The sequence below is a fragment of the Chrysemys picta genome, chromosome 12 (genome assembly GCF_011386835.1).
Source record: "Chrysemys picta bellii isolate R12L10 chromosome 12, ASM1138683v2, whole genome shotgun sequence".
NCBI lineage: Eukaryota > Metazoa > Chordata > Testudines > Emydidae > Chrysemys > Chrysemys picta.
In genome coordinates, this window is record NC_088802.1 from 2,549,318 (window position 1) to 2,650,694 (window position 101,377).

At 50.6% G+C, this 101,377-nt stretch overlaps 4 protein-coding genes and 1 pseudogene across 6 annotated transcripts; 2 read left to right on the forward strand and 3 right to left on the reverse strand.

Moving 5' to 3' along the window:
* Positions 1-567: 567 nt before the first annotated feature.
* LOC101941818 (zinc finger protein RFP-like) lies at positions 568-26,049 on the reverse strand. Its single transcript, XM_042847456.2, has 8 exons — positions 25,836-26,049; positions 21,693-22,117; positions 14,079-14,174; positions 12,068-12,298; positions 10,410-10,432; positions 7,681-7,796; positions 5,195-5,227; positions 568-3,282 (listed from the first exon to the last, which is right to left on the reverse strand). Exons 2-8 carry the CDS (start codon positions 22,107-22,109, stop codon positions 2,759-2,761), a joined length of 1,440 nt encoding a protein of 479 aa, XP_042703390.2. The 5' UTR covers positions 22,110-22,117; positions 25,836-26,049; the 3' UTR covers positions 568-2,758.
* Positions 26,050-37,842: 11,793 nt separating this feature from the next.
* LOC101935794 (tripartite motif-containing protein 10-like) lies at positions 37,843-55,378 on the forward strand (annotated as a pseudogene).
* A 2,506-nt stretch (positions 55,379-57,884) lies between these two features.
* Positions 57,885-74,721, reverse strand: LOC135974899 (uncharacterized). Of its 2 annotated transcripts, XM_065564085.1 has the most exons (3): positions 74,582-74,721; positions 65,366-65,934; positions 57,885-58,858 (listed from the first exon to the last, which is right to left on the reverse strand). In XM_065564085.1, exons 2-3 carry the CDS (start codon positions 65,386-65,388, stop codon positions 58,600-58,602), a joined length of 282 nt encoding a protein of 93 aa, XP_065420157.1. In that variant the 5' UTR covers positions 65,389-65,934; positions 74,582-74,721; the 3' UTR covers positions 57,885-58,599. The 2 variants fall into 2 exon arrangements, with proteins under 2 accessions (XP_065420157.1, XP_065420156.1); XM_065564084.1 differs by lacking the exons at positions 57,885-58,858; positions 65,366-65,934 and adding an exon at positions 68,726-73,662 and having other exon boundaries at positions 74,582-74,715.
* Positions 74,171-97,541, forward strand: LOC122173068 (E3 ubiquitin-protein ligase TRIM7-like). Of its 2 annotated transcripts, XM_065564096.1 has the most exons (7): positions 74,173-75,014; positions 79,864-79,959; positions 87,954-88,184; positions 91,327-91,349; positions 92,523-92,638; positions 94,332-94,364; positions 96,795-97,541. In XM_065564096.1, exons 1-7 carry the CDS (start codon positions 74,604-74,606, stop codon positions 97,301-97,303), a joined length of 1,419 nt encoding a protein of 472 aa, XP_065420168.1. In that variant the 5' UTR covers positions 74,173-74,603; the 3' UTR covers positions 97,304-97,541. The 2 variants fall into 2 exon arrangements, with proteins under 2 accessions (XP_065420169.1, XP_065420168.1); XM_065564097.1 differs by lacking the exon at positions 94,332-94,364 and having other exon boundaries at positions 74,171-75,014.
* LOC135974901 (uncharacterized) lies at positions 84,428-86,532 on the reverse strand. Its single transcript, XM_065564098.1, has 2 exons — positions 85,608-86,532; positions 84,428-85,059 (listed from the first exon to the last, which is right to left on the reverse strand). Exons 1-2 carry the CDS (start codon positions 86,146-86,148, stop codon positions 84,557-84,559), a joined length of 1,044 nt encoding a protein of 347 aa, XP_065420170.1. The 5' UTR covers positions 86,149-86,532; the 3' UTR covers positions 84,428-84,556.
* Positions 97,542-101,377: the final 3,836 nt, after the last annotated feature.

The following is a 101,377-nucleotide window of genomic DNA, read 5'->3' on the forward strand; positions in this document are numbered from 1 at the left end:
ACCCACAAACTTAGATGTATTTAACTTATCTAAATATTCTTTAATCTGTTCTTTCCCTATTTTGGTCTGAGATCCTTTCCCCTTGTTGTTAATATTAAGCATCTGGTCACAATTAACCATTTTGGTAAAGACCTGAAGCAAAACAGGTATCCCACACTTGAGCCTTCAGAAGCAGTAGCACAGGTGTGACAGGTTGGGTCACAGAAACTGCCTTGGGACTGCCATCTGATGTGCTGGGACTAGCTCTGAGCCTGTTTTCCCTGTCAGTTTGGGACTTCAGTAACCTGCCTGGTTGTGCCAGACACTCTAGCCTGCTGCAACCCAGACCCAGGTCTGAACCACGTCCCCCAAAAGCTGCAGGCTGAACTGAAAGCAGCTTAAGAAGTGCTCCTGTCTCCAACACCCAGATACACAGCTCCCAATGGGATCCAAACCCCAAATAAATCCGTTTTACTCTGTATAAAGCTTATACAGGGTAAGCTCATAAGTTGTTTGCCCTGTAGAACACTGATAGAGAGATGTGCCCAGCTGTTTGCTCCCCCAGATATTAATACTTGCTCTGGGTTAATTAATAAGTAAAAAGTGATTTTATTAAATACAAAAAGTAAGATTTAAGTAGTTCCAAGTAATAACAGACAGAACAAAGTAAATTACCAAGCAAAATAAAACAAAAACACGCAAGTCTAAGCCTAATACAGTAAGAAACTAAATGCAGGTAAATCTCATCCTCAGAGATGTTCTAATAAGCTTCTTTTAAAGACTAGACTTCTTCCTAGTCTGGGTCCAGCAATCACTCACACCCCTCTGGGCGCTGCCCTTTGTTCCAGTTTCTTTCAGGTATCCTTTGGGGGTGGAGAGGCTCTCTCTTGAGCTAGCTGAAGACAAAATGAGTCTTTCTCTTGTGCAACATTACAGCCACAAGATGGGGTCTCTAGCCACCTGGGCAAGTCACATGTCTGTGAATGATTCTGCTTTTTGCAGGCCAATGCCATTGTTCACATGTTACTTTGAACATTCCTAGGAAAGCTCAGATGTGGATTGGCATCTACCAAAGTGCATTGGCAGTTAAGTGTTTCTAGATTGGGCACTTACTGAGAATAGTCCTTTCTCAAGAGGCTGACCAAATGCTTCACTGAGGCTACTTAGAATCAAACAAATACATAGGCAATATTCATAACTTCAAATACAAAAATGATACATGCATACAAATAGGATGAATATATTCAGTAGATCATATCCTTTTCAGATATGTTACTTGGCATATCTAGCATAAAACATATTCCAATTAAGTCATATTCATACTCATAAGCATCTTTCTATAAAGCATTATGGGGTGCAATGTCGCAACAGGTTCGATTTTTTTCCACTGAAAACTGGCTTTTCAAGGGAAATGAAAAATGTGGTGGGAAATTTTTCATTCCTTTGAAATTTTTCAGTTTTTTGATTAAACTAAATGACAAATTTTGAATCAAAAACTGCTTTTGAGAGTCTTGGCTTCTGAAAAAGTGAAACAAACTTGGAATTTTGGGTGCATCTGCTCACTTTTCTTTCTCTCCTTCCCCTCTTCCCATTTTCCAATGGAAGGGAGAGAAAAGGCAGAGTGAAAAGTGTGGGTGGGGGGACTATAACAAAGAAAGAACTGAAATGTTTTGTTACGATTGGTTTAATTTTTTTCAAGGAAAAATGCCACAAAAATTGTCCAACAAAACAGCATTTTTAAAATTTCCTTCGATTTTTTTAATTTTTAAAATTGGCAGAGAACATATTTTTCTCCTAGCTCTAAGAAGTAGCACCTGCCTTGGAGCCCTTAGAAAATGCTGACTCATACAACAGTAGTTTAATCATGAACAAAGTGAAATTTGTCCCCTAACTGACAACAATTAAACTTAATAACACAATCTACCAATATTAGCTTTGCTATAAACACTGTCTAAGGGAACAATCATGTCAACATCTTAATTCTTTCATGTTTGCTGGAAAAGGGACGATTCTTCGGTTGAGTTTGGATTACACAGGGTATTGAGCTGTTTGTTCTGACAAGAGAGCTCACAGCACCAGATATTTAAAGGCTAAATCCCTCTGAAACATCTGGCCCACAGATCAGTGTCCGATCTCTCTCTTGCCTCTGTGTCAGGAACCACAGATCTCAAACACTGGCCCACAGGGCGCTTAGGAGCTCGTCAGTCCGAATCCACCACCCAGTGTCCTGCTCACGCTGCTAGAATAGCCGCTGAAGGGGAGCAGAGGACTCCAGTCCTGGGCTCTGATTGGTGGATCCCTGGGGGGCCCAACTGGTCCCCAGCCTCTGTGTACCCCAAGCCAAGGAGCAGGATGTTGTCTGTGCAGCTGGGTCCTCCCTGCTCAACTCTGCTTCCCCTGCAATACCTGCTCCTGATCTCCTGGGAACCTCTCCCCACATGACGCCTGGTTTGCCCTCTGGTCTGTCCCCCCCACGTCCCAAACAGCCTCTTCAGCGAGGCCTCTCCCTGGTCTCCCCCCAACAGCCTCTTCATTTGAGGGGTCTCTCCCTGGTGCTCGGCTGGGTCCCTCCCACAGGGGGGCTCCCTCCTTCCTTGGTGGGACCCCCCCACTCCACACAGAGTTGGCCTCCAAGGAGCATAAAGACCCAGCCTAGAGCCTCACAGAGACCTCCACAGCCATAGAGCAATGGGTAGAGCGTCACCCCCCTTTCAGCCCTGCCTGTGCGGGGAGGAGACTGGCTGAGTCCTCCATGTCATAGAGATCAGGAGGGTGGGGGCTAGAGGAGCCGCACATTGAGATCAGCCCGGAAGAACGGGCGGATTCTCTCCCCAGTGAAAGAGGCCGGCGGGAAAGTGAATATCGGGTCCCCACGACTAGCATCAAAAAACGCCACCTGCCCCCGTTCATAGTCCAGATAAACCCGGATCCTGCGGGGTCCCTGGCTCGGGGGGAACTGGATTAGCTGCTCAGGGGATGTGGGAGCCCAGCACCAATCCTCACTGCATGACACAGCCCAGATCCCCTGCTCAGGGTTAAGGCTGATCTCTCCCTTCCTGCTCACAGACTCTTTGGCCAATCCCACAGCACAGTCTCCCATCCCCTCTGCCTCCACCTTCACCTCCATCTCCCAGTAATGACTGCCCGAGGTGAATCCCTCACAGCCCAGCACACAGTGCTCAGTGTCAAATCTCTCAGGGTTGTTGGGCAGATCCTGCCGTGTCTCCCCCCATCTTGCACTTCTCCGATCTGCAGACACAATGAGTTCAGGATGGGCCGTGTCTGGATCCAGAGTCACTTTTGCTGTAGAGAGAGAATCAGAGCGTGAGGGGCAGAGCTCAGCCCTGGGGCAGGGTCTGATCGTGTCAGTGACAGAACCTGCCCCAGCTGGGGAGTGAATCAGGCAACCTCCTGCCTCCAGGATTTCCCCAGCTGTGCCTGGGGAGCAGCGCTGAGATCTCAGCCATGGGCAGGGGGGATTCACACCCCGACAGAGCCAGTTCAGGGACAGAGTGAAAGGATCAGCTCAGCTGAGCCAGGCCCCCAGACCCAGAGTCTGAGTCTCAGTTATTCCATCCTTGTGCTTGGGGGAAAGACACCTTTGTCCTTCCTTTAGTCTGCCTGGCCCCTAGTTAGAGGGGGCTCAGGGCTGCAAAGCAGGGAGCAGCCATAGTGTGATGCCTCCTGTCTATACCCCCAGCAGAGCCGTCCCTTGGGTAGGGTGAATCGGGGCAACCGCTCTGGGCCCCAAGCTTTGGGGAGCCCCGTGGGCTTGTGCAATTGGCTGGCGCAGTTGGTCCCAGAAGAGATGAATCAGTCACTTCCGCCCCGCCCCCCCCAGGGATAGCCCTGGCCCCCAGCATGGCCCCAAACCCACTCCTACAATAACTGGGAGCAGAGTTGCTGTGGAGCCCCTGTGCCAACTTCACACGGATGGGGGTGTCTCCCTTGCACCGGAGCTATTTTCTGGGGACTGTTTCCAGGCACATTAAGGTCATTTTTAGGTCAGTCTCTGGATGTTTAAACTCCCCTGGCCCCTCCCCAGAGTGTGCGCATGTGACAATCAGTGTCGCCCACTCGCCCACATGTCCTGGAGAAGGGGATTTTGGCTCCTGCTGCAGGAGCTCTCACCCCCCATCTGCCTGTCTCCTGCCCAGCAATTAATCCTGTCCCCAAAACCCCATCAGTTCTGTCCCCATCCAACCCCCCTATTCAGTCCCCCAGCCCCCATCATCACCCCCCATCAGTTCAGCACCCCTCCCCCACTGCCCTCAGTTCACCCTCCCAGAACTCACCCTATCTGCTCAGAACCCACCAGCAATACAGCCCCCCCATCCCATCAGCCCCCCACTCACTTCAGTCCCCTGCAGCCCCCAGGCCATAATAAATCCCTCCCAGCCTCACCTCTGCCCCTCCTGGGGTTCTTCACCCTCCCTAGGCCTGGGGGCTACAGTGGGGTCCCCTCTCCCACTTCCCAGGCTGGCCGGGGAGCAGCTGCCCTGGGGTGGTGACAGCGGGAGCCCCAGCCGCGCCCAGGGCAGCTGACAGGATTTCTAAGTAAAATTAAACCTCATTTTTAGAGCTCTCAAATGTCGGGATTTTCTTTTTCAGCCACAGCTCTATGGTGAGATCATGAGTGATCGTAATTTTACTCAGAAATTGCATCTCTCACGATTAATTCACGAGAGTTGGTATGTCTGAATAGGGGATGTCTACCTAACCCCTTTGGACATTTTTAACATTTTTTCTTTTGACTTATAAAGTAGAGAGAGGAAACAGAAATGTCTATTTTTGTATGTTGAATTTTCCCATTCTTCACTGTACCACTTGCACGTTTCCTAATAATAATAACATTGCCAGGGGATGTGATGTATGGGCATAAAGAGTTCTGAGAATGAGGTGAGATGTTCCTCTCTGATTTTCCAAAAGGCTCATTTTTAAACTCTTAGATGTCTACACAGATACACCGCTCGCACCCTCTCCCCCACCCCACCCCATCTGGTTAACCCAACCACTAGTTACAAATTCTAAATCCTAAGAGAGAAAAGAATCGACTTTTCTGTTTTTAGGAAATATTACTGGGGAGCCACCAGTAATATGTTGCTCAGCTCCTGTCAAATGCAAAATTGAAACAAAACCTGAACTATGGAGCTGCCAATGAGCCACCATAATTCATATGAAAGTTTTCACTCCCCCTTTGATACGAGAAATTTACCTTTGTCCAACCGCTGTCTAGACGACAGAGAGCCTAGAGGAAGAAATGGGTGAAAAAGATGAATTGTCATGTTGTTGTGTTTAGGAATATATTCACATTGTTAATGTTTTAACACAAAAGCAAAATGAAAAGAAAGCAAACTTTATGAAGTTCTAGTTGTGACGAAGTGGGGGATTTTCTTGTTTTTTTTCTTGTTTTCTGTGGGGTTTCAATGGTTTGCATGCAAAGGGCGTGGGATTTAGTTTTCCTGGGTGTTACTGGTTTAATGAGGTGAGGGTAGAGGGAGTTTGTTGTTACAGAGGACCGGAGAGGGAATTTGGGACCCCAACCAATGGCCTGGAGGATGGAGACCCCAGCGACCGGTGACCTCAGACCCCGACCCGGAGACCCAGCTCAGGAGTTGCAGCTGGTTCTAGCCAGTAGGAGAACAATTGGCTGCAGAGTGAGGACCCAGTGACCTAACCAGCCGGTTCCAGCCAGAGTACAGAAGCGTGGAGAGGAGGCCCCAGTTTACAACCCTGTTTACCTGGAGAGAAGACAATGGACAGAGGCGGGGCTTGGGGCTGGGGACCTCAGATGCCGAGCTGGGAAGCAGGTGGAGCTCTGGGCTGGAGAGGGGCAGCAGGCAGAGCCCACCTGGATGCAGGGAGACTGGGATATGCTGGGCTGAGGGAGGCCAGGCCTGAGGCCCTGAGAGTTTCCTGTGCTGTGTTCAACTCTCAATAAACCCTCCTGTTTTATGCTGGCTGAGAGTCACTCTGGTCTAGAGAACAGGGTCGCATCAACCCCTTCGGGGGTGGAGGCCCGGGGGGTCCAGAGCGAGGGGACTCCCTGAGGGGGCCCATGGCAGAGACAGACGTGCTAAGGCTCAGAGAGGTGCGGCTCCAGGAGGTGGTGGGGCTTAACCCTGAGAGAGAGTGGCCCCCCGAGAAGGGCTGTCGCACTGAAAGGGGCACCCCCCATGGACCGCACGGGGCCAAGAGCGGGCACGATCTGTGAGTCCATGACACTAGTTAAGGAGGTTAAGTGCAATTCAGACCAGTACAAACCATTACACACATCACTAAAAAATAACCACAAACATTAAAAACTAAGGACATGACCTAAGGTTACATGACAGACCCAGAGATGTTTTACCAGCAATTACACACCTGTGGCTGGCCCATGACAGCCGACTTGGGCTCACAGGGCTCGGGCACTGGGGCTGTTTCATTGCGGGGTAGATGCTGGGGTTTGGGCAGAGGCCTGGGCTCTGGGACCCTGGGACGGGAGAGGGTCGCAGAGCCCAGGCTCCAGCCCGAGCCCGAACCTCATGAGCCGGAGTCAGGGGACACGGCCCAGCCACAGGTGTTTAATTGCTGTGTAGAGAAACACTCTGAAACCAACACATAATTCACAGACAGACCCACACACAGACACTTTTTCACTGATTAGCATTCAATCAACTTTAAATCTGCCCCTGTTCCACTAATACTCAGTAAAACTGGCTCATCTTTCCTGACAGCCCTGGTGGTCTCATTCTCTCCAGCTCAGGAGGATAAAAGGTGGAGAATCTCTCAAGCAGGAGTGGGGAACTTACAGCCCGTGGGTCAGATCCGGCCTGTTGCTAAATTTCATCCGGCCTTTAGCACCCCCACCACAGGGCTGGAGCTGCAAGTGCCGACCCACCCTGCCACTGGGAGAAGCCCCGAGCCTCTGCGCAGAACTACAGGAACTAGGAGTGCGGAGGGTACTGCAACACCCCTTAGGTTTTGCGTGGAGTCCCAGACGCAGGCCCCATGCCCCACCTTCCTGCCCCGGTGCCGAAGGCAGGTTCCCGTCTGCTGGCCCCACACACGGGGCTCTGATCCCACCCCCAGATGTGGCCCCACACTTAGCCCCATTACCCCTATCCACATCTCACCCGCCTCCCAGAGCCACGGCCCAGTCTTGGCCCCAGGTCTCGGGGGAGGGGACACAGACAGAGATAAGTGGGGGTGCCAGGTAAAAAGTTTGGTTACCACTGTCTTTCAGCACCACTGCCTCCACACACCCTGCAGGGCTGCAGCTGCGAGCACAGGCTCGGCCTGCTCTGGGGGAAGCCCCGAGCCTCCATGCTCCCTCTCTGTCCCCGCACAGGAGAGTGGCCCGTGATAGAAAAAAGGTTCCCCAGCCCTGCTCTAAAGCAAGAGAGGGACTATGGCACACGAGGACTTGCAGACAAAAAATCCAAACAAACATACTTCAGAAACAGTGAATTCAGCAGGAAGCCCAAGCTCAGGTTAACGTTCATAGCTGCTAAGAAAGGAAAACCCCCAGGGAGTGCGAATGTAGGCCCCGAACCCAGTGTGTATGTGCTGTATTGAGAGCTGAGTAGGGAATTCATAGCTTCCAAATGATTAGTTGACTATCTCCATCCATAATCATTGTCCCTAAGAGATTTCCCCAGCTCTGTCAATTATCAGTGTAATATAGGTGAGAAAATCCCCCAGGTGACTGTTTATTACCTTTGAATTTCTTCATTATGGTCTCCAGAGATGCATTTCTTTGAGAAGATTCCCAGATTCTCCATTTCAGTTCAGAAGAAAAGGCCACTGGGTTCTGAAACGTCTCCCTTTCGCATCTGAAGAACAACCCAGTGTTACTCGTTGTGGAGTTCAGTCATATTTTTTATTTACTAAAATGTATTTTATTCTAGTGAATGGTTGTAGCTCAGCAGACCCTGGAGGATTAAAGTCTCTATTGCCCCAGGAATAGGTCCAATCCCAGCTTGGACACTACAAGCTTCCCCTTCATTTTGGTGAGACCGATATTGGAAAACTGCATCCAGTTCTGGTGTCCCCAGTTTAAAATGGACGTTGAAAAAGTGGAGACGGTGCAGAGAAGACCCACAAAACTGATTTGAGGGCTGGTAAAAATGCCTCGCACTGAGAGAACTCTGGCACTTGAGTGTGGGGTATAAATACCGTCATGGGGAGAACAGACTTGGTACTAAAGGGCTCCTCAATTTAGCACACAAAGGCAGAACAAGGACCAAATGCTGGAAGCCTCAGGTGCCAGACTGTGGGGGGATGCCACTAGGACCCAGAGTGTAGAAATTTGCGAGGGAACATGCGGGGGGGGGGGTGTCATTTGAGCTCCCCGCCTCAGGTGCCAAAATGTTATGGGCCAGCCGACTTCTAGGGAGCTTCAAGCGTTACTGTCTGTTGATGTCTTTACATCAAGACTGACTGGCTTTCTGGAAGGTTCTTTAGTCAACACATGTTAGGATTTAGTCAAATACAAGTTATTGGGCTGAACACAGCAATAACTGGGTGAAATTTAAGGACCTGTGATACAGAGGCACCGACTCTGTGGGTGCTCCGGAAAAAAAAAAAACTAGGTGCTCAGCACCCACCAGCAGTCCCACAGATCAGCTTCCCTCCCTCCCCCCAACCAGTGCTGCCCCCCTGCTAGCTGGCCCTGACGATCAGTTCCTCCCCCTGCCTCCCACACACCGGGGATCAGCTGTTCAGCAGCGGGCAGGATGCCCTGGGGATGAGGGGGTGGAGCAAGGGCGGGAAGAGGCTGGGCAGTGCAGGAAGAGGCGGGGCAGGGCCTTTGGGGAAGGAGTGAAGTGGGGGCAGGGCCCGGGGCAGAGCGGGTGTCGAACACCCCTGAGGGAATGAGAAAGTCAGTGCCTGTGCTGTGATATACAGGAGGTCAAATGTGATGATCTTATGATACTTTCTGGCCTTCAACTTTATGCATTTATGAAACTCAGTAATACCATGTGGCAATGAGTTCCACAGGTTAATAAGGAATTGAGTTAAAAATGTATTTCCTTTTCTAGCTTTACACTAGTTGCCTTTCAGTCGCCCTGAAGGTCCGCTCGGTCTTGCACTGTGAGTGGGGGTAAGCAGGATCACCTGACTTATATCCTGTACACCATTTAAGGGAGGTAATGAGCAACAATCCTTGTGGTGATGTAGACACACATCATACCAGGACCTGGAGTGAGACCTACTAACCCATTTCAAAGATCATTTATGTTCTTATTTAGCTCTTTGGATACATACAATGGTCAGTCCACTAGCACAGGGGTTCTCAGCTTACAAAGGCAAGTGTGTGTCCACTCCACACTGAGGGACGGCAAATTACTGAATGAACTTGCACTGCCCAGGGAGCGTTGAGCAGTGTGAGTCGGTGCAGTTCTGGGGGGCAGGACTGAAGCTGGGGGGAATTGGTTGGCACCTTCTATTGCTGGTTCATCAATGGCTGGGAGATGATTCATGTAACACAGCTGGGCGTGTCCCTGCCCATAGGGGGCAATGGGGGAGAGACGGCAAGGGGAGGGGTTGGCCCTGGAAGAGAGCTAATCCCCAGAACAGCCAGGAGGAGGCACCACCTGCGGTGAATACAGCAACCTGGGATGACGTCCCACAATGACATTTGCCTTTTTCACAAGAGCATCACACTGCCGACTCGTTCAATGTGTGATCCACTGGAACCCCCAGATGTTTTTCCGCAGTCCTGCTGCCTAGCCAGTGATTCCCAATTTCTTAGTTGTACATTTGATTTTTCCTTCCAACGTGCAGCACTTTGTCTTTATTGAATGTCCCCTTCAATTGATTTTAATCCTTCCTCCCTCTGCCCTTTGTCTCTTGTGTCTATTTAGACTGTAAACTCCCTGGGGCAGGGACTGTCTCTGTCTGTGTGTCTGTGCAGCACCCAGCATGTTGGGCCCTGGTTTTGCCTTGAGCCTCTAGGCACTGCCATAGTGCTACTGATAATAGCACATTATAAACTCCTTAGAGCTGGGAATGTCTCTTCCATCAGATCTCTTGCCACGCCCAGCACACGGATAGCGCTCACTGCATAATAAGAAACAATTAATAAACAGCTCATTGAATAGTCATCAGATGGCCCTGACTTTCCATCGCTACCCACCTAGGTGGAGTTTGGAGTCTATGTCCTAGAAATGGAAAACACTTTCTCCATCCCCAATCTGAGGTCTCCATTTCACCAGCTACACTACAAATCAATACCCTGCCTGTAGGTCAATCACACTTTTCTCAGGCTGCTCTATTCTGGAGTCTAGTCAGAATGACAACAGCCCCAAGATCAGATTTAATGGAGATAGATTGGGAACCAGCCCCACACTCTGCACTGCTAGACCATGGGGAGCCAGGTCTCGTGTCCAAAACCCCTTCCCTGCATTGGGGAGTGAAAGGGAGAGTGAGAAGGAGCCACCTACCTGCTCAAGGTGCCTTTGATGTCCTAGAGGAGAAAGATAAAAGGAAATTCAGTCCCATCTCTCATACTAAGGATCCCTCCTGCTCTGGAGGGGACTCACTTTGTCTTCACAGTTTGAGGTTCAAAGTGAAATTATTTGTTATTTATTAATGCAAACAAAACATTAAATGTGCTGCCTTTGCTCTTTTGGAGAAGTGCTCTGACTACAGGATCTGGGCCCAGGAAGTTTGTACTGGGGGCACACTAGCTCTTTGTGTAATGACATGTGGATAACCAGCTGGCACATGGAATCAGAGGGCTCAGTCTTGTGATGTGTTGAACAAGGATCTCCCGAACACTCACAGGTGTGGGGAAGATCCCCTCCTGCAGACTCCAGTGGGTCCAGAGGGAGGGATGCCCCCAGGCTGTGCTGCCCCCAGGCTGTAAACTCTCTCCCCACTCGCCCACAAGCATTCTGAAGGCCCGTCCTGTGGGGTTCTTGACACCCACAGGAGGTGGGGCTGGGTGAGAACAATGGGTGTGGGGTACAGAGTAACACAGGGCCAATCACTATCCTGCACGCCAGGTTCAATGCAGGAAACCTGAGGAGTGAAGAATGCTGCCCACAGCAGATACTGGCTGCAACTGAGAATCTGACCCTAGATATCAGCTAGAGAAGTCCAGGATTCTACGTTTTATGTCTCGCCTTTTTTTTTCTTTTTTTTTTGCTAATTAGAGGCATTTTTTAAAAAATAAAATCATTAGAAGGCTTTTGAAATTCTAACGACTACTTATACATTCAGACTACCATAATTAATGAACAGCTTCCCTAACTAACTTCAGTTCTGGCAGATAAAATCACCACAGTCTCAGACCTCATGTATCAATTTTAAGGCCAATATTTTCCCTTTTTGTGATATGCAGGAAAACTGGCAAAATCAGGCTTTAAATGGAATCGTAGCTTCAATCTTAGCTATTTCCATAATTAAAAGCAGGTTCCATCTTTAATCTTTTGGAGTTCGTGTTTAGAACACAGGAAATGCCAGACTGGCTCAGACCAGAGATCCATCTAATACTATTCTGTCTCCAAAGATGGACAGTGCCAGATATTTCAGAGGAAGGTGTAAAATAATCTGCCTCCTACATTCTCATCCTTCTCTCTAACAGTTAGCGACTGGCTGAAGCAATGAAGCATGAGGTTTAATATCACTCTGCATATTCTTGTTATCCATATAAATATCTGATCACTTTTTGAGTTTTGCTAAATGCTTGGTCTCAACAACATCCAGTGGCAATCAGTTCCACGGGCTAATTACGTGAAGTGTGAAAACGTGTTCATTGCATCAGTTTTGAATTTGTCACCTTCTAATTTCATTGACTCTCCCTTTGTTCTTGCATTATGAGACAGGGAGCACAGAATTCAGAGTTTGCCATTTTTGGAGGAGTTTTCTCCCACTAGAATTCCAATTAAGTATTTCTTTTCGATCCAATCCTCGTTGTACTCAAGAATTATATTTCCATTGACTTTAATGGGCATTTTATCAAGCCCCTAAGGAAAAATAATGTATATTTTAGCAATACTGTATGTTCTGACCATTCACTCCTACACTCCAAAAGTGAAGAGTTAGGAGACTCTCTCACCCTGTGAAAGGTTCTGGGGTGTTTCTAACACCATCTCACCTGCAAGAATTCACTTGCTGGCTGCTGGCACTTCTGCTCCATCTCACTGATCAGGGAATTGAAAGAAGATATTTCCTCAGATAATTTGGCAAGATACTCAGCCCTCCCCTTTTCAATTTCCTGATTCAGCTCTTCCAACTGGGCCAGCCGGAGTCGCTCTTGTTCCTCCAAAAACTGGTGCAGTTGCTGAAATTCAGACACAATCTTCTGCTTCTCAGTTTCTAGCTGTTTCTGAAATGAGGAGATGCGAACAGGAAAAGCACAGGTCAAGGACAAGACTACAGAGTGAGTCATGGGACATTTTATAAAGCCATGGGACATTTTATGCATGTGGCAGTATGTCATTGCAACCCCACAGAATTTAACTGCTGACATTTTATGGAGAACATACTCTATGCTCACTAGACAGAAGATTTTCCAATAGATTTTCAAGAGTCCTAACTGGTGTTTAGAATATGAATTTTTCTTGCATGATTCGGAGAATCTGTGATCAGTGGCTTCTAGAAAACCAGATCCTTCCAATAACAGGAAGCACAGCAGGTGTGGGATTCAGAACGGGACTGGCAAGGATTATTTTAGTAGAGGAAACAGCAGAACCCAAACTAAGAAGCACTAGACTTGAATTGGGGAACACACGCTGTCTGCAAAACACAGAGACATAAAGGGTATTTAAAAAAAAAGTACTAAAATTTGAGCTCCATCATTTGCTCTCACGAGTTCTGAAAACAGTTTTGGATATATAAAATTCGGCCCATCATATGTCTTGGATTTTAAGCCACACAGGGACCTTGAGCACAAATTGGGCTGCTGTGAAGACCCCTTTTTGCACATGCAAATCTGAGTTTGCAGGCTGCTTAGGAATGAGCGTATGAACTGGACAGAAGTCCACCAATTCATGCTGTTTCTGGAGCACTCTCTGGCCCCGATACCCTAGGAGCAAGGAAATCAGACCAGATCTGGAACCCAGATCGTCTCCATGACAATGTCTAGCAGCGATACCATTAAGGGCCTGATCCAGAGCTCATTGAACGGACCCGGAGTCTTTCCAATGACGTCCTTGGGCTTTGTCTTAGGCACTAAGTGACCAGCCTCCTCCTCTGGGGAGCAGATTCCTAGAGCAGCTGCACGGATTGGCCAGCTGTGGTTATCTCTGCTGAAAGTGCAGCTGGCCAAAAAACTCGGGGTTGGGGGAATTTGCAAAAATAATTGAATTTTCAAAGTTGTTTCCATTTCTCAGTTTTCAAAATGGAACTTCTTTTGATTTATTTGAAAAATATGTCGAAATAACTTTAGAAAAATGTCACATTTTTCTATTCTCCCTTTTCCCAAAATGGAATGAAATAATGTTCATTCCCCCCCCCCCTCATTTTTCTGTTTGGTACTTCCTCTCTGTGCCTCTTCAAAAAATATCCCATTTTTGAAAAAATGGCAAAAAGAAAAAGGAAAAATTAAGGGGAAAAAAACTGGAAATTTTTCATTTTAGTGGCACTCAGGAGAAACAAGGACTAAAAAGAGATAAACAAACATGAAAGTTTTTAAAATGTTCAGCTTTTTAAAAGCAAAATGAAAATTTCAGTTTGAAATGACACAAAAATGTTTGTTTCATTTTGAAATTTCCTGTCAAAAAATTGAAAAATGTGTTGTAAGTGACTTTGTCCCATGAAAAAAATTGTTTTCTACTAAACCCCTTTTATCTGCAGGAAGCTTTGTTTGGTTGAAATTTTTCAACCAGCTTTAGTTGAACGATTAGGGAGAAACTACTGTTAAATAAACAAATTACATTCGAATTCTCTGTGAAAATCTTTGGATGATTAAAACTCTTTCTTTAATGCAGCATTTTCCTGCTTACTCTCAATTAAAGCAGAACAGTTTTTCTTTACGAGAAGAAATAAGTGATCATCTTACACGGCTGAGAACGTGTTACTCACTGTTCCTCTGATGACACTCAGACTAAGCCGTGTGTTGATAATGGCCCTGTGCACATTTGCTTCTGAGTAATAACGGCACCTACCAGCAGTTCATGGCTTTTATTTTCCCCACTCAATTTAAATGTCAGAATCACATCTCTCTCTATCTTCAAAATCTCCAAACGGCTCCGAATTTGGTCCTAACAAAAGAAAAACTGGTTTAGTTTTGGTTGTTTTTGGAGGATTTCCCCCCATTTATTTATATGTATAAGGATATCAAGTACATAATAAAATGGGTGAGTGCTCTAACCACATGACTCTACAGTCACTCTCACGCTTGTGGTCTCTCTCTCTTTCTCTCTGCAGCATTATTAAACTGGTGCCCCCATGCTGCACTGACTGACCCCCAGAACTCCCCCACATTGCTGACACACAGCGGCAATGGCTCAAGGCAGGCTTTGCGCTGTCACATGGGGGCTACATCTTGCCAGAGCCCCCCGCTCCTGCAGCCTTTCCTGGCTCACCACGAGCATTGTGACAGGAAGTACCAAGCAGAACAACAACAACAACAATAATAAAAGAGTGTGTGTGTGCGTGTGAGAGCCAGTGCATGTGAGAGAGACAGAGAGCCTGTGTGTGTGTCTGACTGTGTGTTGGGGGACTGTGTGCCAGAGTGTGTGTTGGGGAGTGCAAGACTATGTATGTGACAATCTGTATTGGGGGACTGACTCGTGAGAGGCAGAGTGTATGTGGGTGTGTGAGAGAGACTGTGTGTGTGTGTGTTAGGGAAGTGTGAGAGATAATGAGAGCACTGGTACTTTAAGTCCCCCGCTGAGTCACAAGGGAGCTTCGCTTTTCCTGTCCTGGCCCCGGCCCTGCCCCACGGGAGTCCAAGCGGTGCCGGCAGGCAGGGTGCAGGGAGGGACTCTGCTCCAGGTGGCAGTGGGCCGGGCCGCCATGTTGCCAATGACCGGCCACGCCGCTCTGGGCTCCCCGGGGCTGGGGCGGCAGAGCCGGCCGGCTGAGGAGCGAGTGAGGAAGGGCGCAGGGTTGGGGAGAAGCCCACCGGCCCAGCGTGGGGGATGGGGCCAGAGAAGAGAGGAGTCCAGCTGCGGCCAGTGAGGGGAAATGGTGCCCCAAATTTTCCGGTGCCCTAAGCAGCCGCGTGTGCTGCGTATGTCCAGGGACGGCCCTGAACACTATCCCACAGAAAACCTTTTCTGAATCCATCTTCAAGTGCCAGGTACAGGCAAAAAAATAACATTTTTTTTTGAGGTGGCACAAGGGACCAACATGATTCCCATACAGTTTGGTCCCATCCATAAACACAAGCCTACATTGCATGCCCAAACGCCTGTGCATTGTCTGATTGGCGGCCTGCAGACTGGATCCGACACGCGGGACGATTCTGTCCGGCCCCGACGGAGAACAAAATGGTGTCCTCTGCACAGCAGGACCTCGCACACAGTGCAAGTGAGATCATGTTTACACCGCATGGAGGACGCCATTTTGGACTGCCTAAGACATGCAAATGAGTTGTTGCATGTGTAAGCAGGGGAATGGTCCCACTATTGTGGGGAACTTTCCTGGCTTCGGCACTACCCCGGTGAAGTGGGCTAGCGAAAGGATCCGAGTCCTTGCTCCCACTTCCTTTACCCAGAGGCCTCCCTGCCCTTGAGGACTCCCCTTCCACTCTCCTGTCTGGCAGAGTCCTTGTAACCCCAACAAGGCTGGGCCCAGGATTCCTGGGGGGCTCGACCCCCAACCCTGCTGTGGTCACCCAGAACAGGGGCTAGGGTGTCCCCACTCCGGGGTACTCTCTCTGCACTGGGCACCTCCCTGACCCACTGATCATTCCATACAATTTAAAGCAATACAGTTTATTTAATTAACAATTAGTTTAAAAAGGAATAAGGAAAGGTGGGAAAGCTTGAAGGAAACACGTCACCCCGCTCTGTGGCCGGGAACATCACAATGTCTCTGAACGTTAGGGCAGGTCACAGTCTGTGCCTTGTCGGTCCCAGGCTCCTTCTCAGGCCCTGGCCGTGCTGCAGAGACGCTGCGGGTTGGACACTCACTCTGGCGGTGGCCACACGCTCTCAGGCTCCAGGGGGCAGGACCCTTCTTCCCAGTGTCGCCCCCGCCCGGTCGGGGTTACGATCCCCCCTCCAAGTCTGGCCTGCAAGGCCTCTTGGCTGAGAGGTCTCCCTGCGCTGGGCCCACTGCCCAGGGTCCCCCTCACTCTCCCCAGCTGCTCCCCGCACCCAGCTCCGGACGGCTCCAGCCCCGGCTCCAGCCCCAGCGCCAGCTCCACTCGGCCTCAGCACGGCCGCTGCTGCTGCTCTGCCTCCAGCTCCCTGGGCTGCTTGTCTGGCCCCTCTGGCTTTGGGGCTGCAGCTCTGCTCCCAGCAGCTCAGCTCAGGCCCCTGCTCTCTCCTTAGCTCGGCCCCGCTCTGTCTGACCCAGGCCATTCCAGCTCACATGGAAGACAGGAACCCCCCCGCCCCCCCCCGGCCTCCTGACTCCATGATTAGCCTGCCCGCCATGTCAATCAGTCTGACCTGGAGCATTGGCCTCTCCCCATTGTTCCTGGGGACTGTCAGTCTCAGGGTCCTGGTTGCCCATCGACCCCTCCCCTTTTGGTACTGGGAGCAGCCACCAAAACACTCCCAGAAAACCTTTGCTGAAGCCACTTTTAGGGGCCTGTTCCAAGCTCCAACTAGCTTCATAAATAAAACTGCCCAGAACACTGGGTTCCAAAGAGACACAGGGAACAAAAATATGCCAGAAACACATCTTAATAAATACAATTGTTGAAAAACCAGTGGAGACTGTTACAGACACTTCAGAGCAATATTTTATTAATGAGAACTGACTAATTACACGTTATTAACCCTTTCTAACTCAGAACCTTTTATTTGAACACAAAAAAGGACCTGGAACACACAGTTCCAACTCTGAGAGTTGGTAAGACAACTCCCACTTGCTCATGCTCTCTGTATGTGTGTATATATATCTCCTCAATATATGTTCCACTCTATATGCATCCGAAGAAGTGGGCTGTAGCCCACGAAAGCTTATGCTCTAATAAATTTGTTAGTCTCTAAGGTGCCACAAGTACTCCTGTTCTTTTTGCGGATACCGACTAACACGGCTGCTACTCTGAAACAGTTCCAAAAGCGCTCAGGGACCAAAGTGATACACATAATACAACGCACTGAGAATAATGCAATAATACAGAAAACCTCTTCCAAAAACTCACATTCAAGTGATGGTTTCAGGCAATAAATGGCTGTGTCAGTAAATCCGCCCAGGACACTCAGTTCCGAGGCAGCAGAGGGGACAGAAATGATACTCACGATACAACTGTAAGCAGAGTCAGGATGAGCTCTACCCTGACATCTGGTGGTGAATTATGGCGAGTGTGGAAAAGAACTCCAGGGGCTGATCTTGTTTGCATAGGCACACCCACCCGCCTGGCATGAAACAACAGCAACTCAAAGTGGTTACTTTGGCTGGTGTGGGATCCCCAGTTTCTTTGTTATTGGGGCAGAAAGAATAAAGTTTTGTTACCCTGATTCTGTGAATCAAGGGCAGTGAACCTGTTGTATGACAGAAGGACTGAGTGAGTCATTCACCATTACCTAAGTAGCACTTGCTTGACAAGGGGCATGGGTTACAAAACCCAGTGAAAACAGAGAAGATGGGGACAGGTATTTGTACCTGATGGTATGGGGCCTTCTCTGAGGGGTTGAAACACCAATTGCACTGCCTCCTCTCTCCACTGTTGAATATCAGAGCTAACTTTGATTCCATTAGAAGTCTAGTTACAGACTGCTGAACTGAATTCACTTTGAGTCTACATTAGTGAGCAAAACAAGATATCAGAATGACCTATGTATAAACAAAATGCAACTGTTGTTCATTATTGTCTGTAACAAAAGGTATAAATGCTTGCTGTAATTGTTTACCTGTTGAGAGACCTGCTTAGCTCTCTCCCTCTGCACAATTGTGAGAGTTAATAAAGCATCTGACTTGCTATACCTAAACAAATAGTGAGAACTCTGTTTTTCTCCGACAATTTGGGTGCACTAGCACTGGGGCTCCCCTACTATGAGCTGAAATTGCTAAGAGCTGAAATCACAAAAGAGCTGAGATCACTGAGGCTGTGTTAACTAGTGGGGGAGCCTGAAGCTATATTGCTAAGCGGCTGGTGGAGCAGCTAGCAGAGTGGAGCCTTGCGGGATGGGTGGAGTGGAGCTGAGCGACTCACAGATCGGTGAGTGGAGCGGAGCGGAGTGGCTGGAGGAGCAGCTACCAGAGCGGAGCGGAGCCTTGTGGGAGCAGCCCAAGGGACAGCTGAAGTGGAGCAGAGCTGAGTGGCTCACAGGTCGGTGAGCAGAGCGGAGCAGCTGCCAGAGCAGTTCGTGGACGGCGGGAGCAGCTCACGGGGCAGCTGGTGGAGTGGAGCGGCTCGTGGTGAAGGCTGCGGCGGAACCCTGTCAGCCTCGGATCACGTAAGGTGCCCCTTAACGCCCTGTGTGCCCCCCCCCAAACTCTGGGGCTGCACTGACCAGGGACAGAGACTTTGGGGGGTTGTTGGACTTTTGGGACTTTGGTGATCCTTGGGTTGCTGGTTTCAAGAACCCAAGGGAAAGGACACAGCCCAACTTGCTGGGGTGGGTTTTTTTTTTGCTCATGGTTTGTGTTATGAATCCTGTTTGTAGTGTTTTTTCCAATTTAATGCTGATGTCGTTTACCTCATGTTATTAAACATTTTTTTGTTACACTTCAGACTCCGTGCTTGCGAGAGGGGAAGTATTGCCTCTTAGAGGCACCCAGGGGGTGGTATGTAATTGTCCCAGGTCACTGGGTGGGGGCTCGAGCCGGTTTTGCATTGTGTTATTGAAACGGAACCCCTAGATACAGAACCTGGCCCTTGTTGCTGCCAACTTAGATGGGCAGAAGGGTTACACAACTGAGAATAATGCTGTACCACAGAACACCGCTGACAACCCACCTGTTCAACAAACAGCTTTATTCATAAAACCACCCGCAGACTCAGCTCCGAAGTGGCTCACGGGACCAAAATAAAGGGCAATGGCTGGAACAGTATTTTAATAAATAAAACTGATTTAAAACACCACAGCGGAAACAGTCAGATGACATTGGGAACATTATTGTAGTCATGAGAACTGATTAACAGCCGACTGTCATTAACCCATTCCAGTCCAGAACCACTTTAAAACCAAGGAGGAGCCTGAACCATCAGTTCTGAAGTGGCTCAGGGGACCAGTTTTACATACAGCACATACAGGGGAGACTGATACAATGCTAATGAGAAACTCGTCTGAACCAACCTTTAACTTGGGTTTTCGGGGCATAATTCGCTTTATTACTAAACCCACCCAGAACACTTGGTTCCAAAGTGGCCCAGGAGACAGAAATGCTGCATGTCACACAGGTGAGAGCAGCACAGTACTACTGAAAACACCGGCCAAACCAGCCTTTCACTGCCTGCTCTGTGCAATGAAGGGTTAATTATTAATCAAACACTCTGTTCCGAAGGGGCCCAGAGGATGGCAATGAGTTGTTTGCCTCCTACTGCCTGGCTCTGGGGAAAAACTCTGAGTCTCTCTTGCTCCCTTTTGCTTTGCAGCTGATTTGCTGCCTCTCTCTGTGTACCTCTGTCTGTATACGCTCCAAAGCTTGTCTCCCCAACAGAAGTTGGTCCAATCAAAGGTATCACCTCCCCCACCTTGTCTCCCTGCCCCCTGCAAGTCCATTTCCTTCCTCTGGTCTCACTCTTCCCTCACTGAGCACTTTCAGTGCTCACTCCTAGACCAGCTAAGATGTTCCCACAGAAATGGGGCCAGGGAGCAGGCAGCGAGGGGGACAGGGTGGGTATTCTATGGGGGCAAATACTCACTTTCTTGCTGCTTCAGAACGCATGTACCCGTGGGAACACCTGTTTTCACCCCATTTTCACCTCTGTTCCTCTGCAGTTTGGAACCTTGACCTTCCCCCGGCACGTAGCTCTCAGTCGGTGTTGAGAATGCACAGAGCTGCCTAGAACAGGGGTTCTTAGACTTTTGTACCAGTGACCCCTTTCACACAGCAAGCATCTGAGTGCACCCCCTCTTATATATTAAAAACACTTTTTAATATATTTAACACCATTATAAATGCTGGAGACAACACGGGGTTTGGGGTGGAGGCTGACAACTCTCGATCCCCTATATAATAACCTCGCAACCCCCTGAGGGGTCCTGAGGCACAGTTTGAGGACCCCTGGTTTAGAGGGTGGGAAATCCATGTGTGTATAGTTGCATGGCACATAAGTAGGTTCAGAATAGGCCACTAACCTCCTAGGTTCCTATCACTGTTGCTAATCACTGAGCTGGGAGAGTGTGTTGCTTAAATGCAATACATTATTCTACTTTAATCATCCTACTCTGTCATCCGTTGTGTCTCGACAATTGTCCAGTCAGTGTGTCTCACCCGCAACGCTAATCTGATTTGCACAAAGAGATTGTTTAGTCTTTCTTTCCTCCAGTGCATGTAGTTCAGTTTCTATGTATAAATTGGGACACTTTCACTGCAAGAATCACTGGACACATTAAGAAATCGTATAAAAGACAAAATATCGACTCTTCCAGCTTCTAAGCCAAAAAATGGACAGCGGCTTGCATACAGTTATGAAGGGCAAAAGGACAAAAAAGATGACTGGAGGTGTGATCAGTACAAATGGATCCACAGAGGTAGACATTTTTTCCTAACAGGGGGAGCCTCTGGTAAGGAAGAGATATTTCCAAAGACTGATCCATACAGATGAGGTTTTGTGTCATTGATACGGATATGAAGTTCTTGGTGGAAATGTGGACAAAGTGATTGTTCATTAGTTGGAAACACCTGACCCATGTGTGCCCTATAGGAATATGAGAAAATATCCCTTGAGATCTCATGGTCATACAATGCCATCTGTACTGTCAAAAGTTGTGGAGCAAAACATTGAGGCCTCTCTAAAAATTACCAGTGAAAATTAACAGACTCAGCTGCACGTATGAGAGTGACTCTTCTCAAAAATACACAAGAAATAAAAAATACTGTATGAAAAACAGAAAAGCAGAATTAGTCCCAATGTTTAGTGATGTGTATGACCTTCACTGTCCTCTGGAAGGGTTTGTGTGTCAGTACTGCCGGGTCCCTGAAATCTCTGCAAGTTGGGATCTTCCAGACGTTACGGGTATTTTTTAAGAGGTGACAATATTGAAGCCAACTACACTTGTTCATACACCACATTTCAGCCAGGAGACTTTTCCTCTCCCTCTTCACGTACCTTTTTTCAGGAAAATCCACAATTCCTATGGCTGCGCTGATTCATGACAAGTGCACAACACATGCACACAAGATGTTTTTTCATTTCTAGCAGAATGTGTGTCCCAGGTCAGCAGCACTTACACTGTAATAGTAGTGGGCTATAGGTTATACATTTCACCCCTGGGCAATTCAGAACTGACTTTTCTGGGTCCTTATTGGTGTTAAAAATGGTTTGGGGCCAGAACAAGTTAATAACAGTGTGTTATAAGTCTGTTCTCATTGCTAAAGTATTGTTTGTAAGGGGGTCTAACCGTATCCACTGGTTTTTGCCATAATTTTTTTTATTAAAATGCCATTCCTGGACGTTCCAGCTTTTACACCATCCCATGATTTCTTACCTTGTAATCCTCAGCAGCTTCCTCTATGGGAACCACGGTATGTTCTTTGTGATCTCGGGACAGGTGGCAAACCATACAAATGGGTGTTTGATCCTCTTGGCAGAAGACATCTAAAGCCTTCTGGTGTTTATCACACACTGTCCCAACTTCTCGTTCTTTTGTTAACTCCCATTTAAGTTTTCTGGAGACTTTTACAATATTCCCTAGCTGTCTGTTTGGTTTGAAGTTTCTCTGGGAAAAGGTTTCTCTGCACTCAGGACAGCGGAAGTTTGTACTAAATCCCTCCCAGTACTGAGTGATGCAGGCCTGGCAGAAATTGTGTCCACAATCTAGAGACACTGGATCTTTAAAATAATCTTGACACACCGCACAAGTCACTTCACCTAGGAGCAGTTGTGCTGGATTCGCAGCAGCCATGGCTGGTTCTGCAGAGAAGAGAGGAATTTAGTTTCATTTTCCTGTTCTCAGAAATGGGCTGATTCTGAACTCTGCACACCAACCAGACATTTCCTGTGTATTCATTGTCTCATGTTACTCTTGCGAGGCTGGAACAGGGCTGAATTAACTTTTTGTGGGCTCGGCGCCAAACATATTTGTGGGCCCCCATTGGGGAAATAGGGGATGTGATGGGGGGGCTGCAGAGTGAGGGGCCGGTTGGGGGCAATGAGGCGCAGCGGGAGCGGCCCCACTCAACCCAGCACAAGGGCATTGTTTACAAACCCACAACTGCTATATGCACACTGGCCCGCCCAGCCCTGCGCTCCCAGCGTGTCCCTTCCACACTGCCCCCCTGCCCAGTGCCCTGCCCTCATACCCAGCACCCGCTCACCCAGAAACCTCCCCCCCACAGATCCCTACGCCCCACGTCCCCTCGCCCAGAGACCTCCCCTGCAGATCCCGGCGCCCCCTCGCCCAGAGACCTCCCCCCCCAGATCCCTACGCCCGGCGCCCCCTCGCGCAGAGACCTCCCCCCCCAGATCCCTACGCCCAGCGCCCCCTCGCCCAGAGACCTCCGCCCCCAGATCCCTACGCCCGGCGCCCCCTCACCCAGAAACCTCCCCCCCCAGATCCCTACGCCCGGCGCCCCCTCGCCCAGAGACCTCCCCCCCCAGATCCCTACGCCCGGCGCCCCCTCGCCCAGAGACCTCCGCCCCCAGATCCCTACGCCCGGCGCCCCCTCACCCAGAAACCTCCCCCCACAGATCCCTACGCCCGGCGCCACCTCGCCCAGAGACCTCCTCCCCCAGATCCCTATGCCCGGCCCCCCCTCGCCCAGAGGCCTCCCCCCAGATCCGTACGCCCGGCGCCCCCTCGCCCAGAGACCTCCCCCGCAGATCCCTAAACCCACTGCCCCCAGACCCGCTATGCCCAGCACCCTCTGCCCAGAGACCCCTCCCGCTGACCTCCCACAACTGCACAGCTCCCTGAACACCCCTTGCCCAGCTCCCCCACCCACAGATCCCCGACTGTCCAGCACCCCCTTCACAGTACCACCATCACAGCTGTACAGTGCCCCATATTCCTGAGGGAATTCTGCAGCAAATTCTGGGCATCATAATTTTAAAATTCTGCCATTTTTTGTTACAATAAATGAATGTGGAAGCTGCACCATGGCAGGAGGGAACACAGGCCAGTGGGGTGGGAGATCCCTGCAGCCTCCCCCGCCCCCCTGGGACAGGGACTTGGCCGTGAGGCTGAACCTCACCCAGCACAAGGGCCAGGCCAGCCCCAGAAACACCCTGGGGCCCAGCCCCTTTTGCACCAGGCGCCCCAGATGTGGGCAGGGAGGCTCAACCCGGCAGCAGGATCCCAGTGCAGAGGGACTTAGTGTGGGGGATCCAGATGGGGGTAAGAGGGGTCTGTTGGGGGGGCAGTCTGGGTGCAGGCAGCTCAGTGGGGGATCTGGATGCACAGGGAGGTGCCAGGTGCAATGGGAGTCTGCAGGGGGGACCAAGTGAAAGTGGTTGGAGCTCAGCGGGGGGGGGGTATGTGTCTGGGTCCAGGTGTAGGTGGTTGTGACTCAGTGGGGAGGGTGTCTGCGGGGGGCTCATTGGGGTGGTACAGATGCAGGGGGAGTGGGGCTTGTCAGGATGAGGGTTTGATGGGCCTGCTTAGCAGGGGAGCCCCAGCTGCTGCCAAGGGGATACACATGCTGGGCCCCCGTGTCCTCCTGCCCTTACTTCCCCCATCCCATGCTCCTTCCCCACCGCTCCATCTCCTCCCCATCCCATCCCTTTCGTCCCCCCCTGCCCTGCCCCTGCTTTGCCCTACATTGATGACATCATTATCTGGACCCATGGAAAAGAAGCCCTTGAGGAATTCCACCAGGATTTCAAGAATTTCCATCCCACCATCAACCTCAGTCTAGAGCAACCCACACAAGCGGTCCATTTCCTGGACACTACAGTGCTAATAAGTGATGGTCACATAACACCCTATACCAGACACCTACTGATGGCTATACTTACCTACCTGCCTCCAGCTTCCATCCAGGACACACCACACAATCCATTGTCTACAGCCAAGCTCTAAGATACAACCGCATTTGCTCTGATCCCTCAGACAAAGACAAACACCTACAAGATCTCTATCAAGCGTTCTTACAACTACAATACCCACTTGCTGAAGTGAAGAAACAGATTGACAGAGCGAGACAGGTACCCAGAAGTCACCTATTACAGGACAGGCCCAACAAAGAAAACAACAGAACGCCACTAGCCGTCACCTACAGCCCCTAACTAAAACCTCTCCAGCACATCATCAAGGATCTACAACCTATCCTGAAAGATGATCCCTCACTCTCACAGACCTTGGGAGACAGACCAGTCCTCGCTTACAGACAGCCCCCCAACCTGAAGCAAATACTCACCAGCAACCACATGCCACACAACAAGAACACTAACCCAGGAATCTATCCTTGCAACAAAGCCCAATGCCAACTCTGTCCACATATCTATTCAAGGGACACTATCATAGGACCTAATCACATCAGCCACGCCATCAGGGGCTCGTTCACCTGCACATCTACCAATGGGATATATGCCATCATGTGCCAGCAATGCCCCTCTGCCATGTACATTGGCCAAACCGGACAGTCTCTACGCAAAAAACAAAATGGACACAAATCTGACATCAGGAATCATAACATTCAAAAACCAGTAGGAGAACACTTCAACTTCTCTGGTCACTCAGTAACTTAAAGTTGGCTATTTTGCAACAGAAAAGCTTCAAAAACAGATTCCAATGAGAAACTGCTGAACTTGAATTAATATGCAAACTAGATACCATTAACTTAGGCTTGAATAGAGACTGGGAGTGGCTGGGTCATTACACTAATTCAATCTATTTCCCCATGTTAAGTATCCTCACACCTTCTTGTCAACGGTCTGAAATGGGCCATCTTGATTATCACTACAAACGTTTTTTTTCCTCCTGCTGATAATAGCTCATCTTAATTAATTCGCCTCTTAGAGTTGGTATGGCAACTTCCACCTTTTCATGCTCTCTGTATGTATATATATCTTCTTACTATATGTTCCATTCTATGCATCCGATGAAGTGGGCTGTAGGCCACGAAAGCTTATGCTCTAATAAATTTGTTAGTCTCTAAGGTGCCACAAGTACTCCTGTTCTTTTAGCATACAGAAGGGGGCTTGGCCAGCACTAGGACCCAGAAGATGGTGTCCAGCTGCAAAGTCCAGGGAGCTGATCAGAACCTTCTTTTTTCAGCCGGGCTGCGCAGCCCTGCGGTCACAGAAATGGGGGAGGGGGAGCAGTGGCATGTGACCTTGCACCCCCATGTGGCCCCATGGAGCGGAAAAGGTGTTTCCTGCCTGGGAGGAAGTCCCTACTTTGGAGTTGGCAGCGCCAGCCGCAGGAAACAGGGGAGGAGGGGGGGCTCCATTTCTGCTCCCAGAAATAAAACAATGTGTTCACTGAGCTCCAGCCTGTCTAAAGGATCATTCTAAAGTGCGGGCTGCAGGCTGGGATCCCGGGGGAGAGTTTCTAGCCCTGTGCTGCGCAGGCGAGATCATCGGAAGGGCCCTTTGTGGGTTTAACACCCGCGCCAGCCCTGGGGCTTTGCAGGGAATTGGAGCAAAAACCAGGATAGAGAAAAATGTGAGAAACATCAGTGCTACTTACTGGGGGGCAGCCGGCAGCGAAACTCCCCTGCTTCTTCCAGCTCCTCCAGCAGGCAGTGGGCTGAAGGATTTCAGACACACCCCAGCTGTGGCAATTTCCCCTTTCTGTTGTATTCACAGGAAACGCACCGAGACGCTAGATAAAAGCATAAACACTCTGGCTAGAAGGCTGCAACCTCACACAATGTTATCACTGAGAATTCAGAAACAGGCTGGTCCCAACGGCAGGGGAGCAATAGGCGTGTTCGCCAAGGACAAGTGGGACGGGTTTTAACTAGGCCGCAACTTTATTAGTCAAATTACATCCCAGGTGCTCAACAGGGGACAGCTCAGCGCAGTCACTCGCACCCCATCCATAGATCTCAAAACGTTTCACAAAGGCGGATCAGGATCACTGTCTCTGGTTTACAGATGGGGAAACTGAGGTAGGAGAGGTGACTTGCACAAAGGTCACCCCACTGGGCGGAGGCAGGAAGGGAACCCTGGTCACCCAAGGCTCAGTCGGTGCTCCATGCACTCGGAAGTGATAACCCCCCATTCCCCTCTCCCAGCCTGCCTTTCCCCTGGGCAGCAAGGAACAGAAGCGTCAGATGCTCCCTAGAAATGAGGGAACCACTGGCCCTGTCCCCACCCTGCCCCTTCCCCTACGCCCCACTTGATCCTCTCTGCCCCCTCCCCATGTCACTCACTTTTAAAGCAGGAAAAACGTGATAGGACCACAGTCCCCCCCAGTAAAATCTATGTTGGGTTTTGTTAATTCACTTTCTGGCTTCTGAGCCTTAACTTGGAAATGTGACCCTGTGACTGGGGTCCTGGGGGGCCACTCTGAGAGTGCGCAAGCAGGACAAACGGCAAAGAATGGGGCGAGGATCCCACAAACTGGGGGTTTATTCTAACAATTAGAGACACCCAGCCAGCAACAAAACAGCTTCTACAACACCTTCCTGGCTACCCAGACGCCAAAACCGCAGTTCCCTTGGTTTAGAGCTGGTCTATATGGGAGAAACGAACCGCCATTGCTGCTCTGGCATGGCTATTCCCAAGCCAGGCGGCGGCCAGGTCTTTAGCTCCAAACTGGGCTGCCACCCAGGGTCCCCACTCCCTGCTGTGGAGAGGGGATCTAGGGGTGGATTAATGGGTGGAGTCAGTGGACATCTAGGGGTGGATTAATGAGTGGAGTCAGTGGACATTTAGGGGTTGGAGAGGAGTGTGTGTTTAGAGAATTGGGTGTGGATCAGTAGTGGGACATTTGAGGGAATGGGAGAGGGGTGTGTGGGGAGGGGACTAGGCTATAAATCAGCAGGGGGGGACATTTAGTAAGAAGGGATAGGGGCCTGTTGAGGTGACAGTGGTATGGATCAGCAGTGAGACAGAAAACAATACAGATCAGCAATGGGATATTTAGGGGTTCAGGTAAGGAGTATAGGAGTTGATTAGGGTACAGTTCAGCCATAGGACATTTAGGTGGATGGGAGAGGTATCTTGCTTTCGCAGTGGGGAAGATCTTTACTTAAACCCATTTGTAATGTGGACAACAAAACACTGCACCCCCCACCCCAAAAACCCTCTGCACTCCTCCAACCCCAAAGTTTTGGCCTGAATCTTCTCGCACTCACCCCAGCATAAAGCAGAATTAACTCCACTGAAGCCACTGGAGTTACTGTGGCTTAACACCCGAGAAACTAATTGTTTCAACTTTAACAGAAGAAAAAAAATCTTTAGACTTATACTTTAGACAGGGCAGAAGTCAAGGACTGAAAATTTCAGCCTTTGGGGGAGGGAAAGCTTAAGGATTTTGAAAATGGCTGCAGTGGGTGTTGGAAGCCCAGGAATTTTTCAGATCTATGTTTCCCCAGTTTGTGAAGCTGGGGTTGAAGCTCCCTGGGCTAGTTTGGAGAGCCCTGGAAGGGGGGAGGGGCGTATTTTTAAAGTACAAATGACACCTTCCCTAATACAGTCAAAACAATGGGTCCCATTGTCCTTTGCATGTTTTTACTTCCCCCATTTTGTCTCTATTCTGCCAATAACCCTCTGGTGTAGCTCAAACAACATTTGTTCTCACTGCTAGAAATAAATCTTCAATCCCCCCCCTTCCTCGGTTTCCCTAGTTTGCCACCTCTAGCCCCCAAATATATATCAGCTCTGGGAGACCCCATGACCCCCACTTCATCTGTATATTTAGTGAGATTTAAACAATAGTAAAAAAAAAATTTGGCCCCCTGACAACTAATCAGTCTTAGAACAACAACTACAACATAACAATGCCCCCAACAGCATTAACAAAATAAATGGATAATACAGAACTCAGCCCTTCAGCAATCATAAATGGTGACAAAGTCACTCACCCAGCCAGCCTATAAATAAGAGCTTTTTTAAAAAAAAAACCCAAATCCTATCCACCTTCTAGAAGAACATATTGTCAACCTTCCCCCCACATCCTGTGAAATAGAGAGAGAAATAAGTATCTTGCCATTTTCAAGTACGACAGCAACTTCCTGGCTGGCTGAGTCATGGCTAAAAGAATCTTTAAAGACAACGAGGAGTCCTTGTGACACCTTAGAGACTAACAGATTTATTTGGGCATAAGCTTTTGTAGGCTAAACCCCACTTCATTGGATGCATGCAGTGGAAAATACAGTAGCAGGTATATTTATACATAGTACATGAAAAGATGGGAGTTGCCTTACCAGTCACTTTTGTAGTGGTAATGAGAGTGGCCCATTTCAAAGAGTTGACAAGAAGGTGTGAGTAACAGTAGGGGGAAATTAGTATGGGGAAATTAGGTTTTGTAATTCTCATGTTTGAGGCAGCAAGAAGGAAGTCAGTTGTTTGTTCACTCTGAAATAACTCCCAAGTCCCTCTTTTTGGTGGTTGATATTCGGGTGCAATGGAAGCCTTCTCCAACAACTCACTGGAAACAGAGGGGGAGGAGAGCGGGAGACCCAAAGGGCAAAGACATAAGCCAGGAGCTTTATAATAAGCATTAGCACTTTCTTAGCATTATCAACTTCTGCAGAAATGTAGCTAAACTAGAAAAAACATGGGTTTTCGCCAATGATGAATAAAGAGAGCCTGAATGTTTTGTTTTGGATTCTCCATGTCCTTTTCACATTCAAGAGTCAAATCTTGTCTGCCCTAAAGGATTCTGAACCACTGAAGAATTGGCATAATTATAACAGCTTGATAATAAGAAATGAGAGCTGATTAATTGAGAGGGGAATTCTGTTTAGAACTCCCCGGGAGGACGGCATGTGGTTTTTGTACAGCCTCAATTGTATCATTTTAGGAGCCAATACAGTTAAAGTAGAAACCCCTAATGGAGAGTGAGTTATACCGGTATAAAGGTGTAGATAGTGGTACAAGCACCTTTATATCAGGATAACTGCTTCCAAGATAGGGGGTTGTACCACATTGCTGTAGAGATGAGCAATTTGGTTGGTCTTTAGTAAGCCTGGTTTTGTTTGCATCTACTAAAACCCAGTTAACTCAAATGCCTATGAACAATTTTGGAGGAAAGTTTTGTATTGTAAAGGTTCAATACACTTGCACCTTTAATTAAGGATTGAGAAAACGCAGGATACACATTTTCAAAGTGGCCGACAAGTCCCTCAGCAAAACCAAAGACGATCAAACTTCACATTTCTGATATTTTTAAAGTTAAAAACAAACAACAACCAAAAAACCCCCACCCCAAGCTGAAAAATAAAAAGATTTTTTAAAAATAAAAATCCTTCTTTATCCATGATAAAGATGGAAAAAAGCTAACCACCTCAGGCCTTTTTTTCCTTTACATATAATAGAATCATAAACATGTAGGGTTGGAAGTGTCCTCAAGTGGTCATCTCGTCCAGCCACAGAGGCAGGACCAGTAAACCTGTTCTTAAACACCGTCAGTGGCTGAGATTCCACAACATCCCTTGGCAATTTGTTCCAATGCTTAACTAGCCTTATGGTTAGAAAAAAATTTGCTAATATCTAACCTGAATCTCCCTTGCTGCAAACTCAGTCCTACCCGGTGGCCATAGATTTATTGCTGACCATGCTCTTCATTGTAACAATGTTTGACATAGTTGAAGACTGTTATTGGGTCCCCCCCTCAGCCTTCTCTTCTCTTCTCTAGACTTTACATGCCCAGTTCTTTCAACCTTATGTTTTCTAAATCTCTTCTTTTTGTGTCTTTCCTCTGAACTTTCTCCTTTTTGTTCACATTTTTGAAAGTGTAGCGCCCAGAATGGGACACAGTACTCCAGCTGAGGCCTCACCCGTGCAGAGTGGAACAGAACAACTACCTCCCGTGTGTGACATACAACACTCCTGTTGATACATCTCAGAATGATATTTACCTTTTTCGCAACAGCATGACACTGGTGACTCATATTATTCAATTTGTGATGCACTGTAAATGACTTACTTACCTGTAACCGGAGTTCTTAGCTATCCTACAATAGCCATCTTGATCACATCTCCCCCCTAAACACGTGTGCTCGACTAGCATCCTAGAGGAACGGAGACTCATTGCTAGAAGGGGTGAAAGAAGTGCGGGGGCAGAGCTGAAGCCCCCTATGTCCTCCCACTGCACAGCTCCAACCCCCTCATTTACTCTCCTGCACTGCTCTGACCTCCCTTTTTGCCTAGGAGCAGCAGCATAGAGGGGAAGACGGGAGAGGCGGGAGTGCTTTCCACACTGATGGAGGCAGTCTGGGGAGGAAACGGGGTTCTGGGTTCCTTCCCCAACTGGGGAGTAGGGGAGGGAACAGGAACCCCTGAGTCCCCTCCCACAGCCCTGGGGAGGAATGGTTCAGGGATAGGGGATATTTGTATGGGAGGCCACAGATCATAGGTGCTGACTCCGTGGGTGCTCTGGGGCTGAAGCATCCATGGGGAAAAATTAGTGGGTGCTCTGCACCCACCGGCAGCCAAGCTCCCCGCCCCGCCCCACCTCACGTCCACCTCCTCCTCTGAGCGCACTGCGTCCCCGCTTCTCCGCCTACCTCCCAGCACTTGCTGCTGCAAAACAGCTGTTTCACGGCGTAACAAGCTCCCGGAGGGAACGGGAATGTGGAATGCTCAGGGGAGGAGGCGGGGCTGTTGGGTGTGTTTTGTTATAGTCTGTTAAAATATGTATATATTAAATCCAATATGTAGTTCATAAATATATAGCAGCAATCCAAGATGGAGTTTGAACTGCCATCTTGTGACCGCCATCTTGTTGTTTACTGTTGTCATGGCCCAGTCATAACTGGATCCAACTGGTTTTTCCCTGCCACTGGCAACTCCAAAGACAATTTTACCTCAGACTGTTTCCCGCCTTTGTGGGGACTGTACCATATTTTCCCACCACTAAAGGCATAAAGGGACTGAACTCACTCAGAGAAGACAAGTGGAGCAGTGCATCCCAGTGACTGTGCATGCGCGGTTCAGGCCTTCACAGCACCAGTGCACCATTGAAGGGCACCACCGTTCCTGAGGTGAAGAGAGAGGGAAGGAGACGTTCCATCTTACCTGCTCCTGTTCCTGGATACAACATCACCAGAGGGTTTCGGTCGCTTCTCCCACCCTGAGACATCCATCGAGGGACTCTCCAGTGCCCCTCCTCTGTGGGTTCCAATTACCAAACAAGTTGTAGGTCCTGGACTTCACCGCCACCATAGACGTGCTGACACCATAGGGAGATAAATAGGGTTTTCTCAGTTGCGGGTTTATATGGGTTGTTGCCAAGGTGATTTGTATTATGGGCCTGAGCTTCATGCTCCTGTTTTAAACCTGCTGTTTCACTGTTTTGTATTGTTTATCTAGTTACTGTTTATTCACAATTACCCCTTCACTGATTTGTAAATTTATTCCCCCCCAATACACTTACCTGTTGTTTTTACCTTTACCTATTGCCAGTTTTTATTATTTGCTCTACACATAGGGAACAGGGAGAGAGACCTGCACACCCGTCCACCGGTGACAGACACGGCAGAGGGCGGCTCTGCTCTTCTGAGTAAAAGAGGCTTGTTTCACATCTGGATACCTACATCATTATACATTTGGAGTTACCTTGGCTCCCCTTTGAGGTAACAAGGCTGGCAGAGAAAACAGGCTCAGTGGTCATTTCAGCACATCAGGTGACAGAACCCATCATACGTACAGTATATATCACATTTTCTGGAAGAGCTAAATTATACTGGAATATTCATGCCAGAGCAGCAATGTTCTCCCAGGGCAGTTGTCTCCAACCATTTTATGCCCGTTTCAACAGCTTGGTCATCTTCTCCACAGGCTCCAGTCGGTTCTGCACTCTCAGCAGGTTCTCCACATGGAGCCGTTCTGCGTGGGTGCGCAGCCGGGCCAGATACACCTCCACGGTTGGCTCTTTCATGTCGTACTGGGGCACCCCATTGCTGTAATACACATAGATCTCATTTCCCCATCTCCAGATTTAAATTCCAACATTGTTCCTCTGCATTGGATCAATATCTGGGTGTTGTCCTGTATGTCCGAGGGCTCTTCCTTGAACCCCTGCAGGGCAAGGTCCATGCATGTTCTCAGCTCATTGGTCATTTCCCCCTGGGCTTGCAGTCTGCCCTGAACTCTTAGGAGGTCAGCGACACTCAACAGCTCAGGGACGTCTGCTTTGCTTTTCACTGTCCCGTTGGGAAAGAAAAATCATGTTCTGCAAAACCCTGGGCAAGGTCGAGAAGTTCTGCTGAAGCCCAGGGTTCATTTGGAGGCAGAACTCCAGGGCACTCCAGATTTTCTGGAGCGGAAGGGCAAGGCTCAGCCCTACAAATGGCCAAAGTTCATCCAACTTTTCTCAGGAGATTCCGGATCCCGGTTCCTAGACCTCGGGGCTCAGCTCAGACTCTCTGGCTGTCCGTGTTTCAGCACCTGAAGACGACAAGGTAAAGTGGTCTCAGTTCGGGGGTGGTAAGGCTGTAGAATATCACGGGGGATATCAGCATTGCCCCTAGACTGGGGGGAGACAATGGGAAGAAAGGAAGAAATCTCACCTACCTACGAGGGGTCACTGAGATCAGAATCCAGCCGCGATCAGATGCCAGATTGAGGCTGAGGCCATGAGCTAAGAATCTGGCCCTGAGCTCGTCACCAAAGATGGATACAAAAATCCTGTCCCACTGATTCTGGTTTGTTCCCCAATGATCAAATACTGACAGAAACTCACGGATCCCGCCTTTTCCTCTCTCGTTAGCGACTGACAGCAAACCCCCTCCATTTCGGAGGGAAGCCGCTGCCCTAACTTACGGCCGCAGAAGCTGAGGAGGTCAAACGCTGCAATGACCAACTCTCGCCCCTCTATGGTAGGGTCATGGGGGGATGATAGCCTAGCCCTCTGTGAGACGGCCCAGCTCCCACTCCCCCTGTGAGATGGTCCAGCCTCAGTTTACCCCAACCCAGCTGACCCAGCTGTCAAATATCAGCCCCACACAACTTCCATGGAAATTTCCTACTTCATCCTCCCCTCCCTTCCCTAATCCTGGGGCATTGCCAGGGATGCCTGAACAGAGGCAGGGCAGCCCAGAGGGAGGGGGGGCAAGTGGGGCAATTTGCCCCAGGCCATGGGCCCCACAGGGCCCACCCCATGAGAATCTCTGAGGCTCCCCCCTGGCCCCGCCCCTGCCTTCGCCTTCCCCTTCCCCCATCCCCCGGCACCTCAGCATGCCGCATCCAGGAGCGGCCCAGGACAGCGCTGCAGCGGCGTGGCTCCAGCAGGGCCTGAGCTCCTCCCCGCTCAGAGCCACGTGGTAAGGGGACGGGGCTGCAAGTTGCGGCCGAGCGGTGGGAGCTCAGGTCCCACTGGAGCCACGCCTCTGCAGCGCTGTCCAGGGCCACTCCTGGACACGGCGCGCTGAGGCTCTGGGAGAGGGGGGAAGTGGCCGGGGCCGTGGTCAGGGGGGTTGGCTAAGGGGCAGGGAGTCCCCGGGACGGTCAGGGGACAGGGAGGGGGCAGAGGTTTGGGGGGGGCAGTCAGAGGACGGGGAACGGGGGGTTGGATCGTGGGCATTCCGGGGGTCTGTCAGGACTCGGCGGGGGGGTGGATAGGGGTCAGGGCAGTCAGGGGACAGGGAGCGGGGGGGTTGGGTCCCGGGGCGGTGGTTGGGGGAGTCTCAGGGGGGCGGTCAGGGGACAAGGAGCAGGATGGTTCAGGGATTCTGAGGGGGGCAGTCAGGGGGCAGGAAGTGGATGGGGATCGGATAGGGGGCAGGGCCAGGCTGTTTGGGGAGGCACAGCCTTCCCTACCCTAAAGCTCATTCAGCGGTTTGAGGCTTGCAGACAGCTATTTAACACAATGAGCCAAGCTGTTATCTTTTCCCTTAGGGCTGCCGTCCCTTTCACCTCTCAAATGCCAAATCATAGTCTACATTTCATTTCAGTGCCATAGGGAGATTCATGTCAGGGGAGGGGAGCTTCATTTCAAATTAGCCACTTTAGATTAACGGTGATAGAGCCAAGAGAGCCATGGGGGAGGGATCACATGAGAAGAGCGATATCCTACACCACCTACCTCCTTCCCAACCCTACCAAGGGAGACCCCCGTCTCCTGCATTCCCCGAGGCTCCAGAGGGGTTAATTCAGTGGTTCTCAAACTTTTGTACTGGTGACCCCTTTCACATAGCAAACCTCTGAGTGTGACCCCCCCTTATAAATTAAAAACACTTTTTTATATATTTAACACTATTATAAATGCTGGAGGCAAAGCAGGGTTTCAGGTGGAGGGTGACAGCTCACGACCCCCAGTAATGACCTCGTGACCACCTGCAGGGTCCTGACCCCCAGTTTGAGACCCCCTGGCTTAATTTAATTTTAGCACTCTGTGTCCATTCACATGCATGTGCTATTTTGAGCATTTCAGTTTTCACAACATAGGCTCATCCCAGATTCTGAAACAAGCTCAAATGCTCAGTTCATGGAGTATGTACATATGCTATATGTGGCAGTCCACACCCCCGAGGGTATGAGCGGCGTGGACTATCCGCCACCATCTGTAAAATAGTCCTTTAGTTCAGGGCAGTGTGGCCTAGCGGCCAGAGTCTATGGCATCCCCTTTAATGCAGGGTGACATGGCCTAACAGCCGGAGTCTATAATACGGCCCTTGGCTACAGGGCAGTGGGGCCTACCGGCCAGAGTCCATAAAGCAATCCTTGGGTGAAGGGTAGCATGGCCTATTGGCCAGAGTCTTTAGCCTTGGGGTGTGACAGCCCCGATAGGGGGGCCCAGACCCAGGGCCCTAACAGTAGTGGCTTGCCACCGACTCAGCAGGGGGGTTCCAACCGAAACACGCTGAGTTTCCCCCGGCGGGGGGAAGGTACCACTCTATCACCCTCCCGGAGTCACTTCCTACCAGGCTTTCCATTGGGGTCTCCCAGGAGTCATCGGGTCCTCGGTGGATCCGGTCATCTCCCAGGTCTCCGCCAATCGCCGGGGTGCAGGCGGGCCGCAGATGGCATCGCTTCCTGGTGCAGTTAGCGGCTGTGGCTGGCTCTCTGCAGGAGCTCCCCAGGCAGGTCCTTCTCCTACAGACTCCAGCCCAGAATGAGCAGGTCTCCCTCCCTTTATACTCCTGTAGCACTTGGAGCATGCCCAGTCTTTCCAGGGAGGCGAGACTTCCGCTGCCAGTCCCTGGGGCTTAACTCTGTCCGGGCTAAGGTGGGGTGGTCTGAGCCTGCCACACAATACTAAAGACAAACCCACAGTAACCGTCTCCAGTTTGTGAGGGACCCCATGGAGCCAGTCTCTAGGAAACAGATACATTCATGGAGGTTAAGTCCATTAATGGCTATTAGCCAGGATGGGTAAGGAATGGTGTTCCTGGCCTCTGTTTGTCAGAGGGTGGTGATGGATGGCAGGAGAGAGATCACTTGATCATTCCTGTTAGGTTCACTCCCTCTGGGGCACCTGGCATTGGCCATTGTCGGTAGACAGGATACTGGGCTGGATGGACCTTTGGTCTGACCCAGTACGGCCGTTCTTATGTTCTAACCTAAATGAACCCAAAGTTATGGAGACAGATATGAGTCAAGGAAGCCAGCAGAGTATCAAAAACCTGGAAAAATCTCTGACTGGACGGGCTCAGGCGTTTGGTCACAAGCTGAGGTGGTTCAAAAGTTTTGGATTTTTTTGAAGCAGAATTTTTGTATTGTTTCTTTAAACAATCAAACACAGCAAGCAGCAAATATCTGGCCACACACTTCTGAAACCCCAAACCATGTTCAGGTCTTGGCAGACTAATTTCAGCTTTTCAATTAAAAAAAGTTTTGATGGAAAATATTTGTCCAACCCTTTTAATGAGTTTTAGTGCCTTTTAGCACTAGCTGATGCTGAGAACCAGTGATTCCTTGTAAAGGTGACTTGAAAAGAAGTTTTCTCAAAACTGGGTTTGTGCCGAGATACGGAAGGTTTTTAAATGTTTATTTTCCCCAGGGCCACCCGGGGGGGGGGGGGGGGGGGAGGGGGGCAAGTGGGGCAATTTGCCAGGGGCCCCCATGAGAATATAGTATTCTAAAGTATTGCAACTTTTTTTATGGAAGGGGCCCCTGAAATTGCTTTGCCCCAGGCCCCCTGAATCCTCTGGGTGGCCCTGTGCCTTGAGGGAGCAATTTGAGGCTGAAAGCCACCAGTGATCTTTGGTGCCCTCCATGTGAGTGAAGTGCAGTGGTTGCAATGTTAGTAGGAATCTGTGTTTGCTACGCTGACTTGCAGTGCCTGTTGCTTTCCTGGACTAAGATATCTTTTACTTTATGCAATAATAAAGAATGTTTTCAAAGCCAAAAAATCCATTTATTGAAAAGAAAATTCATTTATTGAAAAGAAGCACAACTGCTTGGGAAACAGAAAGGGCAAGGGGGTGGAGTGGGGTGGGGTGGCTAACGGCTCAATCACAGAGTTGCGTATGTCCTGTTATCATACTCAGTCTTCCTGTCTGGAGTGCTGTGCACTGAGTGCTACACTTCAGGCTGGCTGTACTGCATGGTGATGGGGGTTGAGTGCCGTGGGTAAGGGTCGTAGTTTTCAGAGCTGGGTGGTGAAGCTACAGGTGTTGGAGGCAGCTGGTGGGGATAAGAACCAGGATGTTGGGGAAAGTGGATGGAGGTGACATGGGGGCACAAGGGAAAGAGTTGTGGGACAAAGGCTGCAGCGGGTGCGGTACTGCTCCATCTGCATGGCTACAAGTGCCTGTATCAAGTCCGCTTGGTGCTCCATGATGCTTATCAGCCGATCCGTGCTTTCTAACTCACGATGCGCCCACACTGGCAAGGCACGTGGAGCGCTCTGACTCCGCGGCTAGAGTGCTCCCGGTACTCCACCTCCGCGAGTGGAATAATGTTTGATGTGCCCCCGCTGGAGCACTGCGGAGCCAGTGTGGATCCCCTGCTCTGTTAATGCGCTCTGATCGGCCTCCAGAAGTGTCCCACAATGCCTGTTCTAGCCACTCTGGTCAGAGTCAGACCTGCCCTTTAAATTCTCTGGGAATTTTGAAAATCCCCTTCCTGTTTGCTCAGCCAGGCGTGGAGTGCTCTCAGCAAATCTTTCCAGGTGACCATGCCTCCACACGCCAGGCGATCCCCAGTATGGAGCAATGGCGAGGTGCTGGACCTCATCAGTGTTTGGGGGGAGGAAGCTGTCCAGTCCCAGCTGAATGTAGTTGAATGTTTCAAATAAATTAAAAAGCGGATTTAACGTGGCACTCTATACTTCTGGATTTTTAATTTAATTGTTTAGATAACTCGTAGGAAGTCTTTACAAGTTGCAACATACAGTAATAATAAAATTACATCTCTTATTTGTATTAGAATGGAGCTGATTAGATCGAGAACACCAGAACTTTGGCAAAGTTCCAGTCCCAATCAAATGAACATTGCGACTCTGATCTATTTCTAATTCATATCAGATCCTGTTTGGAAATTTTAAAAAATTATTTCTAACTATGATGGCTGAAGGAAAGTATAATGGCATATTTGGGGCATCATTCTGTCAATACTGTTGGCCTCTATAAAGTTTTTGTGGGCATAGAATGAGGGATATTATGACCAGCTCTTTTATTTAGAAAATGCTTGTATCTCTTCAACAAGGAGTCCGGTGGCACCTTAAAGACTAACAGATTTATTTGCGCATAAGCTTTCATGGGTAAAAAACCCATTTCTTCAGAAAGCTTATGCCCAAATAAATCTAACACAGGTACCCCCTGATACTTGTATCTCTTCAGTGACTTGATTTACTTAATTCTGTTTTATGACTGCATGGGGAAATATTTGTTTAAAGTCTAATCTGTACAAATGTAGGAGTTCAATATAGTCATTATTTTGTATCTCTCTCTCCTTTCTCCTTATATTTTCTCCTTTCCAGAACTGAAGGATCCCAGGCTCCAGCGAACACATTCATGACAGATCAGCAATGAGGCAGAAGGCAGGCAGCTGCAGGAAGGGCGGAGGCCAGCTTCAGTCGGGGATAGACGTGAAAGTGAAACTTACTTTCTTATTTCTCGTAGGTGCCATGGCCGCAAGAGGGGGGATAAAAGATCTCCAAGAGGCTGTTATCTGTTCCATTTGCCTGGCTTCTTTTAACAATCCAGTGATTCTCATCAAGTGTGGGCACAATTTCTGCCGAGCCTGCATCACTCAGTACTGCAAGGACTCCAAAGTCTCCCCGCCGTATCCCTGCCCTCAGTGCAGAGAACCGTTCCGGGAAGGGGAATTCCAGCCCAACCGGGACCTGAGGAATGTAGTTGAAATGACCCAAACCATCCCAGACCTCCAAGGGAAGAAAGCGTGTGAAAAACACGAGGAGCTTTTGAAACTTTTCTGTGAAGTGGATCAAACCCCCATCTGTGTGGTGTGCAGAGAGTCCCGCAGTCACAAAGACCACTCCGTGGTTCCTCTCGATGAGGCTGCTGTGGATTACCAGGTAATGTTTGCATTTGGGAGGCATCCAAGTCCAGACATTCTCGAACAATCAGAACAGCCATCTGAGAACTATACAACCAGCAACGTAATGAAACTAGCTTCCTACAATGACAAGGTAGAAAAGCAGAAGGGATTTTATACAGGAAGAACGTTGAGGAGAAATGTTTTTAAGGCCTGCTCTGCATATAGTTTTTGCACTGATCTGTGTTGGGGAGGGCTGGGATTTTTTTATTTTTTTTTTACAAAAGAGTTATGTCGGCAACCCCCCGTCCTCCCGGTGTGAATACAAGTTGTACTAGTACAAAGGTGCCTGATGCCAGGAACGCTTGTTTCCCTTTCCATACAGGAATAGGCTATACACGGTTATACAGGTGTAACTACACCCACGCTAGCAGGGCTGTATGGCTTTAATAGTACCAGGAGATGTAAAGCAGGGTATGATTTGTGTGCCCTAGAGCAAGGGCATCCCCTGTGCAGGGAAAAATCCACACGGGGGCAGGAAACTCCACAAGTTCCAGCTCACACAGTCTCCTTTTACTCCTTGCAGGGTGGGGGGAACAGGGTTTGCTTCTCATACAGGATGGACAACGGCTGGGGGGGGCCTGGCCCATTCCAGCACATTTCTTGAAATCTGCGGAGGCAGCGGTAGGGTGACCATATTTTCAAAATGAAGATCCAGGGTCCTGTTATCTGGGGGGAAGGAGGTGGAGGATCAGGGAGGAGGACACGCCGGCTTTGGCAACTGGGAAAGAATTATGTCCATTCCTTACCATCTTTTCCTCCTCAGCCAAGCAACACCCCCCTTTCTCCTCCTCGTCCCTCTCCATAATGAAAACCAAGACACGTTAAATATCTTTTATAGCAGGGAGTCTTGAAAATGTAACGGATGTACATTAATCACTATGGTTGCAAGGCTCAAGCAGCTCGGCTGCCCTTTTTGTGTAGGGAGCGGGGGGGGGGGGTAAAGAAGAATGAAGGATGGTACCTGCCCCCAGTTTCTGTGTGTCACTGGGTTAGTTCTGTTTGGACGGTGTCCCAGTGACTCCTCTCACTGACTCTCCCCTACATTCTCCGGCAATCCCAGTGCTTAGTGGGGGGGTCAGGAATTGGTTGTGCGTAGGGGGAGGGGGGAAGATTATTTCTCAGGCCCACTTAGAAATGCCAAGGCCGGTGATGTATCAAAACATGCCCTGGGTGACAGTGTGGTTCGGAGACTGCTCAGAAAAGTCACAGTGCACATGAACAGAGGACGAACACATGTGCACCGAGGAAGTGAAGCCTCAGTCAAGCCCCGTCCTTAGCTCAGTTTCTCTGTCAGTGCGGTCTCGATTCACAGTATTTACTTAGGCACCTAAACCCCAGTTTGAGCCTCCACTGCAATTCACAAAACTCCTGCTGAGCCCTGTCGGTGCCTAAACTCCCTCGGCCTCTGTGTTTTCAGTAACTAGTTCCCTCAGCACCCGTGTTTCTGCCCCTGGCCATGCGCACTGCTGCCTCGCTCAAGGCATCTCGATGCCTGTCTCCCACCTAAGCCCCAGGGAAGATCAGCCTTAGGCCGCCCAACTCCTGTGTGGGGCCTAAGCTGGTAGGCGGCCTGAGGCCCCTCAGGTGAGTTCACTCACAGAACGCTCTCCCTCATCGTCTTTAGCCCAGTGTTCAGAGCACTCACCTGGGACATGGGAGACCACAGGTTCAAGTCCCTCTTCCACGTGATGTGGAGAAGGGATTTGAACAGGGATCTGCCACCTCTCTATGGGATATTCTGAGATAGGCTCCCTCCATCTCTCCTGCAGAAGCTGTTCCACTGGGGATAAATACTTAGAGAGTCATTTGCAGGAGAGAGGGAGAGACTGCAAGCATGAGAAGGACTCTATAGTCATGTGGTTAGAGCACTCACCCATTTTATTATGCATTTAATATTCCTGAAAATATAAATAAAATGGGGAAAAGCCTCCAAAAGCAACTGAAACTAAACCAGTTTTTCTTTTGTTAGGAACAAATTCGGAGCCGTTTGGAGAGTTTGAGAAAAGAGAGAGACGAGATTCTGTCGTATAAATCGAGTGGGGAAAATACAAGCCAGGAACTACTGGTAGGTTCCGTTCTTACTCAGAGACAAACGTGCGCAGGGACATTGTTGATACTCTGCTTAGTCTAACACAAGAAGAATAGTGAGAAACGTGTTCTTTTCTGTGAAAGATTGTTACTTATTTATTCGCATTGGAAAGAAAAACTGTTCTGCTTCAATTGAGTATAAACAGGAAAATGGAGCATTAAGGAAAGAGTTTTAATAATCCAAATATTTCCATTGATAACAGGAGTGTAATTTGTTTAGCTAACAGTAGTTTCTCCTTTATCTTTCAGCTAGAGCTGGTCGAAATTCAACCACAAAAATGTTCTGTAGCAAAATGGGATTTAGCAGAAAACAATTTTTTTCCATGGGAAAATGTCTTTTCAAATAAATAAATAAATAAATAAATAAAATCTGTTTTTTCACAGGAAATTTCAGAATGAACAAAATGTTTATTTTCATTGCAAATTGAAGTTTTCATTTTGGTTTTAAAAAGCTGAATTTTTTTCAAAATTTCAAATGTGTTTTATCCCTTTTCCCCCCCATTTACTCCTTTTTGCCACTGAATACAACAACATGAATAATTTTCAGGTTTTTTCTCCTAGTTTTTCCTTTTCCTTTTTGCCAATTTTTCTAAAATGGGAGAACTTTTGAAGAGTTCCAGAGAGAATGGAATAAGGGATGGTGCTGGAAATAGACATTATTTTCTTACATTTTAGAAAAAAGGGGAAACAGAAATGTGAATTTTTTTCAAGTTATTTCATGATATTTTTCAAACAAATTAAAAGTCCCATTTTGAACACTGAAAAATGGAAACAACTTTGAAATTTCAATTTTTTTTTTTGCAAATTCCTCTCCCATGTTTTGGCTTTACTTTCAACAGACAGAACTGTTAGCATATAAACCTATTTTTGAACCTGAGATAGAATTTTGGGTTTGACTTTTGATACTCTGACATCCTTACTAATAATGTGTGTGAAGAACAAAGGACAAAGACATGGTGTGTGTCTTATGCCTGGTCAGATGGGTTTGTTAGTATAATGGGAATGGATAAGAACAGAGAAAAGGTTACAGGGTATGGTGGGAGTGTAATATATGAGCATACACTGGAAGGCTGCCTGGCTCCTCTCTCAAGCCAAGGTCAATGTCATGGATTTGGGGGAGTCTTGGCCCTGCACCCCCGGCTTCCTGCGATTCACCATGACTCTTAGCCAGCCAGTAAAGCAGAAGGTTTATTTAGACAATAGGAACACAGTCCAAGATCGGTCCTGCAGGTACAAACAATTGGCCCCACCTCAGTCAGGTCCATCTTGGGGGGCCAGGGAGGCCAGAGCCCCATTGGGAGGCCAGAGCCCCATCTGGGCTCCCCTCCATTTTCCCAGCCAGCTCCAAACTGAAACTCCCTCCAGCCATCTCACTCAGCCTCCCCCCCAGGCTCCTCCCCCTGCCTTTGTCCAGTTTCCTGGGCAAAGGTGTTACCTGGCTTCAACCCCCCTCCTGGGTTCTAATGTTACATGCTCAGGTTTCTTCCCTCAAGGAAAATCTCCCATCCCCACAGCAGACAGTCCCGGTAAAACTCCCCTGCAAGCTCCCCAGGTCAATACTCCCCACTTCCTGATACATCACAGGTACCCACCCAATATTCAAAGAAAACATTAAGAACATTCCCACTTTGTCACAGTCAAGCAGCCAGTTAGGAGGGGCAAAGGGGGAATGGGGAGTGCGGGGGAGGCATAAGAAACACTAAAAGCCAAAGAAAAGCCTGGCCTTGGCCAGGACACAACCTTACTCGTCACCCCTCCCCTGGGGTACAGAAGAGGTGGGATGAAGACCCCAGACTCATGACCCTCCAGAACAGAACATGCCCATAAGTTGTAAGGGGTGTAACTAGGGGCGCGCACTGCAGGTATATTTGGATCTACTAAGAAGGAGGAATGGGGAACGGGGACATGGGGTAAAGGCTCTGCGGCATGAGAACTGGGAAGGGGGACGTGGGATAAAGGCTCTGTGGCATCAGAGCCGGGAAGGGGGACACGGGGTAAAGGCTCTGAGGCATCACAGCCAGGAAAGTGGGTGCGGGATAGGCTCTGTGGTGTCGGAGCCAGGAAGGGGGATGCAGGGTAAAGGCTCTGCAGCATCGGAGCCAGGAAGGGGGATGCGGGGTAAAGAGAGCATCTGTTCCCCAATTCAAGTCTAGCACTTCTGAGTTTGGGTTCTACTGTTTGCTCCCCAGAAGTAATCCTTGCCTGTCCAGTTCTGGATCCCACACCTGCTGTACTTTCTGTTATTTGAAGGATCTGGTTTTCTAGATGCCACTGATAACAGAATATCCTAATAATGCAAGATACATTCATATTCTAAACACCAGTTAGGATTCTTCAGAATTCATTGGAAAAATCATCTGTCTATTGAGCATAGTGTATGTTCTCTGTAAAATATCAGGAGTTAAATTCTACGGGATTGCAATGACATGCTCCCATGTGCATACATAAGGCTTTATAAAATGTCCCATAACTCACTCCATGTTCCTGTCCTTGACACATGCTTTCTCTGTTGGGATCTCTTCATTTCAGAAACAGCTACAAACTGAGAGGCAAAAGATTGTGGCTGAATTTCAGCAACTGCGCCAGTTTTTGGAGGAACAAGAGCGACTCCTGCTGGCCCAGTTGGAAGAGCTGAATAAGGAAATTGAAAAGAGGAGGGATGACTATGTTGCCAAACTATCTGAGGAACTATCCTCTTTCAGTTCCCTGATCAGTGAGATGGAGCAGAAGTGCCAGCTGCCAGCAAGTGAATTCCTACAGGTGAGACGGTGTTAGAAACACCCCAGAACCTGTCACAGGGCAAGAAAGTCTCCTAACCCTTCATTTTTGGAGTGTAGGAGTGTGTGAGATTCCCTTGGTGTTATCTGGATCTGCTAGGTCACTCCAGTCCTCGACTCTGAGAGCCAGCCTTGCCCTGTTCCGCAGTGAGAACCCCCACTCCTGGGCTGTTCACGCACAGCCTCTGGCATGTAAGCTGCTCCCAGCTACATGAGTGAGCACTTTTGGCCAGCCGCTGCTTGGATTGTGTAACCGAATGACACTAGCCAATATCTCCAGTCCCAGACACAACCCTAGGAACTTCTGTCTTGCAGTTTCCAGTTATGCCCGCTGGACGCTGCAAGCTTATATGAGTTCATCAATTTAACAAAGAAATTGGTATGTACCAGGCTTGTTATCCCAAGGGGAGTGTCTAATACGCTTCAAACCAAAAGCTATACTTCAAGTAGAATAAACAAATAGATTTATTAACTACAAAGATAGATTTTAAGTGATTAAAAGTCAAAGCACAAGAAGTCAGTTTTGGTCAAACGAAACAAATGCAAAATGCATTCTAAGCTGATCTTAACACTTTCAGTGCCTTTACAAACTTAGATGCTTCTCACAGCCAGGCTCTCCGCTTTGATCAGCGCTTCAGTCACTTGATGTGGTGTCTGTAGATGCAGGTGGAAGAGAGAAAAAATGGCAAACGTGTCTCCCTGTTATCATGTTCTTTCTTCCCTCTTGGCTTTGCCCCCGTCCCCTTCAGAGTTAGGTGAGCATTACCTCACCGCTGTCCCAAACTGACCAAAGGCAGGGGGTGACTCACTTGAGAGTCCAACAGATCCTTTGTTGCTGCCTACGCCAGTGTCCTTTGTTCCTGTGAGGCTGGGCTGGGTTTTTCCCATACATGCCCTGATGAGGTGTGAACTGCCCCTCTGCTCCTGGAGAGTTTTTCCTGGACTTGTTTTAAGCCACGAGGACACATTCTCAGCCTCATAACTATATACATGAAATTACAACCTATAACATCACTTTAACAACAGTGCTCAGTGCATCATATAAGGATGAACATGGGTATGCAGGGTGTTCCCCTGAGGTACAGAGTGTCACAGAGTGAATGGTCAGAACATACAGAATTGCTAAAATATACATTATTTTTCTTTACGGGCTTGATAAAATGCCCATTAAAGTCAATTGAAATATACTTCTGGGGTCCAATGGGCATAGGATCAAGTCCTAAATGAAAAAAAAATCTTCATTTGAATTCTAGTCAGGGGCGGCTCCAGATATTTTACCGCCCCCAGCACGGCTTGCCTGCCAGAGGTCCCCGGTCCCGCAGCTTTGGCATCCCTGCCAACGAATAGCCGCCAAAGCTGCAGAACCAGGGACCTCCCACAGGCAAGCCGCCGAGGCCGCCCTCGCGGCAACCGGCAGAGCGCCCCCCGCAGCTTGCCGCCCCAGGCATGAGCTTGGTGTGCTGGTGCCTGAAGCCGTCCCTGATGCTAGTTAGAGAAGGCTCCTCCAAAAATGGCAAACTCCGAATTCTGTTCTCTCTGTCTCATAATGCAAGAACAAAGGGACATTCACGCAAATTAGGTGACAAATTCAAAACTGATCCAATGAACGTTTTCTCACACATCACATAATTAGACTGTGGAACTGATTGCCACCGGATCTTGTTGAGATCAAGCATTTGGCAAAACTCAAAAAGTGATCGGATATTTATATGGACAACAGGAATATGCAGAGTGATATTAAACCTCATGCTTCACTGCTTCAGGCAGTCACTAACTTTTAGAGAAAAGGATGAGAATGTAGGAGGCAGATTATCTTACACCTTCCTCTGAAGCATCTGGTTCTGTCTACCTTTGGAGATGGAATACTTATTAGATGTACCTCCGGTCTGAGCCAGTCTGGCATTTCCTGTGTTCTGAACACTAACTCCAAAAGATCTAAAATGATACCAGTTTTTAATTATGGAAATAGCAATGACTGAAGCTGAGTTTCAATTTAAAGTCTCATTTTGCCACTCTTAATACATACCAAAAAAAGGGAAAATATTGGCCTTAAAACTGATACATGAGGTCTGAGGCTGTGGTGATTGTGTCTGCCAGAACTGACGTTAGATAGGGAAGATGTTTGTTACTTATGGTAGCCTGAAAGTGTAAGTAGTTGTTAGAATTCCAAAACCCTTCTACTGATTTTATTTTTCAAAAAATGCCTCTAAGTAGCAAATAAGAAAGAAGGTGAGAAATAAAACGTAGCATCCTGGTCTTCTCTAGCTGATATCTAGGGTCAAATTCTCAGTTGCGACCACTATCTGCTGTGGGCAGCATTCTTCACTCCTCAGGTTTCCTGCATTGAATCTGGAATGTAGGATAGTGAATGGCCCTGTGTTACACTGTACCCCACACCCATTGTTCTCACCCAGCCCCACTTTGCTGTGGATGTCAAGAAGCCCACAGGATGGGCCTTCAGAATGTTTGTGGGCGAGTGGGGAGAGAGTTTAGAGCATGGGGCAGCACAGCCTGGGGGCATCCCCCCTCTGGACCCACTGGAGTCTGCAGGAGGGGATCTTCCCCACACCTGTGAGTGTTAGGAAGATGCTTGTTCAGTACATCACAAGACTGAGCCCTCTGATTCCATGTGCCGGGTGGTTATTCAAATGTTGTTAGACAAAGAGCCTGTGTGTCTCCTTATACAAACTTCCTGGGCCCAGATCCTGCAGTCAGAGCACTTCTCCAGAAGAGCAAAGGCAGCACATGTAATGTTTTTGTTTATGTTCATAAATAATTTCTCTTTGAATCTCAAACTATGAAGACAAAGTGAGTCCCCTCCAGAGCAGGAGGGATCCTTAGTATGAGAGATGGGACTGAATTTCTTTTTCTCTCTCCCCTTTAGGACATCAAAGACACCTTGAGCAGGTAGGTGTCTCCTTCTCATTCTCCCTTTTACTTCCCAATGCAGAGAAGGGATTTTAAACATGAGACCTGGCTCCCCATGGTCCAGCAGTGCAGGGTGTGGGGCTGGTTCCCAGTCCCCCTCCGTTACATCTAATCTTGGGTCTGTTGTCATTTTGACTAGACTCCAGTATAGAGCAGCCTGAGAAGAGTTATTGACCTACAGACAGGGTATTGATTTGTAGTGGCTGGTGGAATGGAGCCCTCAGGAGATTGGGGATGGAGAATGAATTTTTCATTTCTAGGTCATAGACTCCAAACTCCACCTAGGTATGTAGAGATGGAAAGTCAGTGACATCCTATGACTATTCAATGAGCTGAATATTAATTGTTTCTTATTATGCAGTGAGCTCTATCCGTGTGTTTGGTGTGGCAATTGATATGATGGAAGAGACATTCAGGGGGGAGGGATAGCTCAGTGGTTTGAGCATTGGCCTGCTAAACCCAGGGTTGGGAGTGCAATCCTTGAGGGGACCACTTAAGGATCTGAGGAAAAATCAGTACTTGGTCCTGCTAGTGAAGGCAGGGGGCTGGACTTGATGTCCTTTCAGTTCTCTAAGATAGGTATATCTCCTAGCTCTAAGGAGTTTATAATGGGCTATTATCAGTAGCACTATGGCAGTGCCTAGAGGCTCCAGGCAAAATCAGGTCCCAACATGCTGGTTGCTGTAAGGCGTTTACAGTGTAAATAGACACAAAGGGAGGAAGGATTAAAATCAAACATAGAACTATGAAATGGGGAATCACTGGCTAGGCAGCAGGACTGCCGAAAAACTTCTGGGGGTTCAAGTGGTTCACACATTGAAGGAGTCGGCAGTGTGATGCTGTTGTGAAAAAGGCAAATGTCATTGTGGGATGTTGTCCCAGGTTGCTGTATTCACCGCAGGTGGTGCCTCCCCCTGGCTGTTCGGGGGATTAGCTCTCTTCCAGGGCCAACCCCTCCCCTTGCCGTCTCTCCCCCGTTGTCTCTCTCTCACTCTGCAGCCTCATCTCTCGCTCCAGGAGCTGCAGCTTCCTCTTCGTGACTCAGCCCTGCAGCCAGGTCACTAAATGGTTTCCCCTTCTGGGGTACAGAGTCTCCCTGGTCCCACTGTCCAGGCAATGCCGCTCCATCAGTGGCTGGTGGGGGAAATCGACCCCGCCCACTGCTCCAGGGTCCAGCCCAGGGACCGTAACACATGCAGGCAAGGTCTGCTCACTCCCTGGGCTACTTCCTACTCACCTGCCATAGGCTTTCTTCTCCACCCTTCTCTCTTATAGGGGTTAGACTAATTCTAAGTACTCCCTTCCCCCAGGGCCAGGCTCCCAGCATGCTGTTCTCTCCCTGGGTTCCCTCCTTCCCTTTCCAATGCATAGAGGGGGGCTGCAGACTTTCTCACTGCAGCCAATTTCTGTTACCAGCTTCCTGGCTTTATACTAGCCCAGCCCCCACCTGCTCAGCTGAGCTTCATCGTCCAATCAGGGGTTGCTTCTCTGGCCTAAACCCCTCATGTGTAGCCTGTCTCCCTAATCTCCTCTTTCTCAGCTTCCTTCACTCTTTTCGGGGGCTGTGGAATGAACACCCCACCGCAGATGTATTAACAGGAGTGTCATATGTAAGACACAGGAGGATGTTGTTCCACCCTTCTCGCCACGGTGAGGCCTCAGCTGGAATCCTGTGTCTAGTTCGGGCACCGCACTTTAGAAAGATGTGGAAAAATTGGAGAGAGTTCAGGGGGTCCGGGACTGCTAGAGCCGGAGGGAGCATGCTAGGGAGTGATGCAGCAGCCTGGGAGCTCACAGAAGAGGGGGCTCTGGGCTGGCAGGGGGGGCGCGGGTGGGCAGTGATGTGGGGCACGGCGGAGGGAGGCGGTGGGGCCCGCGGTTACAGAGGATGCCCGCAGAGGTAGATGCTAACGTGGCTGCGAGCAGCCCATCCCCGCGCCGGGAGCAATAGTGTAAAAAAAAATTAGGGGGCACCACTCTTTGGTGCCCCCAAATCTTGGCACCCTAGGTGGCTGCCTAGTTCGCCTAGTGGTTACACTGGTCCTGGGTGGGGGAGGGAAGCTGATCTGTGGGGCTGTTGGTGGGTACTGAGCCCTAGAGTACCCACGGAGTCGGTGACTCTGTATCACAGGTCCTTAAATTTCACCCAGTTATTCCTGTATTCAGCCAATAACTTGTATTTGACTAAATCCTAACATGTGTTGACTAAAGAACCTTCCAGAAAGCCAGTCAGTCTTGATTTACCAACATCAACAGGTAGTAATGCTAGGGTTACCATTCATCTGGATTCCCCCGGACGTGTCCGGCTTTTTGAGCTAAAAATAGCGTCCGTGGGGAATTTGTAAATGTCCGGACATCCCCCACCCCCATGCAGAGCACGCGCGGCTAACAGGGCAGCCGGATGGTGCCACTTACATGGGGCTCGGACAGCCAGAGAGAGCCCCTCCTCCGCCTCCCCTGCAGCTGAGATCCCTCCTGCCCTCCCTGCATTCGCAGAGCACCTCCGGCAGTCTGGAACTCCTCCCCCGCTCCCCAGCGTGCCGGGACCAGCGTGCCGGGACGAGCGGCTCCAGCCGTTCCTGAGCACGTTCACAGAGACGTTAGGTGAAGGCCAACAACAAGGGGCCCAAGGGGTCGGAGAAGGGGCAGGGAGGTTCTGGAGGGGGCAGTCAAGAGACAGGGGGGTCGGGAGTTCGGGGGGGCTTTCTGGGGGGTGGGTGGATAAGGTTTTGGGCAGTCAGGGTACAGGTAGGGGGTAGGGTCCTGGGGGGCAGTTAGGGTGGGGGGATCTTAGGAGGGGGCAGTCAGGGGACAAGGCACAGAGAGGCTTAGGTAGGGGGTGGGGTTCTGGAGGGCAGTTAGGAGCAGGGGTCCCAGGAGGTGTGGTCAGGGGACAAGGAGCGGGGGGGTTGGGAGTTCTGGGGGGGCTGTCAGGGGGCAGGAGTGGGGAGAGGGATTGGAGCAGTCAGGGGACAGGGAGCAGAGGGGTTTAGATGGGTTGGGAGTTCTGGGGGGGGGCTGTCAGGGGGCAGGAGTGGGGAGAGGGATCGGAGCAGTCAGGGGACAGGGAGCAGAGGGGTTTAGATGGGTCGGGAGTTCGGGGGGGGCTGTCAGGGGGCAGGGGTGGGGAGAGGGATCGGAGCAGTCAGGGGACAGGGAGCAGAGGGGTTTAGATGGGTTGGGAGTTCTGGGGGGGAGCTGTCAGGGGGCAGGAGTGGGGAGAGGGATTGGAGCAGTCAGGGGACAGGGAGCAGAGGGGTTTAGATGGGTCGGGAGTTCGGGGTGGGCTGTCAGGGGGCAGGAGTGGGGAGAGGGATCGGAGCAGTCAGGGGACAGGGAGCAGAGGGGTTTAGATGGGTCGGGAGTTCTGGGGGGGAGCTGTCAGGGGGCAGGGGTGGGGAGAGGGATCGGAGCAGTCAGGGGACAGGGAGCAGAGGGGTTTAGATGGGTCGGGAGTTCTGGGGGGGCTGTCAGGGGGCAGGGGTGGGGAGAGGGATCGGAGCAGTCAGGGGACAGGGAGCAGAGGGGTTTAGATGGGTCGGGAGTTCTGGGGGGGCTGTCAGGGGGCAGGAGTGGGGAGAGGGATCGGAGCAGTCAGGGGACAGGGAGCAGAGGGGTTTAGATGGATTGGGAGTTCTGGAGGGGGGCTGTCAGGGGGCAGGAGTGGGGAGAGGGATCGGAGCAGTCAGGGGACAGGGAGGAGAGGGGTTTAGATGGGTCGGGAGTTCTGGGGGGGCTGTCAGGGGGCAGGAGTGGGGAGAGGGATCGGAGCAGTCAGGGGATAGGGAGCAGAGGGGAGTTCTGGGGGGGTCTGTCGGGGCGGGGAGTGGTTGGATGGGGCGTGGGAGTCCCAGGGGTCTGTCTGGGGGTGGGGGTGTGGATAAGGGTTGGGGCAGTCAGGGCACAGGTAGGGGGTAGGGTCTCAGGAGGGGCCAGTTAGGATGGGGGGAGGGTCTCAGGAGGGGGCAGTCAGGGGACAAGAGGCAGAGAGGCTTAGGTAGGGGGTGGAGTCCTGGGGGGGCAGTTAGGGGCAGGGGTCCGAGGAGGGGGCAGTCAGGGGACAAGGAGCGGGGGGAGGATTGGGGATTCTGAGGGGGGCGGGAAGTGGGAGGGGCGGAACGGGGCTAGGGCAGGACGGGGGCGGGGCTAGGGCAGGGCTCCTCTCGTCCTCTTTTTTGCTTGCTGAAATATGGTAACCCTAAGTAACACTTGAAGCTCCCTAGAAGTGGGGGGGCCACCGGTGCCCTAACCATGGCCCCACCCCTGCTCTGCCTCTTCTCCCGAGACCCCATCCCCTGCTCGCTCCTCTCCACCCCTCCCCCATCACTTGCCTTTAAGGCAGGTACAAAGGGAGAGAGCAGAGCTCTCCCACTTTTAAAAGTGATGGGGCCATGGCCCCCCTGTTCTGGTGCCCCTGTCAAGAAATGGAGAATCCACCACTTCCCTTTCAGTTTCTGCCAATGGTTAATACACTCGCACTCTTAAAAAGATCTGTCTTATTTCCCATTTGAATTTCTCTGGCTTCAGCTTCCAGCAATTGGTCCTTGTGCCTTTGTTTGCTAAACTGAGGAGCCCTTTAGTACCAAGTCTATTCTCCCCATGAAGGTATTTATACCCCACACTCAAGTGCCCGGGTTCTCTCAGTGCAAGGCATTTTTACCAGCCCTCAAATCAGTTTTATGGGTCTTCTCTGCACCGTCTCCACTTTTTCAACGTCCATTTTAAAATGGGGACACCAGAACTGGATGCAGTTTTCCAATATCGGTCTCACCAAAATGAAGGGGAAGCTTGTAGTGTCCAAGCTGGGATTGGACCTATTCCTGGGGCAACAGAGACTTTAATCCTCCTCCAGGGTCTGCTGAGCTACAACCATTCACTAGAGTAAAACACATGTTAGTAAAACACAAATATAAACGAACTCCACAACGAGTAACACTGGGTTGTTCTTCAGATGTGAGAGGGAGAAGTTTCAGAACCCAGTGGCCTTTTCTTCTCAACTGAAATGGAGAATCTGGGAATCTTCTCAAAGAAATGCACCTCTGGAGACCATATGAAGAAGTTCACAGGTAATAAAGAGTCACCTGGGGGATTTTCTCACCTATACACTGATAATTGACAGAGCTGGGGAAATCTCTTAGGGACAATGATTGTGAATGGAGATAGTCAACTAATCATTTGGAAGCTATGAATTCCCTCCTCAGCTCTCAATACAGCACATACACACTGGGTTCGGGGCCTACATTCGCACTCCCTGGGGGTTTCCTTTCTTAGCAGCCATGAACGTTAACCTGAGCTTGGGCTTCTGCTGAATTCACTGTTTTTGAAGTATGTTTGTTTGGATTTTTTGTCTGCAAGATCTCCTGTGTCACCATAGTCCCTCTCTTGCTTTGGAGCAGGGCTGGGGAACCTTTTTTCTATCACGGGCCATTGACCCACAGAAAAAAAATCAGTCGTGGGCCACTCACCCTCGGGGGGACAGAGAGGGGGCATGGAGGCTCTGGACTTCTCCCCACAGCAGGCCAAGCCGGCGCTCTCCAGCCCCGTGGATAGAGGCTCTGGAACAATTTTTCCAGTGGGGGTGCTGAAAGCCAGTGGTCCCCAAAGTTTTTACCTGACACCCCCCTCTCCGCAGAGCTGGGGCCAAGACTGGGCTGAGGCTCTAGGAGTGGGGGTGGCATGTGGACAGAGGTAGGGGGGCTGAGGCTGGGACCACATCTGGGGGTGGGAGCAGAGCCCTGGCTGCAGGGCCAGCAGACGGGACCCTGCCTGTGACGGGGTCCGGCAGCTGCTGGGACCCTGGGCACAGATGGCTGGTGGCTGGGACCCTGTGCAAAACCTGGGGGGTGCTGCAGCACCCTCTGTACTCCTAGTTCCCACAGCTCTGCGCAAGGGTTCATGACTTGCGAGTCCATCCCCATGGCGGGGATGGGGAGTGGCACTGTGGGCCGATAAAATTGAGCAACAGGCCGGATCTGGCCCCCTGGCCGTAGGTTCCCCACCCCTGCTTTAGAGATTCTTGACCTTTTATCCTCCTGAGCTGGAGATAATGAGACCACCAGGGCTGTCAGGAAGGATGAGGCAGTTTTACTGAGTACTAGTGGTACAGGGGCAGATTTAAAGCTGATTGAATGCTAATCAGTGAAAAAGTGTCTGTGTGTGGGTCTGTCTGTGAATGATGTGTTGGTTTCAGAGGGTTTCTCTACACAGCAATTAAACACCTGTGGCTGGCCCGTGTCCCCTGACTCCGGCTCACGAGGTTCAGGCTCGGGCTGGAGCCTGGGCTCTGCGACCCTCTCCCGTCACAGGGTCCCAGAGCCCAGGCCTCTGCCCAAGCCCGAGCATCTACACCGCAATTAAACAGCCCCATTGCCCCAGCCCTGCGAGCCCAAGTCAGCTGTCATGGGCCAGCCACAGGTGTGTAATTGCTGGTAAAACCTCTCTGGGTCTGTCGTGTAACCTTAGGTCATGTCCTTAGTTTTTAATGTTTGTGGTTATTTTTAGTGATGTGTGTAATGGTTTGTACTGGTCTGAATTGCACTTAACCTCCTTAACTAGAACTTCATAAAGTTTGTTTTCTTTTCATTTTGCTTTTGTGTTAGAACATTAACAATCTGACTATATTCATAAACATGACAACCTGACATTTCATCTTTTTCACCCATTTCTTCCTCTAGACTCTCTGTCATCTAGACAGCGGTTGGACAAAGGTAAATTTCTCATATCAAAGTGGGAGTGAAAACTTTCCTATGAATTATGGTGGCTCATTGGCAGCCCCATAGTTCAGGTTTTGTTTCAATTTTGCATTTGACAGGAGCTGAGCAACATATTACTGGTGGCTGCCCAGATCTTTCCTAAAAACAGAAAAGTCAATTCTTTTCTGTATTAGAATTTAGAATTTGTAACTCGTGGTTGGGGTAACCAGATGGGCTGGGGTGAGGGAGGGGGGTGAGCAGTGTATCTCCGCAGAGATCTAAGAGTTTTTAAATGAGCCTTTTGGAAAATCAGAGAGGAACATCTCACCTCATTCTCAGAACTCTTTATGCCCATACATCACATCCCCTGGCAATATTATTATTATGAGCAAATGCACAAGTGGTACAATGAAGAATTGGAAAATTCAACATACAAAAATAGACATTTCTGTTTTCTCTCTCTACTTATAAGTCAAAAGAAAAAATGTTAAAAATGTCGAAAGGGGTTAGGTAGACATCACCTATTAGCAGACATGCCAACTCTCAGGAATTAATCATGAGAGATGCTGTTTCTGAGTAAAATTAAACCTTACTCATGATCTCATGATAGAGCCGTGGCTTAAAAGAAAAAAAAAACATTTGAGAGTTCTAAAAATGAGGCTTAATTTTACTTAGAAATCCTGTCAGCTGTCCAGGGTGGAGCTGGGGCTTCCACTGTCAGATGGGGGCTGTGGGACTGAATTGAGGGGGGTTGGATGGGGACAGAACTGATGGGGTTTGGGGAACAGGATTAATTGTTGGGCAGGAGACGGGCAGATGGGGGGTGAGAGCTCCTGCAGCAGGAGCCAAAATCCCCTTCCCCAGGACATGTGGACGAGTGGGCAACACTAATTGTCACATGCGCACGCCCTGGGGAGAGGCCAGGGAGTTCAAATATCAAGAAACTGACAAAAAAAAAGGACAATAGAATCCTTTTTTAAAATATCATGGTTTTGGGGCCAATCTCATGAGATTTGATTTCTTGAAGTTGGCAATAGTGTATTAGCCATTGTAATTGTCAATAATCTGCTGGGGCATAGACAGGATGTATCACACTCTGGCTGCTCTCTGCTTTGCAGCCCTGAGGCCCCTGTAACGAGGGGCCAGGGAGACTAAAGGAAGGACACAGGTGGCTTAAACCCACCTCCCTCTAACCCCCCTTGTCTTTCCCCCAAGCACAAGGATGGAATCACTGAGACTCAGACGCTGGGTCTGGGGGCCTGGCTCAGCGGAGCTGATCCTTTCACTCTGTCCCTGAACTGGCTCTGTCGGGGTGTGAATCCCCCCTGCCCATGGCTGAGATCTCAGCGCTGCTCCCCAGGCAGAGCTGGGTAAATCCTGGAGGCAGGAGGTTGCCTGGTTCACTCCCCAGCTGGGGCAGGTTCTGTCACTGACACGATCAGACCCTGCCCCAGGGCTGAGCTCTGCCCCTCACGCTCTGATTCTCTCTCTGCAGTGAATGTGACTCTGGATCCAAACACGGCCCATCCCCGACTCATCGTGTCTGCGGATCGGAGGAGTGTGAGATGGGAACGCACACGGCAGAATCTGCCTGACAACCCAGAGAGATTTAACACTATGGCCTGTGTGCTGGGCTGTGAAGGATTCACCTCAGGCAGACGTTACTGGGAGGTGGAAGTGGAGGTGGAGGTGGGGAGGGGAACCTGTGTTTTGGGGGTGGCCAGAGCGTCTGCGAGCAGGAAGGGACAGATCAGCGTTAACTCTGAGGGGGGGATCTGGGCTGTGGGGTGCAGTGAGGATCAGTACTGGGCTGAAACATCCCCTGTGCAGAGCATCCCCTTGTCCCCGAGCCGGGGACCCCACAGGATCCGGGTTTATCTGGACTATGAACAGGGGCAGGTGGCGTTTTTCGATGCTGGTACCGGGGACCCGATATTCACTTTCCCGCCGGCCTCTTTCGCCGGGGAGAGAATCCGCCCGTTCTTCCGGGTTGATGTTAGCGTACAGCTAGTCTAGCCCCCACCCCCCCGATCTCTAGGACCTGGAGGACTCAGCCAGTCTCTGGCTGAAGGGGCTGGGGGGGGGAGAGCAGGGGGGAGGGCTGGCTGAAGGGGCTGGGGGGGAGGGGAGAGCAGGGGGGAGGCCTGGCTGAAGGGCTGGGGGGGAGGGGAGAGCAGGGGGGAGGCCTGGCTGAAGGGTCTGGGGGGGGGAGAGCAGGGGGGAGGGCTGGCTGAAGGGGCTGGGGAGGGGAGAGCAGGGGGGAGGCCTGGCTGAAGGGTCTGGGGGGGGGAGAGCAGGGGGGTGGCCTGGCTGAAGGGGCTGGGGAGGGGAGAGCAGGGGGGTGGCCTGGCTGAAGAGGCTGGGGGGAGGGGAGAGCAGGGGGGAGGCCTGGCTGAAGGGGCTGGGGGGGGGAGAGCAGGGGGGAGGGCTGGCTGAAGGGTCTGGGGGAGGCGGGTGCAGGGGGGAGGCCTGGCTGAAGAGGCTGGTGAAATTGTGTAAGGCTGCGTGAATGCCTTTTACGCTCCTTTGCAGTATCAGACAATAGTCAGGATATTTGCGAGGAGAGCGTGACTATTTCTAGTGGACTCATAGCTCTGTTTAGCATCTTAAAGCTGAGCTGTGTGCGCAGATAATACACATGCGAGAGGGATAGTTTTGTGAACTGCAAAAGCCCGTAGCATGCTAGTGTTTTGACAGTTGCTTCATTTTTTCAGAGCCGCTTTCCTTAAAGATGTAAGGTTTCAGAGTAGCAGCCGTGTTAGTCTGTATCCGCAAAAGAAGAACAGGAGGACTTGTGGCACCTTAGAGACTAACAAGTTTATTAGAGCATAAGCTTTCGTGGACTATAGCCCACTTCTTCGGATGCATATATGCATCCGAAGAAGTGGGCTATAGTCCACGAAGCTTATGCTCTAATAAACTTGTTAGTCTCTAAGGTGCCACAAGTCCTCCTGTTCTTCTTCTTAAAGATGTAGTGGTCTCTGGTAGGAGTAGTCAGTCTTGTAGTTTTTTTTAAAAAACTGAAAATTTGAACATTTTCAGTGTTAAAATTGAAAAAAAAACATGAAATTCTGATGTAAATTTTTTTTTATATTTTGAATTTCAGGATTGGAAAATTATATTTTAATCAAAAATTTTTCCTGTGAAATTTAAAGCATTTGTTTATTAACCACAATGAAACCATCTTGACAATTCTAATATTTTGACACCTTTACATTTCCCTCCACAATTTTTTATCCACACTAGTAGCATCCAAATAAACATAAAATTAATTTCTAAATATATTTTTATAGTAAGAAAATTAAGCTTGCTTTAAGATTTTTTATAGTGGAAAATTATCTTATTTAGAGTTCTTTTTAAATAAATGGATAAATTATGCTGTTTCTAGACTTTTCAAAATTTGATACATTGTATTATTTAGACATCATTTCTTTAAAAAATGTGATCATTATGATTTTTGGAGATTTTATGACATATAGGGAAACTGGCTTATTTAGAGATTTTTTAATAAATGGGGAAATTGTATTTCTAAAATGTTATTAAAATGGGGAAATCGTTTCATTTATAGATTTTTGTTATCAATGGGAAAATTGTCCTATTTTCCATTTATAAAAAAATCTAGAAATAAATGTTGACATTTTATTTAAATAAATGCATAAATTGGCTCATCTAGTGACCTTTTAAAATAGAAAAATTGACATGTTTATAGACATAAATGGATACATTTTCTGATTTCTAGAACTTTTAAGTGGATAAATTGTTTAATTTTTTTCTTAAATTGATTGTCTTATTTAGAGACTCTTTGTTATAAATAAGAAAATGGTCTTATTTTCCTCTTACCCCAAAATTACTGCGAGCATTTTCCCTTCACACGATAACAAAGAAACCCCAATTTTTTATGTGTGGAGAAATATTTCAGCACAAAAAGTCAGCTCTGTGTTTAATGTAACTGTCAGGCTGTAAAATTTAAAATGGATCAAACAAAATACCTTTTCCCCCAAAACACAGTTGGCCGGAGGAACTCATGGCCACAGGATTTCATTGGAACCAATAGTTTAGGAGGATATAAAACAGGATTGGACATTTATTGGGAGAAGATGAACATCCAAAGTTAGAATCGTGAAGGTTCCAAAGACAAATGAGTCTCGATCTAAAATTGTCAGGGTTTAAACCGATCTCTGGAGATTTGGAATAAATTTCCCCCACTGGGAAGCTATTCCATAATTGTCCACTAGGTGGTGACTGGTACCAGCTAGAGTTGGCATGTTCAGATGACACTCCCTTTGCATCTCAGCAGAGTCCCTCCCCAATCCAACCCCATTAATTTCTTCCTCCCCGGTTGATATTTTACAAAATAACTGCAGCGAAATGCCTCACAAACAGGTCCCACGACCTTGACTCTGTAGTGGTCGCCTGCAGGGGACTGGTTTTGTGACCCATCAATTCCCTTCCAGTCTTGTATCCCTGTCAACAGCAGAGGGTGGAAAAGATGAGCTTAGAGCACCGGGTCCTCTATGCTAAAGGCTTCCCTGTGGGCTACCTTCTTTCTCCCATGACATGTCGAACATTCTGTACAATCTAGGATGGGAAACATTTGTTGTAAAGTCCCTGGAAAGACCCGCACAGCAGAAGATATTTGCAGCACACAAGAAGATGTTTTATTGGTCCTACAAGGCCCAGGCAGACAGAGAAGGCACTGGCATAGACTATGAATGATTTACACACATACAGACATCTAGTTTCCTGAGCACTCTCGTGGCAGCATTGTTCCTGTGCCAGGATTCCAGACAGATCAGTTCTTTGACTCCAGTGGACTCGAGACTTTTAACCCAGCACCCTCCCTCCCAACCAAGACCTAACCAGACCCAATCAAGATCCATCCAGGCTGTGACCACCATCAGTTATCAATTGGTCACTGTGAAACACCTCACAATCTTATCCCACCACCCTGGCATGTTGACGGTATACTGGGTGCTTCCATCTTGGAGCTGGAAGATGCAGATGGTGTTTGTCCCTTCCCCGTAGATTAACCGCAGCACCTGTCCATCTCTCCACACCACCATGTTGGCGTGGTCCTGGATGCGCTGGGGTTCTCTGGAGAACCCATTCTTTGCCTGCTCCAAGCAGGACCTCAGCCCTTTGGTCATCTCCCTCCAGCAGATCATCTTGGCCATCACTTTGTCCAGGTTCTCCAGGCTCCGCACCAACATCCCACTGGGCAACTTCTCCACTGCACTGTCAAAGTCAGGGAGGTGCACCCTATAGCAGGGCACCCTCTGGACGTAGGAGACCTCGATGGTGCTCTCGCCCTGGCCTGAGACAAACTCCAGCTGCTGCCCCTCACAGTAGATCACAGCTGGGCGTTCTCCTGCAGGCAGCCGGCCTCCCGGCTGAACGTCAGCAGCGCATGGTCCAGGCACTCCTCCATGGGGTGAGAAAGGCCACGCAGGGTCGCCAACCGATTCTGCACCTTGGTGATGTTCTCCACATTCAGCACCTCTGGGGGGATGGAAATCAAGGCACAGGGATCCATCATCGGTCCCTTGTGCCGGTCCCAGGTGCAGATGGATACTTGGGTCGATGGAGGCTTGGTAACAAATTTACTGGCTCTGAAAGGGGGAGAGGAAACAGGTCTTGGGGTCTGAGATCTCCCTTTGAGGCACAGGGGAGATGAGTGTGTGGATGACTCAGCTTCATTGGGAGAATGGAGGCAGTGGAAAATGGAAAGTTGGATCTGACTTCACCTGGAGTTCCACTGGAGCAATTCCACTGGCTTCTGGATTTACACGAGAGTCACTGAGATCTGAATCTGGCCCTGATCTCCATTCCTAGGGCACCTGGGTTCTCTCCCTGGCTCTGGGAGGGGAATCGTGTCTGGTGGGTTAGTTAGAGCATGGTTAGAGCAGGGGGTCTGGGAGCCAGGACTCCTGGGTTTTCTCCCCAGCTCTGGGAGGTGAGTGGGAGCTGGTAGTTAGAGCAGGAGGGAGCTGGGAGCCAGGACTCCTCGGTTCTGTTAGGATTTGGCTACATCTGAAGCCCAATTTGGATCAAGGCCGGGTGCAAATCTAAAGGGCAGTTGCTCTTCCTGACTCCGTCTAGGCACGCTCTCACTGCAGACTCACTCCACATTTCAGCAGGCCCTTTTCTCCTTCCCTTCTCAGATGGGAGACGGGGAAACAGTACTGGATTTACAATGGCTCTATTGGGGCCGGACCCATGGTCGAAAGGGGCCCCGACCCACTCTGCTGAGCCTGCTGCCGACCTGGGGTTCTGTTCACTCAGCCAGCAGTGAGCCGGTTCCTGCCAGCCGGGGTCCCAGCCGCCAGCCCTGCTCAGCCTGCTGGGGTCCCAGCCAGCTCCACTCAGCCTCCTGCTGGCTTGAGTGAATGGTCTGGGGTTCCGTTCACGGGCCTGGGGTTCCATTCACCCAGGCCAGCGGGAGGCTGAGCGGAGCTGGCAGCTGGGACCCCGGCTGGCAGCGGGCTAAGGTCCCAGCCGCTGGCCCTGCTCAGCTCGCTGCCGGTCTGGGATTCTGGCTGCCAGCCCCTTGCCAGGCGGGAACCCGGCCACAGGCCCCACTCAGCCTCCTGCTGGCCTGGGGTTCCGTTCACCCAGGCTGCCAGGAGGCTGAGAGGATCCGGTGGCCAGGACCCCGCTGGCAGTGGGCTGAGCGGGGCTGGCGGCTGGGACCCCGGCTGGCAGCGGGCTGAGTGGGGAATGGGCCTGTCACAACCACATGGGGGCCCACAGATATGTTTGGCACAGGGCCCACAAAAGATTAATTCGGCCCTGGTGCTGCCAGGGGCTCTGCATGCTGCCCCGACTGCAGGCTCTACCTCTGCCACTTCCATTGGCTGCAGTTCCTGGCCAATGGCAGTGGTGGGGGTGGTGCTTGGGGCAGGGGTAGCATGCGGAGCCTCCTGATTATCCCTAGGTGTAGGAGCCGGAGGGAGGGGGGACATGCCAGCTGCTTCCCAGGATCTGCGCGGCGTGGTGGCTAGCAGGGAGCCTGCCAGTCCCACTGTGCGGCACCGCCAATTGGACGGTCAACGGCCCGGTTGGTGGTGCTGCCCGGAGCCGGCAGTATCCCTTTTTGACCGGGTGTTCCAGTCAAAAACCAGACACCTGGTCACCCTATTCAGTGAGTATTGTCAGGAAAATATATATACACAAGGCTTGATTTTCTAACAGAGTGAAAGTAAGTAAAAAAGCTTTTTGGCTTTCTTTCTTCATCAGAGAAGCAAACAGAGGTACATAGCCACTTTTTCTGCTTTGTAGGTCACCTTTAAAAATGCAGAGTTCACAGAGCTATGGTGAAGACAAGCAGGATTTGTCCGAAAGTATAGAGAGTTATAAAATTACATCTCTACCACTATTTACTGTAATTCTGATCAGAAATGAAATGCTGTTGGGAAGAGTAAAGTGCAACCGCTGGATTCTGACACTTGTTCCTTGTTGGATCTAACTGGTAATGCCCTTTCCCATCATCACTGTCCAGTGTCCGTATTACTAGAGGCAAAGCAGGCCAGAGTTCAATGTGCTGGATCCCGAACAAACATCCAGTAAGTGACGGTCCCTGCTCCAGAGAGGGAAAAGAAATGTGCTTCTTTGAAATGGATGCAGGCAGGAGATTCTTTTAAATACTGCACCACAACGATGTCTGAAACTGCTTATCGCTGTGGGAGAGGATGGCAGTCGCTATGAATCAAGTCCTGCTCTGCTGCCCTCCACCCTTCTGACTCCACTTTGAGTCACTGCCTGTTCCAGCCCAGCTGCACTCCAGCCCCCAGCTCTAACTTCCAGTGCAGGCCGCACTCTAGGCCCCACGCTCCAGCCCCCGCCGATCCCTCCAGGCCCCACTCTGGCCCTGCTGCACTCGAGCAAAGTGGGGCAGGGCTATTCTCCCAGTGCCCAGCGTTAGCTTGCTCTGAGGTCCCTGCCCCAGGAGCACAGGCAGCATCAACCCAGCCTGGTTCCAAAGCGTGTTACCCCTGATTATCGCGGGAGCCCTTTGCCTTGTAACGTCTGTCCAACTCCAAGGGATGATCCCCAAAGGAAAGACACCAGCTCCTGGCTCCTTCTCTTTAAGACACTGGGTAGTGCTTGTCTACACTAGCACAGCGGTTTAGCCAATCTGTTGGATAAGTCGATCAGAGGGAGTAAGTGACTTAAGCAGCAGTGTAGACCAGGCCTAGACTGTATCCCTGCCCCCAGGATGGATTACTCAGCAGCTCCTAATAACCACATGCCCTGGGGCAGACTGCAGTTCAGTGCCACTCATCATAGGCAAGGGGGGTTGGGATTTAAAGGGGCTGCCTACCCGTGGGCTGCCCTCTGCCACCCCCAGTACCTATGTGGCCTTCCACTAGGCCGCAGCCTGGGGGGTTTCCAGGCCGGAGCTCCCCCGGCCTTCCCCCAGCCCTGCTCCTCTGCAGGTACCTGTGTAAGGGGACTGTTGCCCCCTTAGTAACTTGCAGTGGGGGTGTTTTGGTTGGCTGCTCCCAGCACAATGGGGAGAGGCCAATGCTTCAGGTCAGCCTGATTGACAGGGCGGGCAGCTAATCAGGGAGTCAGAAGGCTGTGGGGGGGTCCCGTCCTCCTTCCTGTGAGCTGGAATGGCCTGAGTCAGACAGAGTGGGGCAGAGCTAAGGAGAGAGCAGGGGCCCGAGCTGAGCTGCTGGGAGCAGAGCTGCAGCCCCAAAGCCAGAGGGGCCAGACAAGCAGCCCAGGGGCTGAAGGCAGAGCAGCAGCAGCAGCCGGGCTGAGGCCGAGTGGGGCTGGAGGTGGGGCTGGAGCTGGAGCCGGAGCCGGGGCTGGAGCTGGGGCTGGAGCTGGGGCTGGGGCTGGAGCTGGGGCTGGGGCTGGAGCCGTCCGGAGCTGGGTGCAGGGAGCAGCTGGGGAGAGCGAGGGGGACCCTGGGCAGTGGGCCCAGCGCAGGGAGACGCCTCAGCCAAGAGGCCCTGCAGGCCAGACTTGGAGGGGGATCATAACCCCGACCGGGCGGGGGCGACGCTGGGAAGAAGGGTCCTGCCCCCCAGAGCCTGAGAGCGTGTGGCCACTGCCGAGCACGTGTCCGACCTGCAGCGTCTCTGCAGCACGGCCAGGGCCTGAGAAGGAGCCTGGGACCGACAAGGAACAGCCTGTGACCTGCCCTGACGTACCAAAGACACTGGTTGTGATGTTCCCGGCCACAGAGCGCGGTGATGTGTTTCCTTTAACCTTTCCCACTTTTCCTTATTCTTTTTAAATTAACTGTTAAATAAACAACTTGTATTTGCTTTAAATTGTATGAAATGATCAGTGGGTCAGGGAGGTGCCCAGTGCAGAGAGAGCACCCCGGAGTGGGGACACCCTAGCCCCTGTCCTGGGTGACCAAAGCAGGGTTGGGGGTCGAGCCCCCCAGGAATCCTGGGCCCAGCCTTGTCGGGGTTTACGAGGACTCTGCCAGACAGGAGAGTGGAAGGGGAGTCCTGAAGGGCAGGGAGGCCTCTGGGTAAAGGAAGTGGGAGCGAGGACTCACATCCTTTCGCTAGCCCACTTCACCGGGATAGTGCAGAAGCCAGGAAAGTTCCCCACAATAGTGGGACCATTCCCCCACTTACACTTGGTACACTCCCAGCAGCCAGGTCCCACCCTCTCAACAAGCTAGAGAGAGAGCTCTTTCAGCACTTGGCTTCCCTGGCTTTTATAGGGCCAGCTGGGTCCAACCTAACCCTCCCCCACTGCAACTTGAGACCATTACTCCTTGTTCTGTCATCTGCCACCACTGAGAACAGCCGAGCTCCATCCTCTTTGGAATCCCCCTTCAGGTAGTTGAAAGCAGGTATCAAATCCCCCCCTCATTCTTCTCTTCTGGAGACTAAACAATCCCAGTTCCCTCAGCCTCTCCTCATAAATCATGTGCTCCAGCACCCTAATCTTTTTTGTTGCCCTCTGCTGGACTCTTTCCAATTTTTCCACATCCTTCTTCTAGTGTGGGGCCCAAAACTGGACACGGTACTCCAGATGAGGCCTCACCAATGCAGAATAGAGGAGAATGATCACGTCCCTCGATCTGCTGGCAACGTTCCTACTTATACAGCCCAAAATGCCGTTAGCCTTCTTGGCAACAAGGGCACACTGTTGACTCATATCCAGTTTCTCGTCCACTGTAACCCCTAGGTCCTTTTCTGCAGAACTGCTGCCTAGTCACTCGGTCCCTGGTCTGTAGCAGTGCATGGGATTCTTCCGTCCTAAGTGCAGGACACTTGTCCTTGTTGAACCTCATCAGATTTCTTTTGGCCCAATCCTCTAATTTGTCTAGGTCCCTCTGTATCTTGTCCCTACCCTCCAGTGTATCTACCACTCCGCCCAGTTTAGTGTTGACAGGAAGGTGTGAGTAACAGTAGGGGGAAATTAGTATGGGGAAATTAGGTTTTGTAATTCTCATGTTTGAGATATCAAGGAGGAAGTCAGTTGTTTGTTCACTCTGAAATAACTCCCAAGTCCCAACCTCTTTTTGGTGGTTGATGTTCGGGTGCAATGCAAGCCTTCTCCAACAACTCACTGGAAACAGAGGGGGAGGGGAGGGGGAGTCCCCAAAGCACAAAGGGCAAGGACATAAGCCAGGAGCTAGCAGTACTAAGCATTAGCACTTTCTTAGCATTATCAACTTCTGCAGAAATGTAGCTAAACTGGAAAAGAAATGGGTTTGTGCCAATGATGAATAAAGAGAGCCTGAAAGTTTTGTTTTGAATGCTCCATGTCCTTTTCACATTCAAGATTCAAATCTTGTCTGCCCTAAAGGATTCTGAACCACTGAAGAATTGGCGTGATTATAACAGCTTGATAATAAGAAATGAGAGCTGATTAATTGAGAGGGGAATTCTGTTTAGAACTCCCCGGGAGGACGGCACGAGGTTTTTGTACTGCCTCAATTGTATCATTTTAGGAGCCAATACAGTTAAAGTAGAAACCCCTAATGGAGAGTGAGTTATACCGGTATAAAGGTGTCTATAGTGGTACAAGCACCTTTATACCAGTACAACTGCTTCCACGATAGGGAGTTGTACCACATTGCTGTAGAGATCAGCAATTTGGTTGGTCTTTGGTAAGCCTGGTTTTGTTTGCATCTACTAAAACCCATTTAACTCAAATGCCTATGAACAATTTTGGAGGAAAGTTTTGTATTGTAAAGGTTCAATACACTTGAACCTTTAATTAAGGATTGAGAAAACGCAGGATACACATTTTCAAAGTGGCCGACAAGTCCCTCAGCAAAACCAAAGATGATCAAACTTCATATTCCTGATATTTTTAAAGTTAAAAACAAACAAAAACAACCAACCTCTCCCACCCCAAGCTGAAAAATAAAAAGATTTTTAAAAAATAAAAATCCTTCTTTATCCATGATAAAGATGGAAAAAAGCTAACCACCTCAGGCCTTTTTTTCTTTTACATATAATAGAATCATAGATATGTAAGGCTGGAGGTGTCCTCAAGAGGTCCTCGTCGAGCCACGGAGGCAGGACCAGTAAACCTGTTCTTAAACACCGTCAGTGGCTGAGATTCCACAACATCCCTTGGCAATTTGTTCCAATGCTTAACTAGCCTTATGGGTAGAAAAATTTTGCTAATGTCGAACCTGAATCTCCCTTGCTGCAAACTCAGTCCAGTGGCCATGGAAAACAATTGCTGACCATGCTCTTCATTGTAACAACCTTTGACATATTTGAAGACTGTTATCGGGTCCCCCCTCAGCCTTCTCTTCTCTAGACTTTACATGCCCGGTTCTTTCAACCTTATGTGTTCTAAATCTCTTCTTTTTGTGGCTTTCCTCTAAACTTTCTCCTTTTTGTTCACATTTTTGAAAGTGTAGCGCCCAGAATGGGACACAGTACTCCAGATGAGGCCTCACCCGTGCAGAGTGGAACAGAACAACTACCTCCCGTGTGTGACATACAACACTCCTGTTGATACACGTGTGGGACTGTACCATGTTTATTGTACCTTCTGCTTTTCTACTTGTCATTGTGGGAAGCTAGTTTCATTACGTTGCTGGTTTTCTGGTTCTCAGATGGCTACTCTGATTGTTCGAGCATGTCTGGGCTGGGATGCCTCCCAAATGCAAAAATTACCTGGTAATCCACAGCAGCCTCATCGAGAGGAACCACGGCGTGGTCTTTGTGACTGCGGGACTCTCTGCACACCACACAGATGGGGGTTTGATCCACTTCACAGAAGAGTTTCAAAAGCTCCTCGTGTTTTTCACGTTTTCTTCCCTCTTAGGTCTGGGAATTTTTGGTTATTTCAACTACATTCTTCAGTTCCCGGTTGGGCTGGAATTCCCCTTCCCGGAACGGTTCTCTGTACTGAGGGCAGGGATACCGGGGGGAGGTTTTGGACTCCTTGCAGTACTGAGTGATGCAGGATCAGTAGAAATTGTGCCCACACTTGAGAATCACCAGATCGTTACAATCATCCCGGCAAATTGAACAAATAACAGCCTCTTGGAGATCTTTTTCCTGTCTTTTCGAGGCCATGGCACCTACTAGAAAGAGGAAAATTAGTTGAACTTTCACTTTGCTCAGAAATGTGTTTATCCCCGATAGAAGCTGGCCTCCGCCCTTCCTGCAGCCTACTGCAGCTGCCTGCTTCCTGCCTCCTTGCTGATCTGTTGTGAACGTGTTCGCTGGAGCCTGGGATCCTTCAGTTCCGGAAAGGAGAAAATATAAGGAGATAGGAGAGAGAGATATAAAATAATGAATATATTGAACTCCTACATCTGTACAGATTAAACTTTAAACAAATATTTCCCCGTGCTGTCATAAAGAGAATTAAGTCAGTCAAGTCACTGAAGAGATAAAAGCATTTCTAAATAAAAGAGCTGATCATAAAATCCCACATTCCATGCCCACAAAAACTTTATAGAGGCCAACAGTATTGGCAGAATGATGGCAAAAAGTATTCCATTACACTTTCCTTCAGCCATCATAGTTAGAAATTTCAAAACAGGATCTGATGTGAATTAGAAATAGATCAGCGTCGCAATGTTAGTTTGATTGGGACTGGGACTTTGCCAAAGTTCTGGTGTTCTCGATCTAATCAGCTCCATTCTAATACAAATAACAGGTGTATTTTTATTATTACTGTATGTTGCAACTTGTAAAAACTTCCTACGAGTTATCTAAACAATTAAATTAAAAACCCAGAACTACAGAGTGCCATGTTAAATCCACTTTTTAATTTATTTGAAACATTCAACTACATTCAGTATTGCTAATGCCATGCATTCAAAAATCATGAATAAGCCCTAAAAAAAAGGAGAGATTAAAAAAGAATACATTTTTTTATTTACTTTGTGGTTACTGAGCCATTAGATAACACTTGTGTCATGTTTTCAGCAGAGGTGGCTGAAACAGAATTTCTGTTCCAGGGGAAGTTCTGACATTTCAAAATTTATTTTGATTCTGAATCAGAATTAAAAAAATTGAAATTTCCCATTAAATGAAAATGTAGGAAAAAATCATTTTGGGTCAATCAACACATTTCATTTTGATGAAACCAAAATGTTTCATTCTGCTTTTGATTTAAAAAGTAAGATAAAATTTCAAAACAAAAAGATGTTTTGAAACAAAAATGTGAACCAAGCCATTCTGAAATCTCAAAAGGAACATTTCAACATTTTTGACCTGAAACTTAAAAAAGAGTCCTACAAAAAGTGGAAAGTAGGTCAAATTGTGAAGGATGAATATAAAAAACCAACACACGCATGTAAGGATAAAATTAGGAAGGCTAAGGGCATGTCTACACTTGCAGATGTAGAGCGCCTTGAGTTAAACCAGCCTTCGGAGAGCGCAGTAGGGAAAGCGCTGCGGTCTGTCCACACTGACAGCTGCAAGCACACTGTCGTGGCCACCTTTCCGGCAATTGCAGCAGCATTGGGAATGGAGCATTATGGACAGCTATCCCACAGAGCACCTCTTCCCATTCTGGTGCCGTGGCTTGTGGGATGGGGGTGCAGGGCATTCTGGGTCCTGTCCCAATGCCCCATGATGCATCGGTTCGCATCCCAATAATTTCAGTGCTTCCATCCACATTTGGCGCCATCTTTCAACATTTTTTATACTGCACGCTCTGTCTTCCCTTTTGATCTGTGGGAACGGATCCTGAACTGCTGAGGCGTATGCTGACGAGTCTCGCCAGCACGTCACGTTTGGCAGTCGAGTTACTCCTTAAGATCCAAACTGACAGTGAGGAGTCCGACAAGGATATCGACTCGAATAACGTATATGACACGAGATTGCTTGTGGCATTTACGCACATGCTCACCACCGTGGAACGCCGCTTTTGGGCTCGGGAAACGAGCACCGAGTGGTGGGATCACATCATCATGTGAGTCTGGGATGATTAGCAGTGGCTGCAGAACTTTTGGATGAGAAAAGCCACTTTCATGGGACTGTGTGATGAGCTCACCCCCACCCTGCAGCACAAGGACGTGAGATTGAGAGCTGCCCTGACGGTGGAGAAGCAGGTGGCTATTGCAATCTGGAAGCTGGCAACTCCAGACAGCCACCAATTGGTCACTAACTAGTTTGGAGTGGGAAAATCCAATTGTTGGAATCGCGTTGATGCAAGTTTGCAGGGCTATTAATTGCATCCTGCTCAGGAGAACCATGACTCTGCGTAACATGCATGACTTTGTGGCTGGCTTTGCACAAATGGGGTTCCCTAACTGCAGAGGGGCGATAGATGGGACGCATATTCCTATTCTGGCACCAGCCCACCTAGTCTCCGAGTAGTTAATCAGAAGGGGTATTTCTCTATGGGTCTCCAGGCGCTTGTGGATCACCGTGGGCATTTCATTGACATTAACGCAGGCTGGCCCAGAAAGGTGCACGACAAACGTATCTTTTGGAACACTGGCCTGTTCAGGAAGCTGCAAGCCGGGACTCTATTCCCAGACCGGAAGATCACCGTAGGGGAAGTCGAAATGCCCATTGTGATCCTTGGAGACCCCGCTTACCCTTTAATGCCGTGGCTCATGAAACCCTACACAGGGAGCCTTGACAGCAGCAAGGAACGGTTCAACTACAGGCTGAGCCGGTGCAGAATGACTGTGGAGTGTGCTTTTGGCCGTTTAAAGGGCCGCTGGCCCTCTCTGTATGGGAGAGTTGGACCTGGCCAATGACAACATCCCCGTGGTTATATCTGCATGCTGTACCCTCCATAACATTTGTGAAGGGAAGGGGGAAAGATTCACTCAGGCATGGACCACGGAGATTCCACACCTGCAGGCTGTATTTGAACAGCCAGAGAGCAGGGCTATTAGAAGGGCCCAGTGCAGGGCTGCAAGTATTAGGGATGCCTTGAGGGAGCAATTTGAGGCTGAAAGCCACAAGTGATGTTTGGTGCACTGCATGGGAGTGTCACGGAGTATCGGGGGACTCAGGGCCCTGCACCCCCGGCTTCCTGCGATTCACCATGACTCTCAGCCAGCCAGTAAAGCAGAAGGTTTATTTGGATGACAGGAATACAGTCCAAGACAGGTCTTGCAGGCACAGACAACAGGACCCCCTCAGTTAGGTCCAGCTTGGGGTCCCAGGGCATCCCAGCCCACCCCCCTTTGGGGGGTCAGAGCCATCTCTGCCTCCCAGCCATCTCTCCAGCTCGCTTCCCGCACTCTGCCTTCAGCCACCCCTCCCACAGCCTTTGTTCAGTTTCCCGGGCTAAGGAGTCACCTGGCCTTCAACCCCTTCCTGGGTTCTCATGTTACACACTCAGGTATGCGCCCTCGGGCAGACTCCCATTCTCCAATGCAGACTATCCCAGCCACACTCCCCTGTCAGCATTCACAGACCACAGTGAGAACAGGCCCAGTTCGTCACATCTCCCCCCTTCGAGACCGAACTGAGCAGGGTCACTTTAGCCAGTGACCCGGGGAAGTTCGAACCTACCCCCGTTCCCATGGATGCCCCCGCATCCCTCCCATTCCTTGGTGAGAATTACACCAGGCCCCTCCAGTTTCACGCCCCCCCTTAGGTTGGGGGTGCTTGATGGCACTCGCAGTTCGCATGTGGGAAGGTTTATGCGGCCTGTGCCCTTTCCCCACCCCCATCCCTCTGGGGCTCCAACTGGGCTGTGGTCTTCTCCCAGCGCTCCAGTCTGGAGGTCTGTGCTTTGGGCTCTCTTGGTTTAGAGCCGCCCTTTTAACCTTGGCCACCCTCCGGAAAGGATCCTTTATGCTGGGCAAGGGTCCTAAAGCTGTTTTCCCCTTGTCCCAGGCCTTCCTCCCCCTCTGACAGGGGTTACAGGATCGGCAGTACTGTCGGACAGTAACAAAGACCCCAGGCCAGTAAAAGCTCCGTAGCAGCCTCTGCTGGGTACGCCAGGTTCCCTGGTGCCCTGAGAGGGGAATGTCATGGGCCCGGTACAGCAGCTGGCGGCGATACTTCTGGGGTACCACCAGCTGCCTCCTGATCCCCCCCGACTCCATTTTCCCTGGGGGAGCCCATTCTCGGTACAGGAACCCCTTCTCCCACAGGAACCTTTTCCGGCCACCTCGTCCCATGGTCTGTACCGCATTAAGGTCGGCCAGGTCCCTTATCTTCCACAAGGAGGGGTCTCTCTGTAACTCGGCCTGGAACTCAGCAGCTGGGACAGGGATGGCCACCTGCTCTTCCTCGCCCGCTGGGTCTGAAGCTGCAGCCTCCCTGAGCCGTGTCCCTGGGCGTTCCCTCCCCACCAGGTTAGGGTCCTGCGCCTCAGGCAAGGCACCCTCCCCAAGGCCAGGGCGCAGTGCCCCTCGCCGGCTCTGACTGCGGGTCACAACCAGTGCCCTTTGGGGGTTGCTTGGCCAGTTCTCCAGGTCCCCCCCCATCAACACCTCAGTGGGCAAATACGGGTGTACCCCCACATCCTTGGGGCCCTCCTTGGCCCCCCACTTCAGGTGTACCCTTGCCACGCGCACTTTGACTGGTGTTTCGCCCACCCCCGTCAGGGTCAGGTAGGTGTTGGGCACCACCTGATCTGGGGCCACCACCTCGGGCCGGGCCAGCGTCACCTCTGCGCCCGTATCCCAGTATCCATTGACCTTCCTCCCATCCACCTCCAGGGGAACAAGGTACTCTCTCCGGAGGGACACCCCCGCGCCTACCATATAAACCAAAAACCCTGAGTCTGGAGCATCCAGCCCCCTAGAGGAGCTGGCCTGGAGCTCTCCTCCCTCCTTAGCAGGTGGTACTCTGCCAGCCCCCCTTCCCTGGGAATGCTGCCTTTCGCCGGGCTGGGTCTCTACCCAGTCAACCCTCTGTGGGTTCGGTCTGCTCAGTCTGTCCCTGAGCCTAGGGCACTGGGCCCGTATGTGGCCCTTTTGGCCACAGTGGTAGCAGCCCATGTCCCATGGGTCCCCTTGAGTAGGTCGGATGGTCCTGATGCCGGATGCTCCCCTCTGATGGGTTTTTTCTGTATTTTCCCACGGGGAGGTCCCATGGTGACTCTCTCTCTGCGTTGTGGTGGGACTGTTCCTTTGGGACTCCTCCCTTTTATCTCCTGACCGGCTCTTTACAAACTCATCGGCCAGCCGGCCTGCCTGTCGCGGGTTCTCTGGCTTTCTGTCCACCAACCACAGCCTCAGGTCGGATGGGCACCGCTCATACAGTTGCTCCAGTACCAGCAGTTTGACCAGGTCCTCCTTCGTCTGGGCCCCATCAGCCCACTTGCTGGCGTATCCTTCCATGCGGACGGCTAGTTGCAGATATGAGATCTCAGGTGTTTTATCCTGACTCCGGAACCTTTCCCGGTACATCTCAGGGGTCAGCCCAAACTCACGTAGCAGGGCCTTTTTGAATAGTTCGTAGTCCCCTTTCTCTGCCTCTTCCAGTTGGCGGTACAATGCCACGGCTTTGGGGTCCAGTAAGGGGGTAAGGACCCGGAGTCTGTCCGCGGGATCAACCCGGTGCAGCTCGCAGGCCGTCTCAAAGGCCTCCAGGAAGTCATCCATGTCCTCCCCCTCCTTGCGTGGGGCCAGGATGCACTTATCAAAGCTCCGTGCAGTCCTGGGTCCCCCCTCACTCACCGCAGCCGGGGGTTCGCTGCCCTTCAATCTCGCCAGTTCCAGTTCATGCTGACGCTGTTTCTCATTCTCCTGTCTCTGTCTCTCTTTCTCCTCCCGTTCCTGCTGTCTCTGTTGTTCACGATCCTCCAGCTCTCTCAGTTTTAGCTCTTTCTCCCATTCCAGCCAATGCCGCTCCACGGATGCCGAACGTCGCCGGGAGGATCCTCTGCTGGCCGGCGAGCTTCGCCGGGAGGGTCCCTTGCTGGCCGGGGGGGTCACGGCGCCTTCGGTATTTGCTGAGCTCCTCCCCACCCTTCCCCTAGGCATAGGAAGGAGGGGTCTCGGGAAGCCCTCAGCAGCCGGCTGACCACTCCCAGCTGGGACAGACACTGGTGCCTGCGCTGCATTTGCCCGGCTGCTTCCCTGAGGCACAGGGATCAGTTCATTCGCGCGATCTTCCGCCTCCAGCCGGGCAATGAGCTGTTCTTTGGTGAGCCTCCCAATGCACAGCCCCCTCTGCTTGCACAGCTCCACCAGGTCGCTCTTAAGCCGCTTGGCATACATCTTCCTGCTGGCCACTCACCGGCCTGTGTGCTCACAGCTCCCCACAGTTCCCAGGGGGCCCCCTAGTGTGCCAGCCCTTCTCGAGGTCACCACCTCTCTGCCAGGGTCGAGCTGCAGACTCCTCCGCCCCTGGGACCACTCGCTGCGATCCCCCCGGGGGACCCTGTTACTGCAAAAGTCCTTCTCGCTGGTCACACACTCCCAGGGGTAATAACCGTCTCTCTCTCACTCTCCAGCACGCCTGGTCCCCGTCAATCCCCCTTCGTTTTACTGCTCCCCAGTCACTTACTGCAGGAAGCGCCGTCCATGGGGTGCAGTAGATCCCACCGCTGCCACCAGTTGTCACGGAGTATCGGGGGACTCAGGGCCCTGCACCCCCGGCTTCCTGCGATTCACCATGACTCTCAGCCAGCCAGTAAAGCAGAAGGTTTATTTGGATGACAGGAATACAGTCCAAGACAGGTCTTGCAGGCACAGACAACAGGGCCCCCCTCAGTTAGGTCCAGCTTGGGGTCCCAGGGCATCCCAGCCCACCCCCCTTTGGGGGGTCAGAGCCATCTCTGCCTCCCAGCCATCTCTCCAGCTCGCTTCCCGCACTCTGCCTTCAGCGACCCCTCCCACAGCCTTTGTTCAGTTTCCCAGGCTAAGGAGTCACCTGGCCTTCAACCCCTTCCTGGGTTCTCATGTTACACACTCAGGTATGTTCCCTCGGGCAGACTCCCATCCCGCAATGCAGACTATCCCAGCCACACTCCCCTGTCAGCATTCACAGACCACAGTGAGAACAGGCCCAGTTCGTCACAGGGAGTGAAGTGCAGTGGTTCCAATGTGAGTAGGAATCTGTGTTTGCTACACTGACTTGCAGTGCCTGTTGCTTTCCTGGGCTAAGGTATCTTTTACTTTATGCAATAATAAAGAATGTTTTCAAAGCCAAAAAATCCATTTATTGAAAAGAAAATTCATTTATTGAAAAGAAACACAACTGCTTGGGAAACAGAAAGGGTAAGGGGGTGGGGAACGGCACAATCACAGAGTTGCGTATGTCCTGTTATCACACTCAGCCTCCCTGTCTGGAGTGATGTGCAATGAGTGCTGCACTTCAGGCTGGCTGTACTGCATGGTGATGGGGGTTGAGTGCCGTGGGTGAGGGTCGTAGTTTTCAGAGCTGAGTGGTGAAGCTACAGGTGGTGGAGGCAGCTGGTGGCGATAAGAACCAGGATGTTGGGGAAAGTGGGTGGAGGTGACATGGGGGCACAAGGGAAAGAGTTGTGGGACAAGGGCTGCAGGGGGCGCGGTAGTGCTCCGTCTGCATGAGCGCCTCGATCGAGTCCGCTTGGTGCTCCATGATGCTTATCAGCCGATCCGTGCTTTCTAACTCACGACACGTCCACACTGGCAAGGCACGTGGAGCGCTCTGACTCCGCGGATAGAGTGCTCCCGGTACTCCACCTCAGCGAGTGGAATAACATTTGATGTGCCCCCGCTGGAGCACTGCGGAGCCAGTGTGTACACCCTGGTCTGTTAATGCGCTCTGATCGGCCTCCAGAAGTGTCCCACAATGCCTGTTCTAGCCACTCTGGTCATCACTTTGAACTCTACAGCCCTGCCATCAGGTGACCAACCATCAGACCCATCCTTTAAATTCTCTGGGAATTTTGAAAATCCCCTTCCTGTTTGCTCAGCCAGGCATGGAGTGTTCTCAGTGCATCTTTCCAGGTGACCATGCCTCCATGGGCCAGGAGATCCCCAGTATGGAGCAATGGCGAGGAGTTGGACCTCATCAGTGTTTGCGGGGAGGAAGCTGTCCAGTCCCAGCTGAATGTAGTTGAATGTTTCAAAGAAATTAAAAAGCGGATTTAACATGGCACTCTGTAGTTCTGGATTTTTAATTTAATTGTTTAGATAACTCGTAGGAAGTTTTTACAAGTTGCAACATACAGTAATAATAAAATTACATCTGTTATTTGTATTAGAATGGAGCTGATTAGATCGAGAACTCCAGAACTTTGGCACAGTTCCAGTCCCAATCAAACGAACATTGCAACTCTGATCTATTTCTAATTCACATCAGATCCTGTTTTGAAATTTTAAAAAATTATTTCTAACTATGATGGCTGAAGGAAAGTATAATGGCATATTTTTGCCATAATTCTGCCAATACTGTTGGCCTCTATAAAGATTTTGTGGGCATGGAATGAGGGATTTTATGACCGGCTCTTTTATTTAGAAAATGCTTGTATCTCTTCAACAAGGAGTCCGGTGGTACCTTAAACACTAACAGATTTATTTGAGCATAAGCTTTCATGGGTAAAAAACCCATTTCTTCAGAAAGCTTATGCCCAAATAAATTGTTAGTCTTCAAGGTGCCACCAGACTCCTCGTTGTTTTTGTGGATACAGACTAACATGGCTACCCCCTGATACTTGTATCTCTTCAGTGACTTGATTTACTTAATTCTGTTTTATGACTGCATGGGGAAATATTTGTTTAAAGTCTAATCTGTACAAATGTAGGAGTTCAATATAGTCATTATTTTATAGACCTCTCCCCTGAGTCCTATCTTCTTATATTTTCTCCTTTCCAGAACTGAAGGATCCCAGGGTCCAGCAAAAACATTCACAACAGATCAGCAATGAGGCAGGAAGCAGGCAGCTGCAGTAGGCTGCAGGAAGGGCGGAGGCCAGCTTCTATCGGGAATAGACACATTTCTGAGTAAAGTGAAAATAAAACTTACTTTCTTATTTCTCGTAGGTGCCATGGCCGCAAGAGGGGGGATAAAAGATCTCCAAGAGGCTGTTATCTGTTCCATTTGCCTGGCTTCTTTTGACAATCCAGTGATTCTCATCAAGTGTGGGCACAATTTCTGCCGATCCTGCATCACTCAGTACTGCAAGGAGTCCAAAGTCTCCCCCCCTTATCCCTGCCCTCAGTGCAGAGAACCGTTCCAGGAAGGAGAATTTCAGCCTAACCGGGACCTGAGGAATGTAGTTGAAATAGCCAAAAAAATCCCAGAGCCGAGGGGGAAGAAAGCGTGTGAAAAACATGAGGAGCTTTTGAAACTCTTCTGTGAAGTGGATCAAACCCCCATCTGTGTGGTGTGCAGAGAGTCCCGCAGTCACAAAGACCACACCGTGCTTCCTCTTGATGAGGCTGCTGTGGATTACCAGGTAATGTTTGCATTTGGAGGCATCCCAGCCAGGGCCCACTCCAGGCACCAGCCGAGCAAGCTCCTGCTTGGGGTGGCAGATTCGAAGGGGCGGCATTGCCTCCAATCCTTTTTTTTTTTTGCGCTTTGCCACTTCGGCCGCCCCGCAGGATTTTTCTTTTTTCTTTTTTCTTTTTGGTTGCTGCTCCGGCTGTCCTGTAGGGGGTGGTGGCATAGAGGAGGGGAGCGCCCTGCAGCAAGCCCGGCAGGGCAGCCCACGTCCTTCCCTGCCTGCCGACCGGAGCGGCGCGGAGCATAGGCGGCAGGTTTGTATAATTTTTGGTGGTGCCCCCCCGCTCTCGCCCTGTAAGCCGATATATATATTTTATTAAATAGTGTAAACATAGACTGGAAGCCATAAGCATTTAAGTTTCTCTTTATCGCACAATATCACTATCAGAAAAATCCATTGTTGATTATTAGTGGTCCTACAAATCAAGAATTAGTTGCTGGGATAAAATGAAGCTACAACACGTCGGCGCCACAAGATGACAAGGGTCAGTTAAAAGTGGAAAGTCAGAAGCAGCACTTGCCTGCTTCAATATACAGTATTATATTTTGTTGCAGCTGTTGTGACGAAGTGGGAATGTTCTTAATGTTTTCTCTGCATACTGTGTGGGTGCCTCAGTTTCCCCTGCAAGGTGCCAACTGAAGGTGTTGGGGACAAAGAGATCAGGTGGCCTCCTTGTCCGGAAGAAACACAAAGGCCAGAGGAGGGAGTGTCAGTTTGGAGCTGGCTCGGGAAATGGGAAGAGGCCCAGAACTTGGGTCTGGGCTCTCCACCCCCACCCCAAGATGGACCTGACTGAGGGGTCCTGTTTTCTGTACCTACAAGCTCTGTTTTAGATTGTGTTCCTGTCGTCTAATAAACCTTCTGTTTTCCCGGCTGGCTGAGAGTCACGTCTGACTGCAGAGTTGGGGTGCGGGGACCTCTGGCTGCCCCAGGACCCCGCCTGGGCGGACTCGCTGCGGGAAGCGCACGGTGTGGAAGGGGATGCTGAATGCTCCGAGGTCAGACCCAGGAAGGTGTAAGCTTCTTGCCCTGGAGACAGTATGCTCAGAGAGAGGAGGGTCCCCCAGAGTCCTGACTGGCTTTGTATGGAGTAGTTCCAGAGCATCCGAGCATCCCCTTCCACACCATGCGCTTCCCAGGAGTCCACACAAGCACTGACACTCCCTCCTCTGGCCTTTGTCTCTTTTCCAGGCATTAGGAGGCCACCTGATCTCTTTGTTCTCCAACATCTTCAGTTGGCACCTTGCAGGAGAGCGGCCCAGGCCATCAGTTGCCAGGAGACAGGGTGTTGGCCATTCTCTGTGCAGACACCATCACACTGGCCCTCTCGGGCTCTGCAACAGTCACACCCCCTTATCCCACCATCTAGATCCTTAAGAAATGCATAGTGGAAACTGAGGCACCCGCACAGTATTCAGAGAAAACATTAAGAACATTCCCACTTCATAACACCTGTATATGACTAGTTACATACTTTAAAGGGTGTAAAATAATCAAGTATTGTGCTAAACACAATGATACTCCAAACTGACCTCCAAATTTAAGTTGTGTGTTTTTCCCCTCAGGTGAGGGCTCTGGGGTGGGGCTGGGGATGAGGGGTTCACAGTACAGGAGGGTGCTCAGGGCTGGGGCTCAGGGTTGGGGTGCTGGGGGCACAGGCTCTGGGGTGGGGCAGGGCTGGGGATAAGGAACTTGGGGTGCAGACAGGCTGCCCCAGGGCTAGGGCCAGAGAGGACTCCTCCCCATCCCACTGGCAGCAGCAAGCTCTGGGGGAGGGACCCCTCCTCTTCCCCCCCCCCCCGTCCTCCCCGCAGCACACTCACTCTGCACCACGGTCGCTGCACATGCTCCTAGGGCCTCTCTCAGCTCCAGAAAGCCCACTCGCCCCCCTATGGTGGGTACCGGGGGGGGGGTTGCCATCACGTGTGGCCTCCCCTGCTGCTGCCCCTCACCATAGCCTCACTGGGGATGGGGGATGGGGCTGCCCCTTGCCCAGCATGGGGCAGGAGTGGGGACTGCAGGGTGGTGGCTGGGGGGCGGAGAGAGGGTGTCACAAAATTCACCCAAGCCCCAGTGCTCAGGTCTAGGAAGCCCCCATCTCCCCTGTGGTGGGTGCTGGGGGGGGGGTGAAGGAGACTGCCAGGGGTGTGGATCACAGGATCAAACACTCACCAAAGTCCCAGCAGTTGCTCAGGTGAGTGAGGTCCACTCCAGATGTCCGAGGGGAGGGGAGGGCTGCAAAACATGTGTGAGTGTGCATCCTCCCTCCTCCCCCGTCCCCAGGCTGGCCCCCTCCCCCTCCTCCTGTGCTGCGATAGCCCTAGGCAAACAGCGGCAGGTAGGGGGCAGCACAAGCAAGGGGGAGGCACCAGCTGTTTTCTTTCAGGCAGGGAAGCTCTGGGGCGGGGGGAGGATGCTCCGGGTTGGCGGGGGCCGGGACCCAGCTCCAGATATTGGTGGAGCACAGCCCCCAGCCCTGAATATTCCTGGTGCTCAGACACCACGGGCCCATATAATTCGCCGCGTATGGCGCGGAGCCCTCCCGGCGGCACGGTGGTCGGGGCTGCAGGGCGAGTACCCCGCTTAAGGAAGCCTTGGATGCCCCCCCTTCTCTCTCTCCCCCTGCTCCCTCCTCCCCCCCAGCTCAGGTGCGCACCCCGCTGCCCGGGGCACGTAGGCAGCGCCGGGAGTCCCTCTCCACCCATGCTCCGGCCGCCCCACACAGTTGTGGTTTTTGTTTGTTTCTTTTTTACTTTGCGGCTCCAACCGCTCCGTCATTTTTTGTTGGTTTTTTTTTGCTTGGGGTGGCAAAAAAGCTAGAGCCGGCCCTGATCCCAGCCCAGACCTGCTCGAACAATCAGAACAGCCATCTGAGAACTATAAAACCAGCAACGTAATAAAACTGGCTTCCTACAGTGACAAGGTAGAAAAGCAGAAGGGATTTCATACAGGAAGAACGTTGAGGAGACATGTTTTTAAGGCCTGCTCTGCATACAGTTTTTGCACCAATCTGTGTTGGGAAGGGCTGGGATTTTTTTTTTTAAAACAAGAGTTATATCAGCAACCCCCCCCCCCCCCCCCCCCCGGTGTGAATACAAGTTGTACTGGTATAAAGGTGCCTGATGCCAGGAACGCTTGTTTCCCTTTCCATACAGGAATAAGCTACACCCGGTTATACAGGTGTAACTACACCCACGCTAGCAGGGCTGTATGGCTTTAATAGTACCAGGAGATGGAAAGCAGGGTATGATTTGTGTGCCCTAGAGCAAGGGCAGCCCCTGTGCAGGGAAAAATCCACACGGGGGCAGGAAACTCCACAAGTTCCAGCTCACACACAGCTTCCTTTTAATCGCTGTAGAGTGGGAACAGGGTTTGCTTCTCAGACACAATGGACAACAGTTGCGGGGGCCTGGCCCATTCCAGCAGGTTTCTTGAAATCTGCGGAGGCAGGGTAGGGTGACCATATGTTCAAAATGAAGATCCAGGGTCCTGTTATCAGGGGGGAAGGAGATGGAGGATCAGGGAGGAGAACACACCGGCTTTGGCAACTGGGAAAGAATTATGTCCGTTCCTTACCATCTTTTCCTCCTCAGCCAAGCAACAGCCCCCTTTCTCCTTCTCGTCCCTCTCCATAATGAAAACCAAGACACGTTAAATATCTTTTATAGCAGGGAGTCTTGAAAATGTAACGGATGTTCATCTATCACTCTGGTTACAAGGATCAAGCAGCTCGGCTGCACTTTTTGGGTGGGAGGCTGGGAGTAAAGAAGAATGAAAGCTGCCACATGCCCACAGTTTGTGTGTGTCACTGGGTTAGTTCTGTTTGGACGGTGTCCCAGTGACTCATCTCACTGACTCTCCCCTACGTTCTCCAGCAATCCCAGTGCTTGGTGGGGGGCGGGGGCATCAGGAATTGGTTGTGCATAGGGGGAGGGGGGAAGATTATTTCTCAGGCCCACTTAGAAATGCCAAGGCCGGTGATGTATCAAAACATGCCCTGGGTGACAGTGTGGTTCGGAGACTGCTCAGAAAATTCGCAGTGAGCATGAGCAGAGCGAACACGTGTGAAGTGAGGAAGTGAAGCCTCAGTCCAGCCCCGTCCTTAGCTCAGTTTCTCTGTCAGTGAGGCCTCGATTCACAATATTTACTTAGGCGCCTAAACCCCAATTTGAGCCTCCACTGCCATTCACAAAACTCTGGCTGAGCCCTGTCGGTGCCTAAACTCCCTCGGCCTCTGTGTTTTCAGTAACTAGTTCCCTCAGCACCTGTGTTTCTGCCCCTGGCCATGCGCACTGCTGCCTCGCTCAAGGCATCTCGATGCCGGTCTCCCACCTAAGCCCCAGGGAAGATCAGCCTTAGGCCGTCTAACTCCTGTGTGGGGCCTAAGCTGGTAGGCGGCCTGAGGCCCCTCAGGTGAGTTCACTCACAGAACGCTCTCCCTCATCGTCTTTAGCCGGGTGTTTAGAGCACTCACCTGGGACATGGGAGACCACAGGTTCAAGTCCCTCTTCCACGTGATGAGGAGACGGGATTTGAACAGGGATCTGCCATCTCTCTATGGGATATTCTGAGGTGGGGCTCCTTCCATCTCTCTTGCTGAAGCTGTTCCACTGGGGATGAATACTTAGAGAGTCATTTGCAGGAGAGAGAGAGACTGCAAGCATGAGAAGGACTCTATAGTCATGTGGCTGGAGCACTCACCCATTTTATTATGCATTTAATATTCCTGAAAATAAAAATAAAATGGGGGAAAATCCTCCAAAAGCAACTGAAACTAAACCAGTTTTTCTTTTGTTAGGAACAAATTCGGAGCCGTTTGGAGATTTTGAAAAAAGAGAGAGACGAGATTCTGTTGTATAAATCGAGTGGGGAAAATACAAGCCAGGAACTGCTGGTAGGTGCCGTTCTTACTCAGAGACAAACGTGCACAGGGACATTATTGATACTCTGCTTAGTCTAACAGAAGAAGAACATTTAGCAACATCTTCTCTTCCATGAAAGATTGTTACTTATTTATTCTCATTGGAAAGAAAAACTGTTCTGCTTTAATTGAGTATAAACAGGAAAATGGAGCATTAAGGAAAGAGTTTTAATAATCCAGATATTTCCATTCATAATGTGAGTGTAATTTGTTTAGCTAACAGTAGTTTCTCCTTTATCTTTCAGCTAGAGCTGGTCAAAATTCAACCACAAAAATGTCCTGTAGGAAAATGGGATTTTGTAGAAAACAATTTTTTCCATGGGAAACTGTCTTTTGCAAATAAATAAATAAAAATCAGTTTTTTGACAGGAAATTTCAGAATGAACAAAAATGTTTATTTTCATTTCAAACTGAAGTTTTCATTTTGGTTTTAAAAAGCTGACATTTTTTTCAAAATTTCAAATGTTTTTTATTCCTTTGTTTCCCCATTTCATCCATTTTGCCACTGATACAATAACATGAATAATTTCCAGGTTTTTTCTCCTAGATTTTAATTTTTCTTTTTGCCAATTTTTCTAAAATGGGAGAACTTTTGAAGCATTCCGGAGAGAATGGAATAAAAGGAACAAATGGGGTGGTGGTGGAAATGGACATTATTTTATTACATTTTAGGAAAAAGGGGAAACAGAAATGTGAATTTTTTTCAAGTTATTTCATGATATTTTTCAAACAAACTAAAAGTCCCATTTTGAACACTGAAAATGGAAACAACTTTGAAATTTCATTTTTTTTTTTTTTGCGAATTCCTCCCCCATTTTTGGCTTTACTTTCAACAGACACAACTGTTCGCATATAAGCCTGTTTGTTAACCTGAGATAGAATTTTGGGTTTGACTTTTGATATTCATACATCTTTACTAATATGTGTGAAGATAAAAGGACAAAGACACTGTGTGTCGCTTCTGCCTGGCCAGATGGGTTTGTTAGTATAATGGGAACAGATAAGAACAGAGAAAGTGTTACAGAGTAAGGTGGGAGTATAAGGGTATGTCTACACTACGAAATTAGTTCGAATTTATAGAAGCCGGTTTTATTGAAATCGGTTGTATACAGCCGATTGTGTATGTCCACACAATAAAATGCTCTAGGTGCTCTAGTCGGCAGACCGCGTCCACAGTACGAGGCTAGCGTCGACTTCCGGAGCATTGCACTATGGGTAGCTATCCCACAGCTATCCCACAGTTCCCGCAGTCTCTGCCGCCCCTTGGAATTCTGGGTTGAGATCCCAATGCCCGGATGATGCAAAACAGTGTCGTGGGCGGTTCTGGGTACATGTCGTCAGGCCCCTCCCTCCCCCGTCACAGCAATGGCAGACAATAGATTCGCGCCTTTTTATCTGGGTTACCTGGGTTACCTGTGCAGACAACATGGAGCCCGCTCAGCACAGCTGAGCTCACCGTCACCATATGTCCTCTGGGTGCCGGCAGACGTGGGACTGCATTGCTACACAGCAGCAGCTGCTAACTGCCTTTTGGCGGTAGACGGTGCAGTAGACTGGTAGCCTTCATCGGCGATCTGGGTGCTGGCAGCCGTGGGGCTTGCCTTTTGGCAGTAAATGGTGTATTATGACTGTTAGCCGGCCTATTACAAGTCGGGTCATCGCACGTTAGCAGAGTCTTCCCCGAGCAGCCGATTGTGCAATAGGCCTGAAGACCATCGTCATACACCGCCCCGTATTTGCTGCCAAGCACCCAGAAAGATGCCGAGGGCTATCAGTCACGCTGCACCGTCGTCTTAAGATGTAAAAAATAGATTTTCTCTGTATTCATTTGCTTCCCCCTCCCTCCGTCAAATCAACGGCCTGCTAAACCCAGGGTTTTCAGTTTAATCTTTGGGGGGGACCAGTCTGTGACAGTTGTTTGTGTCTCTCCCTGATGCACAGCCACCGTTCTTTATTTTAATTCCCTGTGCCTGTACGCCATGTCGTCACTCGGCCCCCCTCCCTCCTTCCCCTAGGCCGTCAGATACTACGTTTGCGCCACAGCTCGAGCCGAGAAGCGGTTCGCGCCTTTTCTTTGAATTCTGGGTTGAGATCCCAATGCCCGGATGATGCAAAACAGTGTCGCGGGTGGTTCTGGGTACATGTCGTCAGGCCCCTCCCCCCTCGTCACAGCAACGGCAGACAATAGATTCGCGCCTTTTTACCTGGGTTACCTGTGCAGACAACATACCACGGCAAGCATGGAGCCCGCTCAGCTCAGCTGAGCTCACCGTCACCATATGTCCTCTGGGTGCCGGCAGACGTGGGACTGCATTGCTACACAGCAGCAGCTGCTAACTGCCTTTTGGCGGTAGACGGTGTAGCATGAGTGATAGCCGTGGGGCTGGCAGCCGTAGGGCTGCATTGCACCAGCCCCTTGCAGGCGATGGTATATTATGACTGGTACCCGTCATCGTCGTACTGGTATGGCTGTCAATCATGGCCACCTGGGCAGACATGCTACTGTTTCGATGATGACGGTTACCAGTCATAATATACTATTTTCTGCCAATTGCCCAATATTGTCTGCTAAGCACCCAGAAGAGGCCGAGGGCGATGCTGGGTGCTGGCGGACGTGGGGCTGGCAGACGTGGGGCTGCATTGCTACACAGCAGCAGCCCCTTGCCTTTTGGCAGATGATGGCATATTATGATTGGTATCCATCATCATCGTACTGGCATGGCTGTCACTCATGCTGCAGCATCGGCTGCCACCTTAAGATGTAAAAAATAGATTTGTTCTGTGTTCATTTGCTTCCCCTTCCTCCGTGAAATCAATGGCCTGCTAAGCCCAGGGTTTCCAGTTTAATCTTTGGGGGGACCATTCTGTGTGACAGTTGTTTGTGTTTCTCCCTGTTCCTGTACCTGTACGCCATGTCGTCACTCGGCCCTCCCTCCCTCCCGCCCTCCTTCTCCTGGTCCATCAGATACTACTTTCGCGCCTTTTTTCTGACCAGGCGCCATAGCTAGCACTGGGATCATGGAGCCCGCTCAGATCACCGCGGCAATTATGAGCACTATGAACACCACGCGCATTGTCCTGGAGTATATGCAGAGCCAGAACATGCCAAGGCGAAACCCGGACCAGGCGAGGAGGCGATTGCAGCGCGGCGACGAGAGTGATGAGGAAATTGACATGGCCATAGACCTCTCACAAGGCACAGGCCCCAGCAATGTGGAAATCATGGTGTTACTGGGGCAGGTTGATACCGTGGAACGCCGATTCTGGGCCCGGGAAACAAGCACAGACTGGTGGGACCGCATCGTGCTGCAGGTATGGGACGATTCCCAGTGGCTGCGAAACTTTCGCATGCGTAAGGGCACTTTCATGGAACTTTGTGACTTGCTTTCCCCTGCCCTGAAACGCCAGGATACCAAGATGAGAGCAGCCCTCACAGTTGAGAAGCGAGTGGCAATAGCCCTGTGGAAGCTTGCAACGCCAGACAGCTACCGGTCAGTCGGGAATCAATTTGGAGTGGGCAAATCTACTGTGGGGGCTGCTGTGATCCAATTTGCCAGGGCAATGAAAGACCTGGTGATAGCAAGGGTAGTGACTCTGGGCAACGTGCAGTCAATAGTGGATGGTTTTGCTGAAATGGGATTCCCAAACTGTGGCGGGGCCATAGACGGAACCCATATCCCTATCTTGTCACCGGAGCACCAAGCCACCGACTACATAAACCGCAAGGGGTACTTTTCAATGCTGCTGCAAGCCCTGGTGGATCACAAGGGACGTTTCACCAACATCAACGTGGGATGGCCGGGAAAGGTACATGATGCTCGCGTCTTCAGGAACTCTGCTCTGTTTCGAAAGCTGGAGGAAGGGACTTTCTTCCCGGACCAGAAAGTGACCATTGGGGATGTTGAAATGCCTATCGTGATCCTTGGGGACCCAGCCTACCCCTTAATGCCATGGCTCATGAAGCCATACACAGGCAGCCTGGACAGGAGTCAGGACCTGTTCAACTACAGGCTGAGCAAGTGCCGAATGGTGGTGGAATGTGCATTTGGACGTTTAAAAGCGCGCTGGCGCAGCTTACTGACTCGCTCAGACCTCAGCGAAAAGAATATCCCCATTGTTATTGCTGCTTGCTGTGCGCTCCACAATATCTGTGAGAGTAAGGGGGAGACATTTATGGCAGGGTGGGAGGTTGAGGCAACTCGCCTGGCCGCTGATTACGCACAGCCAGACACCAGGGCGGTTAGAGGAGCACAGCAGGGCGCGGTGCGCATCAGAGAAGCTTTGAAAACGAGTTTTGTGACTGGCCAGGCTACTGTGTGAAACTTCTGTTTGTTTCTCCTTGATGAACCCTCCAACCCCCCCCCCGACCCGGTTCACTCTACTTCCCTGTAAACCAACCACCCCACCCCACCCTCCCCTCCCCTCCCGCTTGCAGAGGCAATAAAGTCATTGTTTTTTCACATTCATGCATTCTTTATTAGTTCCTTACAGAGGTAGGGGGATAATTGCCAAGGTAGCTGGGATGGGTGGGGGAGGAGGGATGGAAAAGGACACACTGCATTTTAAAACTTTAACTCTTATTGAAGCCCAGCCTTCTGATGCTTGGGCGATCATCTGGGGTGGAGTGACTGGGTGGACGGAGGCCCCCCCACCGTGTTCTTGGGCGTCTGGGTGAGGAGGCTATGGAACTTGGGGAGGAGGGCTGTTGGTTACACAGGGGCTGTAGCGGCGGTCTCTGCTCCTGCTGCCTTTCCTGCAACTCAACCATACGCTCGAGCATATCACTTTGATGCTCCAGCAGACGGAGCATTGCCTCTTGCCGTCTGTCTGCAAGCTGACGCCACCTATCGTCTTCAGCCCGCCACTTGCTCTGTTCTTCCCGCGATTCAGCCCGCCACCTCTCCTCTCGTTCATATTGGGCTTTTCTCATCTCCGTCATTGACTGCCTCCACGCATTCTGCTGTGCTCTATCAGCCTGGGCGGACATCTGCAGCTCCGTGAACATCTCGTCCCTCGTCCTACGTTTTCTCTTTCTAATGTTCACGAGCCTCTGCGAAGGAGAAACATTTGCAGCTGGTGGAGGAGAAGGGAGAGGTGCTTAAAAAAGACACATTTTAGGGAACAATGGGTACACTCTTTCATTACAAGGTCGCATATTTCGGCTTGCAGGCAGCCATCGTAGGCCACAGTGTTTTGGCTTATTTAACCTTCTTAACATGCGGGAAAGGTTGCAAACAGCAGCGCATTTCCCATATCAAGGATGAATTGGGTTGTCCATTTAAAATGGGGTTTCAATGTAAAAGGAGGGGGCTGCGGTTTCCCGGTTAACATGCGGCACAAACACAAGTAAACCACACCCCCCCCACACACACACACACGATTCTCTGGGATGATCACTTCACCCCTCCCCCCCACCGCGTGGTTAACAGCGGGGAACATTTCTGGTCCAAATAGCAGGAACGGGCGCCTCTGAATGTCCCCCTTAATAAAATCACCCCATTTCAACCAGGAGAGCTTTCTGGAGATGTCCCTGGAGGATTTCCGCTCCATCCCCATACACGTTAACAGACTTGCTTGCTTTTTTTTGTAATGTTTACAAATATTTACAAAGTTACACTCACCAGAGGTCTCCTGTGTGCCCTGAGGGTCTTGGGTGAGTTCGGGGGTTACTGGTTCCAGGTCCAGTGTCACAAACATATCCTGGCTGTTGGGGAAACCGGTTTCTCCGCTTCCTTGCTGCTGTGAGCTACCTACAGTACCTCCATCGTCATCTTCCTCGTTCCCCGAACCGTCTTCCCTGTGTGTTTCTCCAGTGAGAGAGTCATAGCACACGGTTGGGGTAGTGGTGGCTGCACCCCCTAGGATCGCATGCAGCTCCGCGTAGTAGCGGCAAGTTTGCGGCTCTGCCCCGGACCTTCCGTTTGCTTCTCTGGCTTTGTGGTAGGCTTGCCGTAGCTCCTTAATTTTCACGCGGCACTGCTGTGTGTCCCTGTTATGGCCTCGGTCCTTCATGGCCTTGGAGATCTTTTCTAATACTTTTCCATTTCTTTTACTGCTACGGAGTTCAGCTATCACTGCTTCATCGCCCCATATGGCGAGCAGATCTCGTACCTCCCGTTCGGTCCATGCTGGAGCTCTTTTGCGATCCTGGGAGGACTCCATGACGGTTACCTGTGCTGATGAGCTCTGCGTGGTCACCTGTGCTCTCCACGCTGGGCAAACAGGAAATGAAATTCAAACCTTCGCGGGTCTTTTCCTGTCTACCTGGTCAGTGCATCTGAGTTGAGAGCGCTGTCCAGAGCGGTCACAATGAAGCACTGTGGGATAGCTCCCGGAGGCCAATAACATCGAATTCCGTCCACACTACCCCAATTCCGACCCGCAAAGGCTGGTTTTATCGCTAATCCCCTCGTCGGAGGTGGTGTAAAGAAACCGGTTTAAAGGGCCCTTTAAGTCGAAAGAAAGGGCCTCGTTGTGTGGACGTGTCCAGGCTTAATTCGGTTTAACGCTGCTAAAGTCGACCTAAACCCGTAGTGTAGACCAGGCCTAATAAAAATATATGAGAACACACGGGAAGGCTGCCTGGCTCCTCTTTCAAGCCAAGGTCAAGCAACCAATTAGGAGGGGCAAATGGGGATTCGGGAGGCATAAGAAATACTAAAAAGCAAAGAAAATCCTGGCCTTGGCCAGGCCACAACCTTACTCCTCACCCTCCCCTGGGTTACAGAAGAGGTGGGATGAAGACCCCAGACTCATGACCCTCCAGAACAGAACATGCCCATAAGTTGTAAGGGATGTGACTAGGGGCGCGCACTGCAGGTATATTTGGACCTGCTAAGAAGGAGGAAATGGGGAACGGGGACACAGGCAAGGCTCAGAACTGGGAAGGGAGACGTGGGGTAAAGTCTCTGCTGGCGTGTAGAGCTATGGACATGCTTGCTTGGAACTAACCCCAGCAAACATCACCTTGCCTGCTCTTTAGACTTTTGGTCTTCTGCTTTCTGTCTGCGTGACAAGAACCAGGGGCGGGGCTAAGGGAAAGCCCTCGAACAATAACCACAACAGAATAGCGCGGGCAGCCACTAGAGAAATCTGCTGCCCCAGGGAAGGCTGGTCACTTAACACCTCACCAAACCCTACTGAAGTCACTGGAAAGACTCCTAGTGATTGTGGTGAGCTTTGGAACAGGCCCTAGTGATATCGCTGCTAGACGTTGCCATGAAGAAGATTTGGGTTCTAAATATGATGTAAGTTTCTTGCTCCTGGGGTATCAGGAGCTAGAGTGCTCCAGAAAGAGCATGAATTGGTGGGCTTGTGTCCAGTTCATATGCACATGTTTCTAAGTGCCCTGCAAACTCAGATTTGAACCTGCAAAAAGGTGTCTTGCCAGCCACCCAGTTTGTGCTCAGAATCCCTCTGTGGATTAAAATTGGAGATTTATGACGTGACAAAATGTTTGTATCCTAACCTGTGCATTCAAAACTCGTCAGAGCAATTGTTGGTGCTCTAATTTTAAAGCCTGTTTTAGAAACATGGCCCTGTTCATCTAGATGTGTTTTGTGGAGAGCCTCTGTTCCCCACTTCAAGTCAAGGGCTTCTGAGTTTGGGTTCTACTGTTTGCTCCCCAGACGTAACTCTGGCCTGTCCAGTTCTGGATCCCGCACCTGCTGCACTTTCTGTTGTTTGAAGGTTCTTGTTTTCTAGATGCCACTGATAACAGAATATCCTAATAATGCAAGATACATTCATATTCTAAACACCAGTTAGGATTCTTCAGAATTCATTGGAAAATCATCTGTCTATTGAGCATAGCGTTTGTTCTCCATAAAATATCAGGAGTTAAGTTCTACGGGGTTGCAATGACATGCTCCCGTGTGCATACATAAGGCTTTACAAAATGTCCCATAACTCACTCGGTGTTCCTGACCTTGACTTGTGCTTTCCCTGTTTGTATCTCTTCATTTCAGAAACAGCTGGAAACTGAGAGGCAGAAGATTGTGGCTGAATTTCAGCGACTGCGTCAGTTTCTGGAGGAACAAGAGCGACTCCTGCTGGCCCAGTTGGAAGAGCTGAATAAGGAAATTGAAAAGAGGAGGGATGACTATGTTGCCAAACTATCTGAGGAACTATCCTCTTTCAGTTCCCTGATCAATGAGATGGAGCAGAAGTGCCAGCAGCCAGCATGTGACTTCCTGCAGGTGAGACAGTGTTAGAAACACCCCAGAACCTTTCACAGGGCAAGAAACCCTTCGCTTTTGGAGTGTAGGAGTGTGTGACGTTCCCCTGGTGTTATCTGGACCAGTGGTCTGCTAGGTCACTCCAATCCTCGACTCTGAGAGCCAGCCTTGCCCTGCTCTGCTGTGAGAACCCCACTCCTGGGCTGTTCCCGCACAGCCTCTAGCATGTAAGCTGCTCCCAGCTACGTGAGTGAGCACTTTTGGCCAGCCGCTGCTTGGATTGTGTAACCGAATGACACTAGCCAATATCTCCGGTCCCAGACACAACCCTAGGAACGTCCATCTTGCAGTGTCCAGTTATGCTCCCTGGGCACTGCAAGCTTATATGAGTTCATCAATTTAACAAAGAAATTGGTATTGTGACAAAGTTCCTCCTCTATCTTCGTGGGTCCTGCGCTTATTGGCAGATTTTCCTCGCCTCAGAGATTCACCATGTGGGTCAGGGAACAGCCCAGAGACCTTCCCTCTGGTAGAACCCACAGTCCAGGTCAATTCCTCCTGTGTCTGATCAGGAGTTGGGAGGTTTGGGGGGAACCTGGTCCCGCCCTCTACTCTGGGTTCCAGCCCAGGGCCCTGTGGACTGCAGCTGTCTAGAGTGACTCCTGGTACAGCTGAGCGACGGCTACAACTCACTGGGCTACTTCCCCATGGCCTCCTCCCAACACCTTCTTTATCCTACAACAGGACCTTCCTCCTGGTGTCTGATAAGGCTTGTACTCCTCAATCCTCCAGCAATATGTCTTCTCTCTCTCAGCTCCTAGTGCCTCCTGCTCCCAGCTCCTCACATGCACGCTACAAACTGAAGTGAGGTCCTTTTTAAACTCAGGTGTCCTGATTAGCCAGCCTGTCCTAATTGATTCTAGCAGTTTCTTCTTAATTGGCTCCCGGTGTCCTAATTAGCCTACCTGCCTTAATTGGTTCCAGCAAGTTCCTGCTTATTCTGGAACTGCCCCAGTTACCTTACCCAGGGAAAAGGGATCTACTTAATCTGGAACTAATATATCTGCCTTCTCTCCTGTATCCATCTGGCCTGACCCTGTCACAGTATGTACCAGGCTTGTTATCCCAAGGGGAGTCTCTGACATGCTTCAAACCAAACGCACTGCTTCAGGTAGAATAAACTAATTTATTAACTGCAAAGGGTCAGGTGAGCATTACCTCATCGTAGTCCCAAACTGTCCAAGGAAAGGGGGGTGACTCACTTGAAAGTCCAACAGATCCTTTGTTTCTGCCTAGGCCAGTGTCCTTTGTTCCTGTGAGGCTGGGCTGGGTTTGTCCCATACATGACCTGATGAGGTGTGAACTGCCCCTCTGCTCCTGGAGAGTTTTGCCTGGGCTTGTTTTAAGCCATGAGGACACATTTTCAGCCCCATAACTATATACATGAAATTACAACCTATAACATCACTGTAACAACAATGCTCAGTGCATCATGAGCCTTCCGAAGACACTGGACATGACAAACATTGCATTGGATACGACACAATCATATTATAAGATGAACATGGGGGTGCAGGGTGTTCCCCCGAGGTACAGAGCATCACAGAGTGAAAGGTCACAACATACAGTATTGCTAAAATATACATTATTTTCCCTTAAGGGCTTGATAAAATACCCATTAAAGTCAATGGAAATATACTTCTTGAGTACAATGGGCATAGGATCAAGTCCTAAATGAAAAAAATTCTTTATTTGAATTCTAGTGGGAGAAGACTCCTCCAAAAATGGCAAACTCTGAATTCTGTTCTCCCTGTCTCATAATGCAAGAACAAAGGGACATTCAAGCAAATTAGGTGACAAATTCAAAACTGATCCAATGAACACTTTTTCACACATCACGTAATTAGACTGTGGAACTCATTGCCACAGGATGTTGCTGAGACCAAGCATTTAGCAAATCTCAAAAGTGATTGGATATTTATATGAATGGCAGGAATATGCGGAGTGATATTAAACCTCATGCTTCATTGCTTCAGCCAGTCACTAACTATTAGAGAGAAGGATGAGAATGTGGGAGGCAGATTATCTCACACCTTCCTCTGAAGCATCTGGCACTGTCCACCTTTGGAGACAGAATACTGATCAGATGGAGTCAAGTCTGAGCCAGTCCGGCATTTCCTGTGTTCCAAACGCCAACTCCAAAAGATTAAAGATGGAACCTGTCTTTAATTATGGAAATAGCTAAGATTGAAGTTGAGTTTCACTTTAAAGCCTCATTTTGCCACTCTTCCTACACACCACAAAAAGGGAAAATAGTGGCCTTAAAACTGATCCATGAGGTCTGAGGCTGTGGTGATTTTCTCTGCCAGAACTGACGTTAGATAGGAGCTGTTCGTTACTTATGGTAGCCTGAAAGTGTAAGTAGTCGTTAGAATTGCAAAAACCTTCTAATGATTTTATTTTTCAAAAAATGCCTCTAACTAGGAAATTTTAAAAAAAGGCGAGACATAAAATGTAGCATCCTGGAGGTCTCTAGCTGATATCTAGGGTCAGATTCTCTGTTGGAGCCAGTATCTGCTGTGGGCAGCATTCTTCACTCCTCAGCTTTCCTGCATTGATCCTAGGGCTTAGGACGGTGAATGGCCCTGTGTTACTCTGTACCCCACACCCATTGTTCTCACCCAGCCCCACCTTCCTGTGGATGTCAAGAACCCCACAGGACGGGTCTTCAGAATGTTTGTGGGCGAGTGGGGAGAGAGTTTACAGCATGTGGGCAGCACAGCATGGGGGCATCCCTCCCTCTGGACCCACTGGAGTCTGCAGGAGGGGATCTTCCCCACACCTGTGAGTGTTAGGGAGATCCTTGTTCAACACATCACAAGCCTGAGCCCTCTGATTCCATGTGCCGGGTGGTTATCGAAATGTTGTTACACAAAGAGACTGTGTGCCTCCTTATACAAACGTCCTGGGCCCAGATCCTGCAGTCAGAGCACTTCTCCAAAAGAGCAAAGGCAGCACATTTAATGTTTTGTTTGCATTAATAAATAACAAATCATTTCTCTTTGAACCTCAAACTGTGAAGACAAAGCGAGTCCCCTCCAGAGCAGGAGGGATCCTTAGTATGAGAGATGGGCCTGAATTTCCTTTTATCTTTCTTCTCTAGGACATCAAAGGCACCTTGGGCAGGTAGGTGGCTCCTTCTCACTCTCCCTTTCACTCCCCAATGCAGGGAAGGGGTTTTGGACACGAGATCTGGCTCCCCATGGTCCAGCAGTGCAGAGTGTGGGGCTGGTTCCCAGTCTCCCTCTGAGCTGTTTATTAATTGTTTCTAATTATGCAGTGAGCTCTATCCGTGTGCTGGGCGTGGCAAGAGATCTGATGGAAGAGACATTCCCAGCTCTAAGGAGTTTATAATGTGCTATTATCAGTAGCACTATGGCAGTGCCTGGAGGCTCTAGGCAAAACCAGGGCCCAACATGCTGGGTGCTGCACAGACACACAGACAGAGACAGTCCCTGCCCCAGGGCGTTTACAGTCCAAATAGACACAAGAGACACAGGGCGAAGGGAGGAAGGATTAAAATCAATTGAAGGGGACATTCAATAAAGACAAAGTGCTGCACGTTGGAAGGAAAAATCAAATGTACAACTATGAAATTGGGAATAACTGGCTAGGCAGCAGGACTGCGGAAAAAGATCTGGGGGTTCAAGTGGATCACCCCCTCCCCCCATCACTTGCCTTTAAGGCAGGTACAAAGGCAGAGAGCAGAGCTCTCCCACTTTTAAAAGTGATGGGGCCACGGCCCCTGTGTTCTGGCGCCCCTGTCCAGAGATGGAGAATCCACCACTTCCCTTGGCAGTTTCTTCCAATGGTTAATCCACCCGCACTGTTAACAATGCCTGTCTGATTTCCCATTGGAATTTCTCTGGCTTCAGCTTCCAGAAGTTGGTCCTTGTTATCCCTTTGTTTGCTAAACTGAGGAGCCCTTTAATACCAACTCTGTTCTCCCCATGACGGTATTTATACCCCACACTCAAGTGCCGGAGTTTTCTCAGTGCAAGGCGTTTTTACCAGCCCTCAAATCAGTTTTTTGGTTCTTCTCTGCACCGTCTCCACTTTCTCAACCTCCATTTTAAAATGGGGACACCAGAACTGGAGGCAGTTTTCCAATATCGGTCTCACCAGAATGAAGGGGAAGCTTGTAGTGTCCAAGCTGGGATTGGACCAATTCCTGGGGCAATAGAGACTTTAATCCTCCAGGGTCTGCTGAGCTACAACCATTCACTAGAGTAAAACACATGTTAGTAAAACACAAATATGACTGAACTCCACAACGAGTAACACTGGGTTGTTCTTCAGATGCGAGAGGGAGAAGTTTCAGAACCCAGTGGCCTTTTCTTCTGACCTGAAATGGAGAATCTGGGAATCTTCTCAAAGAAATGTACCTCTGGAGACCATAATGAAGAAGTTCACAGGTAATAAACAGTCACCTGGGGAATTTTCTCACCTATGTTACACTGATAATTGACAGAGTTGGGGAAATCTCTTAGGGACAATGATTGTGGATGGAGATAGTCAACTAATCATTTGGAAGCTATGAATTCCCTCCTCAGCTCTCAATACAGCACATACACACTGGGTTTGGGGCCTACATTCGCACTCCCTTGGGGTTTCCTTTCTTAGCAGCTATGAACGTTAACCTGAGCTTGGGCTTCCTGCTGAATTCACTGTTTTTGAAGTATGTTTGTTTGGATTTTTTGTCTGCAAGTCCTCCGGTGTCATTATAGTCCCTCTCTTGCTTTAGAGCAGGGCTGGGGAACATTTTTTCTACCACGGGCCATTGACTCATGGAAAAAAATCAATCCCGGGCCACTCACCCGCAGGGGGACAGAGAGGGGCACAGGGGCTTCCCCCCGCAGCAGGCTGAGCCGGCACTCGTGGCTCCAGCCCCACAGGGGGTCTAGGCAGTGGCGCTGGAACAATTTTTCCGGTGGGGGAGCTGAAAGCCAGTGGTCCCCAAACTTTTTACCTGGCACCCCCCCTTACCCCTGTCTGTGCCCCCTCTCCCCAGAGCTGGGGCCAAGACTGGGCCATGGCTCTGGGAGGGTGGGGCAGGATGTGGACAGGGGTAAGGGGGCTGAGGCTGGAACCACATCTGGGGGTGGGAGCAGAGCCCCAGGTGCAGGGCCAGCAGACAGGACCCTGCGTGCGGTACCAGGGGCAGAGCCCCGGGCAGGGGTCCAACAGCCAGCTGGGACGCTGGGCGTGGGGCAAGCGGCTGGGACCCCACGCAAAACCTGGGGGGTGCTTCAGCACCCTCCGCACTCCTAGTTCCCGCGGCTCTGCGCAGAGACTCGGGGCTTCCCCCCTGCGGCGGGGACAGTCGGCACTTGCGGCTCCAGCCCCGTGGTGGGGGAGGGGACCGGGGGGGCTGCGGGCCGGATGAAATTTAGCAACAGGCCAGATCTAGCCCGTGAGCCGTAGGTTCCCCACCCCTGCTTTAGAGATTCTCCATCTTTTATCCTCCTGAGCTGGAGAGAATGAGACCACCAGGGCTGTCAGGAAAGATGAGCCAGTTTTACTAAGTACTAACGGTACAGGGGCAGATTTAAAGCTGATTGAATGCTAATCAGTGAGAAAGTGTCTGTGTATGAGTCTGTCTGTGAGTGACGTGTTGGTTTCAGAGGGTTTCTCTACACAGCAATTAAACACCTGTGGCTGGCCCGTGTCCCCTGACTCCGGCTCACGAGGTTCGGGCTCGGGCTGGAACCTGGGCTCTGTGACCCTCTCCCGGCACAGGGTCCCAGAGCCCAGGCCTCTGCCCAAGCCCGAGCATCTACCCTGCAATGAAACAGCCCCAGTGCCCGAGCCCTGCGAGCCCAAGTCAGCTGTCATGGGCCAGCCACAGGTGTTGAATTGCTTGTAAAACATCTCTGGGTCTGTCATGTAACCTTAGGTCATGTCCTTAGTTTTTAATGTTTGGGGTTATTTTTAGTGAGGTGTGTAATGGTTTGTACTGGTGTGAATTGCACTAAACCTCCTTAACTAGAACTTCATAAAGTTTGTTTTGTTTTCATTTTGCTTTTGTGTTAGAACATTAACAATGTGAATATATTCCTCAACATGACAACCTGACATTTCGTCTTTTTCACCCTTTTCTCCCTCTAGACTCACTGTCCTCTAAACCTCAGTGGGACAAAGGTAAATTTCTGGGATCAAAGGGGGAGTGAAAAGTTTCATATGAATTATGGTTGCTCATTGGCAGCACCATAGTTGAGGTTTTGTTTCAATTTTGCATTTGACAGGAGCTGATTACTGGTGGCTGCCCAAATCTTTCCTAAAAAGAGAAAAGTCGATTTTTTTCTGTCTTAGAATTTAGAATTTGTAACTAGTGGTTGGGTTAAGCAGACGGGTTGGGGTGCGGGAGAGGGGGCAAGCAGTGTATCTCCGTAGATTTCTAAGAGTTTAAAAATGAGCCTTTTGGAAAATCAGAGAGGAACATCTCACCTCATTTTCAGAACTCTTTATGCCCATACATCACATCCCCTGGCAATATTATTATTATTAGCAAATGCACAAGTGGTACAGTGAAGAATTGGAAAATTCAACATACAAAAATGGACATTTCTGTTTCCTCTCTCTACTTTATAAATCAAAAGTAAAAATGTTCAAAATGTCCAAAGGGGTTAGATAGACATCACCTATTAGCAGACATGCCAACTCTCATGAATTAATTGTGAGAGATGCGATTTCTGAGTAAAATTAAGCCTCACTCATGATCTCACCATAGAGCCGTGGCTGAAAAAAAATCCCGACATTTGAGAGTTCTAAAAATGAGGCTTAATGTTACTTAGAAATCCTGTCACCTGCCCTGGGCACGGCTGGGGCTCCCGCTGTCACCACCCCAGTGCGGCTGCTCCCCTGCCAGCCTGGGAAGTGGGAGAGGGAACCCCACTGTAGCCCTCAGGCCTAGAGAGGGTGAAGAACCCCAGGAGGAGCAGAGGTGGGGCTGGGAGGGCTTTCTTATGGCCTGGGGGCTGCAGGGGGCCTGAAGTGAGTGGGGGGCTGATGGGCTGGGGGGGCTGTATTGCTGGTGGGTTCTGAGCAGATAGGGTGAGTGCTGGCAGGGTGAACTGAGGGCGGTGGGGTAGGGGTGCTGAACTGATGGGGCGGTGATGATGGGGGCTGGGAGAGTGAATTGAGAGGGGTTCGATGGGAACAGAACTGATGGGGGCTGGGTGGGAACAGGATTAATTGTTGGGCAGGAGACGGGCAGATGGGGGGTGAGAGCTCCTGCAGCAGGAGCCAAAATTCCCTTCCCCAGGACATGTGGGCGAGTGGGCAACACTGATTGTCACATGCGCACGCCCTGGGGAGGGGCCAGGGGAGTTCAAACATCCAGAGACTGACCTAGAAACCACAATAGAATCCTTTTAAACATGTCATGATTGTTGGGCCAATCTCCTGAGATTTGATCCCTTGAAGTCGGCAATACTGTATTAGCCATTGCATAGCCCTGGGGCCAGCAGTGTGGGGTTTGGAAAGTCCCCGATAGCCCAGCACAAGACAAGCAGCCGTTCAGTAAGTGTGCGGTGTCCTCACCCCCCCGCAGCTACACACAGTCCTGGGGGACCAGGGGGGTCTCTGTAAAAGCAGGTTTTCTAGTGCTCAGCTGGCTGATCGTTGGGGGGGGGCTCTGCAGGGAGACGGGGTGTGCAGAGTCGCATCATGGCACAGGGGGACGTTGGATTCCCTGTAATCTGCTGGGAGCCTCCTATGATGCCAGGATCTCTAATCACATCTGTGGGGAGAGGTGGGTGCAGGTGGGGAAAGATTCCAGGGCCTGATTGTCAGGCCCTTTTGTGCTGCTCTGTCAGAGCAAAGGGGCCTTAATGTGCCTGGAAACAGACCCCAGAAAATAGCTCCGGTGCAAGGGAGACACCCCCATCCGTTTGAAGTTGGCACAGGGGCTCCACAGCAACTCTGCTCCCAGCCGTTATTGTAGGAGTGGGTTGGGGGCCATGCTGGAGGCCATGCTGGGGGCCAGGGCTGTCCCTAGCGGAGTGTGGGGACCGTGGTGGAAGTGACGGATTTGTCTCTTCTGGGAGCGACAGCGACAGCCAATCGTACAGCCCCGTGGAGCCCCCCAAAGCGCAGGGCCCAGAGCGGTTGCCCCGATTTGTTCTCCCCAGGGGACGGCTCTGCTGGGGGCACAGACAGGAGGCATCACACTTGGCTGCTCTCTGCTTTGCAGCCCTGAGGCCCCTGTAACGAGGGTCCAGGGAGACTAAAGGAAGGACAGAGGTGGCTTAAACCCACCTCCCTCTAACCCTCCTTGTCTTTCCCCCAAGCACAAGGATGGAATCACTGAGACTCAGACGCTGGGTCTGGGGGCCTGGCTCAGCTGAGCTGATCCTTTCACTCTGTCCCTGAACTGGCTCTGTCGGGGTGTGAATCCCCCCTGCCCATGGCTGAGATCTCAGCGCTGCTCCCCAGGCAGAGCTGGGTAAATCCTGGAGGCAGGAGGTTGCCTGGTTCTCTCCCCAGCTGGGGCAGGTTCTGTCACTGACACGATCAGACCCTGCCCCAGGGCTGAGCTCTGCCCCTCACGCTCTGATTCTCTCTCTGCAGCGAACGTGACTCTGGATCCAGACACGGCCAATCCCCGACTCATCCTGTCTGCGGATCGGAGAAGTGTGAGATGGGGCACATGGCAGAATCTGCCCAAAAAACCTGAGAGATTTGACACTGAGCTCTGTGTGCTGGGCTGTGAGGGATTCACCTCCGGCCGACATTACTGGGAGGTGGAGGTGGAGTTGGGGGGATCCTGGGCTGTGGGGGTGGCCAAAGAGTCTGTGAGCAGGAAGGGAGGGATCAGCCTTAACCCTGAGCAGGGGATCTGGGCTGTGCAGTGCTGGGGGGATCAGTACTGGGCTCTCACGTCTCCTCGGCAGCGCATCCCCTTCCCCCCAGGCCGGGCACCCCGCAGGATCCGGGTGTATCTGGACTATGAACGGGGGCAGGTGGCGTTTTTCGATGCTGGTACCGGGGACCCGATATTCACTTTCCCGCCGGCCTCTTTCGCCGGGGAGAGAATCCGCCCGTTCTTCAGGGTCAGTGTTACTGTGCGGCTCCTCTAGCCCCGACCCCCTGATCTCTAGGACCTGGAGGACTCAGCCAGCCCAGCCAGACAGGGCTGGGGGGGGGTGATGCTCTACCCATAGCTCTGTGCCTGTGGAGGTCTGTGTGAGGCTCTAGGCTGGTCTCTATGATCCTGGGAGGCCAACTCTGTGTGGAGTGGGGGGGGGTCCCACCAAGGAAGGAGGGAGCCCCCCTGTGGGAGGGACGCAGCCGAGGGCCAGGGAGAGACCCCTCCACTGTGGGGGGAGAGCAGGGGGGAGGCCTGGCTGAAGGGGCTGGGGGGAGGGGAGAGCAGGGGGGAGGCCTGGCCGAAGGGGCCGGGCGGGAGGGGAGAGCAGGGGGGTGGCCTGGCTGAAGGGGCTGGGGGGAGGGGGGAGCAGGGGGGAGGCCTGGCCGAAGGGGCTGGGGGGAGGGGGGAAGCAGGGGGAGGCCTGGCCGAAGGGGCTGTGGGGAGGGGAGAGCAGGGGGAGGCCTGGCCGAAGGGGCAGGGGGGAGGGGAGAGCAGGGGGGAGGCCTGGCCGAAGGGGCCGGGGGGGAGGGGGGAGCAGGGGGGTGGCCTGGCCGAAAGGGCTGGGGGGAGGGGAGAGCAGGGGGGGAGGCCTGGCTGAAGGGGCTGGGAGGAGGGGGGAGCAGGGGGGAGGCCTGGCTGAAGGGGCTGGGAGGAGGGGGGAGCAGGGGGGAGGCCTGGCTGAAGGGGCTGGGGGGAGGGGGGAGCAGGGGGGAGGCCTGGCTGAAGGGGCTGGGGGGGGGGAGAGCAGGGGGGAGGCCTGGCTGAAGGGGTGGGGGGAGGAGAGCAGGGGGGAGGCCTGGCTGAAGGGGCCGGGGGGAGGGGAGAGCAGGGGGGAGGCCTGGCTGAAGAGGCTGGGGGGAGGGGAGAGCAGGGGGGAGGCCTGGCTGAAGGGGCTGGGGGGCGGGGGGGGATAGATAAATGTCTATCAGGGATGGTCTAGACAGTATTTGGTCCTGCCATGCGGGCAGGGGACTGGACTCGATGACCTCTCGAGGTCCCTTCCAGTCCGATAATCTATGAATCTATGACTGACCAGAGGGCAAACCAGGCGTCATGTGGGGAGAGGTTCCCAGGAGATCAGGGGCAGGTATCGCAGGGGAAGCAGAGCTGAGCAGGGAGGACCCAGCTGCACAGACAACGTCCTGCCCCTTGGCTTGGGGGACACAGAGGCTGGGGACCCGTCGGGCCCCCCAGGGTTCCACCAATCAGAGCCCAGGACTGGAGTCCTCTGCTCCCCTTCAGCGGCTATTCTAGCAGCGTGAGCAGGACACTGGGTGGTGGATTGGGACAGACGAGCTCCTAAGCGCCCTGTGGGCCAGCGCTTGAGTCTTGTTGACTCTTGAGAGTCGCCCACGTCCACCTTCATTGAATTGGCTCGTTAGCACTGACCCCCCACTCGGTAACGCAACTCCCATCTGGTCATGTGCTGTGTGTTTATACCTCCCTACTGTATGTTCCACTCCATGCATCCGATGAAGTGGGTTCTCGCCCATGAAAGCTTATGCCCAAATAAATGTGTTAGTCTCTAAGGTGCCACAAGGACTCCTCGTTGTTTTTGCTGATACACACTAACACGGCAACCCCTCCGAAACTCTTTGAGATCTGTGGTTCCTGACACAGACGCAAGGGAGGATCGGACACTGATCTGTGGGCCAGGGGTGGGAGGTGTGTGTGTGGTGAGAGGGGATGGGGGGAGGGGATGCAGGCTCTAGGAGGGAGTTTCAGGGTGGGAGGGGGTACGTGGGGTGGGGGTGGGGGTGCAGGCTCTGTGAGGGGGCTGGGGGTGGGAGAGGGTATGTGGGGAAGGGGTCGGGGTGCAGGCTCTGGGAGGGAGTTGGGGGGCTGGAGGGGGTACGTGGGGTGGGGGTGCAGGCTCTGGGAGGTGGTTGGGGGTGGGAGAGGGTATGTGGGGAAGGGGTCAGGGTGCAGGCTCTGGGAGGGGGTCGAGGGGTGCGGCTCTTACCTGGGGCTCCAAGGGGCCGGCAGACAGGTGGAGCGAGCAGGCAGACGCTGCTCAGCCTTGCTGTGCTGCGGGGGTCCGGGGGGGGGAGTGCCTGGGGGCAGCAGTTGGGGTGAAGTGAGAGACTCGGCCCCAAAACCCCTGGAGCCCCGTGGGCCACACTGGGGAGGCTCGCAGGCCACAGGTGGAATTTGAGACCCTGCAGTAGAAGGTGATCCTGGGGGAGGGAAGAGGGAATGCAGGCTGGCTCCACTCACTAGGTGCCTCCTGACCTGGGCCCTGGAGCAGAGGTGGAAGAAGAAGTGATGGGAGAAATAGGGAGTAGGTGAGGGGGGTTGGGGCGTTCGGGGTGTCCTAGCCACAGGCTAGGCCGGATGAGAGCAGGCTGCGGGGGGGGGAGCAGGCTGTGGGGGGGGGGAGCAGGCTGCAGGGGTTGCGGAGAACAGGCTTTGCAGGGGGTGGGGGGGAGCAGGCTGCGTGGGGTGGGGGGAACAGGCTTTGCAGGGGGTGCCAAGACTTCTGGCGAGTTGCTGGCGTTTTGGGGCATGGGGGGATGTGGCTACGTGGGGTGATCTGAAGGATAAAGCTCAGCAAGCCGCGGTGAACAGAAATCTGTGATTGGATTTTGCTTGGTGTCACTTTAAGAAGCTGCGTTCATGCTATTGACTCTGTCCTAGATCCTGATCCCGCCGACAGCTCTGCCTGTGGGGGGCTCCCGTGCACAGGCCGTTGCGGGATGGGGCCAGGCCTGGCTCCTGACATTGGCACGGGGACATTTCAAACCAGGTTTCCACAGCAGGTGTTCATGGCTTAAGGGAAGAGAGAAAAGGATTCTTTGAACAACAGAATTCTTGGGGAGTGTTGTAGACAGCTGAAAACTGTGAGCCTCATGATTTAAAAAAAAAAAATCCCAATTTTACTAATTAATACATGGGAAATTGTTAAAACTGGAGGAACTTTACCAAGGGGGCTGTTTATTTGTTCGGCCTTTCAATTAGAGCTGGATTCCAGACAAGTGATTTCCATTAAGTTTTGAATTTGTTTGGGGTGTGGTATTGGAATCCATTAAGGACACATCTTTGCTATCTGGTATAGTTCCAGCTCTTCGGAGGGCTCCCATTGACTCGTAAGTACCAAGCATTAGTTGTGGTGCTCGGTGTTTTGTTGTTGGATGCAGACTAACCCGGCTGCCCCCTGATACTTGGAAGATCAAGACTTTATTTGCAAGCTCTTTGAAGCAGGGATGTGTCTGCAAACTCTGAAGCCATTTGTCAATGTGCTCCAGGGCTTCTCCTCTGAGTTTTTGAGTTGGGCACACACACTCTCTCTCTCTCTCTGTTTCTACAGGGCTCTGTTGTATTTGCACAGCCTGGGTCCTAGACACTCATTTAAAATACCCATCACCAACCACTTGATGTTTTCCTTCCCTTCGTATTTTCAGTGTTGTCACGTGTGTGTTTGTGGGCTGGTTTGCTGTCTGTGTCGCTTGATTCCTTATTTTTACTGTTCTCCGTGTGCAGTATTCATCAGATTAAGAGCTGACGACCCAGAGAAATTGTGTAAGGCTGCGTGAATGCCTTTTACTCTCCTTTCCAGTATCAGACAATAGTCAGGATATTTGCGAGGAGAGCGTGACTATTTCTAGTGGACTCATAGCTCTGTTTAGCATCTTAAAGCTGAGCTGTGTGTGCAGATAATACGCCTGCGAGAGGGATAGTTTTGTGAACTGCAAAAGCCCGTAGCATGCTAGTGTTTTGGCAGTTGCTTCATTTTTTCAGAGCCACTTTCCTTAAAGCTGTAGTGGTCTCTGGTAGGAGTAGTCAGTCTTGTATTTTTTTTTAATTGAAAATTTGAACATTTTCAGTGTTGAAATTGAAAAAATGTGAAATTCTGATTTAAAAATTTGTTTATATTTTGAATTTCAGAATTGGAAAATTATATTTTTAATCAAAAATTTTCCCTGGGAAATTTAAAGCATTTGTTTATTATCCACAATGAAACCATCCTGACAATTCGAATATTTTTGACTCCTTTAAATTTCCTTCAACAATTTTTTCATTGACACTAGCGGCATCCAAATGAACATAAAATTAATTTCTAAAT

Excerpts from the sequence above, each read along its gene's own strand:
- LOC135974899 (XM_065564084.1), bottom strand. The coding sequence starts at position 71,847 with ATGTATGCCAAGCGGCTTAAGAGCGACCTGGTGGAGCTGTGCAAGCAG.
- LOC122173068 (XM_065564096.1), top strand. The coding sequence starts at position 74,604 with ATGGCCGCAAGAGGGGGGATAAAAGATCTCCAAGAGGCTGTTATCTGT. Across the intron at positions 79,960-87,953 it reads ATACAAGCCAGGAACTGCTG|AAACAGCTGGAAACTGAGAG; the intron begins GTAGGTGCCGTT and ends TCTTCATTTCAG. Across the intron at positions 88,185-91,326 it reads CAGCATGTGACTTCCTGCAG|GACATCAAAGGCACCTTGGG; the intron begins GTGAGACAGTGT and ends TTTCTTCTCTAG.
- LOC101941818 (XM_042847456.2), bottom strand. The coding sequence starts at position 22,109 with ATGGCTGCTGCGAATCCAGCACAACTGCTCCTAGGTGAAGTGACTTGT. Across the intron at positions 10,433-12,067 it reads CAGCAAGTGAATTCTTGCAG|GACATCAAAGGCACCTTGAG; the intron begins GTGAGATGGTGT and ends TTTCTCCTCTAG. Across the intron at positions 3,283-5,194 it reads TAGACAGCGGTTGGACAAAG|CAAAAGTGACTCTGGATCCA; the intron begins GTAAATTTCTCG and ends CTCTCTCTACAG.
- LOC135974901 (XM_065564098.1), bottom strand. The coding sequence starts at position 86,148 with ATGGAGTCCTCCCAGGATCGCAAAAGAGCTCCAGCATGGACCGAACGG. Across the intron at positions 85,060-85,607 it reads GGGCACACAGGAGACCTCTG|CTGCAAATGTTTCTCCTTCG; the intron begins GTGAGTGTAACT and ends CTCCTCCACCAG.